Raw genomic sequence first — 144,179 nt, forward strand, 5'->3', positions numbered from 1 at the left:
ATCAGCACATTTATTCAAGGTAATTTTCATCACGTGTAGCGCCTTAATTGGCCCATATAGAAGTGAAATAAAGCACCAGGAAGCAAACACATGTAACCTCTACACCCTATCCCCTCCCCCCATCCCCCAACTAAACCTTAGGCCAACAATTCACACTCTACCACGGCAAGAGGTGAACTGACGCGAAGCTGTGGCGAGAATGACGTACGCCTGTTGCGCAATAAAGTAACATAGTGTGGAAGTTGTATAGAATCCATGGACGGCTGGGAAGCTTGACAGTTTCGCATGCCGTTATTGTACGCAAATGACATATTTTCCTTGGAAGTTTTTTTTTTTTTTGTTAATGTTCTTTTTTTTTCGTAGAACAGTCCGGGATCTTTGTTCATCATACGCAAGTAGTGCAGTTTGAAACTGTTAGCGATCTTTCAAATTGATTTCAAGGGATTTCATTTGTTGTTTCACCATCATCAACAACAACACGCACGCATGCGCCCACATTAAATAATAAGAAAAGAACCAGGTTGATGACAACTGCATCGGATCCCGGCTTTCGCTAAGAATATTAGCAATGTCATCGATTCTGTGTAGATCAGGGGCCATATTCACAAAGATATTCGTTCGTGAATGCTGTTTGCCATTGACCAGCCACTTTCACTGGTATGTACAGCACCACGATTGGCTGATATCTGTTTTTACGAACAGTTCTATCGTCAGGTTTCTAAAGTGAATACGGGCTGTTTGGGATCGCACCGCTGGTACGATCTGTTGGGAACTCGGCGCTGACGCCCGTGGTTGTACCTGGGTCGCAAGCCCCAAGGGTAGATTTGGCCTGGCGGCCTGGGGTACAACTGGAAGCATCCGAAGGTCCCGGCAAAGCATGAGTCGACTGGTAACAACAAAACAACTTGTTTATTTTAACATCGCAAAGAGTTGGCGGTCAGGTTGACCGAAGTAGAGAGACGGGAGAGCACTTTACTCAACAGAAGAAATCGGAGCCCTCCTTTTGGCGTCCGGGGGCAGCTGTTTTTATACTCTCGCAGTTGAGGGCAAGAAGGAACCCCTCAATAGACGAGCACGTGAATGTACAATGGGCTAATGGTGACGCACACTGTCGTAGCGCTGCCGGTCGGGCACAATGACTGGAATGAGAGGGTGATCCCTGCTGTCGCACCGCCTGGTTCGGGCACAATGACTGGAATGAGAGGGTGACCCCTGCTTTCGCATCGCCTGGTCCGGGCACAATGACTGGAATGAGAGGGTGACCCCTGCTTTCGCATCGCCTGGTCCGGGCACAATGACTGGAAGGAGAGGGTGACCCCTGCTTTCGCATCGCCTGGTCCGGGCACAATGGCACATACACTCACACACGCACATGAAGACACGTGGCATCGGAACATGCCTGGAAACGCCTGGCGGGGAGCGTTGCGGCGACGCCGAACGGGCCAAAATGTCTGCCGCCCCGCCGCAGTCGCGCCGGCAAAACCGCGTGTCGCAGGCGAAACGCAACAGACCGCCCCGCCGGGGGAAGGAGATCCCGATGGACAGGGGACAGCATCCGCTCTCCGGAGGGATGTCGCTCGATGATGCTCATAACCGAAGTCGGGCGTCCCTCGACGTTTCTTGAGCGCAGCGCACAGAGAAGGCCTCGTTCTCTCGTTCAGGTTCGCACGGGACACTGCAAAGTGACTTCGGGAGAGTTCACATTTTTGCTCTCGTTCCCGGCAAGCGTTAGAACTACGCTGAAACTCAACCGCTCAGTCAGCAAGCACGGCACAACCCTCACTAAGCCCTGCCAGGCTCTTACCCCTTTTTATACCACTGCCTAGTTCCTTACAGTAGTCTAGCATCACTCAGAACGCGTCCACAAATTGAAAAATTGCACTAGAAAGCATATCATCACTTTGAAACACTAAACAAAAGCAATATGTTAAAAAAAATCCTGCCTCAGGAAGAAAAACATCAGTAACCAACAATTTTGAGGCTGATTCCTACGTTAGGGGCTTCGACTTAAGCCATCGGCGTTACCGTTGAGACTCCCCTTTTTGTAACGCACCTCAAAGGAATATTGTTGTAAAGCGAGGCTCCAGCGCAGGAGGCGGCCATTTTTGGGAGAGATGGTCTGCAGCCATTGGAGAGGGCAGTGATCCGTCTCAATGATAAACCTCGAGCCGGCTAGATAGCATGACAATTTCTGAACGGCCCACACGAGACATGCACACTCTTTCTCGGTGGCGCTATACGCCTGCTCACGACTGGTCAGCTTACGACTAGCATACAGGACGGGGTGTTCTACTTCTCCCTTTTCCCGTTGGCACAGTACAACGCCCATGCCTCGCTCACTAGCATCGCACTGAACAATGAACCCTTTTGTATAGTCTGGCGATCGTAGCACAGGCTGGTTTGTTAGGGCACTCTTTAGGGCGCTAAAAGCTCTTTCCTTTGTCTCGTCCCAGACGACTGTTTGAGGCTCTGTCTTTCTTAGAGCATCCGTCAGGGGAGCCGCGATATCAGAGTACCTAGGGATGTACCTCTGATAGTAGCCGGCGACACCCAAGAACGACCGAATATCGGTCTTGGTGCGCGGTTGCGGAAAGTCTCGCACAGCGGCCACTTTTATTTCAGAGGGGCGGCGACGACCCTGACCAATCACGTGACCGAGGTAGACAACCTCGGCCTGTGCTAACTGGCACTTAGGAGCCTTGACTGTCAAGCCCGCTTCGCGCAGGCGGGTTAGCACTGCCCGCAAGTGTGTCATATGCTCAGACCAGGATGCGGAGAATATCGCTACGTCGTCTAGATACGGTAAAGCGAATTCTTGCTGTCCCCGCAACACTTTATCCATGAGGCTTGAAAAACAGTATGGCGCGTTCTTCAAACCAAAACTCAACACTTTAGGACGGAATGTTCCCATTGGTGAAATGAACGCCGCATACCTACTAGCCTCTTCTGTAAGTGGAACCTGCCAATAACCCCTGACAAGATCTAGGGTGGAAATAAACTGAGCGCTACTAACTTTCTCAAGGCGCTCCTCGATGTTAGGGATCGGATAAATTTGATCCTTAGTGATGGAATTAAGCCTGCGGTAGTCGACGCAAGGACGAGGTTCCTTGCCCGGTACCTCAACTAAAATCAAAGGGGAGGTATAATCACTCTCACCTGCCTCAATAACACCGAGCTGTAGCATTTTCTTTACCTCAGCCTCCATAATATCGCTCTGGCGGGGTGACACCCGATACGCCTTGGATCGTACTGGCTCTGGGGAGGTAAGTTCTATATCATGAGTAAGTACAGAAGTCCTACCAGGCCTCTCAGAGAACAGACCTTGAAACTCTTGTAATAGCTGGTGTAGTTCGGTTTTCTGCTCGGGCGACAGCGGTGCTTTACTGATAAGGTCACTAATGACTTGACCGGTGTCTTCCCTGTTCGTCACTGAGCCTAGTCCCGGAAGCTCGACCGGAAGCTCTTCAGGAACGTTTACCATCATGCACACCACTGCTTCCCTTTGTCTATAAGGTTTGAGCAGATTACAGTGGTAAACTTGCTGTGCTTTCCGCTTTCCTGGCAGACTTACCCCGTAGTTAACGTCCGACAGTTTCTGAACAATTCGTGCTGGGCCCTCCCACTGCACGTCTAGTTTGTTGTTTAGCGATGTGCGCAATATCATGACCTCATCGCCCACCTCAAAACGACGGGCCCTGGCTGTCCGATCATAATAAACCTTGGCCCTCTGCTGGGCCTTTGTCATTGCTTCACCTGACAACTCCTGTGCCCTTCTTAAGCGTTCGAGGAGCTTAAGCACGTATTCCACCACGACTGGGTCGTCGCCCCTGCCTTCCCATGATTCTCGAAGCATGCGAAGCGGAGACCGAAGCGAGCGACCGTACACCAGTTCAGCTGGCGAAAACCCCGTAGCCGCATGCGGCGCGGTCCTTAAAGCAAACATCACCCCAGGCAGACACAGCTCCCAGTCAGTTCGATGTTCAAAACACAACGCTCTCAACACGCGCTTCATGACGGAGTGGAGCTTCTCAACGGAATTCGACTGTGGGTGGTACACTGAGCTGTGTAACAGCTTTACCCCACACCTTTCGAGAAAAGTTGTCGTCAAAGCGCTAGTAAACACTGTGCCCTGATCTGATTGGATTTCCGCAGGGAAACCAACTCGCGCAAATTTGGACAGTAGTGCATTAACTATCTCAACTGAGCTGAGTTCTTTAAGCGGGACTGCTTCAGGGAACTTTGTCGCTGGGCAGATCACAGTCAAAATGTGTCTGTACCCCGTGGCTGTTACCGGCAGAGGTCCCACTGTATCAATAACGAGCCGTCTAAAAGGCTCCGTTATGATAGGTACCAATTTCAACGGCGCCCTTGATTTGCCCCCTGGTTTGCCCACCCGCTGACAAGTGTCACATGTCCTCACGAAATGGTCGGCGTCCCGAAAACACCCTGGCCAATAGTACTCTTGCAAGAGACGGTCCTTAGTTTTCTTAACTCCTAGGTGTCCGGACCACGAACCCCCGTGTGACAAGCGCAACAGATCCTGACGATAGCATTGAGGCACGATCAGCTGATCGAACTCCACTCCTCGGCGGTCTAGATACTTCCGGTACAGGACTCCACCTCTTTCCACAAAACGCGCAGTTTTCCTGGCGATACCTTCTTTGACATTGCAGCGCACGTTTTCCAGGCTGCCATCCTTCTTTTGCTCGGCTATCAAAGCCGACCGGCTGACTTTTAGCAACCTATCAAGTCCGTCTGACGTAGGCGCGATGAGCAAATCAGTAGATAGCTCTTCTAACTTTCCCGTGTCGGGCGTTTCCTCTCCAGTATCTGGCGCCTTTAACGTTACAGACTCAAGTTTATTCAGTTCGGGCGTGCTCTGAATATCAGCTTGCTGCGCCTCTGACCCTTTTTCGTTGTTTGATAACGTCGGCCCCGCAACTACCGCCTTTGCAGCGAGCTCCCGAACCTTCGATCTGGTTAAGGCCTGAACACTAGCTTCACCAAACAAAAGCCCCTTCTCGCGCAGGAGGTGATCGGACCTGTTTGAAAATAGGTACGGGTACTGGGGGGGCAGCATAGATGACACTGCCGCCTCCGTCTCAAGCGCTCCGAAAGGTCCTACAATAAGCACTTTTGCTACCGGCAGACACACGCTATGAGCTTCCACGGCTTGCTTGATCCATGCGCACTCGCCCGTGAACATATGGGGTTCTACGTAAGACGGGTGAACTACATCCATCGTAGCTGCGGAATCGCGAAGCACTCGGCACTCTTTCCCGTTCACGAGGAGGTCTCGCATGTAAGGCTCGAGAAGCTTCATGTTCTCGTCAGTGCTGCCTATTGAAAAAAAACACAACTTTTGGTGTTGTTTCCGGACACTGCGCCGAAAAGTGACCCGGCTTCTGGCACGTATAACAAACGCGCGCTTGCCTCATCTCGAACCGCTTTCTGCGTTCGGCTTCGGCTGCCGCCGTCTCCTTAGGTTCGGTCGCACTGCTTCCATTCGCATCCGCACTACGCGTGTTCCCCTTTGCTCTCATGGGTGTGAACTTCGGCCTCTCGAACTTCGAGCCAAATTCACCCTTTTGACCGTCCTTAGCTCCGCGAGCCCGACGCGTCACAAACTCCTCGGCTAGCTCAGCGGCTTTAGCCACCGTACAAACGTCTGGCCTATCCAAGACCCAGTATCGCACGTTCTCCGGTAACCGACTATAAAACTGTTCTAGCCCGAAGCACTGCAGAACTTTATCGTGGTCACCAAACGCTTTCTCTTCTTTGAGCCACTCCTGCATGTTTGACATAAGCCTATACGCAAACTCTGTATATGACTCACTTTTGCCTTTCTCATTTTCCCGAAACTTCCGACGGAACGCCTCCGCAGACAGCCGGTACTTTTTTAGAAGACTCGATTTCACTGTGTCGAAATCCTCTGCCTCCTCTCTATCCAAGCGAGCGACTACGTCGGCCGCCTCGCCGGGTAACAAAGTGAGCAAGCGCTGTGGCCACGTTTCCCGAGAGAACCCCTGCTTCTCGCACGTTCGCTCAAAGTTACCCAGGAACAAACCAATGTCCTCTCCAAGCTTAAACGGCCGCATCAGGTCAGTCATTTTGAACAATACGCGTTCTCCTGCACCGTGTGCCTGACTTCCATTACGAGCGCGTTCCATCTCTACCTCAAGACGCTTCATTTCCAAAGCGTGTTGACGGTCACGCTCTTCTTTTTCTTTCTGCTCTTTAAGTTCGCGCTCCTGTTTCTCTTTTTGCTCTTTAAGTTCGCGCTCCTGTTTCTCTTTTTGCTCTTTAAGTTCGCGCTCCTGTCTTTTTGACCTCTCCTCAATAGTCTCAAGGCATTCCGACAGCTCGTCATCCTCAGCCTCTAACTCAAGAATAGCCTTTAGCAGTTCTGGTTTTCTGAGTTTGTCCGAGACATCCAGACCCAACTCTCTTGCAAGCTCCAACAATTTCGGTTTGCGCAACGACTTCAAATCCATGGCTGCTCTGAATGCTGCTTTCTCTACTGCTTACTATTGTCTTGCCGCAAACTAACCCGGTAGCAACGACAACCACAATTACCAGCTCTGTTTCTGACACTAACAAAAGCCTGGCAAAGCTCAGAAGAAGAAAGTCCCGCACTCACCAAACCTCGCAGCCAAGAGTCCAGCGCAGTCGTTCCGCTGCAGGCAACCAGTCATCACACAGGGCTCGTTGCACTGCTCCCGGATCGTCGTTGAGCTGCTCAGCATACAGTCAACTGCATCTCTTCGCTGCTGGCCTCCGTTGTCGCGATCTCACCGCTGGCAGACAGTTATTTGGAGTCGGAGGCGATCCCACCGCTGCCACCAGATGTTTGGGATCGCACCGCTGGTACGATCTGTTGGGAACTCGGCGCTGACGCCCGTGGTTGTACCTGGGTCGCAAGCCCCAAGGGTAGCGTTGGCCTGGCGGCCTGGGGTACAACTGGAAGCATCCGAAGGTCCCGGCAAAGCATGAGTCGACTGGTAACAACAAAACAACTTGTTTATTTTAACATCGCAAAGAGTTGGCGGTCAGGTTGACCGAAGTAGAGAGACGGGAGAGCACTTTACTCAACAGAAGAAATCGGAGCCCTCCTTTTGGCGTCCGGGGGCAGCTGTTTTTATACTCTCGCAGTTGAGGGCAAGAAGGAACCCCTCAATAGACGAGCACGTGAATGTACAATGGGCTAATGGTGACGCACACTGTCGTAGCGCTGCCGGTCGGGCACAATGACTGGAATGAGAGGGTGATCCCTGCTGTCGCACCGCCTGGTTCGGGCACAATGACTGGAATGAGAGGGTGACCCCTGCTTTCGCATCGCCTGGTCCGGGCACAATGACTGGAATGAGAGGGTGACCCCTGCTTTCGCATCGCCTGGTCCGGGCACAATGACTGGAAGGAGAGGGTGACCCCTGCTTTCGCATCGCCTGGTCCGGGCACAATGGCACATACACTCACACACGCACATGAAGACACGTGGCATCGGAACATGCCTGGAAACGCCTGGCGGGGAGCGTTGCGGCGACGCCGAACGGGCCAAAATGTCTGCCGCCCCGCCGCAGTCGCGCCGGCAAAACCGCGTGTCGCAGGCGAAACGCAACAGGGCCTAGAATTAAATAATTACCGAAGGGCTAAAACACTCAAAAATACCATTAAAATCTAATATGTAGTCTTCCACAAAGGCATCACTTATAGTCCAAGTGCATATTTCCAGAACGTAGGGGAAAGAAAGAAAGAAAGAAAGAAAGAAAGAAAGAAAGAAAGGAAGGAAGGAAGGAAGGAAGGAAGGAAACGAGGATGCAGCTGACTGCATTTGTGACTCCGGAGACCACCAACGGCAAGCACTGGGCTCCATTGAGCGAAGAATGCATCTGCAGCTTGGGCAGCACGCTGTTGGTCAGTCTTGTGTTAACACAACCGTTGCGTCTCCCGACATAAACGGGTGTGACAGCTATGCCAGAACGGGAAGACTCAGTTCTGCGAAAGCAGCAACGAGGTGCAAGCTTGCGCGCTTGTTTTGTGTGCTCGTGCAATCTGGGTGGAAACATAACCAGCGCAAGCATTTACGACTCCGCACCCGGGAAAGATTGCGAAGAAGAATACAAACGCAGGAGTTTGCGTAAGCCGCTTACGTGGCTCGTGTCATGCATAGTGAAGAGATAAACGGTTAATGCGAACAAGAACCAGACGCTTCGGAAAAGAACAGCCGGGACACTGGCTTTTTATACAGATATAAACAAAGACTCTATAAATCGAGGAAGAGCTTTGCCCCTTTTCTTCGTAGCTTACCCGTTTTGTTACTCCGTATCTGAGAAACAAAATACGGAAGGGTTCATTAGTATGGCGTTTCGCTATTTTTCTTATTTATCTTTACTATCTTTTGCAGCCCCTGAGAATGATGACGCTGTCAGACAGGTAACCTCGACCACTCTCGTGACCAGGGAATGAGACCTCCATGTCGCCCAGGTTGTGGGTGAGAGGCGGCTGACGCATAACGCCTTCCAAGAGTGGCTACACGCACCTTCTTATACCGTTAGCCCAACTGCCTTTCAGGGTACCGGTGCAAATCAGTCGCATCTATTCCAAGAACACCGCTGACCACAGCCACGCCATAACGCAATCGTGTTTCCCATCCCGCTTGCTCATCAAATGGCGAGAGGTGTGGCGGGGAAAGAGCGTCAGCGAGCGACGCAACCAAAAACGAATGAAGCCCGGGAGACTCCATCCAAGTGAGCAAGCACACGGGAGCGCCAGCGCGTCTCTTGCCCTCCTCTTCTTTTTCGCTCGAGCTCTCCTTCGGGAGGAGGTCGACGATGCTGGAAATGGAGAGAGCACACCTTCCCATTGACTGGCCACCTCGCCGCTTACGGAAAAACGATTAGCATTCTCGCCGGCCGTTTCAGATCAATTCTGCCTTGTCTTCCTCCTCGGTCGAGTGTCTCGACTCCCCGCGTGACGTTGCCAAGGTCACGTGACGCGAGACGAGGAGAGCCCGCGGAGGAGGAAGGACGGGCGTCCCTCCGCGTATCCATTCCTGCTCCCGGCGGTGAGAGAGAGATAGAGAAAGGGGGGCCGTGCAAATAAGAAAGAAACAAGCGCAAAAGATAGGCCAACCACTAAAAGTTGACTCGCAGGCTCCGGCTTTATCAAAGCTGTCTGAGAAATCGTCCGTTCGCTATCGGATCTGCACCGGTGTCGTTTACGCGCGCAGAATCCCACCGTCAAGTGTTCTCGAGACGAGTAGCGGCTATACACCGAGCGCATCGACCGCGGAGCACGTTTGCAGAGCTCTTTTCTAAGGCGTTTGACAGAGCAGTCTTTGCAAGGAGTGCCCGTGTCGTGTTCCACTTGAAACGGTCGCAGGCCCGCAAAGCCGTTCATATTTGACGCCAGCCTGTGCCAGGCGAGTCTCGTTCAGAGCGCAGCGGTAGCAGCAGCGAGCCACGTGGAAAAGATGGGCCGGGTGCGCCAGTTCCGTTCCTTCTGCGGCATCGACGAGGTGTCTGCCACGAGCAGCCTGTGGAAGTCCATGGTGGCCGAATACATCGGGACGGCCGTGATCGTGCTCATCGGCTGCGGCTCGTGCATCAACTGGGGCTCGCCAGACAAGCCGCAGGGCGAGGCCACCATGGTGCAGATCGCCATCGGGTTCGGCATCACCGTGGCCACCATGGTGCAGGCGTTGGGCCACGTGAGCGGCGGCCACCTGAATCCGGCCGTCACCATCGGCATGCTGTTCGTGGGGCGCGTGTCGCTGCTGCGCAGCTTCTTCTACCTCTGCAGTCAGCTCATCGGGGGCATCACTGGCGCCGCCATCCTGCGAGCCGTCACTCCGGAGGCGCGCCACGGGGCCCTGGGCGGCACGTCGCTCGCCGAGGGCGTCACGCCTCTCATGGGCCTCGGCGTCGAAGCCTGCATCACCTTCATCCTGGTGCTCACGGTGTTCGGCGTCTGCGACGCCAACCGGCTCGACGTCCAGGGCTCGGCGCCGCTGGCCATCGGTCTCTCGGTCACCACCTGCCACGTCTTTGCGGTAAGGTTCCACTGCGAGTCACGGGGCGCGACCCGCGTCGCGTCCGGCACAGCGTAGCGGCGGACGTCCAGTACCCTCTTTAAAGCGCGACGCACGGTTGCTGCAGACACTGGCAGCAGTCGCTACAATGGGCATCTTTGTAGCCACTGCTACCCGCTCCTGCTTGCTTGCTGAAAGTTGCAAAGCAGGTGTACGGCAACGTAGATTATAGTAAATGTAGAGCTGCGCCCAAACCGTCAAATTAGGCCATTAGAGAATGAAACGTTTCTTTATAAATGTTGCGCACGTTTAAGTGGTGTGAAAGTATGTTACAAATACAAAAACATCGGGACCTACAGCAAATAACCGTAGTTTGTGGCCTTGCGCTCTGGGGGCTTACATATACATAGCTTCGGTCAGCTGAGAAAGTAAAGTCATAAGGACTCAAACTACGTCGCAATCCCAAGAACTCATACAGGCCAATAACAAAAATCATCCGTATCTTACAGTCTTCAAGGTCAATGCTACAGATGAAAAATTGCAGTTCTTAAAGGAAATGGCGTACAAAATATACCTGAACGCTCGCGTAAGTGTATTGCAAGTTCTCGTAAAATCAGTACACTATATTAGGTTAAAGGACGACAGACTTTTAAAAAATTCAATATTTTAATTTGAAACCAACATGAATTCCGAAAGAGTCAAATTACAGCCAGGGCAGTTAATTTTGTGGCAGAAACATTTAACAGTGTTTTATGCAATAAGCTTATTGTCACAGATTTTGTCTCGTCCTAAACAAATCTTTCTATCGTTCTATAGAAGCTCCAACCCTACGCATTTCGAGAACCATGACTATCAAGGTTCTTCAAGAAATTTTGAGAAATCGCATATAGTTCGTGCAAATCACTCAGAACAAAGCAGAAACAAAATTTGCTCAAACAGGCACATAACAGGGCTCCGTACTCAGACCGCGTTTGTTTTCTCTATTAATGACTTTCACCATACCGTGACGCCAGCACAAGCACTTCTGTGTGCATACGACATTAAATTAATAGCAGACTATTGACTTTAGGAAGTCAATTACGAGGTACTCTTAGTGATTGTTTAAAGGCACGATGAATACAAAATATGCTATTTTTTGCCTCTAACCGAAAGTTGCTCCTCAAAACGTGTATCTGCAACACAGGTAGGAAAACTGTGAAAAATGCTAGCTATCACACGGTACCTGGGCATGACTGTCGACGCATCTCTTCAATGGACTGCTCACGTTGAACGGAGCTATCGATGATTCAGGTTACGTAATGGTCTAAATGATTTTAATCTAGAGACACTAGGCGTAATATATGTTATTGGGCTTCATTTTCACTTAACGCATACAGCACGGAGAATCACGACATTACACATCCTCTTCTTTTTACAGCGAAGCTGTTAGCCTCTAGTTGGTCGGGATTTCTCGCGGCGCGTCCTCACGGACAAAAAACATACCTTGACTTAAAAAAAAATACCCTCAGTGATTGAAGTGAAAAGTGTATACAATCTTTGATATTGAGTATACAACATACATCACAGCATTCGTTTCAATAAAGAACAAGTACAAAACAAGCTTCCAAACTATATACATCATCGATGATAAGGCACTCCTGATAACAATGCGAAGAGCGTAGCGCTCCCCGCATATGTTTCCCGGTAAATATTACTGCTGCGCAAGCTGCCGCTGCGACGGCTGCTTGTGAAGTGACGAGCGACGTCAATAGCCTTTCATATATAAATGAACCAGCCTAGCAACTAATTTCATTGTTGTTGCAGCACCGCTGTGGGGGTAGGCAACGCTTAGTTAGGACTCCCGAGGAGCAGCGTGAATACGAGGAGCGGCAAAGGGAAAAGAAACGGCATACGACCAGCGGCAGCGTGCCGCCGAAATTGCCATTACTCCCGTTACTACCACTACTCTAAATTTCGATATGATTATTTCCATATGATATTTCTTTCCATATGATTAACGTTCTTCAAATGAAGACCTGTAGGAATCGTGACATCCGCTCGCAGGAACGATTTTAACATAATGCCCTCAAACATAGCCTGGGCAATGTGAAAGCACAGTACACAACATAATTAACTATCTCTATCATCCATCAAGCCTGATGAACCATTAGCCTGATGAAATAAGCCTGATGAAACGCGACACCTGTACCGGAGGAACAAAATAACATGAATCGGATTACTCCCCAACGTTTGCTGCCGCTGTGCCATACATTTAATCAATGCTAAAACCCGGAACACGCCTCGCCCAATTAACCACTCTGACCGACATCGTTTCTCCATTGCACAGCTGTAGAAAAGCGCTTCAAAGTGACATTTGTTCAAATACCCTTGCAATCGGAAATCAACTTAATGTTCAGCGCCGTTTTACGTAGCTGCGAAATTTGCGAAATGCCGTAGTAAAATATAATTTCGCCTCGACACAGTACGTCGAAGGGCGTGTAGTGGGAACATTTCCCCATAAGAGATATGTCCAGGCGCGAATTTCTAAATTTATTGTTCATCAATAAAAAAGAAAACACAAAGCAAGGAAAGGCTTGTCACTTGCGCCAGAGTTATACTCATTGCCGCAGCATGCGAGTGCTTCTCAATCTCCTGTGCCCCCTTTGGTCTTCATATATTCTTGCCCCGGCGGGGACCCTAAACGCCATATATCTTGCTAGAGCGCACCTTGGCAGACAGGCCAAGTAGGAAGCTGCTGCTTGCTACGCGCTTTTTTTCTTCTTCCCAGAGAGCTAATAGATGCAGCTCCGCACGTGTCGGCATTTGAGCTGCTTTCTCATGCACGGCCGTGTGCGGCATGTGTATGTGTACTAGGAAACATAGGAGGCTCGTTGTTTCTCTCCACGCGTATTTATTTCTTCGAGCAAATGCACGTCGGTTAGGGAGAAACGTGCCTCCTTCGTAAGCACGTACGTGGCCTTGTACAGCTTTTTCAGGGTCAGCTTCTATGACTTGATGATCTTTGGATACGAAAGAGGGAAGAAAAGCTAGTGAGAGAAAGAGAGACACCGGCACCACTTCTTTTAGATGCAAAAGTAATAAGACCCGGACACCGCGTCTTTAATCACTGTGAACATGGGTGCATTCAGTTCCGCCGGCAACGGCCTAGGCCTTCTCAGGTGGTTAGAGCTGCGCGGTATGCCGTCTACTGCGTTGCGCTGTGTGTCACGGTCAACGTATCATCGCGTCATGAAGTTTGTGGCAAATCGAGTGAATAACGACAATCAACCCTACGTTCGGTACTTAACCTAATATCTGCAGAAAGTAGGAATCAAGATGAAGGGGATAGGAACGTTTCTCAAGCGCCGACCACCCAAGATTCACCGGGCATTTCTTCTTTTTTACCTTGTCGGTGGGGGGGAGGGGGGGCACCTTTCATGTTTTCATTTTCTGTGAAGATTTAGTTCTGTCCTAGAAAAAAATGGGGGGGGGGGGGGGGGGGTTATGATGTGCGGTGCAATGGACTGCCAGAACTTGGCTCTTGAAAAAATCGCATTATTTCAACGAGCACACACTCACTGTCACGACGTCAGAGGCGCGACAAGAAAAACGAAAAAAAAAAAACTGCGACACTTCGGCAAGCCAGAGAGCCTCGAGAAACGCCGCTTCACCCTTCTCGGCATCACAGTCGTATGCGCATCATCTGCGTGCGGTCGGGAAATCTTCAGGAAGATGACACCCACGGGGGGTTTACAAACGTGACTCGTCAGCAACCCCCTCGCTATAGTGCACGGTGCTGCAATTATTCTTCCGCTCTCGGAGCTTTCTTCCATCGCTGAAAACCGAGCTGTGAGCGCGCCACGTGAACGCGTCGCTGCCAACGCCTCTGAGTTGGCGACCGATAGCGGCCGGCCGCCGTGAATGAGCGCCGAGCAAGGCCTTGGGGGAAACCAGGAGGCGGCCTTTCCAAGCCAGCGATTAACTACTTCGAAACGCGATAGACGAAGTGGCCTAGTTCTGTCGTCGGGTTTGTCCACAAACGCACCGCTCCTTTAGATGTCATTGGAAGAATCACCTGCTCGAAGGAAATTTCGAAATAATTTAGTGACACCTGCGGAGGAATACCTGTTTTTTTTTTTTTGTACGCTTTGGATGCGAATGTGGTAGTGATTATTTTCGCGTCTACATAGTATTCGCATCATTAAGCTTTGCGCAAATTCTAATGGCACAAGTCCTTGAAGTCTAGCCAATGTGCAACTGTTGCCGAGGCGGCTGCTCGATCGCATTTTTCTAACTATAACCTTTCGAGCGCGGCGTGCTTCGCGCACTCGAGTTGGAAAGTAGGACCAGAAGGAGTGCGTGCCTAATATTGCTCAAGCATTCCTCTTTTTTTTTTTCTTTTTCCTTGGCTGCACAGAGGTCAAGTTTAGTCACCAAGCCACAACGAGCGATTATTCGTTTGCTCGACACGCGGATCGTGTAGGGCACCGGTTCCGTAACGAGGATTGCGACATGCGTAATCACGTGGTGAGGTGGAGCAGGCTTGCCTGTAATGCGTAACGCACACATCCGCACGCCAATGCGCAAAGCGTTCCGTGACACGACTGTCGGGCGTAGGGTCGCGTTTTCCAAGAATGAAAAATGGCTTCCCGCGCATCGGCTAGAATACGGCGGGTTACTCCGCTACGGCCGGAATCATCTTAGGGAACCCGGACTGAGGGTTCCTCCCACACTGCCCTCGCCATTCAAATATTATTAATAAAGATGTTTTACTCTCTCTCTACGCTACGGGTATAACCGTAGATGTGTCAACGAAGAAGACTGCGTATGTCATTACTTGCACTGATGCGGCTTTAGTTTATGCCGATTACTTACAAATTAGGGGGAAAATCAAGCTGTCCTTTTCAACCGCCAAGCGGCTAGCAGTAAGGACTGAGTATATTGCGGGTTCTTCCTTTCTTTCTTTCCTTCTTTCTGGCGTGGTATTACGTGCGCAGACGAAAAATTATCGTTTTTCTCTTGAGGATACTGGGAAACGCTGTCACAAAGTCCTTTGTTGGGTACGATTGAACGCATCTATATGCGGCACCACAGCTTGAAAGGTGCAGAAATGATATGAAAGAACGTGCTTTCATTTCTAAATAACTGTACAAGGCCTGGTTATCCTCGTGTTGTTCATTTAAATGTTCTGGTTCATGCTCAATACTCTTTAGAGTTGCTTATTTCCAACACGCTCGCTCTTTGACGATCGAACGGTGTGAGTTTAGGAACTGTCGTTTCCTGACTACACACGGGTCTGTGCAACGGCGGTAGCCACCTATAACCGCACGTCCAAAATCCCTGCGCATCATAGCGAAGGCAAAGCTCGCGCGCTTAATCACGCAGACATTTCGCGACTGCAGCGTCAGTGCACGGTACAATTTATATATAGATGATGAACATGTGGGACGCTGCGCGTCGCAGAACGTCATGAAAGGGGGGTGGGTGGAGGAAGAAAGTGAGACTTTATGCGCGTGGCGGTTAACCCTATGAGCGAATTCGTAGACGTTATGCGTTTAATGCTTCATCTGTCTGTGACGCGCCGGCAACTTGGTGTGCGAGGCACCAGAAATGTAGGAAAGTGTGCCACTGAGAGGCGCTGTCAAGGACTTCTCGCGCGCGAACTCTTTCGAAATCCAGCGAACGACACTCAAGCGCGCTGGTCAACTGGAGCACGTTGTTCAAATATCACACGAAGCGCACGATCGCACGGCGGCCATCAGCGGCGACATGCAAAGGAAAATATAACGGCCGACTGCCCCAGTAGGAACAAGGGCGAGCACACGGTGGTGACACGACACTGAGCAAAGTCTGGTCGCACGGACAGTGCGCTGCAGCCTCCTCTCCCTTGGGACCTCGCTTGACAGAAAAAAAAAACTCGTAACAAGGTCGGGCTGTTCCAGCTGCGCAGACAACACGGGAGTGGCAGGCCCCAGTATGCAGACCATCACGATACTTTTTTCTACGTGTAGCCCATTAATGGACGTGCAAAGCTAGACCGGACTACATAGTCAGAGCGAAATATACTTGCTCTGAAGTAGTTAGCGCCAGCCTAAGTCGATGCTGTATGCGCACGTACGCATCAACACTCAAACACACGGCGTTTTCCTTCGTGTATAGGCTTGGCTGCATAGGTGGATGAGACCTTCGTATAGTCATTTAGTTATTCAGGGTTCGTCCCTTGCTGTAGGCGCATAGTGCCCTCTGCAGCGAGTAAGAGGATTCAAGGTCTTATAGAACGCGGGAGATTGCCGCGATCGGGCTATTGGCGTTGCTACAGACCCAGCACCAGCACTGCAGTCGCGACACGACCTTAAATCATCTCCTGCTGGCTCCTTCAGAACTGCGCGCCTCCGGGACTTAAGCAGCATTCATTGGAAGACCTATATGCGCCATCTTACACGCTGGCATCCGCACCTGCGGTGCAGGCCAAAGGTCGAAAACTTATCGATAGCAGAAACGCGTTCGGGGGTATACGCGAACGGACGCGCCACTCTTGCGCAGCCTGTCCGGTCGCGTATAAATGAACTCGGGCATTTGTCGCCGTCGCTCGCCTCTTTGCCCTCTTCCTGCGCGGCCAGCCCGCGTGTCGCCGCCGCTGCCGCCAGCCCGTGCTGACAGGAATTTATCGCGCCTAAGTGAAGCCGCGCGCAGAGCACGCTTGATGGCTGAACCGGTCCGCGGCCGTATGCATGCGATGCCCTCTCCAACCATTCACCTTGTCCGGAACGCCGGGCTGCTATATTCGAGTAGCTGCAGCGACGGGGCACCATTCGCGCGGGTCACCGCTGCTGCTCGCTGCGGGTGTCGCCTCCGCTGTGCTGCGCTCAAGACTTCCATGGCCAAGCGCGACCTCGCCGGGGTTAGCCGCGGAAACGCGCTCGCTGACAAACGGAGTCATGGGCGGGCCCCGTCTACAGACGCCAGCTTTATCTTTCTTTCAATCTTTTTTTTCTTGTTTTTATATTTTGAGGGTTGATGGAGATGATGCCAAGAAGGCTAAGAAGCAGAAAAGATCACCAAAAACAGTACCGTCATGTGAAAGACATGCAACCGAGGAAGAGCTAAAGTAGTGGTAACAAATTCCCTCTGCGGGTTTTTGTTTTATCACCTTCCCCAGCGCATGGCGCAGCGGATATTTTCGGTGGTCACGTTTCGGGCCGACCACTGCAGCGCGGATATTAGACGTCATTATGCGAAAACAGTGACGAGAGTGAGCAGTAACAAGGGAAAGGCAGGGAGGTTAACCTCCCTGAGCCCGGTTGGCTACCCTGCACTGAAACACGAGGAAAGGTATAACTGAAAGATCAGAGTTAAAATAATGCACGCGCACAAAATACAAAAAAGAAAGCATTACAGGTAATCTCCTTATATGCTCATCGCAGTCTACATCCCTACCACGTGTTTGTGTGACTTCGTTTACAAATTCATCGTGGTGCGACTTGCATTTGCCTTTATATATTTATGTTCATGGGTGTATAGGATTGTGTGATGTCGATTTCTGGCCTTATGACACGGTTTCTTTTCATTTTCTTTCTACATATATTTTTATATTGTTGTTTCTGTTATGCAAAAAAGAATAGTTGTCACCATTATAAGGTAACTGCATACCTTTCTTTTATTTTCATTTCAATAAAAAATAAGAGAGATCATAGTAAGGGGAGAGATTCATAGTATGAACGGACACAGATGCATTGAAGCGTTAATCGTTCATGCAGTTCATGCAAAAACAGAAACGGCTCGCAAGTGAACGCTTGAGCTTTCCGAGGTGTTCTTATTGCCTCCTGGCTCGGGCCGTTGCTGGAACCGCGGTGCCGAGACCCGTTCTCAACGTTGCGCATTTATGTCTTACACCTTGTTGCCATACTTTGATACGGACAACCTGATGATATATTTTTTCAGCATGATACGCACGGCGCTGTTGTACTATATTTGCTTTAAAAAAAAAAAAGGCAGCAAGCTTAAGCAATATATCAGCTACATCTGACTTGTGCTTAGCTTTCAGCACCACTTTGACTAATCGCACGTGTTAACCTACTCCAGGAAACGGGTCCGAACACACCACGCGATCCACCGAATAGTCTGAAGGTTACTTTCGCACGTAAGGGTTTTCCGGATATAGTTATTACTGTTGCGAGCTTACTACAGGGCAGGATCTGTGAAATACGGGTGCTTTAATTGCGATGGCTACCAGGGTTAAAAATAGAAAGTGACATCATAAACTTCGCTCTGTGACATTTAAAGCTCACCGGCTCTTCGGCAGAATAGAAAAGCGGGCTATACCCGCGGCTTTGCGATTGCGCCATGTGTTCAGGCAGACGGAAGCGTGGTATAATATCTGTCTCGCCACCGGGGCCAGCGGAGAAGGCGTGTTATACGCGTGCGCACTGTAATCTAATCATGTCGTCTCGCACCGGCGCCCGATGTGCCTGAAGAGGGGATTAGGCAACATGGACCTGACACAGTAGCTTGTGGCGTGACATAACGTGGTAGAGCATCGCACGCGAGATGCGAAGGTTGTGGGATCGTTCCCCAACTGCGGCAAGTTGCTTCTTCATCCACTTTCATTTCCATTAATTTATCGCTTCTTTATTTCATTTATTAAGCACCAGTAATTTCCCCTATGTTGTCCTTGGTGTCAGTGTTTGTTGGGTTCTTATGATATGTCTAATAAAAATCGGGCCCCTCAGTTAACCCCCTTTCTTCTCATCTTGGAAATGAAGCATACGCGAAATATTTTACGGCGATACACAACGCTATGGGGGTTTGCATAGTGGGTTGCGAGGGACCCCATAGTGGAGGGCTCCGGACCAATTTTTTGACCACCCCAGGGGCTGTTTAACGTGCTCCTAAATGAAATTACACCAAGGTTCTGGCACTTCGCCTCCCCATAGAAATGCGGCCGCCGCGGAGCGAATCGAACTCGCTACCTCGAGCTCAGCAGCGCAGGGCCGTAACCACTCGGCCACTGCGGCGGGCGATATACACCTCTGCTTCAAGAAACACAACAGAACGAACGCAAGACACCACCATGGCGCTCGGTCAAAGAGCAGGCTGGTGAAGTTAATGGAACAAGAGAGATTAAAAAAATTATGTAACACACAGATCTGCCTTTTCTTAAACAGCGCAATATCTCGCTTGTCTCCTCCTTGACGTAATGGGGGTCGGTTCATGGCGCTTTCATTAAGACGTGCGACGCCTCCAGGTGGCGTAAGACGCTGGGGACCGTTTACATTATGATGTACTGCAGAACAGGTCCCCGCCTTACCGAACTGTTCGCAAAAGCAGGCGATGACCAATCGCGGCAGCGTAGAACAAATGAAATAAATAAATAAATAAGAACAATGAACGATTCCTTGCAAGCTCTGTACTTATACGGCTCCAGACACAGAGCACATACGACAACGCAGCAAACGTTCTTTCCCCAGTGTGAGCGTTCGCGAGACGTGCATCGCTTCCTCGGCACCACTTATCGTTGGTTAGCAATGCCACTCAAACCCGCAGAACAGTACGATGGATGAAATGGAAGGAACGAGCTACTGGCGATTACAGAGGCGAAATTACGCTTCCACGAAGGTGGGGACAAAAACGGCCAAGAACAGAGCATCTCTGCCCGGCGTGTTCGCCATTATTATTTGGGTTATAAATGGACGCGCGCTTCACGCGGGGCCACCCGGTGCAGGGCACTCGGTGCGTGCGCTCTGCTCCGGGCAAGGGTTGGCCGCTCCTGACCAGCGCGGTCACGGACCCAACCTTGCAGGACCGCTTCCTTGTCCTCGCGTAGCACGCCCCCCCCCCCCCCCCCCCCCCCCCATCTCGCGGCTGCTTTGCATTATCCTCGGTTTCTTGGCAAAGCTTGCGCGACGGCCCCTCCTCCCGACAAATTGGGTTGCAACATTTCTTACCGCGCAGGAATGAGTTTCGTGAGCGGAGGTGTGTGTGCGCGCGGCAGTGTCGAGCGCGAACACACACGCTCTCTCTCTCTCTCTCTCTCTCTCTCTCTCTCTCTCTCTCTCTCTAATCTCCCCAATGGGTACGTGGCGATCGCTGAGCGCTTATTTAGTCCCCGCACTCGTTCTGCCTCGAGCATCCCTAACTGGTGGGCTCGGAAACCGCGATTAGTATTTTACGCTCCGCTTTCTCGCAAAGCGCCGGGCAGTCCGCATCATCGCTCGAAGGCTAACCCTGAGAGATAAAACGCGCATGCGCGCCGATGAGCTATGCGTGCTGCTGCAGGGCAAAGAAAGGTGCAGTTTTTCACGGAGCCGTTCTCGATTACCGTTGGACAGTGCGCAGCGCAAAACAGGGCACCCGTTGTTACTGTTGGAATGAAACTGCCAAGCTTAATAAAGCCGAACGTAGTAGGCAAGAACGGCTTCCGTGTTTGCGAGATTACGGACTTGCGATTCGAAGGATTATAGTGGTCGAAAATATTAGCTGGGTTCGTAAATCGAACATCAGAACTGACATATACATATCACCGCAACCGAGGGCTCGTTGTTCACAAAAGACATCTCACAGTAGGATTGTTCATATGAGAAAATTTAAGCCAATACTGACGCTGCACACGTTATTAGCGAAAGCGATCGGTCAATGGCAAAGAATAGTTGCGAACAGAAAGCCTTGTGAATCCGGCTCCAGAATCCGCGACAAGATATTGTACACCACAAGATGACGTCGTCGCTGTCATGGTACGAGCATGGGAGGAGCTGCTGAAATGAACTTTGGTCTTCGATCGAAGTATGCTTCCTTCTTCACCGACCTAAAGCGGAGAGTGGCCTGACTAGTGTGGTGCGCCTCGCCTGATTTGGTGTTTAACCCGCCGTGGTTGCTCAGTGGCTATGGTGTTGGGCTGCTGAGCACGAGGTCGCGGGATCGAATCCCGGCCACGGCGGCCGCATTTCGATGGGGGCAAAATGCGAAAACACCCGTGTGCTTAGATTTAGGTGCACGTTAAAGAACCCCAGGTGGTCAAAATTTCCGGAGTCCTCCACTACGCCGTGCCTCATAATCAGAAAGTGGTTTTGGCACGTAAAACCCCAAATATTATTGATTTGGTGTTTAGCTTCAGTTACCCTTGAATGCGGAGCACAGTCAATCATATCAAGTATCAATCGAATATGTATACAAGGCCACTTAAGACGCTCGCGGGTTCGATTGTTAGATATTCTCGAAGGCTTAGGAGTGAAAAGTGGGGTATATGCAGTGCAGTAAATCTCCCTCACAATAGAGGGCACCTCCACCGCGCACATTACGAGACCAGCCTCACGCCGATGCATGCCGGATGTATGCCAAAATGTTCAACAACCCTACGCGGTGTATGTGTATTATACCGGAGACCTACCCTACGGTATACCTTCATAGCCCGGGTGTGGCTCTTGGACGTGAAACCTGATTAATTACTATACTGCAAATGAATGTAGTGCATTTAACTCTTGCCAGTCGCGTCTTCCTTCACCGCGAGACCAATGGCCGCCGCTGATAAGCAGCACAGCCAGCGGCAAGTGGCGATTGGTTTCGACGAGTTGATCATGCAGTCGGAAAAAGCCGTCGATTCCCGTTCGCTCGCACATGACCAGCGGAACCAGGTGCCATTTAATGGAGGCTATTATGCCTCAGGTCTCTGAGAAGACCCGGACGCCGCAAAGGGGCTCTCCTGCGCATGCGAAAAGCCAGCGCGCGGCCGCGGTGACTCTGTCATCGCGTGCAGCGTGCCATCAGTTTAGCGTGCCGGAAGAAACCCGTGCCTGGTTAATGAAAGCCCGACGGGGGTCCAGCCGGCGTAACCCAGTAAGGTGCGCGACCAGGGCCCAGGAAGGCAACGAAGGGGCACGCCTCTTGGAGGAAACGTCATTCCGGCAAGCCGATCAGGCTCACGGGCGGCGCGCGGCGTCCTCTGATGCTGCCGGCTTAGATATATGGGACCAGTTTTAGGACCCGGCAGGAATTCAAACGCACGCAAGAAAAAAAAAAGAGGAATAAGAAAATGATAACATCGAGCGCCGTACAGCGTCTACGAAGCAAGGAACAAGATGCGCGGTTTGTAGTACGCACCAGTGTTTGCAGGCAGGGGCGCGCATGGCGGCAAGCAGCTCATTTCACCGAGTGGGTCACGGCTGCCGCGATGGACCATAGCGATGGCATCCGTTTACGGCGTCGACTAAAAAAAAAAAAGGCGCACGAGAGCGCCGCTTCAACAGCTGCGACTGATTTCGGCGCTACGTGGCCACCTCACTCCTTTGCGCTCTTCGAAGTGCATCGAGTGCAGGAATGCTGCAAGCTCGGCGACACAGATACACGTGGCCGCGATGTATTCGTGAGCATGCGCCTTTATGCACACGCTTCGCGCGGGCATAAATAGCAGCGCTGCGTAGAAGCGAGAACCGCTCGCGACTCAAGGTCCTCCGCTGGGGAAATCAGATCCCAAGAATCTCAGTGTCCCTCAGAAGCGCCACGATGTGCCTTGATTGGCCCACTGCGCGCGTCATCTTGCGCCATCGTAAAACAACTTACATCCCGCGAAACGCATCGCTAGATACGCTACCAACCCCAATCGGAACCAAGGTCGGCTTTGCCCCATTCAGAACGGAGGCTCCAACGTTATCGACCCACCTTGACTTATCGAAGCTTCAAACAGTTCACAATATACGAGCCTGTATTAAGTTAGGAGTCCTTGAATCGTTCCTTGCACGAACCTGGTTCGTCCGAAAAGCTTAAGCCCAATAACGCTATTCACGCGACTGTCGCTGTTCGCGCCGCACTATATGCTCCATGTGCATGCAGCCAACGATAGTTAAAAACTTGAATTGTGAGTTAAAAGAATTGTGGGGTCTTATACGTGCCAAAACCACGACCTGGCGCGTCGTAGAGGGAGGGGGGGGGGATGGGGTACTCGGGATTACTTTTGACCATCTGGGGTTTTTGAAAGCACACGTAAATTTAAGTACATGAGCGTTTTTGTATTTCGCCGCCCCAATCGGAATGCAACCTCCGCCGCCGGAGGTCTGACTGATGATTAACGAACAGATATTAAAAAAGCGCAGACATCACTACAGCGAGAAGTGTCTGAATGTCCTTGTTTTATTTTCAGTTCGGCATTAATATAGCACCCACTAGTGAATGATTCAGCACACGGTTCATCGCGTAATCGATGTAAGTACCGCACATTGCATATATATATATATATATATATATATATATATATATATATATATATATATATATATATATATATATATATATATAGTGTCCACCACCCCCGTCTATGTTCCCCACACAGTCTGTGAGCGAGAAGTTCTCACCTCCGGCGCTACGCCAGCTGTCACAGCTGTCACCACCAACGCCAGAAAACGAAGGCGCCTCTCTTCGGATATCTTTGTTTCGTTGGAAGGGACAATGCCTTCTAACTAATTGGGGGCGTGGAAATATCAAGGAGTGCCCCGCTCATTTTTCTTCTGAGCATGTAAACGCATGCACACTCTTACCCGGTAACTTTTGCTTAATGGCTGCAACGGCGAAGAAACGGATGACGGTATTGCTGCGCCAGAGGCAAGCAGAGTCGCCATAACCATTAATGCTACTATTGCGGCGAGACATAATTCCAGTTCGGCATGGCGAAACGAAGACATCTGACGGCGTTCTCAGAACCATGCTTTCACCCAAGAAGAGTGCGCGTTGTCGCCGCTATTTCTTTTTCGGTGCAAGAAAAGACTGTAAGCGGGCGAGGTCCTTCTTTCAGTTGCGACCACTTACTCGGTGCTGCAGTGCAACGGGGAAACTCTGTTGCAGTTAACTCGAAGACAGAGGAAGGACAGCCTACAAGTGCAGATATCTGAGCCGTCCAACGACGGTTACTCGACTTGTCACTTCTTTATAAGCCAGTAGATCTGGAGGCCCCCTTTCCATTCTTTATCTCGATGGAAGCGCGGGTCAAAACTGTGTGCACTGAAACCGACTGCGGTCGTGACAGCAGAGGCTTGCCCTGGTTGCCCTTTCCAGTTCGGCTGGCCACCCATGGCGCCTACTGTATACGGTGATCCGATAGTACTGTCGACTATCGGCCATGATTACTGACAGCGCTGCTTCTGGGTAGAGTGCAACTGACTTCAGTCACCATACAGTGCCCTGTCATCTTTACCGAGAACCATCGCCCTGAAACCCAAACAAAAAACCACAGACCGCCTTTGGCAACAAAAAGTGCGCGGTGTGAGGAGTGTGGCGGCATGCTAGGAGCAACGTATTGCGCTATGATGGGTCAATGGGTGTGCGAGCTCTGGTAGGAGCAACGTATTGCGCTATGATGGGTCAATGGGTGTGCGAGCTCTGGTATACAATCCTTACGGCTGCCATATCTTTGCCCTATCTGACAACGGCATGTCAATGGCAGGAGACGTGCAGAAATTGTTTCCTTGATGAGCCGAGCGACTTGGAGATTGACGAAGAAGTTCGAAAACAAGGACCGTGCAAAGAGCGATGGAACGAAGAATGTCAGGCGTGACGTTGAGAGACAGAAAAAGAGCGGTATGGAGCAGAGAGCAAACGGGGATAGCCGATATTCCAATTAATATTAAGAGAAAAGAAATGGAGCTGCGCAGGCCATGTGATGCGTAGTTTAGCTAACCGGTGGACATTCGGATAACAGTATGGGTGCCAAGAGAAGGGAAGCGCAGTCGAGGACGGCAGAAGACTAGGTGGGGTGATGAAATTAGGAAATTCTCAGGCGCTAGTTGGTATCGGTTAGCGCACGACAGGGGTAATTGGAAATCGCAGGGATAGCCATTCGTCCTGCAGTGGACATAAAAGATGATGATGATGATGATGATGACTACGACGACGACGACGACACGAGTTTTAAGAGTGAGTGGGATGTGCCAATGGCTCTTTGAGTCGTGACGTTCGTAAGACCTCATACATTTCAATGAAGGCCGGGGGCCACGCATTTTTTATTTTCAGCTCATGGTTTTCATTACGCTCCCCAGATATCACGCGTGACGTTACGCCTCAAAGCGCGCAGGCCTATTGTTATCTAGCGTGGGTTCGCCTGTTGGGATTAGAAGTCTCTGCCCAGAACTTTGGCTTCCCGACACACCAATGTGCAAATGAGCGGGCGCGGGCGGCGCGAAAGGAAAAGTCCGTCACGCGCCTGCGCCGCAATTTCTCTGAACCAATTTCTACATCAAAAATCGGATCGTTAATTCAAGTTATGCACTACAGCGGGGGTGTTCCCTAGGTGTTCTGTCTCGCTGACGCGGAAAGTTCTTGGCAGGTGGCGTCCTTGAATCACTAAAAGGGCGCCCGCGGTCTTCACTCATCGGTGTCGCTCTTCGTCGTCAGCCGGTTTCGCAAGCGCCCGACGCTTGTTGGCCCTTTTACCTGCGACCGCTTTGCTCGTCTTTCCTGGACGCACTCATTTAGCGCTTCAGAAACAAACAAAGTAGCGCTTGCCAACCAAAAAGGGGGTGACTTTCGTAGCCATCTTTGCTTTCTTCTTTCTTTCTTTCTTTTTTTTTTTTTGTCCACATTACGTGTCGCCGTGTCGTTGCTGATGGGACCAGTGCCAAGAGCAGAAGGCGCTCTGGGAAACTTCTAGAGGGAAACAGAAGGAAGCAGTGGTTAGCGTGAATCTGCTCTGGGATGCTATAACGCTTGCACAATCTGACTCCGAGCAGGCCAGCTCTGTAATGTACAGGCGTGCTCACCGCAACCCATCACAATTACTCCAGACAGGTGGACATTAACGCAACTCCATTTGTGGAATGAAAGTGTACGCTTCTTCGGACGGGGAGGAGATTTAGCGCTTTCCTTGTTCATTTTGCGAGCACGATGCTTGAAGCTTTGTGTACGTTGCGCACGAAGTATACTGAGAGTAAAAGTGATACGCGTATGGTCGTTTCGTTGAGCGCTGGCAAAAAATAACAATAAAAAGAAACGTTAAGTCAGGTGACTACTGAGCATGAGAAATGATTATAGTCTGTCAGATTCAGAATGTAGAAGCAAAAGTTCTGCCACTGACTCATATGCATTGCGATTGAACTGAATCACGCACCTATCAGTGCACGCAGAAACGCGGTGATACGACTTCACCCTCCCTAATTATCGGTTTGGTGCATTAATTTGTACTCAATAATACGTGAACTAAGGATCGAATGTGAACAAGTGTTCATTTATAAGCAGACATGCATCAAATTATAAGGAGAAAAATGAGTATACGGAGCAATTGTAGAAGAAATTGCCACGTAATCGATGCGCATGCGTATTGCCGTGTCTCATAAGTCGTGCCCCACGTGTCCGTGGCATCACCCGTGAAAGCAGACTGTTTCAGGGTAATCGCGCGGGACGAGCAGCAAGAAATGATGGCGTACGAGCTCAGTCTTCGCTATGTTGGGTGCATGCAGGCGACTCGCTCCAGAGCGGTCGTGCTCGGGAGGACGTCCCTCCCGTGTGCCCCGCCTTGTACACTATTTATTATACGGGGCGACAATACCCAAGTTACCCGGAATTTTCAAAAATCGCCTGTGATAGATAGCCTTCTTCTCCTTGAGCTGGGTTGTACGAAGAGGCGCACATTGCTATAGCACAAAAATGCACAACACATATTCAACTAATTAGCCAAAAATCGCTAATTAACTTATTCATAAGTTCCTTTACGGCACATATTGCAGTTTACGAATTGTAGCCGGCGAGCTGGCGAGACGTGCCCAGTTGAAATGAATCTCCAGGATGAGAACAGTTTCGAGATATTTCTCAGTGTGGGACGAAATACGTGGACGTTCCAGTTACTTTTGTGCTTCAATGCATAAAAGAGCGTTTTGTTAAAAAAACTAAGTGGAACAAAACTAGGCCCACCGCGGTGGCTTAGCGCCTATGATGTTGCGCTGCTAAGCGCCAGGTCGCGGGATCGAATCCCGGCCGCGGCGGCCGCATTTCGATGGGGGCGAAATGCAAAAACGCCCGCGGATTGGGTGCACGTTAAAGAAACCCAGGCGGCCAAAATTAACCCGGAGTCTCCCGCTACGGCGTGCCTCATAATCAAATCCTGCTTTTGGTGTGCGAATACCGCAGAATTCAACAACAGTGCACTCTTACGGCGAGTTTGATAGCGCATATCTTCAAACTGGTGTTATTCTGGAAATTCATTCCAAGTGGAAACGCCTTGCAAACTCACAGGCTCCTATTCGTGCATTGCAATATGGGCCGTAATTAATTTAGAAGTCAATTAGTCTTCCTTAATTATTTGAATATTTCATTCGATTTCTCCTGCAAGCAATGTCCGCCTCTGTGAATAATCCAGCTCTAGGATTGGAATTATATTATTTGGACCATGCGATTTTTTTTTAAAATTCCGGTGAACTTAACAATGGCCACCCCGTATAGTATAGGGCGGCGGTCCGACATTACGCGCGTAGTGTGCTCGATTTGCATGTTAGACGCTTCGACGTGACAGGACGACGTCACGGACAAGGGCTTGCCTCGTGGTTCATAACGGCGGTTAGAAAAATTAAAATACGGGGTTTTACGTGCCAAAACCACTTTCTGATTATGAGGCACGCTATATAGTGGGGGACTCCGGCAATTTCGACCACCTGGGGTTCCTTAACGAGCACCTAAATCTAAGTACACGGGCACTTTTCGCCCCCATCGAAATGCGGCCGCCGTGGCCGGGATTTGATCCCGCGACCTCGTGCTTAGCAGCCTAACTCCACAGCCACCATAACGACTGTGTTTGCATAGCGGACGAAAGGAAGGACAGAGACTACATTCGTGCGCTACGCAGACACCACCCTTAGGAACCACGACCAACTCGGCCAGGCCTCTACCCTAATTGCCTCGTGGCTTTCTCTTCGAGCAGCAACCGTTGTGAGCCGTTCACTTTGTCTTCTTAGGGCGGCGCGCAGCCTTAATTCAGGGACCCTCGATCACTGCTGGTATACTGAATATCGTCCACTTCGACTTGCACCTTCTGACTTAATGGTGTCGTTACTATTAGGCATGACTGTAGCGCAAGAACTCTTCAGTTCAGTATAGCCAGTTGCGGAGATGGGCCTTTCTGATAGTCGGTTCTGGCTTTTTATTCTCGTTCCTTCTCCGATTTCCTTTCTTTTTCTTTTTTTTTTCTTTCCATAGCCTGTCTGTTTCAATATGGCAAGCCTAGTGTCACTTTCAGGGCAGTTGCTATCGGTCTGTCTGTCGAGCCTCTCGAGTCCGTTATCAGTACTGTGCTACATTGGAAATGGTGCTCCCGAGCAGGCCCGCCTTTTAACTGCCAGGCTCGCCTATTCTTGATTTTCGTTATCACCAAGTTATTCCATGACACTGCCAACGGCTTCATAGTTTGATACCTTTGAAAAGGGAAGACAGTTGAAAAAAATACTCCGCGTGGCTCTTAAATCACAAGCTTTTTTTGCCTTGGTCTCACGCAGCATTTAATCGTAAAGGAACTTACGACAATGTTGACATAAACGTAAATCATTAAGGGAGATTTAAAGAAAAGACAAGTGTGTCAAAGTTTTTACCTAGCCATGTGTGCTACATCAAAAAGTGAATCTTACTTCGTGAGACAATTTTATTTTTTACTTTGGTATTGAGTAAATTATCAGTGTTGCTGTCGCAGTAAGGTCTGAGGTAAAAAAAAGAATGAAAAAAAGAACGACACTTAATCGTGCAGGCAGTGACGATTAAACTGTCGCCAAAAAGAATGAACTAAACGAACATAACAATGATGAGCTCGACACTATATGGCATGCACTCACAAGAAATTTACAACATTCACATTTACGGCTTGTTGGTGCCGATGCTGGCCTTCGTAACACTTCTCTGGGATGCTCAGTCGCTCCAAAGCCGCAACGGCACAAGAAAAATAAAATATGCCATTCCAGTTCTGCTGGTTTCGTTAGTTTCATTTAACTAGCTGTTTGCATGCACTCGGGATGTCCGCGCGGGTGAATTCATGGCGTTACCTGTAGACGTTCAGCGGCAGATTGTGGAGAGACTGCGCTGAGCAGTCGGCTTTTTAGACTTTGCAGACTGTATCTTAGCCGATGATAAAGGTGTCGCTTCGTAAATGAGAACTCTTGACGTCGTTCCGATCCATCGGCCAATGGGACCACAGGATGCCGAGGAGCGGCGCCATAAACTGCACTTACTTTTTTTTTTACTTAACGACACACTTTTGCACTAGAATTGCCCTCTTGACTCCTTCTATACGAAAGCACCTACCTCACGTTCCCTGGCACGTCATACCTCTTTCCAAGTATCCAACCTAATTCTCCTGATCGTTCAACCCATCCCCTCCATCTTTTGCGGATTTACGCAATTACTGGCCTTGCCGAAGATTACAAGTATCTTATACAGACTATTTTACAACAAGAACTAACGTATTAGGCTCTAGTTTCACGGTTATTTTCTATGCCCAATTATGTGAGCGGTGTCCCACGTAACTTGAGCCAAACCTTAAACATATGCAAATGCCACGTAGCTGGACCGAACCAAGGTAATGTTGTTTGCCGTCTCTTGCAGATACTCAGATTATGTTTTGCATTCTTCCTTATTAGATAATTAGTTTTAATTAATTAATGAATTTCTCGGATATTATAATTAGATGAAAAGTGTCAATGAGAAGATTCTAGAGCGACATGAAAAACTCCCGAGGCAGCTTTCTGTTGCTGAATACGTGCTAAATAAAAATGTTCTTCAGAGCGCGAAAGAAGCCCGCGAATACGTGCAAAGTGCCTCGAGCGGCCAGTCGCGCCCCAATTTTGCGTGTATTCGCGGGCTTCTTTCACGCTCGGAAAAACATTATACTGCAAAGCTGCATATGGGGCTAGCCGATTCGTCCGTCCGTCTGTCGCCTGTACGCCGAGAACTCCTCCGGCGCGACCCTATGCGCATGCACGAGAAAAAAAAGAGAGAAAGAAAGGCGCGCGATTGGCTGCGCCTGTAGTGACGTCGCTGCTCTCCATCGCAGCCGAGCTTGCGCACAGCAGGTTCTCTCCTGCTCCGAAATGGGTAGGCCACGCGTCACAAGTACTCCTGAGGAGCAGGCAGCTTTCGATCAGCAACGCCGCGAGCAGAAGCGGGAACAAGCTCATCTACGCCGTGCCGATGCTGCAGCCCGGGCGCAAGAACAGGCTCGTGCAGCCGAGCGCAAGCAGCAACAGCATACCGAGGAACCCGAAGCATATCAAGTCGTCGTTTAATGAGCCTTCGGGATTAACCCAGTGACAAACATCGGGGCGGCACGTTTCAGCTTCGCTGGTTAACCACCTGTACGGAGTGCTTGGGCGGTGATTTCTTTTATGTAGCACGTATTGAGCAACAGAAAGCAGTATCGTGAGTTTTTCATGTCGCTCTACAATTTTTCATTTACACTTTTTATATAGTTATAATAATTAAGAAGCTGTTTTATTAACACTAGTTATCTAATTAGGCCGAATGCAAGAAATAATCTGAGGATCTCCAAGCGACGGCAAACAACATTACCCTGGTTCGGCTCAGCTACGTGGCTTTTGCATATTTTTTAAGTTTGGTTCAAGTTACGTGGGACAGCCGGTATTCCGTGCACATTCTCTTAAAACATGGATTCGACAAAGGCCTGCGCCAACAGCACAATTTTGAACGGGATCGTGTTCTTTACGCGCCTTTCATTGTGACACGTCACGTTATTGTTAAAATTTGAGCGAGGACGTTATATTTAAATGACCTCACTCCGAACAAGAGCAACCATGCAGAACAAGGCCTCTTGTCGATAGTCTGCTTTGCAATCTCGCGCTGCACATATTATGCAACACTAACAATTTTTCGCCCAGAGCAAATGGCCACGCAAGGTGTGAACAGTATAATGTGTTTGTCTATACCTCTTTTCGTGTTGACGGCACGTCAATACAAGATAGCGCTTTCACGCGAGTCGGACGTGCGAGGCATACAGAGGTCGCTAAGATATTGACGCATCCTTTTCCATAGTTAGCTCCCGTTGTTAGATCTCTCTCTCTCTCTCTCTCTCTCTCTCTCTCTCTCTCTCCCTGCTAGGCTGCACTACATGCACGCCGAATCTTCGTCTCAGCATGCGTAAGTGTACATGGCCAGCGCATCTAAGAAATCGGTTGCCTCAGGCACAGCGAGTCGCGTGGTCCTTAAAAGAAGGCTCACGCAGAAGTTGTGTGTTTACGCAACAAGATCGCGGCTGTTGCGTCATTCGCTATGCCTTCGGGGCTGCTTCGGAATAGCGTCCGATACAGAAGGCTGAATCGATTTGGGACAGCACGGGACTCCGAACGATTCCTCGCTGGCATCAAGCCGCGTGGTCGCCCGCCAAGTGCGCCTGGCTGTGGGCGACATGTGTACAGTTTACGAGGACAGAGCGAAGCGTCATCCAAGTGCGCCGCGTCGTCGCGCAAGTGGGCGCGTGCAGATACGAACACCCTTCGTCTTCGCTTTCCCGTAACGAATACTCGGTGCAGATCCAATAATGCGAGCGTTGGCAAGTTAATTGTTGAAATGGCATTGGCACTTCGATGAAGAAATCTGACGTGTTGACAGCATCCGGTAATTAACATTCATACGCTAACAGAGCGCGCAAAATTCTTAAAAGTATATATGTCGTTTGCTGCGCGGCCGTCAAGTGATGCCAGCTACGTTTTGTTTTTACGACTGGCGCGAGTTTACTTGGGCCGACACGAGAAAAGCGGAGACGAAAAAAAATTCCGCCTCCATTTCACCCTGCGAATGTGGATGTAGTAGAGCGAAGCTCTTGCCGACGTCAGACAAGCACAGCCGACGTTACACAAGCACCGCCACCGCAAGCAACGCACGCCACGCGCGCAGGCACGTGTGCGGAAGTGCAGCGTACATCCTCATTCTTTATAGGCCCTTCGCTAAGTGCAAGTGCCTTATTGAACTAAATGAATGTTTAAAATTGAATTGCGTCGGAAAATTGGCGTAAAGTAACACTTACACACAAGCATGGAGATATGATAGCTTCGGATATGCGAGAAAATACTGTTACGCGGAAACTGAAAGACAAAGCCCTTTTCGTTTGAGGTCTGTCTGAGTAGCCGAGGCTGCTAGCTTGCGGTAATGCTTTTAGACAGCGTTTGCCATAATGCTGATTACGGTCGCAGCACACGCTGTGCGACAGATGCAACGGGCAGAGCGCTCACGCATCAGAGACATAACTGTGCGAAGACGTTCGTCACGCATATAACGCAGTGCGCGCAAATGCAGCCTACATCCCGATTCTTGTAGGCCTTCCGCCTAGCGCAAGTGCGTTATTGAACTAATTCAAATTCTCAAAGTAAAATGCGTCAGAAAATTCGTAAAGGACGACTTACCCACGACCTGCAGACGTGATCGTATCGGACAGTAATTCGAGTATACGAGATAACGTAGTTTTGTTAAGTGGAAATTCATACATAAACCTCTTTCCCAGCTGCCATTCGAGGTATTGGGGGGGGGGGGGGGGGGGGAGGGCGTGAGCACAGACCGAATGATTTCGACCAACTAGAGGCTAACAGCTTCGCTGTATAAAAAGAAAGCGATAGAGTTTATTGTGTCGTCGACGGGAGGTCGCGAATCGATCCTTCATAACCTCATCGGCGCATACTCCGTATATCATCATAACTCGTAGTTGAAAGATCAAAGTACAGGGTGTGCAGCTTTGAAGAATGAGAGGCTTGAAGAGTCCGTGGCCGGCCAAGACCTCGACCTTCCGTCCGTGCTCTCCCCTCGCAGTAACCTTGGCCGAGCTGACACGGCGAAATCCACCGTTCCCGTGCCTGTGGCGTCCGTTTGTGCCCTCGCCGCTCGCTTGGCTCACATTGTGGCAGGAAGCAAGCCCGGTTCGGGCTTCTGCAGTACCGGTACTGGCACGCATTAGCTACGTATAGTATACGGCCGGCATTGGCCTGAAGGGCTACGGGTATCGCCGTCCACGTCGTGATGAATTGAGCGTCCCTCCATTTGCAGCGTTGAATGCCACCCGGTAAGAAATATCCGCCTGCATAGCGTGTCCGCCGTGCGTTTACCTTAGAATTCTTTTGTTCTCCCGTGATTGCCTTGTTCATTGGGTTTATGGAGGAGAATAACAGCGGTCGCTAATAAATAGCTATTTCTCAGTTCATTCGGTTGTTATTTTTTTCATTGTTCCTTTTTCTGGCAAAACCCTAGACCAAGCAGAGAATCTTTTACTTGTAGGCAACACGTAATACGTGGGCGGTATCAGGAACTTGAGATACACAGCATTTCCTAACACACTTGCTCGTTTTGTTCCATCCATACAGCCTTGACGGCACGGATCACAACCGTAATTGTTTTATATTTGTATTAACCGAGCTCAGTGATTCGGCGCCTGCGCGTTTTTGTTATTGCTACGGGACCCGTGGCGCGCACGAAATGGACGCTGACGCTGAGGTATAACCGTCGTCCTTCAGCGGTTAAGGACCACAAAAATATGTTTGCTTTTGCACGTAAATTGCTCGCAGTCGTAAGCGTCCATTGTTATCTATAGCTCGGCCAGATTCTTCTCGCATATTCTATTATCGCTGCTTCAGTGACAGATAAAATACACATTTGTCGGGACACTAAATATAGATATTAAGTTAAGCTCAATTCGTGAATTACGCTTCCCGAGTACCAACAATATATGTGAGCTCTATCGCGAGCGCAGACTCGGTGAGCCAGAAAAGACGCAAACTCGAAATACGAGCGGCAGTGTCGCCATGACGTTTCCGCACTGGCTCCCTGTGACGTCACACGTTTTGACGGCGTCTACTCGGGTTGTGCTAATTGCTTACCGATACTGTACTGCAACAATATACTTAGTATATGCTGTGCGGAGTCGAAGTCTGTATAATTGTCGTTTCAACGGAGCGGCTGATGCTAAGCGGTTTAGTGATGCGCTATGTTTAGCTCGTATACGTAATATAACCTGCAGCGTTCCGCGCAGGCGGCAAAGCAAGTTTGTCTGGATCCGGCAACAGAAATCACTCTCGTCAACCGCAGCGATGACGCACATAATTTCGGTGTGCGGTGCGTACCACCGCGTCGGCAACGACGTTCCCTGTAACGCGACAATATTGGACTTTGTGTCCACTGGAATATAACGTCGTGCATGATGAAGTTTCCAAGCTGCCTTTTAGCATTTCGTACTTTGTATAAGCGTCTTGTACTTCGCGTATTATAATGCGCTAATAGCCGTCCCTAAGCTGTACATGTGCGTTTTTTACTCATTCATGAATTTTGGAAAATAAATCAAGCGTAAGCTATGCGTTGTGAAACACATTAAATCATTCAGAAAGATAGGATGGAAATTAAAAATTTTCCGCAGCTTTGATCTCGTTTCCTGCTTCCTTTTTTTCCTTTATATTTATTATATTCTTTCTCGCTCTGGTCGCGTGTCCGTGAATCTTAGCCATCTCACGACTACTGTCTTTTCCGCTTACTGTGTGAGACGTGCAGGAAAAAAGACGAAAGAAAGAAAGAAAGAAAGAAAGAAAGAAAGAAAGAAAGAAAGAAAGAAAGAAAGAAAGAAAGAAAGAAAGAAAGAAAGAAAGAAAGGAAGCGGTAATATCAGGCTGGGATGTGTAAACTTCCGCTCACTCAACATGCTAAAGTTTCCAGTGCGGTCAAATGCTATATGCAGTCGGACTTGCAGGTCTCGAATTAAACATACGATCGGTAGACTACGTTTTAAAGGGGCTTAGCTATAACAGATATCCTACTTATCCGAAGAAAATACATTGCCTAATCTGGCGCGCTGGCGCGTTGTTTATTTTGCCATTACAGGTCCGGTACACGGGAGCAGGCATGAACGTGGCACGCTCTTTCGGTCCGGCGGTGATGTCTGGAATGTTTGACGACCACTGGGTAAGCAGAATGGCATTGACGTGCTTCTTTTGGTGACTTGCACCGTTCGGCGCACTCTCTCGAACAGCTAATGTTCAGACTGGCCACGCACGTATACGTGCGTGCGTGGCCAGCATGAACATTAATTGTTCGAGAAAGTGCACCGAACTGTGCCAACATGGTCGCCGTGTCAAAGTACCACGCAACACTTCGACAGTGTGAGCGGTGATGTGGCCCACAGGAACGAGCAGCATTGAGAAAGTAAGCTGGCTGAGCAAACATAGTGGCCGTGATGTCGTCAGTGCAGGCAGCTGATTGCGTTTACATACGTATCATTTCCATGCCCACAACGTAATGAACATTACCTTCGGCATCCCCCCTTCCTCCCCCTTCATCACCAAATCACAAAATAAAGGTTGGAGCGGAGTTTACAATCATGGCAAGTATGGTACTGAAGCTCTACTGAATGAGTTGTAAAAGAAACATGTTTGACCTTGCTCAATCGCAACCCACACTCCACCAAAGCAGAGTTTTCCGAGACGAAGAGGTGAACGGCGAAGGCCTACTCTTCCTCCTTTTATCAATCGCCTCTTTCTCTTCTCTCTTTTAGTCATTAATGCTCACTACTAAGCATCTTTAGTCATTCGTAATCAATTTTGGACATTACAAGCCATCGTTAGACAAGTTGGTCATATCATAGTCATTGGTAGTCATTACAAGTTATTTCAGTCATTATTAGTCATTACTGATCATTACTAAGCACTTGAGTCATTTCTAATGAATCGTAGACCTTACAAGTTGTCGTTAGACATATTGGTCATTTCATAGTCATTACTAGTCATTACAAGTTATTTCAGTCATTATTAGTCATTACTGATCATTACTAAGCATTTTAGTCATTTCTAATCACTTGTACGCGTTACAAATCGTGGTTAGACATATTGGTCATTTCGTAGTCATTAGTATTTATTACAAGTCATTTCAGTCATTATTACTAATTACTGGTCATTACTAAGCACATTAAGTCATTTCTAATCTATTGTAGTCGTTACAAGTTGTCTTTAGACAGATTGGTCATTTCATAGTCATTACTAGTCATTACAAGTCATTTCAGTCATTATTAGTCATTACGGCTCACGAGTAACCATGTTTAGTCATTTGTAATCAATTGTGGTCAATACAAGCCGTCGTTAGACATATTGATCATTTCGTAGTCATTAGTAGTCATTTTAGCCATTAGTACTAATTACTAGACATTTCTAGTCATTTCTAATCAATTGTGGTCATTACAAGCCGTCGTTAAACATATTGGTCATTTCGGAGTCATGAATAGTCATTACAAGACATTACAAGTCATTACAAGTCATTTCAGTCATAATTAGTCATTACTGCTCACTAGTAAGCATTTTCAGTCATTTGTAATCGATTGTGGTCATTACAAGCCGTCGTTAGACATATTGGTCATTTCGGGGTCATTAGTAGTCATTCCAAGTCATTGGTAGTCATTGTTAGTCATTACTAGTCATTATTCACCTCTACCAATCTCTATTATAACTTTATCATTCACTAACTGTCACTATCAATCATTTTTCGTCCTTTAATCTGTCTTCATATGGCGTGATGACGCTTCGGCGGACACTGCGGCGGTGAAGTCCGCTGAAACATACTTCACCATGAGCCTAGAAAGGATTTAACCTTTTAAAAAAAAGGAAAGAAAAGAAAGAAAGAAAAAGGAAATGAGAGGGCCGCGGCTCCCGGCGCGCTCCGCGTCCCTCAGCGACTTCCCGCAAAACAAGCGTTTCCTGTCCCTGTGGCAATTTCTTTCAACCCTCGTGCATGGCCTCCGAGAGCGCATGGCGCACGTCTGCCTCCACCGCGCAAGGCAGCAGCACCGGTGGCTTTGAATGCACGACTGTGAACGCTCTCAAACTAACATCTCTGAATGTTGAAAAAGAAGTTGATTATAAACCTAGAGGGCCTCCATTACAATGCACAGCTTAAGTAGAAATGTTTACATGAATTGCGTGCCAAAATAAGTTTTAAAATTTAATTGACTGCGTCGAAGGAGGTTTTTAAGTGCTCCGATGGCAAATTGCAAATCTCTTACGCTACCCCACTGCTCCTATAACGTTGGTGCTTCTCTAGCAGGTTCCTCTCAAAGCGAATTTCATTTATACGAAGTTTACTCTTGATACACAATTCATTCGCAACAGCAAATGATTCTCCCCGTCAAGCATTAAGAAGAAACCCATTTGCCACAAATTTGATAATTTCCTGCATGGATAGGCCGTGCGCCTTTAGACATCGTGGAACGTCCTCATCACCCAGTCATGATTACATACAGCAATAAATGAGTGTACAACTCTGCTTTCATTGATATGAAAATAACATGATTTCAGCTGGTCATTTACGTTGAGAAAATGGCATCCTCCCTGTCAAGTGTTATAAACGTACGTCCTAAATAGACTGCTGCAGGAGCAAACTATCTCCATAGAAACGTGCTTATGGCACAAGTGGAGTTGATATGTTCAGTCTACTATTGCCATATATATTTTAATAAACAGGAAATGCAATGGGCATAGTCGCGATGAGTTTCACTGGCGAAGTAAGTTCTTTAGTTACTAAATTGCATAAAATCGCTGAAGGTAATTTTCATATTGCGAAAAGGACAGCAAAAAAAAATGCAGATTTTGTGCACTTTGGGAATCGATGGAAGGCACGCTTTTACAAGCCAGCAAGGCGAACTGGCGCTTTACGACGAGAGGCGCGCTGAAAGACTTCAGTTACAAACGTGTCACTTAGACACCATAATGGATTTAGCCGAGCAAGCGGTAGTTGTATTAATGCGAAAAAATTTTATATGACCGATGAGGCTGAAAAGCCGGCGTTGTCCGCAATGAGTGGTAACAAATATAATTATCATCAGTGACGTCATCAGCATATTGTATAACGTCAATACTAATACAGAATTAAAGTTAGAACAATTAGAGTAAGGTGACTTGAGGTGGAGTGAATTAAAGTGAATCAATGTGAATTCAAGCGGATTAAAGTTTGATACAAATTGGAGCAATGCGGAATAAAGTGGATTAATCTGGATTACGTTGGTACAAATTAGAGCAAGGTGGATTAAAGGGGATTAATGTAGGTACTAACTACATCAAGGTGGATTAACGTTGGTACAAATTAGAGCAAGGCTGATTAAAGTGGATTAAGGTGAATTAATGTTGGTACAAATTAGAGCAAGGTGGATTAAGGTTGATACAAATTATAACTGAGGTTGAACAGTGCGAATAAAACAAGGACCTAGTTTGTCCTTGTTTTCTCTTTGCTCTGGTTTGTACCACCCTTAATCCACTTGCATCCGCCTTGATCTAATTTGTGCCAACCTTAATTCACCTTAATCCACTTTAGTCCACCTTACGTTAATTTGTACCAACCTTAATCCACTTAAATCCACTTCAATCCGCCTTGCTATACTTTGTATCAACCTTAATCCACCTTAATCCAGTTTAATCCGCCTTGCTTTAATTTGTATCAGTAAGATCTTAATGAGGGCTAGTTGGTTCATATTTAGAACTGAGGTTGAACAGCTCGAAGGAAACAAGGACAATCGAGGTCCTTGTTTTATTCGCGCTGTTCAACCTCAGTTCTAATTTGCATAAACCTAATCCACCTTGCTCTAATTTCTACCAATTTTAATTCACCTTAATCCACTTTAATCAGCCTTGCTCTAATTTGTACCAACCTTAATCCACCTTGCTCTAGTTTGTACCAACTTTAATCCCCTTTAATCCACCTTGCTCTAAGTTTTTTTATGGAGTTTTACGTGCCAAAACCACTTTCTGATTATGAGGCACGCCGTAGTGGAGGACTCCGGAAATTTGGACCACCTGGGGTTCTTTAACGTGCACCTAAATCTAAGTACACGGGTGTTTTCGCATTTCGCCCCCATCGAAATGCGGCCGCCGTGGATTGCTCTAAGTTGTACCAACCTAATCCAGATTAATCCACTTTAATCCGCATTGCTCCAATTTGTATTAACCTTTAATCCACTTGAATTCACATTGATTCACTTTAATTCACTCCACCTCAAGTCACCTTACTCTAACTTGTTCTAACTTTAATTCTGTATTACTATTGGCGTTATACAAGATGCTGATGACGTCAGTGATGATGGTTATCTTTGTTACCACTCATTGCGGACAACGCGAGATTTTCAGCTTCATCGGTCATATAAAATTATTTGGCATTAATGCAACTTCCGCTTGCTCGGCAAAATCCATCATGGTGGCTGAGTGACACGTTTGTAACTGAAGTCCTTCAGTGCGCCTCTCGTCGTAAAGCGCCAGTTCGCCTTGCTGGCTTGTGAAAGCGTGCCTTCCATCGATTCCCAAAGTGCACAAAGTCTGCATTTTTTCTGCTGTCCTTTTGGCAAAATGAAAATTACCTTCAGCGATTTTATGCAACTTAACTAAAGAACTTACTTCGCCAGTGAAACTGATTGCGACTATGCCCATTGCATTTCCTGTTTGTTAAAATATATATGACAATAATAGACTGAACATATCAACTCAGCTTGTGCCATGAGCACGTTTCTATGGAGATAGTCTGCTCCGTCAGCAGCCCTTACAGGACGTACGCTTATAACACTACACCTGGTACCGTGACTTCTTATCAACGTATAGTAAATATGACCAGCTGAAATCATCTTATTTTCATATCAATGAAAGCAGAGTTGTACACTCACTTATTTCTGTATCTAATCATGACTGGGTCAAGAGGAAGTACAACGATGTCTAAAGGCGCGCGGCCTATTATCCATGCAGGAAATTATCAAATCTGTGGCAAATGGGTTTCTTCTTAATGCTTGACGGGGAGACTCATTTGCTGTTGCGAATGAATTGTGTATCAAGAGTAAACTTCACGTCTTAGAAAATGTTTTTTCGAAATTTCAGAAACGTCAAGTATAAAGCTATGAGCAAAGCGAGAACAAGATAAAAGCGGGAGCCAACGTTTTGACAGCTGGATTTGTCTTGAAAAAGACAAGTCCACTCATCGAAACGTTAGCTCCCGCTTTTATTTTGTTCTCGTTTTGCTCATCGTCTTAATTTTCCATCTGCCGCCTTCCCCGTGTTTGCCCATGTGTAAAGCTTACAACTCTGTAACTTAGCCATAAAAATGATGTCACAATTAAAAGAAAACCTAATAATACATATAAAGCGTACGAAAGTAACGTAGTATACAGCGTTCTGAAGTGTACTGCTAATTGTAGAGTAAGACTTCCAAAAGCATCGTAGACTGTGTAACAATTTCGTGTAAGCTGTAGTTCTTAACTTTTCATAATTTCCGCTTGGGATGATCCGAGAGGTGCAATTTACTGAACTGCGACAGCTCTTTTTGGTGCAGAGTTAAGGATTTGCGAACTTCGGGCTCCTTTACTCCGCGTTACCAATTTTCAGCAATTTTCGCGAAACAAATATACGAAGTAATTCCGCGTCCTGGAGTTGCAACTTTTTCTCTGAAATGCAACAAATTTCAATCAAATCGGTCCAGTCTCGTTAACGCATTTCTGCGTTTTAAAATGGGGAAATCGGTCTTGGTTCCGGGTTTGAAGGTGCATCTCAACCACAAAACAATTTTGAGGCCATTGCTGTCCAGGTATTCTTGAAATACATACTATATGTGACACGCAGTCGTTCTGATAGCCCTGCAAAATGCTTTTTTCCTGAGCGGCTGCGGCGAACTGAGAGTGCGGTAGCAAGGTGATTCATATAAAAACGCGCTGCAAGAAATTATTCTCCCCTGTTTCTTTTTCCCTTTTTATTCTTTTTTGTCTAGTTTTCGTTGCACGCACACAACGAGCCGAAACGAGCGGCTTCCTGGCCTAATTATGGTCACACGAAAGTGCACCCCACTCCTACCTCACGCGGTTAAACAGAGAGAAAAGGGTATAACATCTTTCGATTTGAAAATAAGATGGTTTCATCTATAAAACGGCATAACGACGGGGTATGAGGACTTGAGTGTTAACTTAGCTATATCCACCCACCCGCTGCTGCAGCAACTGAGTGTCTCTACAGAAACGTGTTTATTGCACCAGCAATGTTAGTATATTTCATCTGTTCTAATTGTCCTAAATATATAACAAACAAGCAATTCCGTTCAGTGTATTTGCAATTATTTCACTGGCGACGTAAGCGTTTTAATTCAGTTTGAGACAATCGCATTAAATAAATTGTGCTTCGCGATAACGACAGTAGGAAAAACAAATGCGCGACTTCGCCTAACGAACGACGGCTTATTTTTACTCGAGCCGCTGCAGCACACTGTAAGACATTCGAACAATAAGCGTCACGTGTGCGACTACTAACTGCTCTAGCTTTTGTGAAATCCGCGCGGTGGCGTTACCACTTTTTTAAACCAAAGAAAACAATTTAGATTTGGAATATGACTCTAATTCCGCTGCGCTGCACTTTTTATCGCCATTGTGCGGTCGTCGTAATGCACTTCCAATAGCTGCATACCAAATGCAGACTTTCCGCATGTATGGATATGCCATTTGTATTTCGTCCTCGGTGAATAGTTCAAACAAGTTCATTGCGTTTCGACGCGTGTTGCTTGTAATATGATGTCCAAAAGACCAATCTGCTGGGCGGCACATGCCGGTTTGGTCGAGCGCTGCAACATACAGTTGCTGCGCAGACTTGTGACTAGGTCTTAATGAAGCCAGTAAAAGCATGAAATCCTCAATTTTTCACAGCACCACAGAAAGGCGTTAGTGAGGAAAAACTGTGAGTTTTCATTCACATGGTAATGACGCATCTGAAGAGCAATCTGTATTTTCTACAGCATCACCGGATGAGAATTTCTGTCTACAAAATCAGAAAACCGGGCAGTGATGCGCATGCAAGTCAAATAGCCGCATGGCAAGCCGCACAGCCACAAAAGAAAGAAAAATTCTCGGCCCGCATAACAATACCCAGTTGAAAAAAACAAAAGACAATTTCGGTTTGACATTCTGTTGTCTGTAGTTTGACGTCCTGTAGTCGGACGTTCTGGAGTTCTTGATCAATATTTAATCAAAAATTGACAGAGACCTCTTTAAGGCTATGCAAATTTGTTAGTACAAAAAAGAAAAATAAAAGAAAACTTCGCCCGCCAAAGATTCGAACTTGCGACCTGAGGATCCAGAGCCCAGTATCTAACCACTGCACCATGCCAAACATTGTTTTTTTCTTTATTACATGGAAAACAAAACTGAAGGCGTATTACAAAGTGGACGCAACTATGCACTTAAAACTCAGGCAAACACACACATGCATCCAACAAGTGCATCCAGTCGGGCGGAGGTTCCTGCGCAGCATACACACTTCTTATATGAGCAGCGCTTTCGCGAAAGAAGGATTTTGTAGATCGCGGGCTTTCGGCATGGCGATCACACAGTCTACTTCTCCATAAGCTATATAAAGCAAGTACTATGAACATGTCATAGGGAGGACCACCCGTGACCTTAAACGGTAGAAACCTAATTGAATATGGAGTCATGTCAATGTCCTTTTTAAGCGTCCGTTGGCGAATGTACAAAAAAATACAGCGTCCCTACAGTCTATGAAACAGTGATCTATGGTTTCGGCACGTGAACAGAGTCGACAGCTTGTTGACCACGGCACAAAGCAAACCCTCGAATTCAACCAAGTTTTAGCAGAGAGTGCTTCCGAATGTAATTTAAAGAAAAATGTTTTTACTCCAGGAGGTACACACATTTTTCGGACGAGCTTAAGTACATCCTTATAAGGTCGGCTTAAATAAGGCGCATGATGCAAAGGATCTTGGAAAATAGAGGCGACCAGTACCGCAGAAATTGCTTTTCGACTCGCAGTGAACACTTACTCCAGGCTGAATCTAACTTTCAAGAAATGTGTCAACAACCTCCTTGAGAAAGCCCCAAGAAGCCTGTGGGACATCTTTGGCATTTGATGACACTACTACATTAGGAACATAATGAACTAAATGGAGTTGCGACATTTCACGCAAAAGCGGATGGTCACTGTCTCGAAAGAAATACAGGCGAGAAACAATTTGCCTGACGAAGAGGTGGACTAATCCGAGACCACCACGTTCAAGGGGGAGGAACAGATTGTCGCGCCACATCAATTCACAACTCGAACTCCAAATAAATGTTGCAAATACGCGATGCAGTGCCTGAAGGCGAAGTCGTGAGCAGTGCAGTACTTGCAGCACATACATAAGCGGGAAGCTAAGAACACGTGGCACACTTCCGCACGAATTAACATTGACAAATTCCGCCCTCACCATGAATTTACTTTACGTTGAATTTTGCCAACTTCTCCCGACCAATGAGCGTTGCTATTTCTATACTGTGAGAGAGGCACACCTAAATAACGAAGATCCAATTCTTTCCATTGAATGCTTGCGTAATGTGATGGCATTGTGGCCAATAATCCAAACCAAAACCCTGAACTTTTTTCAAAGTTAACGCTTGCACCAGAAGCCGCACAAAATTCTTCTGTAATTGCAAGAGCAGTCTTTACACTCTTTTTATCGGTACAAAAAAAGGCCACGTCGTCTGCATACGCAAGGACCCGAACATCATTAGTCAGTAATTTAAACCCTTGGAAATTTTGTTCTTTAACAATGCTCCTACAAAGTGGCTCTAAATAAAAGCAGAACAGAAGCGGTGACAAAGAGCATCCTTATCGTACTGATGATACTAGCCTAGTCGGATCGGAGAGAGAGCCATTCACTATCACCCTCGTTGAGCCATTAGCATAACATATGCTGACACTTCTAAGGAGCAGGGATCCGATATTTATATGCTCTAGTACAGTAAACATGAATGAGTGATTCACCCTGTCGAATGCCTTAGCCAGATCTAGCTGTACCATTGCCACCTGTCCAGTCCCCTCAGCTACATACTCTAGCACCGATCTCGCAACATGAATGTTCGTCTGAATGGACCGGCCATTGATGCCACATGTTTGATGATCACCGACCACATATCTTATTACAACTTGCAAACGGTTAGCTAATACCTTAGCAAAAATTTTACAATCCACATTGCATAAGGAGATAGGCCGATATCCGTCAACTTTCTGCAATTTAGTCTCATCATCGCTTTTGGCTATAAGGACGGTGTGTCCTTCATACATTGTGGCGGTTAGGTACCCTACTTCCAAGGCCTCACGGTACACCTAAAGTAATAATGCCCATAAGAGGGAACGAAAACACTGATAAAATTCGGCAGTAAGGCCATCCGCGCCGGGCGTGTTGCCTTCGCTAACGAATCGATACATGCAGTTACCTCATTAATAACAATGTTTTCATTTGTATAATCGTAATCATCCTGATTTAACTGGGGCAGCAACGATACAATTTTTTTGGCAACATCTGCATCAATGGCTTTGGTCTCGAAGTAGTTTTTGATAATGTTCGAAAAACGCTTTAGTTATTAGAGTAGGCTCATTAACAATGATTTCACCATACTCTATATCTAGTATTTGTTTAGACAGCGCGTGTCGGCGTTCATCACCAAGGGCCATACTGCAAGGCTGTTCTTCCAGGAAACGCTGCTCTCGCGCATGCACTAGTGCACCTCTGTATTTTTCTGCGTTCAAGTTTGTAACTGTGCCTTGACCTTATGAATATCACCAATATATTGACCCGGATGTAGGCCTTCAAGCTCATGCAATTCACTCAGAAGTCTATACAATGCTTTGTAATTATTCTTTTTTTCAAAGGCCAATACTGATGATTCTTCGATAGCTATCATTTTAGCTTCCTGTTTGACTAATTCCCACACAGCAAAGAGTGGCAAGTCCTTGCGGCATGACACATGAGCTATAAGCTCAGCAACACGATTTAAGGAACACTCACGCGAAAGTAATTGGTTATTAAACTTCCACAGCTCCCAGCACATACGCCGACTTTGATACCGACGGCTGCCAAACGATGCTGAGACTAGGCAATGGTCACTAAAGAATATAGGGTGCACAGTGTAACCATAAATAAGAGGTATATAGCGCGCTAAGTGAAGCGTAAATTCGATCAAACCTTGCATGCGAGGTACCCTGGAAGTGCGTATATCGACATCCTGCCTTTTCATTTTCCCCAATGTCCACAAGCTGATAATCACATATCAGGCGTTGCAACGCATCACTACTTGGATCATGTCTCAGCTTCAGTGACGTACCATCTTGCGCGTTACATACACAATTAAAGTCTCCAAAGAGGACCAGTGCACGATCAGTACAGAAATGATGTTCTAGAGATAAGAAGAAACACTCGCGTTCACGTAACTTGCTCGGAGCATAAACACACACAAATCTAAAGCTCATACCACTGATGTCAATATCGCAACAGATTAGGCGCCCTTCCCTATCAGTAAAAAAATGTAGCAAATCGCATGGTAAATGTTTTCTAACAAATAACATACCACCTGCGGAAACGCCTACTGCATGGCTGACACAAACGTTATAGTCAGATAGGAATGGAGATAGAGATACTTCTGTGTTTTCGTCGGATTCAATCTTTGTTTCTTGGATAGCAACAATATCTAATTTTCTATTGCGTAACAAATGAAGAAGCTGTACTTGCCGTCGCTTACTTCATAAGCCATGGACATTTAAAGTACCAAAATGGAAGGGAAGAGCGCTCGCCATGATTACCTATGTAGGTGCAGAGTCTAAACGCTGCTCCAGAGGTGCACCACTCCCTTCTTGATGAGGTGATGCACTATGGACCTTTTGGTGCACGTTAACACGAGGGACATCTGCAGGAGTAGATGTTCCCCGGAGCGGTTTTGTCAACTTTGACACTTTGGGAACGCGAGACTCCTTTCCCGAGGGCGATGGATTGTCAGATGGCGCTGGACTCTTAGCGGCCTCGCACATCGATCCCGGTTCCACTGACGGTGGGCGATCTTGAACAGGTGGCGATGCTGCCCATGACACAGTTGGTTCGTCGTCAGGCGCCTTAGTCTCATTCTCGCTGGCAGGCTTCTGGCTAAGGCTAATGTCAACCGATGACGGCTTAATCTGTTCTTGTCGATGAGTCTCAGGGAGTGTTTCTCCAGTTGCATCCACAACTTCGCTCACATCCATTAGATAATCGGTGATGGTATCATCCTCAGCTGGTCTATTTCGACGAAGCTTGTCAGCGTAGGTTCCGACGCATGCATCTGCAGGGTGACCGTAGCGGTGACAGTTACTGCAGCGTGGTGTTCTACATTGTCGCCGGATATGCCCAACTCTGTTGCACCGGAGGCAAAGTGGTGGTCGGCCAGGAACCAAGATAAGGCACTGGTGGCCGTATATGCTCAATAGATGTGGCAGATTACTGGCAGAAACTCCATCTTTCAATGTGAACGCTACGCCTCGATTGGTCATTCAATTGCCAGCCCTCCATGCAGTCACACCGCCACATTTCTCTCGTGATGGAATGCACTGTGCCATACGGCTCTAGCGCTTCAACAATCCGTTTCTGTTCGAGGTGTGGGGGAAGCCAAAGAAGCTTCATCTTGATAATTTTGCATTCCGGGTCTATGGGCAATTGAGGCCCTTCACCAACAACTCGCCTTTGTCCACAAGTTTCTGTTTCGCGATGCTGTTAACACATGTCACTAACCACAAATGGCTCAGCTGGTACTGCCCAGCGCCGAGGATTCCAGTTGCATTTAGCACTGAAAGGAGAGCATCGCGAAAGTCGGGGGCCCGATACGGCCGCCCTGCCAGGTCAGCATGCAGGAAAACTGAATTGAGAACGGTGTTGCCAGTCGGTAGACGAGGACGAACGACTTTATAATTACCGGAAACAGTAGTTGACGGCGGGTGTAATCCTCGGCCGAGGGCCGATGCGCTGTTTCCAGCGGAGCTCATCGCAAGCGCGGCCGTTCGAACAAGCCTCTTCTTCTTCCTCCCGCACCATGCCAAACATGACACTACGCGTGCACATTTTGGTTATGTCAACAGTAAGAATCTGTGTCTGCATCATCAGAATCTGCATTGCTCCATTTTGTATCAACCTTTAATCCACTTGAATTCACATTGATTCACTTTAATTCACTCCACCTCAAGTCACCTTACTCTAACTTGTTCTAACTTTAATTCTGTATTACTATTGACGTTATACAAGATGCTGATGACGTCAGTGATGATGGTTATCTTTGTTACCACTCATTGCGGACAACGCGAGATTTTCAGCTTCATCGGTCATATAAAATTATTTGGCATTAATGCAACTTCCGCTTGCTCGGCAAAATCCATCATGGTGGCTGAGTGACACGTTTGTAACTGAAGTCCTTCAGTGCGCCTCTCGTCGTAAAGCGCCAGTTCGCCTTGCTGGCTTGTGAAAGCGTGCCTTCCAGAGATTCCCAAAGTGCACAAAGTCTGCATTTTTTCTGCTGTCCTTTTGGCAAAATGAAAATTACCTTCAGCGATTTTATGCAATTTAACTAAAGAACTTACTTCACCAGTGAAACTGATTGCGACTATGCCCATTGCATTTCCTGTTTGTTAAAATATATATGACAATAATAGACTGAACATATCAACTCAGCTTGTGCCATGAGCACGTTTCTATGGAGATAGTCTGCTCCGTCAGCAGCCCTTACAGGACGTACGCTTATAACACTACTCCTGGTACTGTGTCTTCTTGTCAACGTATAGTATAATATGACCAGCTGAAACCATCTTATTTGCATATCAGTGAAAGCAGAGTTGTACCACAGAACACCTGTACAAACTTACAGAAGGGAAACTACCTTCCACAATAGCGGTGGCGTTGCGAATTAAAGTATGCGACCTAGAGATGGAGCTGGCAGTATTATCATCATCATTACGTAGTGAGCAATGTGGCTGGTAAGGTTCGCTGCGCTGCTCGCTCGATGGTTTTGGGTGATTTGCTACCGCTTTCGGAGCGGTGTTCGTGTGTACGATACTCTAAAATGACTATCGATACCTTCATTATATCGCCAGGTGACCGATAGGCCTCAACTGGCAAAAAAACACGTCAGAAAGGAAGCTTACATTGTTTATTGTCAATCGTTAATGAAGCAGTACATGACCACAATTTGGTACAGGTCAGGTTGAGCTAATGCTGTCAGTTACTGAGTTTACAACACACAGATAGTAATCTATTTAATGGAATTGAAAGCTGAATTCGAGCGAAGTTTTCTCATCGCGTTTGGCGTGCCGCTAAAGCAAGGACAACGATATTGTGCTCGCCTACAGTAGTACTTGTGTTGCATACAGTTCTGTTTGACGTGTTCCATACTATATGTATGTTGTCTGCCTTCGACAATTTCAGCTAGGTTAAAAAAAGCAATATAAGAAGTGCTCAGCAAACATGTACTGTCAGTAAGGTAAGCTCGAGTTGCAATGTCGCATTGTTTTCATAACACATTGGCGATAGGCGCGAAGTCTAGAGGGGAAAAAACGTTATGCTAAATTTTAGATCACATATTGTGTGTTCTTGATATTTCTACTGCACATTTAGTGTTCAGCTGCAGCAGGAAAGGCTTTGTCACAAGTGGAGTACTCGTAGGAAGGCGAGGAACGTTATGTAGACGACAGTGCTTACAAGGACCTCTGCCAATAGTGTGTAAACAAGGACACTAAATAAACATATAAGTATGCCCAATTAATGCTCACGGATCCTTGTAAAATGCAATTTAAGGTTTTATGCTTAAAAAACATCTCGGTTTGCGTGTTCAAACAATGCAAAAAGGTTACAATGAGATGAACACGTCACTTGAGTAACAGAGGTGAGCAAGGGAAGCCTAAGCCTGTAGCCAGCGTTTGAAAAATCGAACATTTTTGTGAGGGCGGTGCCGAAGATAAGTTCCCACGCTGAGCTTCCCTTGCTCGTCCACTGTTGATTGGCTGAATGTTAAGCCAAACTTCAAGTATATTTCAAAAACTTTTTGTGAACACACTGTCCTCAGGTATGTCATCTGCTGTTTGAAGAGAAAGAAAAATTGATTTTATTGGTTCGTCATGTTTGAAGCCAGTTGTGTGAAGTTGCCTGTTCTAGCCAACTTTTACGGTGCAGGGCTAGCCTAGTTACTGATTTTTGCAAATGAAAAATGCAATATCCAGATCTAGTTCTAACCCTATCACTTACCATCTCAACAATGCTCCCTTAGATTTCATCATGTACTATAAATATATTGGTGTACACATTACAAATAAATTGGACCAATATAGAGTATGTTATTAACAATGCAATTCATCTGCTCGGGTACTTACAGTGCAACTTTTCCAAAGCGCTGTCTAGTTTAAAACTACACCTTTACAAGACACTAATACGCTCAAAACTTGAATATGCATCTGCAACATGGGATCCAAGTCGCGTTAGTCTTACTACTTCACTTGAACTAGTACACAATTACTCTGCTCGTATCATTCTTTCTAATTATGACTGTACTGCGAGCATAACCTTAATGAAGCTAACCAGCACTTATTCCCCTAGCTAGTCGCCATGTTTCGCTATTTCATAAAATTTTCCGTCATACCACACTTCACGACGGCTTCATACCATGGCCTCAAGTACATTTCAAACTGCATCGCTCATCGCAGTACACGCAGTCGTTCTGAAAGCCCTGCAAAATGCTTTTTTCCCGAGCGGCTGCGGCGGCGAACTGAGAGTGCGGTAGCAAGGTAATTCATAGAAAAACGCGCTGCAAAAATTATTCTCCCCTGTTTCTTTTTCCCTTTAATTATTTCTTTTTGTCTAGTTTTCGTCGCACGCACACAACGAGCCGGAGCGAGCGGCTTCCTGGTCACACGAAAGTGCACCCCCAATCCTACCTCACGCGGTTAAACAGAGAGGAGAGGGTATAACATCTTTCGATTTGAAAATAAGATGGTTTCATCGATAAAACGGCATAACGACGGGGTATGAGGACTTGAGTGTTAACTTAGCTATATCCACCCACTCGCTGCTGCAGCAACTGAGTGTCTCTACAGAAACGTGCTTATTGCACTAGCAATGTTAGTATATTTCATCTGTTCTTGTCCTATATATATAACAAACAAGCAATTCCGTTAAATGTATTTGCAATTATTTCACTGGCGACGTAAGCGTTTTAATTCAGTTTGAGGCAATCGCATAAAATAATTGTGATACATTCAATAATACATTCGAACAAAGAAGCGTCACCTGTGCGACCATTAACTGCTCTCGCTTTTGTAAAATCCGTACGGTGGCGCTACCACTTTTTTAAACCAAGGAAAACAATGTAGATTTAGAATATGCCTCTAATTCCACTGCGCTGCACTTTTTATCGTCATTGTGCGGTTGTCATAATGCACTCCCAATAGCTGCATACCAAATGCACACTTTCCGAAAAATATAAAAGAACCTCGCTCGCTGAGGATCTGGAGCCCAATATCGAACCACTGCACCATGCCAAACATGACACTACGCGTGCACATCGATAAGTACATCGTGGAGTGCTAGAACATCAATTTTGCTTTACGATATCAATATTAAATAAATTCAGAAATATACAACGGTGATCGGGGACACTGTTAGGGTTGTTACTGCTAATTTCAACAGTTGTCTCTCGCTCTTTACACTTTCGAGCGCGCACCTAATTCGTGTGTTCAGTGCAAAATTGCTACATAAGCATTCGTGGTTGAGTGTTCATTCTGACAGCGTACTGGTTTCTCACGGCAGCGCTGTGCCAGAGAAACCCGAGCGAGACATGTTTTCACGCAACTTTGTGGAACAACGCAAAACTTCTTTTATGCGAAGCATATTACTAGAGCTCAACCCAGCTCCTCAGGCGCGGCGGTGTCGCCTTCAATACCACGTGACACCGTGACGTCACGACAGAGGAGAAACGGGGCTCCAACTCGCGCCGTCGCTCGCGGCGTCGCGGCGGTATATAAGCAGCTGCGCTTGTTTCTAGGTGGCTTTGGCTCAACTCTTGCAAGATGGGCTGGGTGGGAATCGAACCAGGGTCTCCGGAATGTGAGACGGAGACGCTACCACTGAGCCACGAGTTCGGTGCTTCAAAGTGGTACAAAAGCGCCTCTAGTGAACGCGGTGTTGCCTTAGAAACGAGCTGAAGGCTCAGGCGTGCGTCGCTTGCTCAGGCGCACATTTCGTTGCCGCGCCGAACGCTGCGTTGCTCGACGCTCACCGCGTCCAATGCGGGGCGCGTAGTCGCTGCGCCGTAGCCCATTGTCTTACACCCCTTGGCGGGTCGACGGGAACGCTGTCGCGTTCCACTCTTGAAGGCGAAGCAGAGTAATGCATGAGTTGCTTCTTCGTCTAGCCGAACCAAATATAGCCAAGCAACAGCAGTTCACCAGGCTAAACAGTGGTTCAACAACTAAAATAAAGGCTAGTATGCTTCGCATCCTGGGCTTAACCTTAGCTAAGCCACAGCCATTTTTTCGCTTCGCAAAATCTTATGGAATATTTCTGGGAAATTAACTAATGTGTCAGCGTAACGGCACATGTAAGTCCACAAGCCTGTGTGCCACATCTTACCAAATAAAACAAAACGGATACGCAGCCATTCCCGCAGATTGTATGATTTTGATCAGCGGCCGATTTTGAGGAGGCCGGTAGGGCGTTGCTGGTGCCTGGCCGTCACGGCACAATTATAACAATTGGCCACGTCGACTTTAATACCGGTGTCGGTGCTATCAGCATTGCAGGCTTTAGAGAAGCACGATTGAATACCGCGCAAGAGAAAAGTACAGTGTACACCACCGATGCGAAACTGACATACAATTTCAAAGCGTCGTGACGGAAAGCGCTTCTTTCGCGGCGTCAGAACTTGCTATGTCGTTGCGACAGAAAGCGGCACATTACTAACGCCACGACAGAAAATGTGTAGTCGCGACAGAGAGTTCCTGTTGCGAAGTCAGAATCGCTGTTGCGATAGAAAGTTGTTGCGACTTCAGAACTCTTGTTATCGCCACAGAACGTTTCTGTTGCGGCTTCAGAACTCTTGGTCGTCGCGACTGAATGTTTCTGTTGCGACGTCAGAACTTCTGTCGTAACGTCAGAATTGTTGTCACGATAGAAGGCTGTTGTTGCGACTTCAGAACTGTTGTTGTCGCGACAGAACGTTTCTGTTGCGACTTCAGAACTCTTAGTCATCGCGACAGAATGTTTCTGTTGCGACGTCAGAATTTCTGTCGTAACGTCAGAATCGCGGTTGCGATAGAAAGTTGTTGCGACTCCAGAACTCTTGTCGTCGCCACAGAAGGTTTCTGTAGCGACTTCAGGACTCTTGGTCTTCACGACAGAATGTTTATGTTGCGACATCAGAATTTCTGTCGTAACGTCAGAAATGTATTTTGCAACTACAGAAACGTCAGGAACTTCTGTCGTACAACAGAAACTTCTGCAGTCGCGACAGAAATTTCTGTTGTCTTTTTCAACTGGGTATTCAGTGGCGCGTGTGGCTTTTAAACGCAATATATTTGTACTACTCTTCACTTTTTTTTTTTTTTTTGCGCATGCTATCTCAAAAAGGGTGGCTTACTGAAAAGCGGCACATGCGGCCAATTATCGCTTCGAAACTCCATGAAAACACTTGCTGGTAAACCCAGCTGTAGTTTGGCCAGTTGGCGGATCATTGCGAGTGTGTCGCGGACAAAAAGAAGGACATGACACAAATAGCGCAAGTGGTGGAGGCAGTACGTGCGTCTTGTCTTTTTTTTTTTTTCGTCTCCTCCCCCCTCCCCGTCTTTTAAGCGCGTTTACACTCTCGCGACTTTTATTGCGCGATCGCCGTTGCCACGGCAACTTGATATTGTGTTGCAAATTACTTGAGGACGACGCTACAAGGAAACTGCTTTCAATGAAGGGGATTCCGTCACTGTCAAAAAGAAGAAAAAGAAACTTGCAGTTCATCAGCCTTCGGTGCCACGCTGTTTGAATCGCACCGCTGGTACGAGTTGTTGTGGTCGTACCCGCTGGTACGATTTGTTGGGAACTCGGCGCTGACGCCCGTGGTTGTACCTGGGTCGCAAGCCCCAAGGGTAGCGTTGGCCTGGCGGCCTGGGGTACAACTGGAAGCATCCGAAGGTCCCGGCAAAGCATGAGTCGACTGGTAACAACAAAACAACTTGTTTATTTTAACATCGCAAAGAGTTGGCGGTCAGGTTGACCGAAGTAGAGAGACGGGAGAGCACTTTACTCAACAGAAGAAATTGGAGCCCTCCTCTTGGCGTCCGGGGGCAGCTGTTTTTATACTCTCGCAGTTGAGGGCAAGAAGGAACCCCTCAATAGACGAGCACGTGATTGTACAATGGGTTAAGGTGACGCATACTGTCGTAGCGCCGCCGGTCGGGCACAAAGACTGGGAGGAGAAGGTAACCTCGGCTCTCGTAGCGCCTCTGGTCAGGCACAATGACTGGAAGGAGAAGGTAACTTCTGCTCTCGTAGCGCCTCTGGTCGGGCACAATGACTGGGAGGAGAAGGTAACTTCTGCTCTCGTAGCGCCTCTGGTCGGGCACAATGGCACATACACTCACACACGCACATGAAGACACGTGGCATCGGAACATGCCTGGAAACGCCTGGAAACGCCTGGAAACGCCTGGAAACGCCTGGCGGGGACCGTAGCGGCGACGCCGAACGGGCCAAAATGTCTGCCGCTTTGTTGCAATCGCGCCGGCTAAACCGCGCGTCGTAGGCGAAACGTAACAGACCGCCCCGCCGGGGGAAGGAGATCCCGATGGACAGGGGACTGCATCCGCTGTCCGGAAGGATGTCGCTCGATGATGCTCATAACCGAAGTCGGGCGTCCCTCGACGTTTCTTGAGCGCAGCGCACAGAGAAGGCCTCGTTCTCTCGTTCAGGTTCGCACAGGACACTGCAAAGTGACTTCGGGAGAGTTCACATTCTTGTTCTCGTTCCCGGCAAGCGTTAGAACTACGCTGAAACTCAACCGCTCAGTCAGCAAGCACGGCACAACCCTCACTAAGCCCTGCCAGGCTCTTTCCCTTTTTATACCACTGCCTAGTTCCTTACAGTAGTCTAGCATCACTCAGAACGCGTCCACAAATTGGAAAATTGCACTAGAAAGCATATCATCACTTTGAAACACTAAACAAAAGCAATATGTTAAAAAAAATCCTGCCTCAGGAAGAAAAACATCAGTAACAAACAATTTTGAGGCTGATTCCTACGTTAGGGGCTTCGACTTAAGCCATCGGCGTTACCGTTGAGACTCCCCTTTTTGTAACGCACCTCAAAGGAATATTGTTGTAAAGCGAGGCTCCAGCTCAGGAGGCGGCCATTTTTGGGAGAGATGGTCTGCAGCCATTGGAGAGGGCAGTGATCCGTCTCAATGATAAACCTCGAGCCGGCTAGATAGCATGACAATTTCTGAACGGCCCACACGAGACATGCACACTCTTTCTCGGTGGCGCTATACGCCTGCTCACGACTGGTCAGCTTACGACTAGCATACAGGACGGGGTGTTCTACTTCTCCATTTTCCCGTTGGCACAGTACAACGCCCATGCCTCGCTCACTAGCATCGCACTGAACAACGAACCCTTTTGTATAGTCTGGCGATCGTAGCACAGGCTGGCTTGTTAGGGCACTCTTTAGGGCGCTAAAAGCTCTATCCTTTGTCTCGTCCCAGACGACTGTTTGAGGCTCTGTTTTTCTTAGAGCATCCGTCAGGGGAGCCGCGATATCAGAGTACCTGGGAATGTACCTCTTGTTGCGTTTCGCCTGCGACACGTGGTTTTGCCGGCGCGACTGCGGCGGGGCGGCAGACATTTTGGCCCGATCGTCGTCGCCGCAACACTCATCGCCAGGTGTTTCCAGGCGCGTCTGCGGCGATGCGACCGCCTAGGGATCCTCCTCGCATTCCAGTCATTGTGCCCGAAACAGGCGATGCCAAAGCAGGGATCTCATTCCAGTTATTGGGCCCGAAACAGGCGATGCCAAAGCAGGGATCTCGTTCCAGTCATTGTGCCCGAAACAGGCGATGCCAAAGCAGGGACCATCTTCTCGTTACAGTCATTGTGTCCGACCGGCAGCGCCACGACGGGGTGCTACGAGATCGTGCGCAGCGCCACGACGGGGTGCTACGAGATCGTGCGCAGCGCCACGACAGGGTGCTACGAGATCGTGCGCAGCGCCACGACAGTGTGCGTCACCATTAGCCCATTGTACATTCACGTGCTCGTCTTTTGAGGGGTTCCTTCTTGCCCTCAACTGCGAGAGTATAAAAACAGCTGCCCCCGGACGCCAAAAAGGAGGGCTCCGATTTCTTCAGTTGAGTGAAGTGCTCTCCCGTCTCTCTACTTCGGTCAAACCTGACCACCAACTCTTTGCGATGTTAAAATAAACAAGTTGTTTCGTTGTTACCAGTCGACTCATGCTTTGCCGGGACCTTCGGATGCTTGCAGTTGTACCCCAGGCCGCCAGGCCAACGCTACCCTTGGGGCTTGCGACCCAGGTACAACCACGGGCGTCAGCGCCGAGTTCCCAACAGATCGTACCAGCAGTCAGATCCAAACATCTGGTTGCCAGCGGTGAGATCGCCTACGATCTCAAACAACTGGTGGCAGCGGTGGGATCGCCTCCGACTTCAAACAACTGTCTGCCAGCGGTGACATCGCGACAACGGAGGCCAGCAGCGAAGAGATGCAGTTGACTGTATGCTGAGCAGCTCAACGACGATCCGGGAGCAGTGCAACGAGCCCTGTGTGACGACTGGTTGCCTGCAGCGGAACGACTGCGCGGAATTCCTGCCTGCGAGGTTTGGTGAGTGCGGGACTTTCTTCTTCTGAGCTTTGCCAGGCTTTTTGTTAGTGTCAGAAACAGAGCTGGTAATTGTGGTTGTCGTTGCTGCCGGGTTAGTTGCGGCAAGACAATAGTAAGCAGTAGAGAAAGCAGCATTCAGAGCAGCCATGGATTTGAAGTCGTTGCGCAAACCGAAATTGTTGGAGCTTGCAAGAGAGTTGGGTCTGGATGTCTCGGACAAACTCAGAAAACCAGAACTGATAAAGGCTATTCTTGAGTTAGAGGCTGAGGATGACGAGCTGTCGGAATGCCTTGAGACCATGGAGGAGAGGGAGACTGCAAAAAGACAGGAGCGCGAACTTAAAGAGCAAAAAGAAAAAGAAGAGCGCGAACTTAAAGAACAGAAAGAAAAAGAAGAGCGTGAACGTAAAGAACAGAAAGAGCGAGAGCAACAAGAGCGTGACCGTCAACACGCTTTGGAAATGAAGCGTCTTGAGGTAGAGATGGAACGCGCTCGTAATGGAAGTCAGGCACACGGTGCAGGAGAACGCGTATTGTTCAAAATGACTGACCTGATGCGGCCGTTTAAGCTTGGAGAGGACATTGGTTTGTTCCTGGTTAACTTTGAGCGAACGTGCGAGAAGCAGGGGTTCTCTCGGGAAACGTGGCCACAGCGCTTGCTCACTTTGTTACCCGGCGAGGCGGCCGACGTAGTCGCTCGCTTGGATAGAGAGGAAGCAGAGGATTTCGACAAAGTAAAATCGAGTCTGCTAAAAAAGTACCGGCTGTCTGCGGAGGCGTTCCGTCGGAAGTTTCGGGAAAATGAGAAAGGCAGAAGTGAGTCATATACAGAGTTTGCGTATAGGCTTATGTCGAACATGCAGGAGTGGCTCAAAGAAGAGAAAGCGTTTGGTGACCACGATAAAGTTCTGCAGTGCTTCGGGCTAGAACAGTTTTATAGTCGGTTACCGGAGAACGTGCGATACTGGGTCTTGGATAGGCCAGACGTGAGTACGGTGGCTAGAGCCGCTGAGCTAGCCGAGGAGTTTGTGACGCGTCGGGCTCGCGGAGCTAAGGACGGTCAAAAGGGTGAATTTGGCTCGAAGTTTGAGAGGCCGAAGTTCACACCCATGAGAGCAAAGGGGGACACGCGTAGTGAGGATGCGAGTGAAAGCAATCCGACCAAACGTAAAGAGACGGCAGCCGAAGCCGAACGCAGAAAGCGGTTCGAGATGAGGCGAGCGGGCGTTTGTTATACGTGCCAGAAGCCGGGTCACTTTTCGGCGCAGTGTCCGGAAACAACACCAAAAGTTGTGTTTTTTTCAATAGGCAGCACTGACGAGAACATGAAGCTTCTCGAGCCTTACATGCGAGACCTCCTCGTGAACGGGAAAGAGTGCCGAGTGCTTCGCGATTCCGCAGCTACGATGGATGTAGTTCACCCGTCTTACGTAGAACCCCATATGTTCACGGGCGAGTGCGCATGGATCAAGCAAGCCGTGGAAGCTCATAGCGTGTGTCTGCCGGTAGCAAAAGTGCTTATTGAAGGACCTTTCGGAGCGCTTGAGACAGAGGCGGCAGTGTCATCTATGCTGCCACCCCAGTACCCGTACCTATTTTCAAACAGGTCCGATCACCTCCTGCGCGAGAAGGGGCTTTTGTTTGGTGAAGCTAGTATTCAGGCCTTAACCAGATCGAAGGTTCGGGAGCTCGCTGCAAAGGCGGTAGTTGCGGGGCCGACGTTATCAAACAACGAAAAAGGGTCAGAGGCGCAGCAAGCTGATATTCCGAGCACGCCCGAACTGAATAAACTTGAGTCTGTAACGTTAAAGGCGCCAGATACTGGAGAGGAAATGCCCGACACGGGAAAGTTAGAAGAGCTATCTACTGATTTGCTCATCGCGCCTACGTCAGACGGACTTGATAGGTTGCTAAAAGTCAGCCGGTCGGCTTTGATAGCCGAGCAAAAAAAGGATGGCAGCCTGGAAAACGTGCGCTGCAATGTCAAAGAAGGTATCGCCAGGAAAACGGCGCGTTTTGTGGAAAGGGGTGGAGTCCTGTACCGGAAGTATCTAGACCGAAGAGGAGTGGAGTTCGATCAGCTGGTCGTGCCTCAATGCTATCGTCAGGATCTGTTGCGCTTGTCACACGGGGGTTCGTGGTCCGGACACCTAGGAGTTAAGAAAACTAAGGACCGTCTCTTGCAAGAGTACTATTGGCCAGGGTGTTTTCGGGACGCAGACCATTTCGTGAGGACATGTGACACTTGTCAGCGGGTGGGCAAACCAGGGGACAAATCGAGGGCGCCGTTGAAATTGGTACCTATCATTACGGAGCCTTTTAGACGGCTCGTTATTGATACTGTGGGACCTCTGCCGGTAACAGCCACGGGGTACAGACACATTTTGACTGTGATCTGCCCAGCGACAAAGTTCCCTGAAGCAGTGCCGCTTAAAGAACTCAGCTCAGTTGAGATAGTTAATGCACTACTGTCCATATTTGCGCGAGTTGGTTTTCCTGCGGAAATCCAATCAGATCAGGGCACAGTGTTTACTAGCGCTTTGACGACAACTTTTCTCGAAAGGTGTGGGGTAAAGCTGTTACACAGCTCAGTGTACCACCCACAGTCGAATTCCGTTGAGAAGCTCCACTCCGTCATGAAGCGCGTGTTGAGAGCATTGTGTTTTGAACATCAAACTGACTGGGAGCTGTGTCTGCCTGGGGTGATGTTTGCTTTAAGGACCGCGCCGCATGCGGCTACGGGGTTTTCGCCAGCTGAACTGGTGTACGGTCGCTCGCTTCGATCTCCGCTTCGCATGCTTCGAGAATCATGGGAAGGTAGGGGCGACGACCCAGTCGTGGTGGAGTACGTGCTTAAGCTCCTCGAACGCTTAAGAAGGGCACAGGAGTTGTCAGGTGAAGCAATGGCAAAGGCCCAGCAGAGGGCCAAGGTTTATTATGATCGGACAGCCAGGGCCCGTCGTTTTGAGGTTGGCGATGAGGTCATGATATTGCGCACATCGCTAAACAACAAACTAGACGTGCAGTGGGAGGGCCCAGCACGAATTGTTCAGAAACTGTCGGACGTTAACTACGTGGTAAGTCTGCCAGGAAAGCGGAAAGCACAGCAAGTTTACCACTGTAATCTGCTCAAACCTTATAGACAAAGGGAAGCAGTGGTGTGCATGATGGTAAACGTTCCTGAAGAGCTTCCGGTCGAGCTTCCGGGACTAGGCTCAGTGACGAACAGGGAAGACACCGGTCAAGTCATTAGTGACCTTATCAGTAAAGCACCGCTGTCGCCCGAGCAGAAAACCGAACTACACCAGCTATTACAAGAGTTTCAAGGTCTGTTCTCTGAGAGGCCTGGTAGGACTTCTGTACTTACTCATGATATAGAACTTACCTCCACAGAGCCAGTACGATCCAAGGCGTATCGGGTGTCACCCCGCCAGAGCGATATTATGGAGGCTGAGGTAAAGAAAATGCTACAGCTCGGTGTTATTGAGGCAGGTGAGAGTGACTATACCTCCCCTTTGATTTTAGTTGAGGTACCGGGCAAGGAACCTCGTCCTTGCGTCGACTACCGCAGGCTTAATTCCATCACTAAGGATCAAATTTATCCGATCCCTAACATCGAGGAGCGCCTTGAGAAAGTTAGTAGCGCTCAGTTTATTTCCACCCTAGATCTTGTCAGGGGTTATTGGCAGGTTCCACTTACAGAAGAGGCTAGTAGGTATGCGGCGTTCATTTCACCAATGGGAACATTCCGTCCTAAAGTGTTGAGTTTTGGTTTGAAGAACGCGCCATACTGTTTTTCAAGTCTCATGGATAAAGTGTTGCGGGGACAGCAAGAATTCGCTTTACCGTATCTAGACGACGTAGCGATATTCTCCGCATCCTGGTCTGAGCATATGACACACTTGCGGGCAGTGCTAACCCGCCTGCGCGAAGCGGGCTTGACAGTCAAGGCTCCTAAGTGCCAGTTAGCACAGGCCGAGGTTGTCTACCTCGGTCACGTGATTGGTCAGGGTCGTCGCCGCCCCTCTGAAATAAAAGTGGCCGCTGTGCGAGACTTTCCGCAACCGCGCACAAAGACCGATATTCGGTCGTTCTTGGGTGTCGCCGGCTACTATCAGAGGTACATCCCTAGGTACTCTGATATTGCGGCTCCCCTGACGGATGCTCTAAGAAAGACAGAGCCTCAAACAGTCGTCTGGGACGAGACAAAGGAAAGAGCTTTTAGCGCCCTAAAGAGTGCCCTAACAAGCCAGCCTGTGCTACGATCGCCAGACTATACAAAAGGGTTCATTGTTCAGTGCGATGCTAGTGAGCGAGGCATGGGCGTTGTACTGTGCCAACGGGAAAATGGAGAAGTAGAACACCCCGTCCTGTATGCTAGTCGTAAGCTGACCAGTCGTGAGCAGGCGTATAGCGCCACCGAGAAAGAGTGTGCGTGTCTCGTGTGGGCCGTTCAGAAATTGTCATGCTATCTAGCCGGCTCGAGGTTTATCATTGAGACGGATCACTGCCCTCTCCAATGGCTGCAGACCATCTCTCCCAAAAATGGCCGCCTCCTGCGCTGGAGCCTCGCTTTACAACAATATTCCTTTGAGGTGCGTTACAAAAAGGGGAGTCTCAACGGTAACGCCGATGGCTTAAGTCGAAGCCCCTAACGTAGGAATCAGCCTCAAAATTGTTTGTTACTGATGTTTTTCTTCCTGAGGCAGGATTTTTTTAACATATTGCTTTTGTTTAGTGTTTCAAAGTGATGATATGCTTTCTAGTGCAATTTTTCAATTTGTGGACGCGTTCTGAGTAATGCTAGACTACTGTAAGGAACTAGGCAGTGGTATAAAAAGGGGAAAGAGCCTGGCAGGGCTTAGTGAGGGTTGTGCCGTGCTTGCTGACTGAGCGGTTGAGTTTTCAGCGTAGTTCTAACGCTTGCCGGGAACGAGAACAAAAATGTGAACTCTCCCGAAGTCACTTTGCAGTGTCCCGTGCGAACCTGAACGAGAGAACGAGGCCTTCTCTGTGCGCTGCGCTCAAGAAACGTCGAGGGACGCCCGACTTCGGTTATGAGCATCATCGAGCGACATCCCTCCGGACAGCGGATGCAGTCCCCTGTCCATCGGGATCTCCTTCCCCCGGCGGGGCGGTCTGTTGCGTTTCGCCTGCGACACGTGGTTTTGCCGGCGCGACTGCGGCGGGGCGGCAGACATTTTGGCCCGATCGTCGTCGCCGCAACACTCATCGCCAGGTGTTTCCAGGCGCGTCTGCGGCGATGCGACCGCCTAGGGATCCTCCTCGCATTCCAGTCATTGTGCCCGAAACAGGCGATGCCAAAGCAGGGATCTCATTCCAGTTATTGGGCCCGAAACAGGCGATGCCAAAGCAGGGATCTCGTTCCAGTCATTGTGCCCGAAACAGGCGATGCCAAAGCAGGGACCATCTTCTCGTTACAGTCATTGTGTCCGACCGGCAGCGCCACGACGGGGTGCTACGAGATCGTGCGCAGCGCCACGACGGGGTGCTACGAGATCGTGCGCAGCGCCACGACAGGGTGCTACGAGATCGTGCGCAGCGCCACGACAGTGTGCGTCACCATTAGCCCATTGTACATTCACGTGCTCGTCTTTTGAGGGGTTCCTTCTTGCCCTCAACTGCGAGAGTATAAAAACAGCTGCCCCCGGACGCCAAAAAGGAGGGCTCCGATTTCTTCAGTTGAGTGAAGTGCTCTCCCGTCTCTCTACTTCGGTCAAACCTGACCACCAACTCTTTGCGATGTTAAAATAAACAAGTTGTTTCGTTGTTACCAGTCGACTCATGCTTTGCCGGGACCTTCGGATGCTTGCAGTTGTACCCCAGGCCGCCAGGCCAACGCTACCCTTGGGGCTTGCGACCCAGGTACAACCACGGGCGTCAGCGCCGAGTTCCCAACAGATCGTACCAGCAGTCAGATCCAAACATCTGGTTGCCAGCGGTGAGATCGCCTACGATCTCAAACACTCTGATAGTAGCCGGCGACACCTAAGAACGACCGAATATCGGTCTTCGTGCGCGGTTGCGGAAAGTCTCGCACAGCGGCCACTTTTATTTCAGAGGGGCGGCGACGACCCTGACCAATCACGTGACCGAGGTAGACAACCTCGGCCTGTGCTAACTGGCACTTAGGAGCCTTTACTGTCAAGCCCGCTTCGCGCAGGCGGGTTAGCACTGCCCGCAAGTGTGCCATATGCTCAGACCAGGATGCGGAGAATATCGCTACGTCGTCTAGATACGGTAAAGCGAATTCTTGCTGTCCCCGCAACACTTTATCCATGAGGCTTGAAAAACAGTATGGCGCGTTTTTCAAACCAAAACTCAACACTTTCGGACGGAATGTTCCCATTGGTGAAATGAACGCCGCATACCTACTAGCCTCTTCTGTAAGTGGAACCTGCCAATAACCCCTGACAAGATCTAGGGTGGAAATAAACTGAGCGCTACTAACTTTCTCAAGGCGCTCCTCGATGTTAGGGATCGGATAAATTTGATCCTTAGTGATGGAATTAAGCCTGCGGTAGTCGACGCAAGGACGAGGTTCCTTGCCCGGTACCTCAACTCAAATCAAAGGGGAGGTATAATCACTCTCACCTGCCTCAATAACACCGAGCTGTAGCATTTTCTTTACCTCAGCCTCCATAATATCGTTCTGGCGGGGTGACACCCGATACGCCTTGGATCGTACTGGCTCTGGGGAGGTAAGTTCTATGTCATGAGTAAGGACAGAAGTCCTACCAGGCCTCTCAGAGAACAGACCTTGAAACTCTTGTAATAGCTGGTGTAGTTCGGTTTTCTGCTCAGGCGACAGCGGTGCTTTACTGATAAGGTCACTAATGACTTGACCGGTGTCTTCCCTGTTCGTCACTGAGCCTAGTCCCGGAAGCTCGACCGGAAGCTCTTCAGGAACGTTTACCATCATGCACACCACTGCTTCCCTTTGTCTATAAGGTTTGAGCAGATTACAGTGGTAAACTTGCTGTGCTTTCCGCTTTCCTGGCAGACTTACCACGTAGTTAACGTCCGACAGTTTCTGAACAATTCGTGCTGGGCCCTCCCACTGCACGTCTAGTTTGTTGTTTAGCGATGTGCGCAATATCATGACCTCATCGCCCACCTCAAAACGACGGGCCCTGGCGGTCCGATCATAATAAACCTTGGCCCTCTGCTGGGCCTTTGCCATTGCTTCACCTGACAACTCCTGTGCCCTTCTTAAGCGTTCGAGGAGCTTAAGTACGTACTCCACCACGACTGGGTCGTCGCCCCTGCCTTCCCATGATTCTCGAAGCATGCGAAGCGGAGACCGAAGCGAGCGACCGTACACCAGCTCAGCTGGCGAAAACCCCGTAGCTGCATGCGGCGCGGTCCTTAATGCAAACATCACCCCAGGCAGACACAGCTCCCAGTCAGTTTGATGTTCAAAACACAATGCTCTCAACACGCGCTTCATGACGGAGTGGAGCTTCTCAACGGAATTCGACTGTGGGTGGTACACTGAGCTGTGTAACAGCTTTACCCCACACCTTTCGAGAAAAGTTGTCGTCAAAGCGCTAGTAAACACTGTGCCCTGATCTGATTGGATTTCCGCAGGAAAACCAACTCGCGCAAATATGGACAGTAGTGCATTGACTATCTCAACTGAGCTGAGTTCTTTAAGCGGCACTGCTTCAGGGAACTTTGTCGCTGGGCAGATCACAGTCAAAATGTGTCTGTACCCCGTGGCTGTTACCGGCAGAGGTCCCACTGTATCAATAACGAGCCGTCTAAAAGGCTCCGTAATGATAGGTACCAATTTCAACGGCGCCCTCGATTTGTCCCCTGGTTCGCCCACCCGCTGACAGGTGTCACATGACCTTACGAAATGGTCTGCGTCCCGAAAACACCCTGGCCAATAGTACTCTTGCAAGAGACGGTCCTTGGTTTTCTTAACTCCTAGGTGTCCGGACCACGAACCCCCATGCGTCAAGCGCAACAGATCCGGACGATAGCATTGAGGCACGATCAGCTGATCGAACTCCACTCCTCTGCGGTATAGATACTTCCGGTACAGGACTCCACCTCTTTCCACAAAACGCGCATTTTTCCTGGCGATACCTTCCTTGACATTGCAGCGCACGTTTTCCAGGCTGCCATCCTTCTTTTGCTCGGCTATCAAAGCCGACCGGCTGACTTTTAGCAACCTATCAAGTCCGTCTGACGTAGGCGCGATGAGCAAATCTGTAGATAGCTCTTCTAACTTTCCCTTATCGGGCATTTCCTCTCCAGTATCTGGCGCCTTCAACGCTACAGACTCAATTTTATTCAGTTCGGGCGTGCTCTGAATATCAGCTTGCTGCGCCTCTGACCCTTTTTCGTTGTTTGATAACGTCGGCCCCGCAACTACCGCCTTTGCAGCGAGCTCCCGAACCTTCGACCTGGTTAAGGCCTGAACACTAGCTTCACCAAACAAAAGCCCCTTCTCGCGCAGGAGGTGATCGGACCTGTTTGAAAATAGGTACGGGTACTGAGGTGGCAGCATAGATGACACTGCGGCCTCCGTCTCAAGCGCTCCGAAAGGTCCTTCAATAAGCACTTTTGCTATCGGCAGACACACGCTATGAGCTTCCACGGCTTGCTTGATCCATGCGCACTCGCCCGTGAACATATGGGGTTCTACGTAACAGGGGTGAACTACATCCATCGTAGCTGCGGAATCGCGAAGCACCCGGCACTCTTTCCCGTTCACGAGGAGGTCTCGCATGTAAGGCTCGAGAAGCTTCATGTTCTCGTCAGTGCTGCCTAATGAAAAAAACACAACTTTTGGTGTTGTTTCCGGACACTGCGCCGAAAAGTGACCCGGCTTCTGGCACGTATAACAAACGCGCGCTCGCCTCATCTCGAACCGCTTTCTGCGTTTGGCTGCCGCCGTCTCTTTACGTTTGGTCGGACTGCTTTCACTCGCATCCTCACTACGCGTGTCCCCCTTTAATCTCATGGGCGTGAACTTCGGCCTCTCAAACTTCGAGCCAAATTCACCCTTTTGACCGTCCTTAGCTCCGCGAGCCCGACGCGTCACAAACTCCTCGGCTAGCTCAGCGGCTTTAGCCACCGTACAAACGTCTGGCCTATATCCAAGACCCAGTACCGCACGTTCTCCGGTAACCGACTATAAAACTGTTCTAGCCCGAAACACTGCAGAACTTTATCGTGGTCACCAAACGCTTTCTCTTCTTTGAGCCACTCCTGCATGTTTGACATAAGCCTATACGCAAACTCTGTATATGACTCACTTTTGCCTTTCTCATTTTCCCGAAACTTCCGACGGAACGCCTCCGCTGACAGCCGGTACTTTTTTAGAAGACTCGATTTCACTGTGTCGAAATCCTCTGCCTCCTCTCTATCCAAGCGAGCGACTACGTCGGCCGCCTCGCCGGGTAACAAAGTGAGCAAGCGCTGTGGCCACGTTTCCCGAGAGAACCCCTGCTTCTCGCACGTTCGCTCAAAGTTAACCAGGAACAAACCAATGTCCTCTCCAAGCTTAAACGGCCGCATCAGGTCAGTCATTTTGAACAATACGCGTTCTCCTGCACCGTGTGCCTGACTTCCATTACGAGCGCGTTCCATCTCTATCTCGAAACGCTTCATTTCCAAAGCGTGTTGACGGTCACGCTCTTGTTGCTCTCGCTCTTTCTGTTCTTTACGTTCACGCTCTTCTTTTTCTTTTTGCTCTTTAAGTTCGCGCTCCTGTCTTTTTGCAGTCTCCCTCTCCTCAATGGTCTCAAGGCATTCCGACAGCTCGTCATCCTCAGCTTCTAACTCCAGAATAGCCTTTAGCAGTTCAGGTTTTCTGAGTTTGTCTGAGACATCCAGACCCAACTCTCTTGCAAGCTCCAACAATTTCGGTTTGCGCAACGACTTCAAATCCATGGCTGCTCTGAATGCTGCTTTCCCTACTGCTTACTATTGTCTTGCCGCAAACTAACCCGGCAGCAACGATAATCACAATTACCAGCTCTGTTTCTGACACTAACAAAAGCCTGGCAAAGCTCAGAAGAAGAAAGTCCCGCACTCACCAAACCTCGCAGGCAGGAATTCAGCACAGTCGTTCCGCTGCAGGCAACCAGTCATCACACAGGGCTCGTTGCACTGCTCCCGGATCGTCGTTGAGCTGCTCAGCATACAGTCAACTGCATCTCTTTGCTGCTGGCCTCCGTTGTCGCGATCCCACCGCTGCCACCAGTTGTTTGAATCGCACCGCTGGTACGAGTTGTTGTGGTCGTACCCGCTGGTACGATTTGTTGGGAACTCGGCGCTGACGCCCGTGGTTGTACCTGGGTCGCAAGCCCCAAGGGTAGCGTTGGCCTGGCGGCCTGGGGTACAACTGGAAGCATCCGAAGGTCCCGGCAAAGCATGAGTCGACTGGTAACAACAAAACAACTTGTTTATTTTAACATCGCAAAGAGTTGGCGGTCAGGTTGACCGAAGTAGAGAGACGGGAGAGCACTTTACTCAACAGAAGAAATCGGAGCCCTCCTCTTGGCGTCCGGGGGCAGCTGTTTTTATACTCTCGCAGTTGAGGGCAAGAAGGAACCCCTCAATAGACGAGCACGTGATTGTACAATGGGTTAAGGTGACGCATACTGTCGTAGCGCCGCCGGTCGGGCACAAAGACTGGGAGGAGAAGGTAACCTCGGCTCTCGTAGCGCCTCTGGTCAGGCACAATGACTGGAAGGAGAAGGTAACTTCTGCTCTCGTAGCGCCTCTGGTCGGGCACAATGACTGGGAGGAGAAGGTAACTTCTGCTCTCGTAGCGCCTCTGGTCGGGCACAATGGCACATACACTCACACACGCACATGAAGACACGTGGCATCGGAACATGCCTGGAAACGCCTGGAAACGCCTGGAAACGCCTGGCGGGGAGCGTAGCGGCGACGCCGAACGGGCCAAAATGTCTGCCGCTTTGTTGCAATCGCGCCGGCTAAACCGCGCGTCGTAGGCGAAACGTAACAACGCGTACTACGTCTTGTGCGCTCGGCCCTGTAAGAAATTCTGTGGTCGGCAGATGAAGCCACCGCCTGCGCGCGCCTTTGTTGACTTAAATAGAAGAAAGAAAAGAAAGAAGAAAGCAACGTATCTACGGTAATGGTTGCATTGCCTTCAGTGCATCTGTGACGACCACATCATCGCAGTTATTCGCCGCATTTTATGCATATCATTATGGAGGTCCCTTTGGTCACCTCCTGGCGAGACGTTTAAACAGAGTTCCGTGGACCAGTCCTACCTTAATAAAGACAAAAGTGCAATTAGGGAAACGCGAAGGCGCACTGAGCAAACGTCTGGTACTTAGGCTACAGGGAAATGACATGTTACGCACAAGCACTAGCTTGAAGCGGGAGAAACGTTCGGGGAGTCCCTGGCGCGATGTGAAAACTAAGACTGAATACTGTTTGGATCGGACCGCTGGTACGATCTGTTGGGAACTCGGCGCTGACGCCCGTGGTTGTACCTGGGTCGCAAGCCCCAAGGGTAGCGTTGGCCTGGCGGCCTGGGGTACAACTGCAAGCATCCGAAGGTCCCGGCAAAGCATGAGTCGACAGGTAACAACGAAACAACTTGTTTATTTTAACATCGCAAAGAGTTGGCGGTCAGGTTTGACCGAAGTAGAGAGACGGGAGAGCACTTCACTCAACGGAAGAAATCGGAGCCCTCCTCTGGCGTCCGGGGGCAGCTGTTTTTATACTCTCGCAGTTGAGGGCAAGAAGGAACCCCTCAAAAGACGAGCACGTGAATGTACAATGGGCTAATGGTGACGCACACTGTCGTAGCGATGCCGTAGCACCATGTCGTGGCGCTGCGCACGATCTCGTAGCACCTGGTCGTGGCGCTGCGCAGCACACTGTCGTGGCGCTGCGCAGCATACTGTCGTGGCGCTGCGCAGCACACTGTCGTGGCGCTGCCGGTCGGACACAATGACTGTAACGAGAAGATGGTCCCTGCTTTGGCATCGCCTGTTTCGGGCACAATGACTGGAACGAGATCCCTGCTTTGGCATCGCCTGTTTCGGGCCCAATAACTGGAAGGAGATCCCTGCTTTGGCCTCGCCTGTTTCGGGCACAATGACTGGAACGAAATCCCTAGGCGGTCGCATCGCCGCAGACGCGCCTGGAAACACCTGGCGATGAGTGTTGCGGTGACGACGATCGGGCCAAAATGTCCGCCGCCCCGCCGCCGTCGCGCCGGCAAAACCACGTGTCGCAGGCGAAACGCAACAGACCGCCCCGCCGGGGAAAGGAGATCCCGATGGACAGGGGACTGCATCCGCTGTCCGGAGGGATGTCGCTCGATGATGCTCATAACCGAAGTCGGGCGTCCCTTGACGTTTCTTGAGCGCAGCGCACAGAGAAGGCCTCGTTCTCTCGTTCAGGTTCGCACGGGACACTGCAAAGTGACTTCGGGAGAGTTCACATTTTTGTTCTCGTTCCCGGCAAGCGTTAGAACTACGCTGAAAACTCAACCGCTCAGTCAGCAAGCACGGCACAACCCTCACTAAGCCCTGCCAGGCTCTTTCCCCTTTTTATACCACTGCCTAGTTCCTTACAGTAGTCTAGCATCACTCAGAACGCGTCCACAAATTGAAAAATTGCACTAGAAAGCATATCATCACTTTGAAACACTAAACAAAAGCAATATGTTAAAAAAAATCCTGCCTCAGGAAGAAAAACATCAGTAACAAACAATTTTGAGGCTGATTCCTACGTTAGGGGCTTCGACTTAAGCCATCGGCGTTACCGTTGAGACTCCCCTTTTTGTAACGCACCTCAAAGGAATATTGTTGTAAAGCGAGGCTCCAGCGCAGGAGGCGGCCATTTTTGGGAGAGATGGTCTGCAGCCATTGGAGAGGGCAGTGATCTGTCTCAATGATAAACCTCGAGCCGGCTAGATAGCATGACAATTTCTGAACGGCCCACACGAGACATGCACACTCTTTCTCGGTGGCGCTATACGCCTGCTCACGACTGGTCAGCTTACGACTAGCATACAGGACGGGGTGTTCTACTTCTCCATTTTCCCGTTGGCACAGTACAACGCCCATGCCTCGCTCACTAGCATCGCACTGAACAATGAACCCTTTTGTATAGTCTGGCGATCGTAGCACAGGCTGGCTTGTTAGGGCACTCTTTAGGGCGCTAAAAGCTCTTTCCTTTGTCTCGTCCCAGACGACTGTTTGAGGCTCTGTCTTTCTTAGAGCATCCGTCAGGGGAGCCGCGATATCAGAGTACCTAGGGATGTACCTCTGATAGTAGCCGGCGACACCTAAGAACGACCGAATATCGGTCTTTGTGCGCGGTTGCGGAAAGTCTCGCACAGCGGCCACTTTTATTTCAGAGGGGCGGCGACGACCCTGACCAATCACGTGACCGAGGTAGACAACCTCGGCCTGTGCTAACTGGCACTTAGGAGCCTTTACTGTCAAGCCTGCTTCGCGCAGGCGGGTTAGCACTGCCCGCAAGTGTGTCATATGCTCAGACCAGGATGCGGAGAATATCGCTACGTCGTCTAGATACGGTAAAGCGAATTCTTGCTGTCCCCGCAACACTTTATCCATGAGGCTTGAAAAACAGTATGGCGCGTTCTTCAAACCAAAACTCAACACTTTAGGACGGAATGTTCCCATTGGTGAAATGAACGCCGCATACCTACTAGCCTCTTCTGTAAGTGGAACCTGCCAATAACCCCTGACAAGATCTAGGGTGGAAATAAACTGAGCGCTACTAACTTTCTCAAGGCGCTCCTCGATGTTAGGGATCGGATAAATTTGATCCTTAGTGATGGAATTAAGCCTGCGGTAGTCGACGCAAGGACGAGGTTCCTTGCCCGGTACCTCAACTAAAATCAAAGGGGAGGTATAATCACTCTCACCTGCCTCAATAACACCGAGCTGTAGCATTTTCTTTACCTCAGCCTCCATAATATCGCTCTGGCGGGGTGACACCCGATACGCCTTGGATCGTACTGGCTCTGTGGAGGTAAGTTCTATATCATGAGTAAGTACAGAAGTCCTACCCGGCCTCTCAGAGAACAGACCTTGAAACTCTTGTAATAGCTGGTGTAGTTCGGTTTTCTGCTCAGGCGACAGCGGTGCTTTACTGATAAGGTCACTAATGACTTGACCGGTGTCTTCCCTGTTCGTCACTGAGCCTAGTCCCGGAAGCTCGACTGGAAGCTCTTCAGGAACGTTTACCATCATGCACACCACTGCTTCCCTTTGTCTATAAGGTTTGAGCAGATTACAGTGGTAAACTTGCTGTGCTTTCCGCTTTCCTGGCAGACTTACCTCGTAGTTAACGTCCGACAGTTTCTGAACAATTCGCGCTGGGCCCTCCCACTGCACGTCTAGTTTGTTGTTTAGCGATGTGCGCAATATCATGACCTCATCGCCAACCTCAAAACGACGGGCCCTGGCTGTCCGATCATAATAAACCTTGGCCCTCTGCTGGGCCTTTGTCATTGCTTCACCTGACAACTCCTGTGCCCTTCTTAAGCGTTCGAGGAGCTTAAGCACGTACTCCACCACGACTGGGTCGTCGCCCCTACCTTCCCATGATTCTCGAAGCATGCGAAGCGGAGATCGAAGCGAGCGACCGTACACCAGTTCAGCTGGCGAAAACCCCGTAGCCGCATGCGGCGCGGTCCTTAAAGCAAACATCACCCCAGGCAGACACAGCTCCCAGTCAGTTCGATGTTCAAAACACAACGCTCTCAACACGCGCTTCATGACGGAGTGGAGCTTCTCAACGGAATTCGACTGTGGGTGGTACACTGAGCTGTGTAACAGCTTTACCCCACACCTTTCGAGAAAAGTTGTCGTCAAAGCGCTAGTAAACACTGTGCCCTGATCTGATTGAATTTCTGCAGGAAAACCAACTCGCGCAAATATGGACAGTAGTGCATTAACTATCTCAACTGAGCTGAGTTCTTTAAGCGGCACTGCTTCAGGGAACTTTGTCGCTGGGCAGATCACAGTCAAAATGTGTCTGTACCCCGTGGCTGTTACCGGCAGAGGTCCCACTGTATCAATAACGAGCCGTCTAAAAGGCTCCGTAATGATAGGTACCAATTTCAACGGCGCCCTCGATTTGTCCCCTGGTTTGCCCACCCGCTGACAAGTGTCACATGTCCTCACGAAATGGTCTGCGTCCCGAAAACACCCTGGCCAATAGTACTCTTGCAAGAGACGGTCCTTAGTTTTCTTAACTCCTAGGTGTCCGGACCACGAACCCCCATGTGACAAGCGCAACAGATCCTGACGATAGCATTGAGGCACGACCAGCTGATCGAACTCCACTCCTCGGCGGTCTAGATACTTCCGGTACAGGACTCCACCTCTTTCCACAAAACGCGCAGTTTTCCTGGCGATACCTTCTTTGACATTGCAGCGCACGTTTTCCAGGCTGCCATCCTTTTTTTGCTCGGCTATCAAAGCCGTCCGGCTGACTTTTAGCAACCTATCAAGTCCGTCTGACGTAGGCGCGATGAGCAAATCAGTAGATAGCTCTTCTAACTTTCCCGCGTCGGGATTTTCCTCTCCAGTATCTGGCGCCTTCAACGCTACAGACTCAATTCTATTCTGTTCGGGCGTGCTCTGAATATCAGCTTGCTGCGCCTCTGACCCTTTTTCGTTGTTTGATAACGTCGGCCCCGCAACTACCGCCTTTGCAGCGAGCTCCCGAACCTTCGATCTGGTTAAGGCCTGAACACTAGCTTCACCAAACAAAAGCCCCTTCTCGCGCAGGAGGTGATCGGACCTGTTTGAAAATAGGTACGGGTACTGGGGTGGCAGCATAGATGACACTGCCGCCTCCGTCTCAAGCGCTCCGAAAGGTCCTTCAATAAGCACTTTTGCTACCGGCAGACACACGCTATGAGCTTCCACGGCTTGCTTGATCCACGCGCACTCGCCCGTGAACATATGGGGTTCTACGTAAGACGGGTGAACTACATCCATCGTAGCTGCGGAATCGCGAAGCACTCGGCACTCTTTCCCGTTTACGAGGAGGTCTCGCATGTAAGGCTCGAGAAGCTTCATGTTCTCGTCAGTGCTGCCTATTGAAAAAAACACAACTTTTGGTGTCGTTTCCGGACACTGCGCCGAAAAGTGACCCGGCTTCTGGCACGTATAACACAAGCGCGCTCGCCTCATCTCGAACCGCTTTCTGCGTTTGGCTGCCGCCGTCTCTTTACGTTTGGTCGGACTGCTTTCGCTCGCATCCTCACTACGCGTGTCCCCCTTAAATCTCATGGGCGTGAACCTTGGCCTCTCAGACTTGGAGCCAAATTCACCCTTTTGACCGTCCTTAGCTCCGCGAGCTCGACGCGTCACAAACTCCTCGGCTAGCTCAGCGGCTCTAGCCACCGTGCAAACGTCTGGCCTATCCAAGACCCAGTATCGCACGTTCTCCGGTAACCGACTATAAAACTGTTCTAGCCCGAAACACTGCAGAACTTTATCGTGGTCACCAAACGCTTTCTCTTCTTTGAGCCACTCCTGCATGTTCGACATAAGCCTATACGCAAACTCTGTATATGACTCACTTTTGCCTTTCTCATTTTCCCGAAACTTCCGACGGAACGCTTCCGCAGACAGCCGGTACTTTTTTAGCAGACTCGATTTTACTTTGTCGAAATCCTCTGCTTCCTCTCTATCCAAGCGAGCGACTACGTCGGCCGCCTCGCCGGGTAACAAAGTGAGCAAGCGCTGTGGCCACGTTTCCCGAGAGAACCCCTGCTTCTCGCACGTTCGCTCAAAGTTAACCAGGAACAAACCAATGTCCTCTCCAAGCTTAAACGGCCGCATCAGGTCAGTCATTTTGAACAATACTCGTTCTCCTGCACCGTGTGCCTGACTTCCATTACGAGCGCGTTCCATCTCTACCTCGAGACGCTTCATTTCCAAAGCGTGTTGACGCTCTTCTTTCTCTTTCTGTTCTTTAAGTTCGCGCTCCTGTTTTTTTGACCTCTCGTCAATAGTCTCAAGGCATTCCGACAGCTCGTCGTCCTCAGCCTCTAACTCAAGAATAGCCTTTATCAGTTCCGGTTTTCTTAGTTTGTCTGAGACATCCAGACCCAACTCTCTTGCAAGCTCCAACAATTTCGGTTTGCGCAACGACTTCAAATCCATGGCTGCTCTGAATGCTGCTTTTTCTACTGCTTACTATTGTCTTGCCGCAAACTAACCCGGCAGCAACGACAACCACAATTACCAGCTCTGTTTCTGACACTAACAAAAAGCCTGGCAAAGCTCAGTAGAAGAAAGTCCCGCACTCACCAAACCTCGCAGGCAGGAATTCCGCGCAGTCGTTCCGCTGCAGGCAACCAGTCGTCACACAGGGCTCGTTGCACTGCTCCCGGATCGTCGTTGAGCTGCTCAGCATACTGTCAACTGCATCTCTTTGCTGCTGGCCTCCGTTGTCGTGATCTCGCCGCTGGCAGACAGTTGTTTGAAGTCGTAGGCGATCTCACCGCTGGCAACCAGATGTTTGGATCGGACCGCTGGTACGATCTGTTGGGAACTCGGCGCTGACGCCCGTGGTTGTACCTGGGTCGCAAGCCCCAAGGGTAGCGTTGGCCTGGCGGCCTGGGGTACAACTGCAAGCATCCGAAGGTCCCGGCAAAGCATGAGTCGACAGGTAACAACGAAACAACTTGTTTATTTTAACATCGCAAAGAGTTGGCGGTCAGGTTTGACCGAAGTAGAGAGACGGGAGAGCACTTCACTCAACGGAAGAAATCGGAGCCCTCCTCTGGCGTCCGGGGGCAGCTGTTTTTATACTCTCGCAGTTGAGGGCAAGAAGGAACCCCTCAAAAGACGAGCACGTGAATGTACAATGGGCTAATGGTGACGCACACTGTCGTAGCGATGCCGTAGCACCATGTCGTGGCGCTGCGCACGATCTCGTAGCACCTGGTCGTGGCGCTGCGCAGCACACTGTCGTGGCGCTGCGCAGCATACTGTCGTGGCGCTGCGCAGCACACTGTCGTGGCGCTGCCGGTCGGACACAATGACTGTAACGAGAAGATGGTCCCTGCTTTGGCATCGCCTGTTTCGGGCACAATGACTGGAACGAGATCCCTGCTTTGGCATCGCCTGTTTCGGGCCCAATAACTGGAAGGAGATCCCTGCTTTGGCCTCGCCTGTTTCGGGCACAATGACTGGAACGAAATCCCTAGGCGGTCGCATCGCCGCAGACGCGCCTGGAAACACCTGGCGATGAGTGTTGCGGTGACGACGATCGGGCCAAAATGTCCGCCGCCCCGCCGCCGTCGCGCCGGCAAAACCACGTGTCGCAGGCGAAACGCAACAATACGTAACCAGAAAGCAAGGTATAAAGAAAGCACTCATGGAGTCTGAACATACCTGTCGTCTGCGCCTGCGCATATTCAGAAAACTACATACGTGCGGTGATCAGCTATTCTTGTGCATGCTTCTAACAAGCGGCCAGCTTTCTTTTACGTATCCTTTTATAATGTAATTACCATTATGGAGGTCTCTGCTCTTGGTAATATTCAAATAGTCAAGGCACGGTATGGCGCGTTTCTGCTATTTCTGAAAAATAAACATCATGCAAATTTGTCAGGCGGACAACTTACGCAGGGCGTGCAGAAGCAGAGCCACAATAAAGCGCACCGAAGGGTCTAGGCGGCACTATACGGAAGTGGTCACACGTCAAATCAACACCGCGATGCCCGCTGTAGTAGCTTCGCGGCTATGGCATTGCTCGAGGTCGTGGGTTTGGTCCCGACCGCGGCAGCCGCATTTTGACGGGGGCGAAATAGGAAACGCACTTGCACTTAGATTTAGGGACACGTTAAAGAACACCAAGGTGTCAAAATTAATCCAGAGTCCGCCACTACGGCGTGCCTCCTTATCCGATTGTGGTATTGGCACGTACAGCCGCATAATTCAATTAAATTTAATGCGTCTGCCACAGTGCGATGTGCCACCCCTGTGTGCTCTCCCCGTGTGTGTTATGTGCACTGCACGGACAAACAGCAGTGGTGCACGCAAGGTAACGTTTACCGTCAACTCACCATTCTCGTGTTGGACTAAACGCTGAAGGAGTCAAACACTGCTAATTGTCGTCAATCAAATCAAACAACACAGAAAGTTTCGATCACATCTATTCCCACAGTGCGTGGGATCCACTTAATTTTTAATGTGGTTTATAACGCTAGTCGATATTGGAGGCGGTGCAACGTCATGGCACTCAGACTCCTTTAGCATACAATTTTTTTTCTTTTTTAAGCTTCACTAAATTTTGAATAATTTCCCGTTGCAGATAACACAATTCTAACCCTTGATGTAAATTGCTCGATGAGATGCCCATTACTTCTGCGAGAAATTAAAATGATTAATCGAATAATTAACATAATTACGTTAATTGACTTTTAAAATTATTTCAATCTACGAATTTCAGCTGGTGAGTTTGCAAGGCATAGTGACTTGGAACGAATTCTGAGGATGGCACAGGTTTCAGCATATACGCCGTCAAACTTGCGGTAAAAGGCACTGCGTTTCTACTTACTTTTTTTTAAAAGAAAATGGCGTTTTATGCATTGAAGCGCAAACGTAATTGGAACGCCGCTGCATTTCGTCGCACACTTTGAAAATTAATATCACGAAACTGACGTAGTCCTGAAAATTTGTTCCAAGGGGATGCGCCTTACGAACTCGCCATCTACAATTCGTAAATCGAAATATGTGCCGTGAAGTAAGTCAGTAAAAAGATAATTAGTTTAATTATGTTATTTATTCAATTAATCATTTTGATTTCTCTTAGAACGAGCAGCTGCGTCATCGAGTAATCTATTTTCAAGGGTTAGAGTAGTGTTGTCGGCCACGGGCAATTTTTTTTTAAATTTGGTGCATAAAAAAATGTATATTAACCAATGTACGTGTCCCACTGGGAAGCTATCGCTTGGCTTTGACAGTCATACACCGATGGTATCACTACTTTTTTTTTTCTTTACGAAAGGTAGTTTGGCCCCTTTGGCTTAACTAGAAAAGCGTAACGCCGACACAATCGATAGTCGACACAGGTGTGTATAATACCCGCGAGATCGTAATACCGCACGGCCAACACCGCTTCGCACAGAGAAGCTACAGCAGGCTGCGTTCCACGCAGCTTCCACTCGGCACTGTATAGTATAAAGAAAGGAAGGGGTGAGGGGGAGTGAAAAAATCTGCAAGTCGAGTTCCGTTCCTTCCACACCTCTGTCTGTGTCACGCGCATGCATGTTTTCTTGATGCAGCGCAGGCACGCATATATACTGGCACCGTGACAGCGGCAAAGTGGTCGCAGTCGAGAGCCAAGTGCAAGCTCGGAGCATACTAAGAGATTTCTGAATAAGCGCGCTTCATGGACTTCAGAAACCAGCGTATAGACATATATATGACGCGAGTGAGAGAAGTGCGTTAGGCGCGTGTAGCCGTTCTCGGGAACCAAGTTTTACCGCCCTCTTTCTTTCTTTTTTTTCATGCATGCATGCGACCGCCATTTTCGTTCGAGCGCTCCGTGCCGAGGTGAGAAGCAAGGGTGTCCTGCTTTAGTACAGGAATATTATACACCTGCTTTAAGAAGCTGCATTTCGCATGTGACAGCATACATTTGAACATATCATGAAAAGCAAACAAACAAAGACACCGAGGACAACATAGGGGAAATCACTAGTACCAGAGTCCTTCCATGTTTTTTCTGGTCACGAAACTGCCGCCTCAGTTTCATATAGCGCCAGCGCCCGCCGCTAGAGGCGCAACCGTGCATGAGAGGGCATGCGAACGCCGCTACCGCTGTGGTTGTGTGTGGGGCAGCCTCGGTATTCTAGCTTTCTCAACTTCCTCAACGATCGCTTTAGTTTCACGTAACTATTTTTAACATTGAATATAATTAAATTACTGCCTGAGCGTGTCTTCTGCGATGATATGAGCGCACGGGACGAAAAAAAAAAAGCCGCTCATAACATGGAGCTTGCGGCGGTCTCAGACCAAAAAGAAGAAAGATCTGGAATTTTAAGAGCCAGAACCGCGATACGTTTATGAGGCACGCCGTAGTGGGGGACTCGGGATTAGTTTTGACCACCTGGGATCCTTTAAAATGCACCTAAATTTAAATAAACGGGTGTTTTGCATTTCGCCCCCGTCGAAGTGCGTCCGCTGTACACGGCCGGGCGGTCCCGGTCCGGATTTCTTCGTCATCGCCGTTCGCCTCAACGCTTCGGTGGGCTCCGCTTTTTAATATTTGCCTTAAATTAAACACCGCGCATTCGCAACAAAACGCCAGTGGTCCCACTTATCACCAGAGGAGTAAGCGCCAATTCTCTGTTGCGCATAGCGCCAGATTGTTCGCCGAGCACAGCTGTTCAGTTTCTGTTAAACTGTGGCATAGAAGCACTCTGTGGGCAGTATCTTATAACGAGATCAAAAGAATGAAATTGCTATTGCAAAGGGCTGCTACCGTAGAATACTTAATGACAAAGAAAAGAGAACTGAGCTGCTCCATGCGCTTAAGATTTCTTGCAAAGCGATGTCATTTCTGAATAAGATTTAGGTAGAATTAATGCAAGACGAACTTCGCTACTAAATGTCTTCCTAGACAATCACATGTAAGAAGACAGGACAGACAGACAGACCTGTCCTGTCTTCTTACATGTGATTGTCTAGAAAGCGCAACCAATGTTTCCTATTACAATGAACCAACTTGCACAACAACGCATCCTGCTAAATGCCTTCGGTGCGGCTTTTAACAACGGATTAAGGCGAACCTGAAGTGTTAGTACCTGCACAGTTGAAACTAGCTGTAATTAGGCAATTGCCTTAGCAAGCAGTCGTTTAGAAGCGTCAGTAAGCCCAGCACTTCACTGCTCGTGGTTTCGACGCAGAAACGACGAGACTAGGTATTTTGGTTCTTAATTCGCAACTATTTACAATATGTTAAAATGTTGCAATCACCGGTCCTGATATTCTTATCATGGTCTAAAAATGAAAAAAAAACTTTATAATTCGATTAAGAAAATAAATAAAACGTGTTGGTGCAAAAACAAAATACAAGCACGATCATTTATTTATCATGTAAAATAAGCGGAGCGAAATACAGATAGCACGGAGGCGTCCGGTCACAAATGATCCACCATTCACAATGCAAGAAGTTTGTTAAAAGCATGACACTGATATAATACGCATAAAGAAATAAGATCAAACGTGAGAGGTATGCATTGGGAGGCAGGAAACAAACACCAGCAAACGAATGGCAATAAGTACAGAATGCATAGTCGATTGTTTCTATAAACAAGAAAGTGTAAAGCATAAGTATTTCATAACACACGGCTAAAGAACTCTCAAACGAACACAAGTAGCCACATCACAAATACAGCATTTTTTTTTTAAATGGCTTGTTAGAGATACCACCTTTCTACTTCTTCAGCTGTTACTTATACATGCAGACAAAACTTGCTCAGCAAATCACAATACAAATGTAGCTAACAGTGTGCTAATAACCTTCTTACTCATAGCAGCTTATAGACTTAAAAGTACGTGCAATTGAAGAATTGTAGCCCATCATTAGCCAAGACTAAAGGACAATGGAAAATAAAACAATGCATATTATTCTGTTTTAACACTTGCATTTAAAGGAATTCTAATGCTATACCTTTCATAGATGGTCGGGGTAAGGGCGCTATTGCTGTGAACTACTCTATCCTGGTATAACACAAATTCAGGTTGCAACAAAGCATAAAGCAAATGTGTTCAGCGTCGGCTTCTCACGCTCCAGGGACACGTCGTCGCCGTTGATGTTGAAATTGTACGCAGTGACGATGTCCGAGGCGTCGAAGTGTTTCGCGCACACACGTGTATACTTCGATTCGAAATTAAAACCGCCACTTTCCTGCCGCGGTATGGCCCGCTTCCATTTCTCGCGCTGCTCCTTGTTATTAGGTAAACAGAACAACGACACCTTTTCGGTCGTGCCCTTGTAGCCGGAACGGCACCCAGGCACGCAACACGTGTTCGGCATCGTTGTCCCACCCCACCACTTCAACCGAACAGCCCAACACTCGAAAAATAGCACAGCACATGCACAGAACGTACCCGTAAAGTCAGCTCGCCTCGCACTGCGCACGCATTTCGGTACGCGAACGATGCCCTCTGTGGCACAGTGGCGCCGCGTCGCGGCACCTTTGGGCAGCATATGAACCTCTCCCATAGCGTGACGGCGGAGTTTCGTGACCAGATAGTACTTACCAATTGAATTAAGAGAAGTGATGCCAGTGGCGTAGCAACAGGCGGGGCCGGGGGGCCGTGGGCCCCGGGTGCAAGGGGCCAGAGAGGGGGGGGGGGTGTCATATGCGTCTGAAGACACCCCTCTTTCCGCCAGCTACACCCGGGGAGGGGGTTGACAGAAGACCTATGGGCCCCGGGTGCCAGACGACCTAGCTACGCCACTGAGTGATGCATTAGTGGCAATGAAAATGGATGAAAAAAACGACTTGCCGCAGGTGGGGAACGATCCCACGTCTTCGCATTACGCGTGCGATGCTCATTTGAAGTATTATATATGACGCTTTCCTTTTTTTTTTTACCTGTACAATGATGAAGCATGCTCAAGAACCTCCCTCGATTCGCATCGACTTGTATGCGCTACACTATTTGTCGCGCCATTCCCTCTGGCTGGCTGGCTTCGCTGCATTACGCCTATGGCCAGACGCCTGTGACACCCCTCCTATTCAGACACCCATCGTGCGCTGTTCACTTTCACGTCACCCTGGTGCACAGAGTGCCAGTCACGACCCGCGCCAGATGGGACACAGTTTAGCTCCATTCATAAATGATGCAGTAGCGAGAACGTACACTACTGGCGTGAGACGAAGCCTGGCAGGCCAGAAAAGACGCACTAGAGAAATAGAGGTGGGCGGCGGCGCCGCCCTGAAGTTTCAGCACGAGCTCGTCATGCCATCATGCATTTCGACAGCCTCACTCGGATCTGGTTAATTATTTATGTGGTTAAACAAGAAAAACGAGCACACTTCATTGTAAAAGAACGAAAAGACTCAACCTGGCGAGTTTTCAAGAACATTTTAGGAGCCGAAGCGTTAAATAGGAGAAAGTACTTTGAAATCGGTGGCGTCACAGTGACGTACTGGTGCTGAAGTATTCGGCGCTAAATGCAGAAAATACAAGTTTGACCTGCACTTCCTGCCGCGAAAATAAACGTTTACTTGCCGAAATGGATTAAAAGCTAGTTTTGAAAGAATACTTTATCAGTCTAAACTAATTATCTGGAGCTGTTTAGCGTCCCTTTAACGTCTGGGAGTGACTCGCACACAGGCCGGTGACCTCATGACGTATACAGGTAATACGCCAAAAGTAAGGGCTGTGGCGTAATGTCCGCTTTCTGTGGCGCCGCGCGTTCGGGAATGGAATCCCCATCCATACTGTGTAGTGGCAGTAGTGCGCGCAGCTGCTGACAGTGGTTGAGACATCGTGTTTTGACGGGTCGCCGCGCCTATCGTGCAGGTCTTCTGGCTGGGACCCATCCTCGGAGGCGTGATCGCCGCCGTGGTGTACGAGAACGTGTTCCAGGCGCCGCCCATCACCAGCGAGGATCTGGACAAGGCCCAGATCACGGTTATGGCCAAGCTGGCCAACAAGGAGGTGGTCGCCGATCGCACCACGTCCATCTGAGCTCCACGACGCGCGCACGGAGCGGAGCGGCGAGGCAACCTTCACCACGCTTGGACCGCCGCTCACTGCGTGCCAGTTTATTACTTCCCCAGGTGTCGGAAGCGCGGGCTTTCTGTGGTGTTGCTTCTTTCACCCTTACTCTGTTCCTATCACTGAAGCGCAATGCAAGCGTCGACAAGGCATCGAATGAAGCTAGCTATATAATAGTCATTCGTACAAAAGAAAGCATGAGCTGTAAAAATGCGCACGAATACGTCCCCGGGAGCCCGGGACGACTGCGTTTGATACCGCGCCCACCTGGCAGCTGAAAACGAGCACCACCGCCAGCCGCGGTCGGTATTCGTCTCGCCCCTATTAGTCATCGTGTGTCGTGTGATTTCTTTACGGTGTATCATTCCTCATCACAAAGTACTCACGTCATCTCTGCAGTGCCGCAGCTGTCAACGCGTGTGTTTTTTACACTAAATTTAAAGAAAATTGTGCGCGTAGCATCGCGTTATTGGGTTAATTTTTTCTCTTCTTTTTTCTTCTCTCTCCTTTTATTCCTTTTACCCCTTTCCCCAGCACAGGGTAGCCAGCCGGCACTCTTACACTGGCCAACCTCGCTCTCTTTCCTCCCCTTTTTCTCTCTCTCTCTCTCTGCACTTTACAACAGGGATACCGAAGTGCTGAGGCGCACACTTTGAATTGGCGGCGCACTAAATATTAAGGTCTCACGTCTGTGACTCCCGTACACGATATGCTCTTGTTGCCGAACAGCAGTGTGCTAATGGAAGTAACATTAGAGGCGAATGTCGGGTATCTGGGTCAAATCACTGGTGTTTAAACATTTATCAAACAATTGTGCGGTATAAGACAGTTCCGATGCATGCGCCATTGGAACACTCCTTGAGAGATAATCCTGAAATTGTTATAGCAGGCATCTGCAGATCGTACCTTGTTTTGTTCACATCACATCGCAACTCATAATTGTCATTCTTACTGGTTAACCATACAAACACATAGAGCCGGTAATATTATATTCATTAGATCACCGCGTTTGGCTACATAGTCTGTAGTGCACAAAATCAATGCATCTTTTTAACCCCCCCATAAGCTTCTGAAAGTTCAAAAACGATTGAAACTGATCTGCAGCACAAATGGTTCGCATAAAGTGTCATGCACTGCCGTGCGCTTAGCGTGTAACGCAAGATGCTCAGGTTACAACTGTTTCACCATAAGCGGTGCGCTTTGTTGCAATTTATGTCGCATGCCAGGCGCGCGACAAATGTAAATAATATTTTTCCACTAACCACAGGCACGCTGTTTCCCCAGCAAGTGCTCGGGCCCATACCGTGTCAGCCATGTACACATTCAACGAACCAGTGCTGTTTGCATTCATTTTGTAATAAAAGAGATATTTAATGCCCGGTGTACTGTCTCCAGTTGCTTTGAATCCCTTTAGCAGCAGTGCTAAATCGTTCACGGCTCCAATGAGCATCTGATCCCTTCTCCACTATCTTCCCATGCTGAATTCACGACTCGTCGTGTCCCACCGGAGGTAATGCTGGGAGCGTGTCAAGCACGCCGCAGCCTCATCTTTGATGAGAGTAATCGGTTTACGATCGGAAGAGTAATCGGTATACCGGTATGAATCCGGCTATACGAAAGGAGAAGCGTGGCCGCTCAACGATGCGGGCAGCTCGTGAACAGCCTCAGTTTGATCTCCTTCCTTGTTACCAAGGGCGTGATGCAATCACTTGCTAGCGCACTTGCCACACTCACGAGTTACGTACGCGAGAGGAATCGAAACGAATTCAACGGGCGTTCGCTACAAAGTGCGAGCATTTCCGCAGACGTCCTTGAAGTTTTCAAGGTGGCCGCCAGCGGCATTTCTTCTGGCCGCTGCTTTTTAGTCCGGGAGAGTGCAAATATCCAAGAAAGCTGGTTCTTCTGTCACTCTTTCTTTTTTCTTCTTCTTCGAACGGAACGGCGAGATGACAGGACGCGACAAACAGCAGGCCTGCTCGCAGTCCAACGCTCACTGTTTGGAACGCGTGCACGCACAAAAAGAACGAACAACGCAAAAGTGAGCGCATGCAGCGCTCGAGCCTGTCGAGCCCTTACCCCCCCCCCCCCCCCGCCCCCTTGCTCGCACCTCAAAAGGGAGTGCGACGCGGGAAAAGAATGGAAGCATTCGGTGAACCTGAGCGCGGTGGCCAACCTTGAAAGCCGTGCCGGCGTGTGCGCGCAGGCATCGCAGCGTGGGGACACACGACTCGCCCCACGGGCCGCTACCAACGAACGTGCCCCGTGGCGCCGGCACACTGTGACGAACCGAGACGCTGCGACAGCGCCAGCATGCCGGCGAAGAAAGATTGCGCAACACGCTCCCGCCAGTGACACTGAAACTAATCCACTGAGAAGGGGCTAGCCCTGGGACGCTTCAACGACGACAAGGAATGTAAAGAGAGAAGTGGTTCATGAAGGGATAAGGAAAGGTTGACGCTGTTTTCTGCAGCCCTCGCGGGAGCACGGCTCAGCGTCAACAGGGGTGGGGGGGATAGGAAAGTAGAGGGTTAAAGTGTCGCCGTGGCAGCGGCTGAGCAGTCCGGCAGGAAGGGCCCAGTGGGTCCGGTAGAAGTGGTGAACAAGCCCCTTGGTAACTCTTTGCACAAAAGGACGAATGCCCTCTCAACCTTGTTCCGCGGTGCCGCGCTTTCGAAAATGGCAAGCCTTGTGTAGGATGAGGACGTCAGGACAGAATTTCCCACATTAAAATCATCATGCTATTGCAGTCTTTCCCCGATTGTTGGCCCAAAATGCCTGATCAAATTATTTTTCACTGACCTCTTTCTTTAAGAAAGACGAATATTCTAGGCAGCGAAAAAAGTATCACAAGCACATTTCTTCCTGGGGTAAGTTTTTTATTCATAATATTCATTTCCAGAATATATGGTACAATGAAACGTTGATGCTTAAAGACAAAACTTACACAGTTAAAGCGTTTTCAGATAGCTGAGAAAGCGTAAGTCTTTATATGAGTTCGATTTAAATGCGCAACGTAGTGAACAAATCCTTTAGTCTTGTTGGCGCCCATGATATCTCTTGGCTTGTTCTGTGTTTTAAGTTGGCTGCACAAAAATTGGCCGTATGCCACCGGATTTCTTACATATTACATACAATAAAAGCATAGGCACATCACTAGTGCCTCTTCTAGGGGTGTGTCCTCACTGATCTCATTGTTTTCCAGCTCAAAACCGCACATGAGGAACCTTCTTTCTCCCCAAACAATGCATGGTCTTATAATGTCACCTAGCGCTATCTGAAAGAAAAGAAGTCTTAATACCAAAAGTATAACACTTTAGAGCTGAAAACAGGTTTCTTTTAGACTAAATGTGGTAACGAAGACCACTTGCTTTTTCACTGCTTTAACACTTATTACACTTCTGACATTTCTCCTGTTGACTGCTCTTAAAATGTTGCGGTGTGGAAGTTTTTAGAAGTAGGCGATATGGGAAAGATGGTCAAATCACCGCAGTAATGAGAGCATGCATTGCAAGCCTGGGTCACAAACACGCTTCTAAAGCGACGTATGAAGGCTCAGAAAATTTGGCTATTTTTGATAAGATAAGAAGTAACTTTCTTAATTTTTGTTACCTTTCATCAATCCTACTTTCAAACCTTTATTCGCTTTCAAATGTGATGTGAAAAGCAAAAGAACAATGTGTAAAACGTAATTAGGCGAGACACATAGCTGTAACTGATTTTATTCCATCATGCTCTTCATAAAAATACAAGTTTAAAAATTCGAACACAACTGTAAACGCTTTCGATAAAACCTTTTAGTATCTAAGCAAAAAATGAGCTAGAAAACGTAGCTACGATTAATTCCCAACCCAATGGAGATGGGAATTTTGAGAATAATGACATTCTACGTGAACTTATCACACGTGAACTATCACTGCGGGGATAGATGGGTTTGCAGCTGGAAATCAAGAGCTGAAATGGGCAGAGTATATTCCTGATCATTGAACACAGACACACTTCCTCTCTTTAGAGCCCAAAATGTAAAATATGCGGGGCTACACTAGATATGTATCCCGATTCTGAGTGCAATTGAGGGTGCAAATTAAGTAGCACGTGTGGTTGCAACCTCGCATGCGGCGCTTCGGAGATGCAGGTTACTGTCAGTCGATAAACAGCTCACAAAATTATGAATCTTCACTTTATAAGCAGCGGTACATTATGAGCAGCATACGCGGCAACTACACGGCATACACGGCATACCACATTGATGGGCCACTAACAGAGTTCTAAATCGTGAGAAGAAGCACGGTGCAAAATGCAGAGTGGCAACTCCCAGCTCGTCACCCTTGCCCGAGGTGAAATGGCAGCGGGCACAGAGAGAACGGTGAGCTGGCGAATATAAAATAAAAACAACATAAAGCGTGGGAATTTGGTACTTCAGCACAATAAACTGAACAATTCAAAGGAATTCGACATTCCGGTGTTAAAACTTGATAAAAAAGCACGAAGATGACTGCTCTCTATTTCGATCAACGCTACTGCTCGCGTAAAAGGTTCTCACTTTCCAATAAATGTACAATTACGGCAAATTTTGCACCACAAATCATACAAGCACATACCGGAAATCATGACAAATTGGCAGTGAGCCACTATTTAATAAAAGCGAACCATAACCAATGTTCTTACCTGTATATTTCAATCGTCTATGAATAGCAGGTGAGGGACCGCAACAAATCCATCATCCATATGGAAATGCTACTCTGGAGCCGTCAGACCGCGGTGGATTCTCTCTCGTAAACTCTGGTAAACTCGGTAGAGTGTACATTGTATGCATGCACCATCCGCGTTATACGCCATGAATGTCTGTAGAAGTGAACATGGCGATACACACCAACTCTGAAAATTAGACCGAAAGCTCTGTGCTGCAATGAACGAACGTCAATCGTGGCAGTCCGCCGGAAAATCCACACCGAAAATGGCCGAGCGCAGTCATCAAAACACCACGGTCTCCTTCAGCCTCCCCAAGAAAAGTTTTGCATTCTCAGCGTTTCCCAGCGTTTCTCAAGTTTCTCAGCGCAATGAGAAGACGCAGAGCGTAGTTCTGCCTAGCACACGCTCCGCGCAGATCACGTGATATATCACGGATCCCCTATTCGGATTGTTATAAGCGTGATGGAAAGTACCAGCGCGAGCGCTCCGCGCGTGTGATTTGCGTTCCTCACGCGTACGCGGCTCGCTCACGCCTCACGTCCTCACGCTTACAAGAAGGAATGTCACGCTTATGTTTGGTCACGCTGTGCTTGAAACATCATCCGCGCCTCATTTATATGCGCGTCACGCTTCAACTTAGTTTAGCGTGAGATTAAGCCTGGAATTTTTTTACAGCGTACCAAAGAAAGTAACGCACGTTACGTTGCCCTTACTCCGTGCTTAAAAATTTTAGACAGTGGGTCTCAGCAGAAATTACCAGAAAATTACAAATGCTTACAAGAAGGCGCTTCGCGGTCAGCCTCGCTCGCTCAGGATCACCCAGTCCCACAGAAATAAAATTTGATCTCGAAACACAGTTCGTCAACAGCGCCTGGCGTAGACAAACAACTTTCTAATTACAACCTGCTGTCCAATTTGAGCAATATCTACAATTCAAAGTTCGTATCAGACAGTGCGCCTCGCTTCTTAGTAAATACGACCGTGTTCAAGACAAACAGGCGCTCGGTGAATGCACCGGATTTGCGCACGTCTGTTAAAGCTTGGTTGGTAGTTAGTACATTTTTAGTTAGGTCTGCTGCCTGCTTTGTCAAGAACATGTGTTTTGTGGTACCCGTTTGAGCCGAAAGAAGGGTCGTCGACAGCGACCATACATTTTATTGATTTGCCACGCCACAAAAAAAAAGTATAACGCGTTACCGGTAACGCTGTTACTTAAAGCGCGGTGCCACCAACACTGTGCGGTGCACCAAATCAGCTACATCTCAAGTTTCCTCTCTCGACCATCATCAACCCGATCTTTTGAATACGCAATCGTGTGTGCGTGTGGCAACCTGTTCTATGCTGTCAGTTCAAAAAGTGATTTAAGAACTGTAACAGCTTTAAGACTACGTCAAAACACGCTAATCGCGCCATGCATTTCTCCTCCGTACGGACGTACTCTCCGCCACATGTGCCGCGTTTTACTTAAGCGTGCGGCAATGAAGACACATGTCCAGTCCTCAATTTTAGCAGAACGAAATCAGGAATTATTATCTTTAATAAAGAGAACAGTAATGACGTCGTATCCATTCAACAGCCCTACAGTCAAGGCCAAATGCAACGAAATTTAACTTTTGCTAAGTTTGTTGTATATGGAGTGATGTATATATCACTGAAGCAAACTTATCAAAGCCGCAGGGCTAGCAAATTTCCTTGATAGCAGCGGAAGTAGACGATGCGTGCCCCCTGGTCGTTGTCGCTGTGACGTAAGTCCCAGCACATGTCCAGGAATTCGGGACATTGACCACTAGCACCCTCTGTCGGCGGCGAGTGCTATGCGGTCGCATCACTCAATGGGAAACGACTTTCAAAAATTGACTACAGAGCAACAATTCTTTACACACCCAGGTCTTTTAATTTAAATAACCTGTAGGTCGTTCTCTCACTATGTTCCAAATTTGGTTTAGCCACTGTTCTTGTGCCATTTACACACCCAGGTCTATTAATTTAAGTAATCTGTAGGTCGCTTCTCTCCCCATGTTCCAAATTTGGTTTAGCCACTGTTCTTGTGCCATTGGAAACCCCATAGTGATGTGTTCAGAAATTCACAACAGAGAAATGCGCCTTCACCAGCCCGAATCGCAGAAGCAGCGTAACTATATATGACTCATTATTCGTACGTGTCAAGTTTGGTTCAACTCTGCAAGGATTCTGAGGTTGTGCCCTACCTCCGGGATCGGCCCACGCAATATCGAGGCCGCGTTTCTATCAGAAAGCTCTCCTTCGTGCATAACCTTTGCCGCCAGGGTTTCCCGGTAAGAATTACGCTTACATAAGGTGCAGTTGCGTGAGAAGCAGTCAGGGATATTTGAACGGTATCACGTTCCACTCTTAAAAGGCGAAGCTTAAGCGTCCTCCAAGTGTTTAATAACGGTCATCCACTCAAGCCTGCCAACTCGAGCATTTGGAACAGGTAATCATGGTTGATTGTGCTAAAAAAGCTTTCTTGTTTGTCTGTCTGTTTTTATCAAAGGAGCAGACTATTCCTTTCAGCGCACAGGGCTTGGCCCACGTTATGAAGTCTCCGAATGCGAGGCCGGGAATCGGCCTGGAATACAATCCTGGTAAGAACCGAGCATGTCAGCAAGTGCTGGTGTCATCTGGCTTGCTAAATATTTCGCTATAAGTGTGTAATCACAATTTCGAAGGGTAATCGGACGCCACGCGCGAAGTTCGGTCCGTTTGGATTCTTCCTCGTACAAATGAATCGCGACTTATCCGTCCGACATGGACGATGGCAGGACACCCATGCTTAGTGTTCTGTTTCCGAATGAGGCGTATGGAATGTCGAGTATGCCTTAAACGTTTCAGTAAAATTATGAAGTTAAACCACAACAGCCGGAGCTGCGCGATACATTGACGCTTTTTAAAGCAGAAAAAAATTCCTATGTACTGTGAGCGGATTATTTTGAACCGCTGGGCTGCTGCGCGGTGTGATCAGGGTAAGATAGCCAGGATCTGTAGCTTCGCGAGCAAGAATGTGTCGAGCAGTTTCCAAAATCTGCCGGAGGTTGTTTGTAGCCACAGCTGTGCGTGGTAAGGTCAGGCGATTCCATCGCCTCCAACTACGCAGCCTGCCGAAACCAGGGGCTATTCAGCCTGGTCCCCGCTCAAAAGCCGTCACACGCGGGGTGACGAGGGCCGGAACAAAAGGCCACCCCGACGGAACGAGGCGAGCGGAGCAATTTGCGGTCGGCGAGGAAGACACCGTGAGAAAGACACGGACGTCCAATGCACTGCTGCCTTCGCTCTCAGTTCAGATCCACTGCTGGCGTCCACATCCTTCGAGCATTCGGCTGCAGTGCCGGATGGTACGACGCGAAGCAATTCGTTGCGCTGTCATTGTCAAACCCTGCCAAGAAAACTTCTCCGTCTCGAAGCGAGTCTTCGACACTTCGACGCGTCTGCAGGAATGAGAAAACAGGAGAACAAAGGTAGCGGTTTGGCAGCGAGGGAAAATCGTGTGGGAAGAGGGTCAGAAGCAGGAGGTGCCTTGCCCTCTAGAGAACTGAAGGCCTTCTGGCTGTACCCTCTCCCTTTGGACTACGTCACGCAAAAGAGACCCACATAGAAGTTCCGTGCAGCGTGCTACGAAGCTACGAGCGGCGCACCTGCGTTGAAAATGAGACGCGGAAGACCGAGTGGGCGACGACGGCGATAACAATTCGATTAGTTCCGGGAACCTTGCCGCTCTTTGGATAGCTTCGGGGTTAGAAAAGTCCCAGTATGTCGCAACATGCTTCCGAGCGCACTTTTTTTCTGGAAGTGAACCGCGCATGTAGTCACTGCGCTTGTGCTGCGATTGCGGTTGTGTGCGGCAAGCCTTCATTGCCGCGCAATGTGGATTACGTTCATGCCAGGATATGCCTAATAAGTGCTGCGTGCCCATTTACTGGAGAAATTACAAATCGGGGCCGAAAAATTATGCGTTCATGTTTCCGCAAGATCAATGACAAAATATTGGGTGCCAATGCTAAGGCAAAGAAGAGAAAAATTGGAATTCTGCGGATTAAGGCAGCTCATTATTTCTAAATAGTTGCACGAATGTTTTGTATCTCCATTCCTAAACTCGTTTGAGGTGTTGTTAATATGTGGACTGCGGTACTGTATGTAATAATGCCTCGAAAGCGAAGTTATTCGTTTAGAGCCTAATCTAAACTGGAATAAATACGTGTGTCCCGAATGTGAAGACGGGCACAACAGTGAAGTTGTCATGATACGTGTGTTATGGTGCAGTGCTAACATTTTGTTGGAGAACCTTTGTGGTTGCATGAACGGCATATTCTTTTACGCCGACGATAATTCAAGGCAAAGAAGCTACTCTGAAGAAGAGGGCAGCACTGTGACTTTTCAATATAAGCCATGCTCCCTGTCATCATTTACCCTAAATTCTTTCTCAATCCTAAGGTTGAACCATTTCATTTTTTATGGATGGGCTTTATAATGATGCAGCGCGTGAATAGTTTCGCATAAATAAAGTAATTCCGGAACACCCTCTGTTCTCTGCGGGCCATCTGCTCAACTATGTTTAAAAAAAACAACAACTGCGCTCTAGTTAATGTTGCCCATAAGGGCTCGATCCCTTCATTCAACCCGTGTCCCCGAGCACGCCGCCGGCCTCTTCTCTGTGACGTCACCCGCCGAGCGCTCATGCCTTCTCTTGTCTAGGTGGTATTGGCCTTGCGCATGCCATCGTTGAGTGAACGGAATAATGAGAGAGAACTTCAATGAGAGAGAGAGAGAGAGAGATTATGCAGATCCCACGCACTGTGCAAATCGATGTAAGCGAAGCACTCCGTGCTGGATGATTTGATCTTGACGGCTAAAGCTTAATGTCTTCAACGTTTAGTCTAACACGAGAGTGGTGAGTTGATGTTGAACGTTACCTTACGGGCAATACTGCTGTTTCTCTGCGTAGTACACAGAACACACAGGGAGAGGTGTTTGCTTGAGGCGTTGTTGTGCACCATATTTCATAACCTCTGAGAGGGTTGAGCATAGTCATTGCCTCACAGGGCACATCGCATTGTGGCAGAAGTATTAAACTTGAATTGAACTAAGGGGCTGTACGTGCCAAAACCACACTCGGATTATGAGGCACGCCGTAGTGGCGGACTGCGTATTAATTTTGGCACCGTGGTGTTCCTTAACGTGTGCCTAAAATCAAAGTGCGTGAGCGTTTTCTATTACGCCCCCGTCGAAATGCGGCTGCCGCGGTTGGGATCAAATCCACGGCCTCTAGCAATGCCATACATGCAAAGCTAACGCGGCGGGCACAGAAGTGTTGATTTGACGGTCGATCTCTTCCGTAGTGTCGCCTGGACCCTGCGGTGGGCTTTAATTAATGCGGCTCTGCTTCAGCACGCCTTGCGTAGTTTGCCCGCTTGACGTATTTGCATAGTGTTTATTTTTCAGAAATAGCAGCAACGTAGTGTACCGTACCTTGAACTTAAGCTTATCCAGTTTTTTTGCTTACCTACTCAAGTCACTCCCCCCCACCCTCCCTTGTAAGCAAACTGCCTTTTCTCCTCGCTACAGTTCTATCTACGTCCCCTCTGGACTCGCACCCTGGAAGCGCTGCAGTATCTGCAATGCTTCTAAGGGGAGTCACGGATAATTAGAGTTGTCAAGAGGCTAATGTGGCGACGGCCAGGGAGCTCCAGAGGGCATTGTCCACATTCGACGCGGTGGGGTGAAAACGAGTTTTTAGCGTAGCATTTCCTCTCTGCTCGCGCGTGTCATGTATGCACGCGCCGTGACCCCCCCCCCCCCCCCTTCCCCGACGCTGTGTGCCTGACAGCAGCAGCAGCAGCAGAGGGAAAGTTGAAGGAAAAGGCAAATAAAGCTTTGCTTTAAAATCGCCGACGATTTCGATACGCGTTTGCGGACAACTTACTGTTCCTATGAAGCGAAAGCTACGGAGGCAAAGCGCGCACAAGTGAGAGCGCTTTTGAAAAGAGTCTCGCGTTTTAATGCACGTTAGTTTAGGCTGAGGAAGAGAGAACACAAGCACCTTATTAGCAACAGTTAAATAAAACAGATCACACCGATTAGTGTAAATGTTTACTTACATTGCGGCTTTTCCCTTCCACGTCTAGGCAAACGTGAAACCGTCGCACGCGGAAGCTGCGTCGATTCAGCCTCTTCGAGCAACGAAAAGCACTGTCAAACGTTGGCGGACTACTTGGCGCGGTAACACACGTACAGCAGCCACGCACGCGTAGCTTTCCCTTCATAGCCGCAGAAAGTTGTCCGCGAATTACAACGTGAATTTTTAGCGCAGCTGTTTGGGTGTTTTGAATTCGCGATATACTGTGGCAAAGAATTGGATTCTGAACCACAGGGTCCTCTCGGCAGCGGCGCTGAACCTCTGCTCGGGCAGCTAGTTTAGCAGCTGCGGCAGACGAAGCACTTCAACCGGTTGCGTCGCTCATTGTTCCGAAATAACTGGCTGACACTATTTTGTATTATGACTATATTATCACGTGGTAGTGGCAGTGAAGAACGACAGTGTCGGAACTGAGTTACAAATTTTACTCTTTATTGGGCGAACTCGTGCACAGCAAAACAACACTCAAGCACACGATAGCTGCAAGCAGAGCCGGCGATCGTCCGAAATCAGACCTGGGGGTCAAACGCGTTGGCTTTTATACATGACTCGTCGAAAGTTCCAGTGTAATAGCTGGCGACCGCGTGGCTTTCAGAAAGTACTAAACAATTCGCGTCGCGCATACAATCAGATTACAAAAATCGCAAACTCTGATAATCGAAACAAGTGCGAACGATACCAAACAAGCGCGAGCGAGAGATGACGCGATCAGACGATAGTACGGAACAAGCGGTCGGGCGTTGCAAACTGCCGCAATGCTAATACAGGACGAAGTCACCAAGGTAGGCCTCACCTGCTCACCGGAAAAAGCTTTTCTTGATCCCGCCAAAGGGTAAAACGTATCATACTCCTATCAGAATCTACGTGCACAATAGAGAGGTACCACAGGTCCACACCATTCGAATCCTGTGCCTCTACATGCAACAAGTTGGCAGAAATACTGAAACAATCAAACATTTAAAGAGCACACTAGCAGCCACCACGCAGCTAATACGCAGAGTAACAAATAAAGCTCACGGGCCTGCGTGAATCAGATACTCTGCTTTTACCATGAGTAGAGTATTGTATCCTGCCCGCTATCTCAACGTGAATGCAACCGAAACCCAAACAATAAATTCTATAATCAGGCAAGCTACCAAAGCGACGCACCGTCTGCCCAAAAATACCAGTAACGAACGCCTGGCGGAGTTAGGTGTGCATAACATGCACCATACAAGAACTAACCGAAGCACACCTACAGGCACATCATCTCCGATTAGCCAGCACCGCTACCGGAAGACATATACTTTCTAAACTTCAAATTAACGTTCCTGCTAATCATAACTCCCTAAAAGCCCTTCCCAATGGCAATTCGTCAAACGCTACGCATTCGACCGCTCCCCCGTGACATGCGCCCCGACCAAAACCGCGAGCGACGAAAAGCCAGAGCAGCAGCCCTTCATAAACGGTACGGCGATGAACAGAATGCAATATGGGTAGATGCTGCATGTGATCAGCACGGAGCCACAGCGGTTGCTTACACACCGAACACCCCTCCCTTAATACAGGAACTACCCCCGGGAACAGACCCAGAGGAAGCGGAAGAGATCGCTAGCGCTAGCGCTCGGCAGCTCCAGTGCTACCTACATCCTGAGTGATTCTAAAACTGCACTGCTAAATTATGCTAGGGGCACAGTGCACCCTGCCACCTTCCACATGCTGACCCAGAACCCTCCCGCAGCGCTGAGCTCATCTGGGTGCCCGCGCACTCGGGAAACCCCGGCAATGAGGCAGCCGATTCTTTAGCCCGAGGGTCGAGAAACCGGGCACAGGCGGACCTCATGGGGGTTTCTCGAGCGAGCGTGCGTGTACCTTCGCTGATCTCATCGCAAATGTTCGTGCCGAGAGGCAAATATAACCCCCCCCCCCCACCACCACCACCACCACACACACACACTCTTCCCTCTCTACCAGGGAGCAACACTTATGGCGCCGCCTGCAAACGCTCACGCTACCTACTCCATCCCTCCTATCCCACTACCGACCCATCCCACATTCTTGCCCTCTGTGCAATGCGCCGAAAGCAAACCTCACCCATATACTCCTGGCCTGCCCGGCTTCTCTTCCCCTCGGCGGGCCGGTACCACTCCAAACCTGGGAGGACTGGGAGATCTCACTACGCTCCACGGACCTGGCAAGGCAGAAGATCGCCGCCAGCCGGGCTGCCAGGGTCATGGGCATGTTAAACACGAACGTTTGAGTGCAGTTGGGTCGTGCGGGGACCCAGGGGGCCTGGGAGGACCTGAATTACTTTGCAAAATAAAGTTTTTCCTCCTCCTCCTCCTCCTCCTCCTCCTCCTCCGCTTGAACCACTTTCCCGCGCGCACTTCACTAAAGGGGTCGCACTCATTGGTCTCCGCCGTTCGCAGCTCGCGTCTTTCATCTCCCGCTCCGCGTTCGCTCTATCATATTTCGCTGTGCTCGATCGGGCTTAAAAAAATTTTCTGGAGCTTAATCCTGAATTTCCAGCGAATTTCCAGTCACAGCGCGCAGCTGATGAAATCGCCCATGGTACGACTGTTTCCACATTATACAGATTGCGCACTACTGTCATTGCGTGCGTGCGTGCGTGCGTGCGTGCGTGCGTGCGTGCGTGCGTGCGTGCGTGCGTGCGTGCGTGCGTGCGTGCATGCGCGCGCGCGTGCGTGCGTTAAAATTAAGTTCTTGGGTTTTACGTGCCAAAACCTCGTATGAGTTAGAGTCACGCCGTAGTACGAGGAGGAGGAGGAGGAATAAACGTTTATTGTACAACCAGCACTTTATTGTACAACCCTCACTTAATGCGTAGGCAAGGTGATGGAACACGCCTTCTTAGAACGCATCAACAGTCACCTGAAAGACAACTCTCTCTATCCCCATACCATCATTGGATTTCGCCCTCACCTTTCTACTCAAGACGCTATGTTGCAGCTCGAACATCAAGTGCTAAACGATCGTTCCCGTAACATGAAAGCCATCCTCGGACTCAACCTCACTCAAGCTTTTGATAACATTTCCCATGCAGCTATCCTTGACCAGGTCTCCCAGCTGCACCTGGGGGAGCGAGCCTACAATTACATTCGTGACTTTTTATACGTGCACCTCACTAACGAATGGGATTCGATCCCGCGCCCTCGGTCTGAGCACCGCAAAGCCAAAACCGCTACGCCACCACGGCGAGCATGTGTACGCGCGCGCGCGCGTTTGTGTGTGTGTGGGGGGGGGGGGGGGTGAAAGCACGACCTCAGAGATCAGGAGGCGCGCGCTTAGCATGCGCCGCCGGATCTCGAAGGCCATGGGGCGAAAAGGATGCGTTTCAATACACCCTCGTGTCGCGAGTGCATTCCAGCCACCGCTATACCAGCGATCGGAAAGAAGAAAGGTATGTGCCGAAAGCGGCGCGTCGTAGGACGACTGCTTGACGAACATTTTCCAGCGCGGGAAAGCGCGAAAGCGGCCCCATGGCTCTCCCTTGGTCGAGTTAGCACGGTTGTTCCAAACCAAGCCTCCCTCAAGATTATATGGGCCGGGTGGGAGAGGCCTCGGGAAGAGTATAACGGATGATGATAGGATAATCAGTTTTAGCTTGGTGCAGCGGCCTCACTTCGCGGGCTCGGAACCCCTTCCTAAACTGACACAGGGTCGCAGTCTGGCGGACCCCCGGAGGACCATGCTATTGTGGATTGCTCGTCGCATCGTCTGCCCATATTGCATACATCTAGTGCATGCGTGTACGGCGCCGCTCCGTGGTTGTAGTACTGATAATCTCTGTATTTTTGTCTGGCTTTTTAATGCGGAAGCATTATATGCCCCATCAAGCGAAAAAACGTGGCGTTGGCGCGTCCATGGTCCGAAAAAGCTGCGAACCCACGACCATTGGTGGGAGTCGAACCAACGACCTTTGATGTTGCTTAAAGTCGGCGCTGGCGTGATCACGCCACGGTCCGAAAAGACTACGAACCCACGACCATTGGTGGAAATCGAACACACGACCTCTGGTCGTAGTCGAACCCACGACCTTTGGTGTTAATTAAGGCGAAGTTAATTAATATATGGCTAACTAAGGTAGAGTTAAATAAGGAACTTGAACCCACGATCTTCGTTGGCAGTCGTACCCCCGATCTTTGCAGGGAGTTGAACGCAATGCGTTTGATATTAATTAACGCGAAGTTAACTAAGGTCGCCGCTGGCGCGTTCACGCCATGGCACCAACTTTCGTTCTACTGTCTGACACACGTTGTTTGTCAAAGTAATAGTTGAGCGTTTTAAGATAGGGGCCCCAAAGGTTTGGGGCCCGAAAGAGCTTTGCGGGTGTTAGCGTTGGGGCAGGCAGAAGTGCAAAGATTTAGAATAGGGCTTTGCGTTTGCGGATAGCGTCTTTCGCTTGCAGAGCCACGACGGCGTCAAAGGAAAGCTATTATAAATAATCAAATAAAATCTACCGTTTTATGATACGAAGAGCAATTTTTACATTCGTGTTTCCGCGTTTAATTACAATTTAGAGGTTATTTATTCTATTAGCAGCAAGCAATTAGTTGCGCTTAGTTTTGAGTAACCAACTTTACGTGCCTTCGCCAGCCAAGTTACGTCGTGTTAAGCCTAGGAGCCATGAAATCGGCAGTCGAATTCGGAATCAGCGGCGTCTAATGAATATACCCTTTCATAACACACGCTTGTTGAGAGAGCGATAACCGCAGTCACTTCTCCTAGCTTGCGAACTTCACGCGTTACCACGAATTGTACCTAGTTTGGTGCTAGGTTAGAGCCATCGCTTCGATCGGTGCCGCCATGTTTGTTGACGCAACACTTCTGGGGCAGCTCTTGGGGTTCCCGCTAAATCAGTGAAATAGCGTGCCCGACGCAAATCCCAAACGCAGTTTGTGTCTCGCGCATGCGCACTGGCTTAGACGCTATTTCTTTGGTGCCCCAAATGTTTGGGGGCCCGATTCTAAAACTTTCTAGTACCACCACATCTGCAGGCTAGGAGTGACGCCTGTCACCGGTAAAAGATCTGTAACGCAGCAGAGGGTGTTAAGAATCTCTGGGTCCGGACAGGCCGCCATTGGAAACTGACGCTTGCAACGTTTAACACCCGAACCCTCTCGAGTGAGGCAAGCTTCAAAGGACTCATTAAAGAACTATCAGGCATTGTTGGGGATATCATCGGCCTTAGTGAGATTAGAAGAACTGGTGAGGCTTATACATTGCTCAATAACGGACATGTCCTCTGCTACAAAGGTCTCCCAGATAAGAAGCAATACGAGGTAGGATTCCTAATCCATAAGGACATAATGGGCAACATTGACGAATTCTATAACTATAATGAGAGGGTAGCTGTAGTCGTAATCAAACTTAATAAGAGGTATAGATTAAAGGTAGCACAAGCCTACGCTCCAACATCCAGTCATGATGATGACGAAGCAGATCAGTTTTATGAAGATGTTGAATTGGCGATGAGAAAAGTACAAACTCAGTATACTGTAGTAATGGGCGACTTGAATGCAAAAGTGCGAAAAAAGCAGGCTGGTGAACAAGCAATTGGTAACTACGGCGTCGATTCTAGGAACGCTAGAGGAGAGATGCTGGTAGAATTCGCAGAAAGGAATAAGCTTCGAATAATGAACACCTTTTTCAGGAAGCGTAGCAACAGAAAGTGGCCCTGGAAAAGCCATAATGGTGAAACAAGAAATGAAATTGACTTCATACTTTCTGCTGATTCCAGCATACTGCAGAATGTAGAAGTGATAGGTAGGGTAAAGTGCAGTGACCATAGGTTAGTGAGGGCTAGGATTCACCTCAATTTGCAGAGAGGAAGAGCAAAATTGGTTACGAAGAAACAGGTCAACCTAGAGGCAGTAAGGGTAAAAGCAAACAAATTCAGGCTGGTACATGTAAACAAATATGCAGCCTTAGAACAGAGAGATGATGATGACATATATAGCTAATTAATGAAGCCGTAACTAGGCTGGCTTCAGAGGCAGCAATTGAAGTGGGACGCAAGGCAACCAGTAGGCAAGCTGTCCCAAGTAACACAGTACATAATAAAGAAACGACAAAGAATGAAAGTGTCCAACTCAAGAGATAAGACAGAATTCGCGGAACTGTCAAAACTGATCAACAAGGCGAAAATAAGTGATATTCGAAACTGTAAAGTGAGAAGGATATTGAAGAAGCCGTAAAAGAATGGACGCAGCCTGAAATCAGTGAGAAAGGAACTTGGCATAGGACAAACCAAGGTATATACACTGAAAGATAAGCAGGGTAATATCATCAGCAATCTCGAAGATATAGTAAAAGAAGCGGAAGAATTATATACTGACCAGTACAATACCCAGAGGAATCAGGATACCTCCATTAGAAAAAGTAATGAACATGATACAAAAACTCCTCTTATAAGTAGCGATGAGGTCAGAAAGGCCTCGCAAGACATGAAACGAGGAAGAGCAGCAGGAGAAGATGGAATAACAGCCGATTTAATCAAAGATGGAGGAGACATACTGCTTGGAAAACTGGCGGCTCTTTATACGAAGTGTCTATCGACTGCAAGGATCTCATAAAACTGGAAGAATGCAAACATTATACTAATTCACAAAAAAGGAGACGTTAAAGAATTGAAAAATTATAGGCCCATTAGCTTACTCCCAGTATTATATAAAATATTTACCAAAACTATCTCCAATAGAATAATGGCAACACTGGACTTTAGTCAACCAAGGGAACAGGCTGGTTTCAGGAAGAGTTACTCTACAATGTATCACATAATGTCATTAAACAGGTTATCGAGAAATCCGAAGAGTACAATAAGCCTCTCCATATGGCTTTCATAGATTACGAAAAGGTATTTGATTCAGCAGCGTTACCAGCAGTCATAGAAGCATCACGTAACCAAGGAGTACAGAACGCTTACGTATATACCTTGTAAAATATCTGCAGAGGTTCTACAGCAGTCTTAATTCTACACAAGAAAAGTAGGAAAATACCTATAAAGAAAGGGGTTAGACAGGGAGACACAATCTCTCCAATGCTATTCACTGGGTGCTTGGAAGAAGTATTCAAGTTATTAAACTGGAAAGGCTTAGGAGTGAGGATCGACAGCGAATATCTCAGCAACCTTCGGTTTGCCGATGACATTGTTCTATTCAGCAACAATGCAGACGAATTATAACAAATTATTGAGGACCTTAACAGAGAGAGTGTAAGAGTGGGGTTGAAGATTAATATGCATAAGACAAAGATAATGATGAATAGCCGTGCAAGGGAACAAGAGTTCAGGATCGCCAGTCAGCCTCTATAGAGTCTGTGAAGGAGTACGTTTACCTATGTCAATTAATCACAGGGAATCCTGATCATGAGAAGGAAATTCATAGAAGAATAAAAATGGGTTTGATCGCATACGGCAGACATTGTCAGCTTCTGACTGGGAGCTTGCCATTATCATTGAAAAGGAAGGTGTACAATCAGTGCATTTTACCAGTGCTGACATATGGGTCTTGGAGACTACATATGGGACTTGGAGACTGACAAAGAAGCTTGAGAACCAGTTAAGGACCGCGCAAAGAGCGTTGGAACGAAGATTGCTAGTCATAACGTTAAGAGATAGAAAGAGAGCGGTTTGGATCAGAGAGCAAACGGGTACAGACGATATTCTAATTGACATCAAGAGAAAAAAATGGAGCTGGGCAGGTCATGTAATGCGCCAGATAGATAACCGTTGGACCATTAGGCTTACCACGAGAAGGGAAACGCAGTCGAATACGGCAGGAGACTAGGTGGAGCGATGAAATTAGCAAATTCGCGGGCGCTATAGTTGGAATCGGTTGGCGCAAGACAGGAGTAATTGGAGATCGCAGGGAGAGGCCTTGGTCCTGCAGTGGACATAAAACAGGCTTATGATGATGATGATGATGATGATGATGATGATGATGATCACCTCGTCCCTGCTCACCAAGATTGGCGATTGGGCGCCACATACGCGTCAAAAGGTTTCATCGGTCATGTAGTTACGCAAAGAGATAACTAAATGTCCCTTGAATATATATATATATTCAAGGGAGCGTTCTGCGTGATCATGGTAGCCTCTGCCGGTCCCTAACTTTTCATTTTTACAGGGACTCATCGCTAAGAGCACATTATGAAAGGCGTTTGATGGCACTCTAAAGAGATGCATGCAGTGGGCAAAATAAATGATACAGCGCTCAAGCTGTTCCTTGTCTCCATCAATTCAATGTTGCGTAATCTAATATTCTTCACAAACCGATTAACGCGGTGCGATATTGCTCATTGGCAGGGAAAAAAAAAAGAATGGCCTCAAAAGGTCATACTTATCCCGTAATACGCTTGATCTTAGCTATCGTAAACGGCTACATCGCCAACTTTAGTTGCGCCTTAACCTCATCATCATCATCATCATCATCAGCCTGGTTACGCCCACTGCAGGGCAACGGCCTCTCCCATACTTCTCCAACAACCCCGGTCATGTACTAATTGTGGCCATGCCATGCCTGCAAATTTCTTAATCTCATCCGCCCACCTAACTTTCTGCCGCCCCCTGCTGCACTTCCCTTCCCTTGGGATCCAGTCCGTAACCCTTAATGACCATCGGTTATCTTCCCTCCTCATTACATGTCCTGCCCATGCCCATTTCTTTTTCTTGATTTCAACTAAGATGTCATTAACTCGCGTTTGTTCCCTCACCCAATCTGCTCTTTTCTTATCCCTTAACGTTACACCTATCATTCTTCTTTCCATAGCTCGTTGCGTCGTCCTCAATTTGAGTAGAACCCTTTTCGTAAGCCTCCAGGTTTCTGCCCCGTAGGTGAGTACTGGTAAGACACAGCTATTATATACTTTTCTCTTGAGGGATAATGGCAACTTGCTGTTCATGATCTGAGAATGCCTGCCAAACGCACCCCAGCCCATTCTTATTCTTCTTATTATTACCGTCTCATGATCCGGATCCGCCGTCACTACCTGCCCTAAGTAGATGTATTCCCTTACGACTTCCAGTGCCTCGCTGCCTATTGTAAATTGCTGTTCTCTTCCGAGACTGTTAAGCATTACTTTAGTTTTCTGCAGATTAATTTTTAGACCCACTCTTCTGCTTTGCCTCTCCAAGTCAGTGAGCATGCATTGCAATTGGTCCCCTGAGTTACTAAGCAAGGCAATATCATCAGCGAATCGCAAGTTACTAAGGTATTTTCCATTAACTTTTATCCCCAATTCTTCCCAATCCAGGTCTCTGAATACCTCCTGTAAACACGCTGTGAATAGCATTGGAGATATCGTATCTCCCTGCCTGACCTACTGAAGCTAGAAACAAGCTATGACGCTACTGTGAAGGATGTATTCTGTCCTCCCAATCAAACTATATGGTACCGACGTACTTTGACTCTCTGTGCCAGATGAAAATGCAAATGAGTGGCGTAGCCAGGAAGTGGCACACCGAGCAGGTGACATTCCTCCCCCCCCCCTCCACTCCATACACCCACGAAAAATATTTCTGGCTACGTCACTGATGCAAAATACAATAATCTTACGTATACAGTCAAAATGCTCATGGGACGTCAGCAGATAAGTGGTACTGACTCCATATACAACATCACTCCTACCGTGCCGGTTATCTTGAGGCGTAAGGAATAAAAATAAGCATTACATAACCAACATGTATGACATGGCAACCTCTGTAGACAGGGCGTCATAACACCGAATTGCTAGGTGTTGTCAGCTTGACGGAAAATCGGTGGCTTCACAAGTAGTAGTAGTAGTAGTAGTAGTAGTAGTAGTAATAATAATAATAATAATAATAATAATAATAATAATAATAATAATAATAATAATAATAATAATAATAATAATGACCTCTCATTGTTATTCTTTTAATAGTTACAAAAGGTTATTTCGCTCAACTATCGTGTGTATGACGGTACAACGACAGTTTTCTGTTGAAGCTGTCACTGCGATACAAATGTTTTCGTTCGCTGAAAATCGCGAAGGAAGCAACCTAATGCGCCATCGTTGGGAGAGGTGCATATCTATATAAGTAACTGAAGTCAGCGGCAGTTTTGCGCATTTTTTAGCAGCGAAATGAAATAAATGCAGATGTGTACAAACCGCGAAGGTGCGCATGAATTTTAAACAGGTTACCTCGAAAGCAGTGCGTATGCTGTGGCCTGCAATCAGGGTAACAATGCTTGGACAGGTAATTCTCTGGTAAGATACAATAGAGTCGTGCTTCTGCAGGATTCGGTGAGCACCTTTAGTAGTAATTTTCTTTTTTGTCTCTGTCCTTCTATCGTCTCCTCCCTTCTTTCTAAACCCCCTTTTCCCTGACCCGTGCAGGGTAGCAAACTGGATATTTGCTTCTGGTTATCTGCCTTTCCTCTCTCAAGTCAAAATGTTTTACGTGCGTCTAGTCACGTCATATATTTCTATCGCTCTTATTGCCGTGACCACATAAGGTACTTGCATGAGATGGTTTCTTCTTTATTTTATTTTTCAATTTTTTATTGCTATCTTTCTGTTCAAAAGGCAATATTCACTGCGTGATTGGAAAGCTCGAAAGTGCCTCTCGTGTGTATTATTGTGCAGATTATCGCTCATCTTCTGTAATTTTCTTTTTTTCATACTTTTATTCGCTTACCAATTTGTTTCACTCGCGAGGCAAGTAACAATTAAATATATTTGTGTTTTTTTTAATCACTCACAAGTCCTGTTGGCAGAATTGCGCTATCTGCTTATACTTGACGCAACAAACTTAATTCAGCATGCAACAACACTTATTAGGACAAAACGGAAATTAAAGAAGAATCAATTTGAAAAATTGAACAGCGCGCAAAGAGCGCCGTAGCAAGAATATTCCTTTAATTGCACTTTGCATTCGTTGCCTTAAGATGAAAGCCACCATTTCTTTTTATTTGCTAATTCAGTGCGCACGAAGGATGAAAAAAAAGAAAAGAAAGACTGACAGAGGAATACAGCAGGCGAGGTAGTATGAAGCATTCGTGAGAAACTTTTTTTTTTCGTATGTTCAAGCGCGCTGGATAATTCTCGTTCGAGCCCTGCTAAGCTCGCATCGTTCCTTCTCTCTCTCTCTCTTTACTTGTAGCTTAAGCGTTTTCTTTTCTGTTTTAGTATATGATACTTTCATCTGCGCACAGCAAGGTTGAATAATGATTACTCCCTTTCCATTTTTTTCTCTCACTTTCCCTTCCTCCTACTCGTTCTACTTGCGCTCTGTTAGGCGTAACCAATATATATATATATATATATATATATATATAATTTTCTTAACTTCACACTTCTTTTTTCAGGGCTGCGATCTTCCTTGCTTTTGGTTCATTCCTTGGAACGAAGTTTGCTACAGCGGTGACATCACGACAAAAGTAAGAAAAACAAAAAGAAAGAAGTAATCCCAGACAGGAAAGAAAATTGAACAGATTATTTTTCGGAAACGGGGAACGGGATTTTCGAGGTATCGAAGAAAAAAAAAAGACACAGTAAAGATAAAGAACAAAACTAACTCACATGAAAGAAGTAGCAGAGGCAGCGAAATCAGGGATGTTAAACTACAAAAAAGAGAAAAAAGGGGGTTGACAGCGGGGAAGGCGGAAGCGTGATCCTCCCTCGTTCCTTTCCACTGCCTGCCTTCGTTCCCCGCGTCTGTTCGCTTTCAGAATGTCCTTCCCCTCCCCTCCCCACATTTCAATTCCTGTATTTTCTTCGCGCGGACCTTTCGTCGCCGGGGGGACTGGCGGCGGGGAGCGCCACGAACCCAGCCCCGCGGGATGGTGTGAACGGGATGTGGAGCAGAGGTGCCGCCGCGCTGCTCGGGCGTCGTCCATGGACGCAGTGCGGATCGCGGCCAAAGGCGGAGGCCATGATGTTCTGCTGGCGAAAGCACAGCACAGACATGCTAGCGCGTACAAAGACCATATGGCCGCATTACGCGAGTGACGAAAATCCTGGTTTAGTTGATGGGCCTACTTACTAGCGTGCTAGATCAGGAAATATATAATAATAATAATAATAATAATAATATTTGGGGTTTTACGTGCTAAAACCACTTTCTGATTATGAGGCACGCCGTAGTGGAGGACTCCGGAAATTTTGACCACCTGGGGTTCTTTAACGTGCACCTAAATCTAAGCACACGGGTGTTTTCGCATTTCGCCCCCATCGAAATGCGGCCGCCGTGGCCGGGATTCGATCCCACGACCTCGTGCTCAGCAGCCCAACACCATAGCCACTCAGCAACCACGGCGGGTAGGAAATATATATGCGAGATGATTTTTATATTTATATTTATTTCATTTAAGGGGGAAATGCTGTGCACCCCTGAATCCGCCTCCGCATAGGTAGAGTGGCCCAGAAATACTATTTCTAGTACCACTGTTAGTCGTGTGCAGCAAGGGTTAGCATTACTTTTTCTGTTTCATAAGTTTCTTGTGGGTGATTCTTGTCGGATGCCTATCAGCGGTGTTGACCGCGTTTCAGCCAGGCCCTCGCACACTCTGGCCGAAAGCCGGCTCGCCAAGACATATCAGGCAACGAATCAAAGGGGAATAAAATTCTGCCCCTATTGTGCTCACACCAGCAATACAGCCCAGGACCGCCTGATCTCGAGTTCGGCGCTTCGCCGACTATACGATATGCAGCCAGCGCGTGTTTGGGAGTGGGAGCGAAAAAAAAAAATGGCCCCAGAGAAAACACCCGTCGCCCAATAGACGGATGAAACCTTGCTTTTTTTCTTCTCCTTTTTTTTTTTTTTTGTCTTACAAATGAGCTCAAAGCCTCCCCGGATATGTTACCGCGTAAAACTTCGCGTACATAGTATGTCACCTCACGAAAACTACATCAGATGAGAAGGGCGGGTGATGTGCCTACAGTCACACCTGTACGAGCAAACCGACAGTTAAGTCAGAGAAAGCGTAAGAGAAATTAATTTCTATGGTTTAAATCAAAGGTAGAAGTACTAAGGCGAAGGGAAATGAAAGTGGGCGATAAGATAGCTTGCTGCAGGTGGCAGACGAATCCACATATTCCACATTACGCGTGCGGTACTTCACAAGCTATCGCGGCGGCCAACCTCTCGTCCACTTTCCTAGGGCACATTTGCGTATGCGTACAGGATTAGCCCTGGGCTGGCCCTGGGAGCTCACGTACATGTTCGCGATGCCTACGACTAAAAATGTGTTTCTCATTTGCCACCATGGTCATGAGTAGCGTTGGTCAACACTTCCAAGGCTAATCTAGTAGACGCACATAAATACTAAGAAAGTAGATGGGAGGATAGCCGCGGCAGACGCACAATGCGGATGATGATGATGATGATGATGATGATGATGATGATGATAGTTTGTAGCTAATGAACCGTTTGTAACGGGTGGACTCAATATTAGTGTCCTAGCCAAGAGAAAAAGAAAGAAAAGGAAAACAAAATAGCTACTTTCTGCTCCCACCTGGCGGCAAGACATATTTTTGCCCGTGCATCGTCATCTCCCTGTAAAAGCGTTATTATTCTGCACCACCCCCCAGCCCCTATTTGAGTAAAACTTATTTGATTTCCCCTCTGCATTCATTGCATGTTTCTTCGTATGGTTGCAAGTTGCGACTAACAAACAAATCGAGGCGCTCGGGTCCTTATTCTTCCCGCTCTGACAAATTTTCAAGCAAGCCACCGCTGCATCAGGTTTCTACCACCTCGTGCAATCGCGCATGCACACTTGTCCCCACGCTGTCAAAATGCACCCAGGCCTTCCTCTATGGCCGACGTCTACAACTACAAGCGTCGTCGCCCATTTATTTTTATTTTCGGACCGTTCAAGTGCGAACACACCTCGTCCAACCAGCGACGTATCGAGAGACAGACACGAGTCCCGGGGCAACTTCATGGGCGGTCGCCGTCGTCGCCGCTTTTTACCCTTTGTTGCTGTCCCAAGGTCGCTGCCACCTGTTTGCCTCCACAACATGCAAACGGGTCACTCGGGGTCAAAGTGGCATCGGCGCGAGCTCTTCAGGCCCGCGATCCTCCTCTCTCGCCCGCCTGCGCTCAGCCTAGTCAAGAAGGCGTCGGCTCAGCCTCGCGCCCCGGTGTGTCGCGAGCAGCTCCCTAGGCGCCAAACGCTTCATTGGCGGAAAGATCAAAAAGCCGTCTGCTGCCACCGGCCGCTGTAACGACTTTTCAAACGCAGTCCATTCATCTTTGAGGCTGCAGAATAAGCGTACCTTCCCTCACCCAAACCACGAAGAAGGCTGTCCGCACGATCTTGGGTGGTTATGGCGGACGAATGGAACCGCCGCGGGCAGCAGCGGGGCTAAAAGCCTTCCTTGTGACAGCAGGGACGCGTCTAGCATGCGGAGGTATCTTGCTGACCTTCTGTGCGAACAGTCGGAGCCGCTGCTTCATCGAAGACATGGCCGTAGTATACCTTTTGTCGCGCTCGGGGCACCGCGTGTGCCCCGCGCATACCATGCTGCGCACTCCCGGTGCAGAAGCAAGTCGGGGGGGGGGGGGGGGGGGGAGTCCGCAAGCAAGCAAGCTCCCAGACGGCTTGTTCGGCACCCGGTTTCTTCTGTCTTTTTGGCCCTCTGCAGTGCTCTCTCGACTACTCAACCTCCCTCTCGCGCCGTTTATTTGATTATTCTTCTCGTTGAGTTTTCCGTCTTTTGTGCCAAGGTGCGTACCAAGGACTTGTACACGTTAGAGAGAGAGACTGAGCAAAGAAAGCAGTCGAATACAATTACCATTACTTCGTTTAAAAAAAAGTTATTAATTACGGCTATCGATTGAACCAAAGTAATTGAACAATTAGCTGTAATATGATCGATTACCTTTACATGACCTTCCTCCGAGCCTTTATTAACATTGAACAAACAAACACAGCAAGTAAAACGACTTGGCCCGACCCTTTCAGTGCGTCCTCTGCAGCTTTTTCGCGTTGCTTATCTTCACTAACAATTGCTCTTCCATATTTTCGTCGGTTATCTCCCCTTTCTTGTGAAGGCACCAACAGCGACACTGAAAACTCGCTTCATGTGCACGCTGCAGGGAAGGACGGTGTTGTACCTTGCGTACAAGATCGTGCTTACTCAATAAAAATGAAGAAATCGTTGTTAGTTGATTTCATGGCGTCGACGTCCGCCGCTTAGCTAACCTGCGCATTACATGACCTGCAGAGCTCCATTTCTTTCGCTTAATATGAATTAGAATATCGGCTATCCCCGTTTGCTCTCTGATCCACACCGCTCTCTTCCTGTCTCCTTAAACTTACATCTAACATTCTTCTTTCCATCGCTCTTTAAGCGGTCCTTAACTTGTTCTCAAGCTTCTTTGTCAGTCTCCAAGTTTCTGCCCCATATGTTAGCACCGGTAAAATGCACTGATTGTACACATTTCTTCTCAATGATAGTGGTAAGCTTTCAGTCAGGCTCTGACAATATCTGCCGTATGCACTCCAACCCATTTTGATTTTTCTGTAAATTTCCTTCTCATGATCAGGGTCCCTTGTGAGTAATCGACCTAGGCAAACGTACGCCTTCACTATGCAAAATAGAAGTGAGGCGTGCAGACAGGACACAAGAGTAGAGAAGTGGACAACACGAACGCCGACTATCAACTGAAGGGGGCACTGAGGCGAAAAAAGAAAGAAGGCACAAAACGAAACTGGCGCTCATTTTGTGCATGCACGATCTGGTGAGGGAAGACTTAAGGCACGACATGGCAATTCCGTTTTTTACTAATTTAGAATGCTTGGACTGAAAGTTTAGCAACGGCTTCGAAGATCTTGGGGAGTACTGCCAACAAACATGATTTTGTTCGAAGATCAAGGAAATGTCAAGAAACTGAATTACGCGTCGCTGAGGAAATTCCTTGGTAAACTTTAATCCTCCCCCATAAAGTTTAAATTGCTCACTTACTGAGGTAGCAGCGGAATCGAATTCTTCACTATTACAGAAAATCAGGTAATCATCAACGTAACGAAATATCTTGATAACACTATCACCTAAGGCTTTCTCTAAGCAGTTGTCAACCTTACTCAGGTAAATGTTGCTAAGAATAGGGGCAACCTTTGAGCCAATACAAATGCCTGATTTCTGCAGAAAAACGCCATCTCTCCACCCAATCAGCGTCGACTTCGAGTACATTGCAAGAATTTCTAGAAAAGCTCCCGTGGAAACACCGCATCTGTCAATAAAAGCCGACTCTTGCACTTGTTCTTTAATGCACTCATTTACGGAATTTAGCAACCCGTCATGCGGCAAGAATAATAAGTATGGATATCGAAGACCTGTATTATTCCTTGCCGCATGACGGGTTGCTAAATTCCGTAAATGAGTGCATTAAAGAACAAGTGCAAGAGTCGGCTTTTATTGACAGATGCGGTGTTTCCACGGGAGCTTTTCTAGAAATTCTTTCAATGTACTTGAAGTCGACGCTGATTGGGTGGAGAGATGGCGTTTTTCTGCAGAAATCAGGCATTTGTATTGGCTCAAAGGTTGCCCCTATTCTTAGCAACATTTACCTGAGTAAGGTTGACAACTGCTTAGAGAAAGCCTTAGGTGATAGTGTTATCAAGATATTTCGTTACGTTGATGATTACCTGATTTTCTGTAATAGTGAAGAATTCGATTCCGCTGCTACCTCAGTAAGTGAGCAATTTAAACTTTATGGGGGAGGATTAAAGTTTACCAAGGAATTTCCTCAGCGACGCGTAATTCAGTTTCTTGACATTTCCTTGATCTTCGAACAAAATCATGTTTGTTGGCAGTACTCCCCAAGATCTTCGAAGCCGTTGCTAAACTTTCAATCCAAGCATTCTAAATTAGTAAAAAACGGAATTGCCATGTCGTGCCTTAAGTCTTCCCTCACCAGATCGTGCATGCACAAAATGAGCGCCAGTTTTAATGCGCAGGTCCGGCGTCTATTAGAAGCAGGGTATCCTAGTGTAGCGGTGGCCACTGTGGCTGAGCGCCTAAAGAAGTCGGTTTCGAGAGGGACGGACGTGATTACAGAAAGCAGTAATAGCAAAAAAAGAGTAGTGGCTATTCCGTATATTCATTCAGTGTCGCACAGGCTTAAAAAAGTTGCTAGTAGATATGATGTTAATGTTGCTTTCACTGCTCCCAATAAGCTAGGTAAGATATGCGCTGCCGTACAGAATAAAAAGGAGCGGGTAAAAGGCAAAACACGAACAGATATTTGTCCAGTGAAGCACAATAAGAATAACTGTTTTACTGACTGTCGTATGGGTGTGGTTTATAAAATTCCCCTTAGCTGTGGCGAGTTCTACGTAGGGCAAACGGGACGGTGTATCAATCAGAGGCTAATGGAACATAAAAGGTCGTTAACCGGTGGATCGCCTTCTAATCTTTCGCTTCATTGCCGAGATTGTAACTGCACGCCAGAGTTAGATGAATGCGCGATATTGTACAGGCATAAGAATGAAGATACGCGTCTTATGGTAGAGGCATGGCATATCTATAATGGTGGAAGTGCGTGCGTGAGTCAGCCTTCGATTACTTTACATAAGGAAGAGATTAAGTACCTTAACAGTTATCTCTCACGTAGGCCGGCACGTTTACCCGATTGACACGTGGTGTTACCATTCCTGAGCATGCGCAGATGAGTTTTGTGCCTTCTTTCTTTTTTCGCCTCAGTGCCCCCTTCAGTTGATAGTCGGCGTTCGTGTTGTCCACTTCTCTACTCTTGTGTCCTGTCTGTACGCCTCACTTCTATTTTGCATAATGAATACTTACCAACTAGCTCAGCTTTCTGTCGTACGCCTTCACAGACTCTAGAGGCTTACTGGCGATCCTGAACTCTTGTTCCCTTGCCAGACTACTGATCATCATTTTTGTCTTCTGCATATTAATCTGCCAACCCCACTCTTACACTCTCTCTGTTGAGGTCCTGAATCACTTGCTGTAACTCGTCGTTCCGCCAAATTCAAGTGCTCAAACGTGCGTCGCTTGTTAGACCTTGTTTCGTCAATAAAGTAACTGGTTACATTCAATTGGTTATCGAAATAAGTAATTGAATTACTGTGAGCGTTGCCGAGTAAAAAAGTAATCGTATGCAATTAGAAAAATATAATTTATTACAAGTAATTAATTGTACGTAATTAGTTACATAGAAGTCTGGCATGTCATTAATTAAGCACGTGTTAAATTTTGACAAGTAATTAATTGCACGTAATTAGTTGCGTACAAGTCTGGCATGCCATTAATTAAGCACGGGTTAAATGTTGTCTCCTGAAAAAATTGGCAGTGGCTTAGCTCGGCTATGCCAGGGTATACGTAGCGAAAGCTAAGGCATAGCATGGTTAGCCTTGGTTAATCATGATTGCAAGTCCAGGTTAGTCTGGTTGTCTAGCTACGTTGCGGCGTTTAGCCAGTCTTTCGGCGCGCTGTTCGTCTGTTTCCTGGGCGATTCGTTTCCCGTTCATCTCGTTCCGATGTCGATTCCAGGCCTCCTCCTGCTTATGAGAATTGTCGCCGTCCATACGCCGCCTCAACTGTGGTTGTGGCGCACGCGAGCTCTCCTTTTCAATCCTCCGACATGTTATCAGGCATGAGACGCAGCTGGGCGAAACGATCGGAGGCGAGCGCAACGACGAGGAACGCGGTGTGACGTCATACCAAACGGCGCCGGAGAAAAGGCGCGGCGCTGCGCAGCGGCGGAACACCTGTGGCTCGGTGCTACTAGCGGCGCATGCGCAGTAGTAACTAGGGAGCGAGAGAGAGAGAGAGAAATATCCGCAGCGAGGTGCGCGTTGTGATGTCATGTGCCTCCTCGGAGCACCGCCACGGCGAAATCGCAAGTTGGCAGCCAGTAAAGCTTTCGCTTTAAAACGTCTGGCGACGCGCAGCTCGTCAGAGCAACAAGAGCAGCAACATTGTAGGCCTAAGGAGAAAAACAGCACGAGAAACGGGACAAGGAAGAGAGAGAAACGCAACGACTTTGGTAAGGCAGGCGAAGGGCGCCTTTGCCCACTCGTCACGTGATGGGATGTGCTTTGACAGCGTTCCGAGTCTAGTTTTACAAGCCTCGACGCACAGCATGCAGAAGAAAGACAGAAGCTCCTGGCTAGAATAAATGACACTTTTATTACCCCTTAAACAATAATGATAATAGTAATAATAATAAAAGATTGCCATGTTCACGAACATACACACAGATCGAAACACAAAGGGACAGCGTCAAAATTAAAGTTCACACGACTCGGTAGACATTCTCCAAGTGCGTTTCAAACAAATAACATTTCCTTTTAGCAAATCATGATTTAGACACTAAATGTTCGTGATGCCAAGAGGCGAGCGCCCAGACAAGAGCGGGGTAGACTCAGTGCGATTTCAAATTCGCGTGCGCGCTGTGTCGCTTGTGGCAAATTTGTCAATTCGTGCACGACATTTAGGAGTTCTCTGCGCTGACTTCGTCAGGCGCGTAAATATAACAGTTATGTAGTTTGCGTTTCAACACACACACACGCATGCTGTTTCGATAGGAACATATGACAGAGCTCCGCAGAGTCCTTGCATCTATAGTCGTCTTCGAGTATGTAGTGTATATAAGAGTAGAATAGTATAGTGGCACTCAGCGCGAAGTTTCACACTTCGGATCCTATAGGAACTTGGTTAATAGTCGACGCGTTACAAATCAGCTCGAACTTAGTTCTGAGGTGTGCTTTGTACCCCTGTCAGCGCGGCTGACTCGCTATCATATAGGAAAAGAGACACAACGACACGCAACATTGAACCAGCCACGACAACGATGGTACACGCGGATTACAGAGAGCTACGTGGGGTTAGTGGGGAGTCGGGGCTCGAGCGGGGTCGACGCTGCGCGTCAACTCGTGCACGGCCTGTCGAGGGGGGGGAGGGGGGGTATCGGCGGCGGATAGTCCGGGCGTCTTCGACGCACCGTTACAGAGCCCCGTCGGGTTCCGGGAAGTGAATTCTTTTTGGGTCGGGAATGTGGGCGCACCCGGTAGCTCTAGGAACTGCACCGCGCCGTTTGCGACGCGTAGGAAGGAATATTCAGTCCCGGGTGACGCGCGGAAAATTATGCAGCTCTTTTATCACCTTGCAAGGCATAGGAGCCCAAATTCTGAAGAGGTTGAGGAGGGTGTCCCTGTTCCTTGCTTAAAAGTCCCATAACTTGCTTCTTATTCTTTAACCACTGAACTGTTCATCCCCTGAAACTCACAGAGGCGAGCTCACTCGATTTGTTCGTAAGCTTGACGGTTTCAGGGAAAAGCTATCGCAGATTTCAGCCGAACAGAGGTATATAGCGACCAGTTGGAGAGCTTTTGGTTCTATAATTTAACACCTGTCTAAATAAAACAAAAGGAAAGAATAAGCACGTGAACGCGAACCGCAGTGTTTTCTTGCTTATCCTGCCGCGCCGATGACCCTATCGGCGACCGGGCAGTACCATCTTTGACACTTTTTTTCCTTCATGACTAGGTTTGTTCGATGTACCTAGCCAGGGAGGCTAGTTAGAGTGACCACCTCCAATAATAAGACATGATTGGCGTCTTATCGAAGCTATATCTGGACTATGAAACGAGGGTTCCGCCACCTAGTGATGTTAATGCGCATTGAGTGCACAAGCGCTTTCGCAATCCGCCGTCGCCGGTGTGCGGCCTCTGTGGTCAGGAAGCGGATCCCCGACATCACGCCCAGTAGCATAACGAAGCACCGCTAGTTTAGCACAAGTCCACATTTGCTGCCTCCATCCGAACAGCCAAGCTTGTCTCGCTCTTTCCCCTCTCAGTTCTTCCATCTCCTTTTGCAACCGTCCAGTCGCGCTGCGGCGAGCGAGATTGTGAACCCCGCGTGATATTACTAGGCCCTCTAAGCAGCTCCGTTAGATGCGCCAGCTACAAACGAAAGTAAACGAACACGTGGAACACAGAACGAACCAGTGCAGCTCCAATACCCCCTTACGAACTGGCGCGCTGTTATCAAGCAGGTCTAGATAAGCTCAGCTAAACAATAAGCACCTCGTTTCTGAGATGCGTCGCTCATGATGCGCGCAGAGGTCTCGGAATGCGCGGACAATGCCGCACGAGAGACGGATATTTATGCTGCACTCTTACTGCATTTCAGCAAGAAACGCGACAGAAAGACTTCTCCATCAAGATGCTTTATCCGCATGGTTACTCCGCCCTAGCCAGACTTGTACACGTTGCAGAAGAAAAAAAAAAGAAAGTGACCATTTACAATTGCATAATTAAATATTCAATTGATTACAGTGACCAATTGCTGCCCCAACAAAGTAACTGAGGAATTACTACTGAAAAGTAACCGATTACTTATGTTCCTCTCCTTCCAGCTTCTGTTAACATTGCATATACACAATAATTAGAACCTGCTAGATCTACCGGTAGGGCCGACATTTCATTGGCCGATATTTTATTGACCCTACCACTCCTGGTATAGGGCCAACGAAAAGCTAAAAAAAAAATCGTCCATAACTACCTGGCATCAACGTGTTACGTGGCCATCGCTTTTAAGCCGTAGCAGCGCCGGTTCCACTCATCTGGTGGAGCGTCAAGATGAGGAAACAAATACGGAGCGCACGGGGGATTCACGTATCTGAACATGCCGATATGCAAGGCTGCTGAGCGTAGCACCGACCGTGGGCGTTCTGTTGCAGTTCTTGCCAAAATCAAGTGCTCAAAGCTGCGCGGCCCGTTACAGCTAGTATCGTCAATAATATAACTGGTTACTGAAAAAAAAAGTGATTGAATTACAATGAGCACTACCGAGTAAGAAAGTAATCGATCACTTACAAAACTAAAAGAATGTGATTGACTACAACTAATTAATTAATTACATGAAGCCGTTACGCACAAGCCTGGCCCTGTCTTGTGTTTACGCAGGGGCAACAGTTCGCAGATACACCAAGAGGAGCAACGTACGCTGCACTGGGAGGCCTTGCGAGCAACGGGTTTTTACGCTTTCGGCGTCAGTATATAGTGACGCATAGTCATGCTTCCAGCAGACGGTCGTTGGCTTTCTGTCTTGCTGCCAGGAGCTCCAGAGCAGTAGTTTCGCACGTGGTACCCGCTATGAACCTGAGACCGGCCGGCAAAACTAAACATTTAATTAAATGTAGCACTGCTTTGTTTTAAAGGGTCCTGACCTTACACAGCACACCGAATGCGTTCGCATCTGCGATATTATCGTACTCTTCTGCTTCGCCATGTGCCTTGCCGCTTGCGCAGGCTGTGCGCCGCTTGGCGGCAGACTGCGCCCTGCGCACACTTTTAGTGTTGGACGGCTACAATGGAAGACGGGAGGCTTAAGTGGAGGGTGAGGAAGCCTGCCTAGCCAGCGTCGTGAAGGCTGGAAAGGATGAGACGAGCGCCGCATTTTGACCACTGGTTAGCGTGCCAGAGCTTGGGATGCAAATTTAAAGCAGGAAAAGGAATTCTACCAAGCATATCCCTTACGGTCGCGTCCGGCGGGGAACTCATCTGCTGGCTTAGTCGTAGCCAACCGCCTTTCGGAACAATCAACTCTTATGCGTTTAGCGCACGGCATACGACCTGTGCAACAGTATTTGATTGAAATGGCTCCAGGCAGGGATGTAATAAGCGCGTTTCAGTCCAGGAGTCACATGCATCCGATTTTAAAGCGCCGATACATTCTATATGCGCTAATTTGTTAATGCGTTAATATTTAATATATAGCAGTCCTCCACCGTGCAACAACTGTTTTTCTTCGCTCCCTCTTTTTCCGAAACGAATGAGGACGCTTACTACGCGCAAACCATAGTAAGCGTCCTTGTTCGTCTTCATTATGCACCAGCGTATAGTCATGCCCGCAGCTTAATTGGCTTACATATCCAACTCTTTCTCTTTATTGTTGGTAGCCACATAGTAAGCAGACCCGGCACCCAGTAAAACAATGTTAATTACGGCGATACGGAGCATTTGGTATCAGGAACTACCATTTGAACAAAGTGCGGACGACCTCAAAAAGAAAGAAAGAAAAGAAGAAAAAGTGAATGCTCATTCTTTCCGTCTCTGTTCTTTTTTTTTTTTTTTTTTTTTGCTATTGACAATGTTAGGAACATCGCTGCTGAGAGCCATTTCTATCGACCGCAGAAACAAGTGAACGATACAAATCATGTGCATCACTTCCGAGTTCACATGGAGAACAGTTCGCACAGTCATATTCACATAAGTGCAATGCACGACAGTAAGCATCATTATATCCACCACTGACACAGTATGGGAAACATCACTGACGCTAGATAACACACATATACACATAATTCACCGACATAACTATACTCATCGTTTTCAGGCATATGATGCCTTGAGCACGACAGCGTCGCTTTTTTTTTTCTTTTTTTTTTTTCTATCTTTCCTGCTCCGTCTTGTTCCCCGCTACATATTCTGGTCACAGGAGACATGTGCGCTACGAGTATCAGGGAGACGCTTGGCATAGTGCACGCCGTGATCGACGCCCCTGGACCAGGTATTCGTCATCTCAGGAACAGAACTTATCTCTCGCGCAAACAGGACCATGCTCCGTCCTTCTAAACATGTTATTTATTTATTTTTTCCCTTCAGGAGTCGTGGATTCAATACAGTGATTTCTAAGGAAGTACGCGACGAAGGAGCTAAAATAATATGCATCGCTCGTCAGTGCGATTTAAACTAACAACAGAAATCAAAAGGAAGAAAAATTCGCTTCGGCGATCGACTGTTGAGCCTTTTGCTTCTAAAATATGCCTTGAAAAGAAAAAGAAAACGAAGGGAATGCCGATACAGCACCTGATTCCACTATTGCGGCCGCAGCGTACAAAGAGAACGATAACTGTGCTCTTTAACTTCATCTGTTCTGTACTAAATAAATGTCGCTTCGCGAACAAGCACAGAAATGTTCGTTGCGGGCCACACAGCGACGTTAGTAGCGCAGAAGAACAAGAACAGAAAACTCGAGCATTGGCTCGAAAAAGAAAGAGAAAATTAGAGGGCGGGCTGAAATATCAGGAATTGACAACGTAGTTTTGGGTTTTGAAAACCCACTAGTCACGCGGACAAATACAAATACGAAAAAAAAGAGAGAAACACGAATAGTTTAGAATTGGAAAACGCTACGCCTGACCAACTCTGTACGTAGGAACATTATTGCAAGCGCTCGTATAGCACGTAAAGTAACCAGTCCACGCTCCGAGCTTTGCTCTTGTCAAAAAAATAGCTCTCGCCGTGAGACACTTCTCCAATACCAGCAGCCAAGCTGGAAGGGGGACGGGGGAGGGGGGTCCTGCTAAACTAGTCTTCTCGGCACTTTGTGCTTCCGTGTAGATGTAGCTAGGCTAACTCCAACAGCGTTCTCTGTATAGTTCGGTCCCCTGGACGATTCTTTTTATTTTGTCGGAGCGCCCCGAATGACGCTTGCAATGAATATTACTGCGTCGCGCACAACAGTCTTTTGAAAGAACGACTACATGAGCAAAGAACTCGGCTCCCCATGAAAAGCTTGCATTAGGCGCTCTCGGCACTCCCTGTGCATGGTCCAGATGGCTGCTGTCTCAAGTCCATCGTTATTCGAGCGATTTTCGACAGACATGTTCTCGGCATGTGTCCACAGGGAAAGGACGACAGCTGTCTGATTAGGTGCACGACAGGCTCACGCTGAACTTAAATGGCGCATTCAGAGCATTTTCTGAACGAAGCATTATGCTTTTTTGGAGCACTTCTGCTTGAATGTCAGACTGGGAGTGCACACCATATTCTGCAATGGCTGATTGAGAACGGACCTACCGTCGGAGATGGCTCCGTAAAGCAGTTGCGACCTTTCCGTTGAAATCGGCGGATTCGAACGGAAGTGTGCACAGTGTATAAAGCGACCGTTGACCAGCAATACTATTCAGGGCATTGTACAAATCCCCATATTGTCGAATTTGCAGCTTGTCGGCTCTGATTGGCTCAACATGCTGCCACTGCAGAATTCGACAATGTGGCGGGATATGACAATGTGCAGAACAGCACCAGAATCCTTCGCTTAAAAGAGCAGTCAACAAATGCACCCTTTGTAGTTTTGCTGCAGCCATGGATAAGCAATCGTGTCGCACTATTGCGCTGCAGTTTATTCTGCTTAAGACAGTGTTGACTCGAAAACCAGCCTCTCAAATTGAAGCAGTGAAGAATCCCGTTTAGACGACCACAGCGATGGAGGGAACAAAAGAATTATTACCCCGACGGCTTCACCACGGCTCACATGAAAAGGTAAGTTGACAGCTGGCCATACCGTCTTTTTAGTTCTTGTTCGAATTTTGTTCACATAATTTACAAAAGTTCCGCACGCCTTTCAGCATGCCGCCTCATGACAGGAGCAGGTGCGGCGGACGCAGGAGCTGGTGCCAGCGCATCCGAAATCGTTTAGCAAATGCCGACAAGCCGAAAGGGTTGGCGGGTATTCTTTGCATAAGTTTGTGCGAGCGAGTGCTACAAACGCATGATTCGGACAGCTGGGGGACTGCTCTGGATCTGCCATTATAATTCAGCGTAAGACCATGAATCAAACCTTCATACTAAAAATTGCATGCGGCTTTTCGCAGCAGACGCATCACGCCCTCTTTCTGCCCAAGTGAGCGCCGCGCCGAAAGACTTGAAACGTCGCCGCGCGTTTTCGCGAGTGCGCTTTTCGAAGAGAAAATAAACCAGCCTTTCTGCGTTCAGTGTATCACTGTCTAAAGCCCTACGGAGAGCCGGAACAATAATTTTTTGACGAAAAAAAGAAAAGACTAGAAATTGTCGTGGCGTACATACGCGAGGCTCACTCGGCTCAAGAACTTTGACAAACAGCAGAATTGTACGCCACGCGTATCGATCTCAAGTAGCGAAAATACCGCGATAGGGTCAAACCCATGCGAGCACATCACATTCAACTTACAATGCTAAACGACACAATCAAAACACAAAGACGCCTCTTAGGAGAGCTTTATAAGAGTGGCAGGGACTTAGTCCCCCTAAGTGTTCACCTTGTCACCTTGTGGTGGCCCTTTGTTGAGCCGCGACGCAAGAGCTACGCGGAAGATGCATGCTTACGCACGCGAGGGTACAAATAACGCCACTAGACATATATTTGCATCTAGTCAACGCCAGGTGCAGCACCACCACAATGCAATATATTTCCCTGTGGGCATGCAACAGGTTTCATTTTGTAGCTCCAGGCAGGTATCGTGACCAACTGACAAAGCGAGGTAAAATTGTTGCTGTATGGCTCCCAAAAAGAGGCATACAGGCTCCATAACACACACAGTACAGGAACATCGCCCATTAAAAAAGTGAATTGCTTCTTGAAGCCTAGGAACTCTTGCTTGGAGACGTCGCTAATGCGACTTAGGAACTGTGATACATCTGCGTAAATTCAAAATAGCAGAAGCTTTGGTGCTACCTCTGCGCTTCACATCCCTTTAGTAAGGTTTTATTTACTTCATCACGTAAATGCCCGAATGTCCTACTGTGCACCAGGCTGCTTATCTGACATTAGGAACTTTCAGAACCTCTTGAGATGGTGTCAGTGCTGCCCCATGTTTATCAAATTACATCAGACATTCGGAGGTAGACCCAGACGGTCACTCACACAGACAGGTGCAGTGAGGTAGTTGGCTGCCGTTGGACGGCTCAGTGAAGATGTATGAAACTAAGTCTTCAAAAACCACAAACAGTTATGCAATGGCCTCAAGTGGAAAAGTTAATGGTAGGAACATCAACCACATGTAGCAAGCAGCCATGAAAGTTATGCTTAGGAACTATGAAATTCAAGTGGCACAAATTCGAGAGAAACTCCACGCACACAAGTGCAAAAATTTGCAGAGCATGGGAGCTATGAAAATGCTGTCCTCGTAGCTTCAGAATGCAGCCTGGAATCGAGAAGCTCACTGCAGTGGCTTGACACACTAATGCAGACACCACCATTGAATTCCAGGATGCATATAAGAAAGCCGATGCATCCCACAAATTCGCAGCAATTAAAGGACGGTGCCAACCAAGGTAAAACCTTGGTTGGCACTGTCTTAATTACCATGGTCTTTCCTGACCAGATGCAATTGTCTTTGCACCCACTAATAGAGCCAGCTAACAGATACAACACTTGCATTCCTTGACATGTTAGCTTTACATTAGCAGGAGTCAATAGCTAAAGAAATACCAGCCCACTTCTTAGTGAGCCAATGCTTCACAGTGCTAATACTAATTGCTTGTACAAAGTGTGACAACAGGGTACACAACAATGCATGCAAGATAACCAAAACAGACTTCATAAGCCCAAAACAAAAAGCAAGTGACATGCTTTGCTCTTACCAGCTGCATGGCAGCTCAGCTTGAACAAAGCTAAAAGTCAAACGCCAAGCTTCGGGTTAATGTTAATGATAAAGCTTAAAATCTGGAGCCTTCCACTAGCTATTGTTGCTTTGAGACATCATAACCTCCAGTCAACGAATAAAAAATCAGAAGTACACATACCAAGAAAGCATGCAGTTATGGTCACTAGACCCACGAAAGCAATTGAAATAATTGGAAACAAAATGGGAAACAGTCATGCCATTTGATAAAAACTCAGGAACTTTATTCTCGTATCACAAACTTTATAAAAATAGCATAGCATAAAACAAGGCAGAATTACAATTCCTGAGAATCTGCCTCTGAAACTTTGCCAAAGCAGCACTGTCTGCCAGCACTGCTGGCAAAAAGAAAAGCATTAAAAACTTTCAAGATCATTCTTCCATAATGTGCTCAGTTTACAGCACTCAAGCAACATGAAAGGTTTGGAATGTTCACTAGTTCCTGGAAAGCTTCACCAAGTAGTTCAATGCATTAAATGTAGCTTACAGCGAGAAAATTTAGCAGCTTGGGTGCCAGGAATATCTAAAAATCTAATGGCGTCAAAGACCTACATTAAGCACACTACGTTTTCTTATACTAAGCCTTTTTTTTTTGGCCATCAGTGAGTACATAGTGTGCTGCTTTGCCTCAAAGCCAGGGGGAAAAAAAAGATTGCAAAAATGCCCGTCATTTATCACAGAACGCTCCTTTTAAAGCTAAACAAGCATTTAAAAAGGGAGTTATGCAAATTGCAAACAAGTGAACACATACATGCATTTGCACTTAAAAACAAACAAACAAAACCTCTGCAGAGAAAAAATGCAAAAGAGACGTGCTTGAACTGCAACAGGGCTTTGCAGCACAGCTCAGATCTTTCACAATGAGCATCAGGCAATGCAAATGCAGACTGACCAAGGTCTCTACAGCATGCAATGCTTTCTTTGGTGCTATAAGTGTACAGTTCAGCACTTGTCAAGAGCAGCCAGTCCTGAGTAACAGCCTCGTGGGCAAAAAAACTAAACATCTGGACTACAATACAAAAACACATTGATCAAACAATTTCAAGCACAATCAAAGGCACCTCCAGTGGCAATGGAGCTGACACACTGAAACAAAAACAAAATGAGTAAAAGCTCTTATTTGCCACCAGTGGCAATGATAAGCTAATTTCTTACAATTGGCATAGGTTTTCTTCCACATCTGCGGCATATTTGTAGTTTCTGCAGCATGATACTTTTTTGTACATTTAGAAGGAACCTTATGGTATGGCACATAGGAACTTCACTCTTGTGAAAACACAGACTATCAGGCCAGTGCAACACAGAGTATAAAATCGACAATACTGTATAAAATAGGAACTTGTTGGGTTGCTTTAGAACCTCGAATGTTTAGTCATCCAGACACGCTTTGCAAACCTGTGACCACACAAATGAGAACACTCAAGATGTTAAAAAGTGCCGTACTTCTGCTGGGCAGGTACTCCGAGGCAATAAAATGGCATATAAAACTGATGTGATAAGAGCAGCTGCATTGCCTTACGTTATTGCACAATTCATATTGGCTTATGCACATGGGCCAGGGACCCAGAATGCTCTTCACACCTGACTAGTGTGCTTGATTCTCCATCAGGCCCACATTTTTAAACAGGTTTAGAACAGCAACTACGAGGCCTCCAAAACAAGCAAAGCATCAGGCACATATAAGAACAAAATTCTTTCCATTACAAGAAAAACAAAGTGCAACAAAAGGTGGGAACACAAAAGGTGTTGAAATCACTAGCAGCCACATAGACCTGATCACATCCTTACATCTTCAGAAGAGCTGCACCCTGTTGTTGCCAAAGTCGACAACAACGATTCGGCCTTCAGGAGAGATGCAGAGCCCCGAAGGAAGGTCCAGTTGGCCAGGCTCCTGACCTTGGGAGCCAAAGCAGGCGAGCAGCTTGCCATCAGGCCGGAACACCTGCAGCCGGTGGTTGCGAGAGTCGGCTACCACAATGTGACCCTCCAGATCAACAGCCACGCCCTGGGGTCGCTGGAACAGGCCTGGCTCCTTCCCTTCACCACCCAGATAGCTTGCAGACTGAAAATCAGGCCGGATCACAAGCACTCTGTGGTTGTTGAAGTCGGTGACTACCACATGACCGTCGCCAATGAAGGCCACACCACGTGGGGAGTCGAACTGCTTCCACAAGGGCCCCTCAAAGCCATACTTGTTCAAAAAGGTTCCATCTGCCTGGAACAGCTGCACTCGATGGTTGCGAGTATCTGACACCAAGATATGTCCTTCCGAGTTGACTGCAACATCCCATGGGTAGTTGAACTGACCACTCTTGCTGCCCCATTCGCCAAATGTTAGAAGAAAAGTGCCCCGAGAGTCGAAAACTTGCACCCGATGGTTGTCCTTATCAGCAACAACAATTCGCCCTCCGTGGCTTTCATCCCAGGCTACTCCAGCAGGCCGATCAAATTGACCTGGCAGTTCCCCACGAGTGCCAAACTTAAGGCGGAAGGTTCCATCTGCATTGAACACTTGGATTCGGTTGTTGCTCCTGTCAGCAACAATGATGTGACCTTGGGAGTCCGTGCATACACCCCAGGGACGACAGAGCTGGCCGTCACCACTGCCCTCAGAGCCAATCACGAGGCTAGGCTCGCCGATGGCCGCATAGTTGCGACTGGCACGCACAGAAACTGCAAATGGGCTCCTCTGAATATCTGCTCCACGCAACAGGACACGGACGATGTGCGTACCCTCCTGCTGTGGCTGAAAGGTCACCTGGTAGGTGCCGTCGTGGCGATCGACAACGTCGGCGCGGCATAGGGTTCCGTCCGGGGCGCGCACCGTCACCTGGACCGGGTCCCCGCCCAGAAGTCGAGACTCGCCCAAGTGGTCGCGCGCGTGGACCGTGAATGTAGCGCTACGGCCGCGAACGGCACGCACTAGCGACTCGCCAGCCGCGCTCGAGTTGGGTCCGTATCCGGCGCTGCTGAGAAAGCCTAAAGTGCCAATAGCTGCCAGCAAAGCGCCGTCGGGGGCAGTAAACTCAATATGGTCGTCCTCGGCAGGTTCGGTTGGTGCGTCTCGAGCCTCTTGCAGCTGTGCTTGGGCTTCACGACGCGCTCGCAGCAAATCCAGATCGTCACCTGCCTGCTGCAGGTCGCTGGCGGCTCGTTCCAGACGCTCAAGCTTCGCGCTCAGCTGGTCACGTTGCCGTTTAAGCGCCTGCTCTTTCACTTGCTGTGCCTGGTCAAGCCGCTGTAACAGGTCTCGCTCGCGCTGGTTCAGAGCGACGCGGTGGCGTCCAGCAGTACTGCGTACTTCAGCGGCTACATTTTGGGTACGCACACGCAAGCGTTCCGACATGCGGCGGGAGCGTTCCATGCTCTCTTGGAGGACAGTAACGACGGAGCGCATATCGGCCAGGGTAGACGGTACAGCTGTGCGCGCGCTGTTCAGCGCATCCTGCAAGTACACCAGGCTATGAGATCCGTGTTCCTTGACAGTGCAGTCACTGCAGAGAGCTTCGCAGCATGTCTCGCAGTAAAGCCGCAACACCTGACAGTCGTGGCGGTCGGACCAGGATTGATTAAGGCCTGTTTGGCTGTCTGCAGGTGGCATGGCCGACGCCGCGGTGCAGTCGGAGGAGACGCTCACGATTTCGTGGTCTTTGGTGAGACGTACCCGCTGGTGGGCCCAAACACAGTTGTCGCAGAGCAGCTCGTTGTTGCAGTCTCGGCAGCGTCCCGAAGCCCGTTTGCCTTCATTGCAGTTGCTGCAGGCGCTGTAATCGTAGTCCTCGTGGACAACATTCAGAATGTTACTGATGAGAATCGACTGAGATAGAGCGTAAAGATTTTCCTGGCAAACAGGGCACTTGTAGCCGACCACGTCGCAACCTTTGTCGGGAACTTCGTCGAGGCACTTCAGGCATACTGCGTGGAAGCATGGCAGGACGGTGAAGTCGCGCCGACTGCTGCTACTATGGCAGCGAACGCACTGAGCCGTTGGCATTTCCGCCCGAGAAAAAGAAGACGCGACTGGGCTAAAGCGTGGCTCACGCTGCTGTACCTCTTGCATGTTGACCGTCAGCAGGCCTCGGGGCTAAGCGCTCGGATGTAACGTTAGTCTTAAACCCAACAATTTCTCACGGCAGGCGTTTCAGGCTCAATTTGTCGGCGGCAGAAACGTCGTTCACAGGACATCGACGCTGAACAGTGGTGCGGCCAGCTCCTGGGATAAAGGGGGTGGATGCCTTGTGTTAGAGTTACGTTACATGACCAGCTATAGCACTGCGTCGACTGCCACTGTAAGCAGCAGCAGTAGATATAGTTAGGCGCACCTTTCGTGCACACCGACGCTGCAATGCTTTTCCAGCCTTTCCCTCTTACCCTCTTGCTCAGGCTTGGGTCTCTTTTTCCACTCGCACACAAAAGCGCAGAAGATAACCGTCGACGCGCTTGGTACGTCGCCTAGCGACATAAACGATAATCAGTGCCGATTTTTACCAGTGTTGTTAGCATTCTTTAATTTAAAGAATATTAATAATACAAACAAATATTTTAAATATGCGGCAAAAAAGTAATAATGCAAAATATATTCTTAAATTACCTTAAATAGCTGGCCGAAAGTACGAGCACGTGCCGAAACTGGCCGAACATGCGTCACCGACTCGACGGCTTTGAAATGTGCAATGGCGCTCGTTTCCTGCCTCTGACTTCTTTCGTGCCATGGGCGCGACAGTTATTCTGTGCGCAGATAACCAACATTGTGGCACCAGCGCTGTTTAGTCAGGGAGTTAGCTGTAGGTGCATAGTGTCGTGAACGCGCTAGTGTGTATTTGCGATTCTCCAAGTCACCTAGCTCGCGTAAACGTATCAGCGTTTGAGGCAAAGGCAATGCGCAACATGTAACAGTCGGTACATCTTGCGCCGCAATCCTTGCCGTACGTTAACATTCAAAACGGTGTTTGTATAGCTTTAAGCACGTGGGCAGCGGAACCTGATAGTTATTATGCTGACAGCAGTCACTGCGCGCTAAAACTACTGGCTAAAATCGGATATGGACCACCGATAGGCCGTGGTTAAATGGGTTTCGAAAGATTATCTTCGATGCAGAACAAAAAGACCGTGGCGGATTATCCAGAGAACATGTTCTCTATCTCTCTTTTAGAAATCGGTGCTTACTTCTCGTAGAAATACATCAAGCGAAAAATGTTACCTTGGTAACTTAGTAACCAAGCAGCCGTAAAAATGTTAAAAGTGAAAAGTATGCAGGTTCAATTGAGGAATGAGACTCAATCAGATCAATAAAAATTTTGGAAACACCCACAAAACATTTAGCAGATCTACGCAGACATTTATTAATAGTGTAAAGCGATCCCTTAAAGGCTCGCAAAAATTTCCGAACGCTATCTTTAGCTGATGCTGCAGTCTTCGGAGAGATCAAGTCAGCTTGAAGTTTAGTGACTGTTGGAATAAGTTGAGAAAGCTCGCTGCTGGCTGCTGTGGCAGTTGCACCCTTTGCCAAGGTTCACTGCACCTTTGTTAATTGCAGGCTTTATGACATTGCTGAAAGCATATATGAGACTCACTAGTACCTACACTGGACCTACTTACTGTATGCCTAGTTTCACATTACCGTGTCTAACCACTTGCCTATTTGTTTACCAATGCCCTACGGTGACACCCCGAGGGGGACATCACTGGAGGACATTGCACAAGTGCACCAGTCCATGCCTACAAAGTTCCTTGCTGCTATAGCATCTGCATCTGCTACCATGGTTCTCCACACCTTTGTTAATTATATGCTCCAGGATTTCACTAGACACACTTTAAGGGGCTCATTAGCATCTGCATGTGCTGTGCTCGTTACCTGCAAAGCTTTCTCCTGCTACGTCTAGTTTGCTGCCTGCATGGGTTCTTTGAACATTATGTGTGCATGCTGGTGACCGTGCGGGGGATAGATGTGTAAAAGCATGAGTGAGGTCTTAACAGCTGATTCTATAACACAAATAACCAAACTGATAACAAGCATGTAGTTTTCGACTAAACCTTATTCTGGGTTGAGGAAATAGATATGAAAATGCGTACAGGCATACAATACAAAAGCCTGAACTACTGAGTTAGGATCTTCCTGTTTCTTCCTGTTTAATTAAAAGCAGTTGCATTTCCAGCAAGCATAGAGCATCAAGGGCCAACTGCTGCTGCCACATAGCAAAATTTACAAGACAACATTAATTATGCCTATTGGCAGCTCTTGGCAAGGTGCCATTTCTTAATCATTGCATAATGCTGTCCTCCAGAAAATGCCTCACACAGACATGAGTAACAGAAATTGATGCAGAAGCTTTAATATTATTGATTATTCATAATTATTGAGTGCAGTATCGTGGAAGTGTTGCTGTTTTTGCAGTGAATACAACACAGCTTGCACTGCCACTGGCTATCAGTCATAGTTATCTCGTAGGTCAGTGCCCTCTTGCAGGCTGGCTTTATTAGCTTTTTCCTTAACCATTTTGTAATTCACATATTTCCATGCAAAAGTGAGCTGCAGCTGAACGCTTTTTTTCACATGTCTCGAGAAGGAACAAGCTAACTGAGGGGAACCTCCAAGCTTGAGGTGGAAGCATTGCCAGGCATGTGGTGGAAATACAAGCATCTCAACATCCTCGTCACACACAGTTAGGCTCAATAATCAACATGACCATTGTGAAAGCAATATCACCTGTTGCATGCCTGTAGTACAAAAGTGAGAACTAGCCCCTTCAAGGAAGTGGAGAAAGCACAATGAAAAGGCACACTGTTAGAATCATTTAGCTGTAACATATATGGTTCTGTCAACAAAGTGAGCGTGAATATCGCTTTGATTTGTCGTATTTAATTACTGTTGTAATGAGCAAAAGCCTTCATCATTGTGCTGAATGTGCTAAATAGTATGAGTGAAGTGAGAGAAAAGCTGTGCCGTGGCATTGGTACTCATTCTATCACCAAACCTGCATATTAATCCATTTTCCTTGAATGTCCCTCAGTTTGGCTGTATGTACGTGAAAGGGAGCAAAACAAATAGATAACGCAATGGGAAGAACTGATCACAAGTAGTGCACAGAATGAATGCATTCAACATTATAGTGCCGTATGAAGAGTCTAATGTATGAGTCTAACACAAGCATAAACTGATATACTAGTAGTATATTATCCAACAATTTATATTTAGGTTAAGCCATGGTTCATGCTTTACTGAAGCCCTCACGGTCATTCCTCCACAGAAGAATAATTGGCAGCTAGTCCTATAGCTTAATGGATAACTGCAGAAGTGAGAATTTGATATAGTAGTTCTGCGGAAGTTCGCAAGGTGGAGAGAACCAATTAAGGGAAAATGAGACATCCACCCAATCGTAGTAATTGTTACAAAGGAAACCCATATGGGTTCCTGTTGTTGACAAATTCGACCTCACTCTGCTATCTGCTACCCGCCTGGTTAACTCAAATGGTAGAGCGGCTGCCCCGGAAAGGCGGTGGTCCTGGGTTTGAGTCACGGACCAGGATGAATTTTTCTTCAACTGCAAGGTCTTTTCTTTCTAGGAACCCGTATGGGTTTCCTTTGTAGCAACTGCTACAATAGGGTGGATGTCTCATTTTCCCTTAATTGAGAATGTGATACATTATATGGGGATAGGTTTATATTTTAAAGTGTCTCAACTATTTCTATTGAGGGGGTTTTGAACCAGGAGTGGGTGGGAATACTAAGAGTAAACAAATAAAAAACAGCAAGTACAGAAAATGTAAAGTTCATTGAGTATTTAAATCAATACTTGGTAAATATAAATAATTGGTGGTGGTGCAGTTTGAAGCGACTTCACTTTGTTGCAGAATTAATGAGCACCTCTCACAAGGAGCAGGAAGTGGCGGAAGGCGTTATTGCTCTGAACGAAACACTGCTTTAATAACTAAATTTACAACAGAATGAAAACTTGGCAATGAACGAAACTATGTCTGCACATGCAGCGCACTGCCTGTAGTTCTGTAATCGAGAAGGGGGCCAACAGATGGAGTAGCACACTATGGTATAGAAGCTACATAAACAGGCCCTGTTTATGTAACTTCTATACCACAGTCTGCAAAACTGGTAACTGTCCACAAATTAACCTTGTCTCCTGTTGAGCATGCATGCCAAACGCATGTACTTGTCACGTCATCCACAGGCAGTCTCCCCCTAAATTGGTTTCTGCCGCCAGCTTTTTAACTGTCTGCTGCACGTTCTGCAAGACAGGGTGAATGTCATGTGACCAATCTAAGGCCATAGACACTGCACCATATGCAGCAGCGGCTGCCCATTTTTATATCGACAGCGCAACCCATGGATTTCGAAAGAACTCATTAGGCAAATCAAGCAAAAAAGTAAGCTTTATCAGTCTTTTATCAAGTCAAAGGACTTGTCAAAGTGGAAAGAATATAAACTGTTTAGGAATAAATTGAACAAAGAAAAAGAAAAGGCAAAAAATGACTACTACAGCCATATATTTAACAATGATTGTATGCGCAGAAGTGACAAAGTATAGAAAAAAATAAACGAAACACTAAATCGGAAGTCAGTCGATACACAAACAGATACGTTGGACATTGATGGCACTTTTGTAAGTGGTACAGAACTTGCAAACCATTTTAACAATTTTTTTGTTCAAGTAGGATGCGTAGATCACGACAATCAAGGTACAATGCATGCAGCTTCATTAAGAGAATCTTTATTCCTAAAACCTACTAGCATTCCTGAGGTGATTACATTTTCATCCTTGAAAAATAGCCACAGTCGAGATGTAGATGATTTAGAAATTAGGCCAATTAAATACGTCGCAGACTTACTTGCACCTGCAGTAATGCACATTTTTAATATTTCCCTGTCAACCGGAGTGTTCCCACGTAATATGCAGGTAGCGAGAGTAACAGTTATTCACAAAGGAGCTGAAAAAATAATATTGGCAATTATCGACCAGTTTCTATACTTCCTGTGCTATCAAAGGGACTCGAAAAAATTTTGAACTTTCGTATTGATAATTTTTTGCAAAAACATAGCTTGCTAACTGACTGTCAACATGGGTTTAAGAAAAAGCGGTCTGTGGAAGCTGCTTTAAGTATACAGAAGGAGCTTATTCTAGAGAACACTGAAAAAAAAATTCTGCCTTTAGGGTTATACTTAGACTTCAGCAAAGCATTTGATAGAGTCAACCATAAATTGCTCCTGATAAAGCTGGAAAAATATGAGTTCCGAGGAATAACACTTGAACTTATCCGATCTTATTTAGAAAGCCAACATCAGTTTGTTGAAATTAATGAGAACAGATCGCAGATAAAACCTTTGACAGCGGGTCTGCCCCAAGGTAGCATCCTTGGCCCGATACTTTTCCTGAATTACATTAATGATATTGTACAAGTAAGCGATATGTGTAAATTTGTCGCATATGCAGATGACTGCTCTGTTTTCTTTACAGGTAAAGATTTAAAAGAAATAACGCCTATAGCAAGCTCCGTTTGTTATGGACTTCAAGCATGATCTAAGGCAGATGCCGTCATCTTCAATGAAACCAAAACAAAATGCGTTATTTTTCATGCTCGGGGAAGTTCTACTGCATTGCCAGATAATATTGTTTTGGGTTCATATCAAATTAACATTACGTCATCCATAAAAACCCTAGGCATAATATTCAAGTGCAGATGTCCTGGAATGAACACGTTAGTCATGTTTACTCAAAGGTACGAAAAGTTGTTGGTGTGTTAAATCGAAATCGAAGTGCACTACCTTTTAAAGTTAAGCGTCTCATTTATCAAGCTCTTTTCCATTCACACCTCAGTTACTGTTCACTTATGTGGGGTAACACTACAGCGCAAAATATTCAAATGCTGGAAATACTTCAAAAGAAAGTGATTCGGGCGATAGCGAACGTTTCTTTTTTCGAACATACACAATTAAGAGCTTTTCCAACAAAACAGAACAATCAGAGCTCGTGACCGCATATAAATTCAAAACATTACTAAGCTATGGAAATGCTATGCTGGGAAAACTCTATTCATTTCTAACCCTGGCAACTTTACAAGAAAATAGAAGTACATATTCATATCGTCGCCAGGCACCATGGTAGATCCCTTTCTCATGTACTAATTATGGCTGTCAACGCCTTAAACATACGCTACCTTCCCTGCTTAACTATTTCAACCAACAAAATGTTGATGTGTTCTCTGTAAACAAAACTAAAATATTGGATTTGTTCTTATAGATGTGTATTGTTAACTGCTCTAACAGTTCTGCAGAAGTTATGATGTACTCTCGTTGTGTTTAGACGTTCACGCTTGTAACTACAATTCCTAAAATCCAGGTTTTCCGCTGCAGTGATTGTGCCTGAACTGCGTGGCAGGGTTTGCGTTGTGAACTCGATGCTGCAGAGGGTGTCTTCGCGTTTCTAAAATTCGAGGATGTGATGACACTCTGGGCTAAGTTGCCGAGGTGTCGTCGTGAAAGCAGCAGCCTATATGCAGATTTTCTTTCTCTATCTTTTTTTTTAACATAGACGCACATATATATTTGCAAGTGTGTAAAATATTTTCTAAAACAAGATTGTTTCCTGTAGGTAAGTTGTGCTTATTGTACACTTCTGTTAAATTTGTTATATTTATGTGTGTGTGTGTGTGTGTGTGTGTGTGTGTGTGTGTGTGTGTGTGTGTGTGTGTGTGTGTGTGTGTGTGTGTGTGTGTGTGTGTGTGTGTGTGTGTATGTGTATACATATATATATATATATTGCTTTTGCATTCTTATGACATATGCGATTGAGTCTGTGTCAAATAATAATTTGCAAGATAACAGATTGTAATCGTATGCTGGGAGTTATTTTACACAACTGCATTATAACTTGTTTCTATGTAATAATATAATAAAAGTATCTACATGTACTTGTGTTTAAAATACTCTTATATCCACACTGTATACGTGATTGTATTGATGCACCAGCTGCTACCATGCCTGTCTGGGAGACCGGAGCTTTGTCAAGCCGAAGAAATTTCGGCTTTTTTTCCGGCTCTCCCTTTTTCACCTTGTATCCAGTGGTGAAGATAAAAATGATGATGATGATGATGATCTTGGTGATCCTGACAAGTTTTAAGCATGAATCGTTCTTTTCTACCACTTATGTGTTCAGATTTTGTCCAACACTGCGCATCATTCATATTCGTATTGCTGTTAGGTGCGCTAGTTGGTTGCTGGATTCTGATTCTTTTTACCAGTGCAAAATTAAATGGGACACAGAGCAATGGTACCACACCAGCATTTGTGGTGTCTGCGTTTTGTCTCTGTGTCCCCTCTAATTTTGCATTGGTAACATGAAGATAATTTACTTATGTTTGTTGTACAAAAACATTCATTGGTAATTGAAAATAGGTTCCTTATTACGGTAAGAGTGCACACAGCATTTGATGTATTTAATATTGATAAGTGTATATATGAAGAAACATCCTTATTTGGATAATCTGTAAGTAAAAGGAATTGCACAGTTTATGGAGTGGAAGTATACACAAAGAAACAAACTAACAAAGAAGTTCCAGTCACCACTTGAGCTGACCTATAAGTATGTCCCTGCAAAAGGCTCTGTTTAGGACCAACTTGAAGGGAGCATGAATATCTTTTTGTCATGTCAATAGTTCGCCTTAACAAAAGCAGGCATAGAAATAAAATATTTTTTGAGGTGCACTAAAATATCCACTACACATGAAGGACAAAGCGTTAAAACACAAAGGCAGATAAAAAAGAAAGCATTTATTCCATTTCAGGTGATCGAAAGCATTACTTCGTGCACTTGTTCTGTTCGAGCCATTCTGTAATTTTTTCGTACTTCCACTAGTTGTGCAATCAGTGCATGTGCTGTCACAAAAGCAGGCATTTTACCTAACTTGCTTAAAAATGCTTCAGCGCCCTCCTGCTGCTGAATAAAAATATAACAAAATATTTAGGGAATCATCAATTGCATCATATGCGAACAATGCTGGTTCCTGTGGTTCATAGACAGTGTTGTTACCATCATTATCAGCCTACACAAAAGCACCTCTAGGACTGATTTAATTAAAGGAGTACTAAAAGGAAATTTTTGTCTCATATTTATTTCTTTATTGGATAGCTGTTAACCCAGTAATTACATTATAGCATAATTATGGAGGCTCATCTCCTCGAGAGCACAACAAATAATCAATTACATTACCTTTTAATGCGACCAGCTCAGCACGCATGCCAAGTGCAGCACAGCTTCAGACATGAGAAGAGAGACTATTCACGTCACTGAAACTTGATGTAGTGGCCTCGTGGTGCCAGAAAGCACTGACGCATACTCGTGCATTTAACATGCTGCCAAAAGCTGAGTTCATTCAGCACTAAATGGGACAAGAGGGGAGAGTGGGTTTCCTGCATTTCTAAGAGAAGCGCACAATTGGAAGAGCTATAATTTGGCAGCTTTCAGCAACACCTCCACTTTTGGTGAAGTGAAAGGTCTCCTTTTTCACTTCCGAAGGCACCTTTAGAGTGCTTCACGTGAAAGATGCTGTGATTAATAATTTGTGGCACTCTTGAGAAACTCGGGCCTTGAAATGTAATTATGGAGTTGACAGCTACTTAAAAAAGCAGAAAACTAAGATCCAATGAATATTTTATAATCTATGTGAAGTGAAGCTTTTGTGAAGCAGGTAATTAAATGCTAAAAAACTTTACCTTCTGCGATGCATTTTGCAGCGCAGTATTGTGTGCCTGCCCTGCAAATTAGCAAGACATGAAAACCTCCACCACGCAACCCAGTTTACTATTGCACTGTCCCCTAGACCAGCCCATCTTGTTCGACAAGAAGCGAACCGAATAAACACTCCAAACCCCGGGAAAGAAGGCATAAAAAATTTTGCATTAATAAAGGAATTATGCTCTTGAAGGCATATATTTGTTACGCTGAGAATATTTGGGTACCGTTTCTTAATTTTGTTTCACTGTGTAATTCCGTAGAGAAGAGATCTGGCCACCGGCACATCTGCAAGTGTAGTACAGATGGGGCTACATATAAGCTGATTTATCGTATGAGTGCTGTCCAGCGTGTGACCTATTTGGCAAGGTGGCAGCAGCTTTTACTATTAAGCAGAAGGCGTCACATTAAAAGGTGCGGCACAAAATTTCCGCCCTCTGCTGCCTCAATTCCTAAGCCACCTTGCTCGGCACTTGTGAAAATTTCCTCCAGCAGGACACGCATGCTCTTATCCCACCGAGTGCCTGCTCCCTCCCCATTCACCTTAGTGGGGTGGAGGAGGTTGTGCTTAGGAGGCTGTGGGCTACCCACCAGATGTCACCTGTACTTCAGACTGGCTGTTCTTTCCACTGTATGTGACATGTCCAAGCTGTCCCTTTCTGCAGTGATGGAAGCAGATTTTCGCCACTTAATGTGGACTTGTCCAGCCTCGGAACTGGAACGCTTCTGTCTCCTTCTGCAAGCTTTGAATATTAGAATTGATACACTAAAGCACATCATTTGTATAAATAAAGAAACAAATAGTCTAACATAATGCTCAGAAATATATGACATACTTTAGGTTGATCAGGTGAGCATTACTGCCATTGGCAACATACCGCATTTTAATTCTCAGGTCATTTTTTTATCCAAAGATGGTATGTTAGAGTCTGCCTCCACTGAGTGTAGTTTAATGAGGAGTATATTATGCGTATTAGAAAAATGAAATGGCACTAGTTTCTAGTGCCATAGATTTTGACAAATGCTTACAATGAATACAAAAAGCTGAATTTTGCAATAGAGTGAATGTCAAAAACTGAGCTGGTTTACATGAAGCACACTATTTAAAACAGATGATTCATCAAATTGGAAGAGTCATAATTACTTCACATGGTATACTTGAAAGGGAAATTGGTAGGGGTGGGCAAATATTTGAAGTTTCGAACACAAATCGAATACATACTACACATTTACTATTCGTATTCATATTCAAATATGAGCGTCAGTATTTTCAAATACTCAAAACAAACCGAATATTTTGCAACAACGAAATGTTAAAATGTGGTTACTGTTCTCCATACGCTGACTAAAGCTTTGCAAATGATCAGAAACAAGATAATTACAAGAGTTTTCGAAGCCCTGCAGAAACCAACTCGAATAGTTTAAGCAAGCTTTGTTTTCGGTTCTGTGGCAGAAGCCTCCTTGACGATTTGTGATTTTTGCTTGTAGTCGCACCTTTAGTGTTTTTGGCTGTCTAGCATTGTAGCAGTTTTATAGTTTATACTATAATCTGTGATGCTTTCCTAACAACAGGCGCATTTACCTGCATCTATGGCCCACAAGTCCTTCAGCATGCAGCTTTTTATGTTTTTCCACAACTTCTGACCCTTTTCTGGCAACCATTTATTAGCATTTTTGGAAAGCTAGTCACACAGCAATCAGCTGATCTTTTGTCCCTTATAGTTAGCTGTCTTTCTCTATACTAGACAAAACAGGAATGGTACCTAATTATAGCGAAATAAGTGTTCCTGCTGCATATATATGCATCTGCGTTTGCCTGTTCGATATGCAATACTTACTATTCATATTCGATTTGGATTAAAAAAAGTTTATATTTACCCACATCTAGAAATTGGCCAATATTTGCCAAATGTTTCCTTTGCTTATCTTTTAATACAGGAAGTACTTGTGCCATTTTCCAATTGTTGTAATTTATGCGAGTAGTTATAGATTGCCAAAAGAATTTTGTCAGTAAAATAAAATGTGAGAAGTCCTACGCGGGACAGACAGGGAGGTGTGTCAATGACCGGGCCCGGGAGCATGAATTGTCTATAATTAACAAAGGTTATGCGCACTTAGCTGTGCATTGCGTGGTTTGCGTGGCAGGCTGATGCCAGCCACTACTACGTGAGATTAAGATAATTGGCACAGTGGTGATACGTTAGCAAGAGAACTTTTGGAGGCATATAACATAAAAGAGAGAGGCACGAGTTTTATTAGTGATACATCTGTTTTTCTGTTTGACAACAAGATGTAGCTGCTAAAAACGTCACTGTAATTTCTCTAGACAACACTGATGTATGCACATGCATTTGTGGATTTTTCCTTCTCTGCTGTAAGAATAAAGTCAGTTGAAGTTCAGCACTCGACCTATCGTTCCTTACCTGCCCTCCTACGTCTTTATTTTCCTGTTAGCGCAACAATGTATTCATTAGCTCTCAGCCAACTCGCCCAGCAAACAAGTTCTACTCATCAAAATATATCTTGGTTATAGTTTTTAAATATTTACTCAATTGATCTTTTACTATAAAAAAATTTTGCTTATTTTAGGTTAGCTCTTAACAAACATGACTACCATTACCTGCAGTTTTCCTATGACTGTAAATTCTAGCTAGCTGCACTTGCCAAAGTTAAATCAAAACACAAAGATTTTGATGTCCTACAATTGCCGCATTTGGAACATACCAGTCCAGCAAGTTTAAAAGAGTGTGTGTCTTTATAGGCAGGTATTGATGTTCATACATACAAGCCTGTTATTGAAGCATTGGAGATAACTTCAAATTCAGCTAATGATCATATTGCTGTCCTGTCTTGGTTGCCTCTAGAATAATTTTAAGTGTTTTTATGCTGGGAAGAAGATCTAGTCATAGCAACACTTATAGCTGTTGAAGCCATGCACCTGTGGTAAACAAACCAGAATGCCACAAAGACAGACACATGATCACTCAAAAGATTACAATAACTTATGGGCTTAATGTGTCGGACTTGGAGATTAATCTGAATTCATATTTCTCCAGTTGACCCTGATTAAGGTCACTGAGGTACGTAACGCTTATTTTTACTTCCTGCAAGAAATAAACATTTGTAAAGAGGTCAACTTGAGAACAATCCTGGTGTGCCTAACAAACTTTTCTTCCTTCGCCACAGCTAGCTTGGGTAACTTTTCAGAGTGCTCCAATAACCCATATCCAACAGCGTTCGATCAGTGGGCCACATCTGCAAAGTGAATCGCCTTATTAAAGAATTTCCCCATAAACCATTTTTCTTTTGATGAGTGCACGTTCAACAAGCAAACCAGCTCCACAGCTAGTTACACCATGCTACAGCTGCCGCGAAGGATGCATAGAATTAGCAAACTGAATGACTATTGGGGTCGAAGGAACGTACAATAGAGTACAATTTTATTCATTTGAATGCACTCACATTCGGATATACATACTTAGACAATTCTCATGGAATAGCTTTAATTATTCATCAGGGAAAAAATCATATACTTCTTTTGGTTATGATGGGATACAAAAATTTTCCTGAAGCATGTGTATTTTATATGCAATGTCCTATGCGATGTACTACGAAAATTGTGTGTTAGACTTAGAAAGTGGTATGTAGTGTATTCGAAAAAGTTTAAGATATTTGTGTGTGTCCTCTTTACAAAGGTGGGAGAAAAATTAGATGTAATATATTGTTATCCCATTTCTATTCTAGCTGTATTTAGAAAGTATTTCAAGGTGTCACTATACTCCAGTAGAGTAACACACACACACACACGCACGCACACACATGTACATGCATACACACACACACACACACACACACACACACACATGCACGCACATGTACATGCATACACACAAAAAATGGTTCATTCCATAACGTTGACATAAAATATATATCAATGGCACGGCCGCTGGATTAATGAAGACGATGCCGCCTGCCGCGTGCATAGAAAATGCTGTCATCCACCGTGGCGCCACCAGTTGGGGACCGTTGTCTGGGATCGGCATAAAAAATATGTGAGGAACGCGCTTTGAACGCCGTCGCCTGCGCGAACCGACGCGAACCGTTCCCGAGAGCTAGCGTCGTTCAGCTCAGTCGAGCGGCCGAGAATGCGACTACGGCTGAGACATTCGCTCCCTTTGCAGCCCGCCTGACGTGGCAGGCCACACCTATTTTTTTATTTTTAATTTTTTTAAAATCCTGCTGCCAATGTCAGTGGTATATGCGCATGCACAGCTGCATCAACCCAAGAACAGAAGAGGAAGAAAATAGACTATGTCATGGTGCTACACATCTCAAGAAATCGCATCGCTTTTGCCATCACATGAATTCTATGTTTCGTTTAATAAACAAGAAGAATGGAGTGCACGATTTTTATTAGTCCCAATCATAATTCCAACAGGCAATTAATTATTTACACCAAGGAAACCACAGGGGAAACTATTTGTAGTTTCACTGAAGTGAATTAATTAAGGGCCATTGAGAAATTATAAATAAAATATAACGCTAATGAAAGTGGATGAAGACACACTTGGCTGCAATAAAGTGAGATACAAATCGCCTTTGTGCCCTTTATGTAATGATCAAAAGAGAATCTCTGTAACACTACTTTTTCATTATTCGTTTCATTATTCAATGGAAAATATTTTTAGAAGAACCCTTCCAAAAGCCTGGCTTGAATTTGACTCTTCCTGTAATTCTTTCCTTTGGAGCTACCGTACTGGTTTACAGCCGCAGGAACGTTTGTGAAGCCCTCTGCATCTTTCTGTGTGAGACAAAAAGAATTGCATGCTAGAATTCTTCTAAGTACTCGTTATGCTCACAAAACACCTAGATAATTGATTATTCATATTTGCAACACTATACACTTTAAGTATCCCATCTGCAAGATACTTATTTTATTTCACCCTATTTTTTTAATTGCTGACAGTTTCTTCACTGCCCGATTCAGAGTGGGTTGCACCATTTCACTAGGGAACAAGAGCAAACCCACGTCTTCACATTACGCGATTGATGCTTTTACCAATTGAGCTACCACTGTGCCGTTTCCCCGGTCACTTTATGGGGTATCTATATATGTATGCTAATCTAACCCTTGAAGTGTTAGCCAGCACCATTACTCATGGCATGTTTTGTATAATAAATAGATGCAATTTCATGATGCAGCTGCACATGCACGTACTACACAGACCACCAATTTTGTTACAACATTATGGAATAAACAATTGAGAGTAGCGCCTGTCCCTTGTTTGTCCCTTTTCTTTTGCGGTGTGTGTGTGTTTGTGCTTCCTTACTATGTCAAATGAGCAAGAACTGTTTTCGGACGAAACAATCTTTGACAATGTAAAATTTAAAAACGTATATTATTGGCATTTTTTGTATTTTAGAAGGCATTCAACTGCGTTTCATTATGGTACTTTTCTATAGATGGAGCTAGATTAACCTATGGGCTAATTGGGGGGTGTCAGAAATTTTGCTTATACGCTAGAAGTTGTAACATACTGTCCAGGAAGCGTTAATGCTACCACAGTAATTCTTAAAAAGGTTTTAGTGTTAGCTGAAATAGTTTCTAGCTTTAGTTCGAGAAGGACGGAGGAAATTAAAGAGCACATCAAGACGGCTCTGACCACAGAAAGATAGTTGTCACATGGACGGCCTGATTTACTGCTCCTGTTTCCCACCCAAATGATGTAATATAAGGAGGTGCTGAAGTGCACTATGGCTGTTGTCAGACTGCTGGCTGACCGAGGTTTGGCATTTAGGGGTAGTGTTAGTTCCCCAGAATGGCAATTTTTGGGGCATTCAAGAGGTGATTGCAGAGTTCAGCCCTGAATAGCCACAATGTTTGCCATGGCACCAAGAGCAAAGGTTATCCATCTTATCATTCCAAGTGGACCTGCAATGAGTTTGTTGACATGATTGCGGATACTGTAAGGATACAGATCATTGAGGCAGTAGAAAAAGGCAAACGTTACTCCCTTGTTGTCGATACCATGGTAGATGTATCCCATGTTGACCGGCTTTCCACTGTATTACTGGCTACACAGTGACGTCCATAAAATATTCATTCAGTCTGTACCAACTGAATAACACACTGGTGAATATCTGGCAAAAACTGCCTGTACATGTTAACTTCTTCAGGAGAACAGAATTTCAAAGTGCCAAGACCAGTCCTACAACAATGCCATCAACTTGGCAAGGAAATACATAGCCCTGCAGGTGCACATAAAGAAGAACCAATTGGCTATTTATGTACCATGCTGCAGTAACTCTTTAAGCTTAGTTGTGCTTGGAGTGTATACTGTTGTGCTGAGAACACCATTTTTTTTTACTTTAAGAGCAAAAAGAAATTTTAGGCATTTCCCATAATGTCTCTATTGCACTTAGGATTTATTTGAGCATTCCAGTCTCAAACATTGAGACCGAACAATCGTTTTCAAAGCTTTTCTTAATTAAGAATTGCCTGCACTCCACCCTCGGCGAGAGCAAGCTGAAATCTCTGGCCACAATGTCCATCAAATGGGACTAGTTGAATATTTCTTTTGACAAAGTACTATATCAGAGTTCGCTAACTGCAAAATACACAAGGTGCATTTTTTATGTGAAATTTGTTTATGCTTGTTCATATTGTCATAATTTTATGTCTTTGTCATATTATCAAGTGTCGTTAGCCCACTGTTTATTATCATATTCTTGAATTGGTGACCTCTGTGAAATGTTGTTTAGTGTTTGCGTTGTCTCCTGTACCAAGTCATGAAGTGGTGGTCAGAATTGCACATGCCATAAATTTCTAATGTCGTTTTAGAGTTAAAGGTAGAGTTGTACATGCACTTTCATGTATTCACATAGATTGTATGCCACATGTGCAGGGGAATGTAAAGTGCTTATGTTTATAACTAAAACGTTTGTTGCTTTACAACACGCAGTTCTCTTTTTCCTGAGTGATGGCTTTAGTAAGGAGCAGTTCATGGATATGTGACTAACTTCACGTATGCATGATAGTGACACACCCATCGGACATTAATCTTTATAAATAACAATCTTACAAAGGCAGAGCAACGCGTTTCCTCAAAGCAGAAATGTTTCATATTGCCGTTATCATTGTCGTGATCATCACAATCATTGTCATCACTGGTAAATCATAATCATAATCACTGGGGCTACGAGCTAAATTTACCCCTAGGCCCCATAGTTTCTTAATCCTGCAGTGCTCTATGCATATATATGCTGAACAGTTATATATGAACACGGTGTTGCCTCTGATATCTTGAAGAGCTATTTCAATGTATTACTGCAAAAAAGCTGCAATATACCCCGTTTAATATAGTCCCTGTTGTACTGGAAACTTGTTATATGTAAACAGTACTGCTAACAAACATGAATCGCTTGATCTGATTTTGCCCAAAGCTCACAGCACTAACATATTTTTTTTATCTCACTGCTTGTCTCATATAGAGATCATAGTAAATGCCAACCAAAGCTATATACGTTTGCTTAACAAGTAATAATAGTCTTAATGTGTTGTGATCAAACTAGACTGCCTACCTAATATGTCACTGAAAATTGTTCATGAACATACTTAACCGAGACAAGTATCAAGCCAGAAGTTTCATGGCATTTGATTAAATAATAAGCTATCCTAAAAATGTTACTGAAGAAAACTGGCTTCTGAGTTGAGCAAAAGTGTTGGTTGTTTGTACAGAATCTCTTACTCATTACTGCTTTAGTTGTAATTATGTATGTTATTAATTTTTCACTCTAACTTATTTGTTCAAGGTTTGCTCAAAGTTATCTTGTGGTATTTTTGCTTAGAGAATTACATTGTACAAATTATTATCTAAAACTCATTCTTGTGAGAAATGCACTTTGCATGTCATAGAGCATTTTCATGGCAGACCACGAGATCGGCCCACGTCATCACCGTCACAAACATGACATTCTCAAGACAAAATCCCTCTACTTAAAATGGGAAGAACCACGACTTTTTAAGACAGTGCAGTCTTTTTTCTCGCAGAACTCTGCTATAGTGGTGGTAGACATAAATAAATGTGTGGTGACTAATGATTATGCTAATTATAATAAACTTATATGTGCTAATTGCCCTCTAAACTAATCAGTTTGGGGCACATGTTGCAATTTCAGACTTGAACCCAGTCAGTGGTTGAGGCACATCGACAGGAGGAATTCTGGGACAAGCAATATATAGTTTCATGATAACCCTCCTCAAGCTTGTGGAGGAATACCATCCCTGTAACAATTAATATTTTTCCGGCTTTGCTCACACAATTTGGTGCTAAGCAATGTAGAACACCAATGTGGTGCTAGTTAGTCTCAGCATCCCTGCTAACTGGATATTCCTCAAGCACTGACTGGCTTCAATTTCACAATATCAACAAGTAGTTAAACAACACAGTAATTAAAAATGCAACAAGCAAATTTAAAGTTAACTAATATGTTAATTAGTGATTATATCACACATTTACAGATATCCACCGTCTCCACTAGTAGTATTGTGTCGCTAAAAAAATTACATCATTGTGTGAGGCTTTTAAGCATATTTTAGCTTTTAATTTGCATCCCCCCCCGCCAGTTTGGTGTGCTTTGTATACGTTTGATATATTTGTGTTTACATAGCTGTTCCATCTTTCTGAAATGTGAATTTTTTCCTGCGTTTATAATTTGCATTCCTTCGTTGCCATCATACGTACAGAGATAAGAGTCGGCACATTATCTGCATTTACGAGCTGATGCATTTCGAGTAGAAGGTTTAGGGGGCCTTTGATCACATCCTTTCTTTCCTTTTTGTGTCTCTCTACTCTTCATGCATGCATGCGCGTTGTAAGGCTGCAACATATTGTACACAGATGGGTACAGTTATGAGTTAGCACCTGTCCTGTTTCCTTCCATGTCCTCATTTTGTCTTGTGCTACTGTACTCATAATAACCATTACCTACCAGGCCAGTTGTCAGTTTCCTTATTGTCTTGTAAAGTAGTAGTTTTAATGGCATACGAGCAAGGTAAAAGTTACGATAAGGAAAAGCAAGTGTTCGGTTAGCATTACTCATATTGTGATCAATATATGTTTGCCAGAAAAGTTTGTCAGTAAAATGCACACTAAGATACTGTACATACTGACAAAGTTCAGAGAGCTGCCATTAAGAGAATAGTGGGGATGTACAAATATGTGAAACTTTTGAATAACGAATCAAATAGTGTCCTATTCGATTCGGCCTTCAAAATGAATAGTCACCATTCGTAAATGTAAATATTTTTCTAATACTTTTCGAATATTTCAAAATGCCAACTGCGCCTAACTAAAGATAAAATTGGAGCAAAAGTATGGCACCGCGTCGACCAAGAAAGTTTGCAGACCATGGGATCTCAGGAAACATTGAATTTCTGAGTAGCTTGTATCGGTAGTTAGTAAAACTGTTTATCAGAATATTGTTCCTATATACTAGTAGAGGCTGGAAATGCGAATACCAGGCTGGGTTGTGAGGCTGTGGATGTATTCAGCTCATTTTTGAATTTCATGGTCCGTAAGCTTTTTTTGGTCGACAGTACATTGTCATCCATGGGCATAGCATAGACAAAAAACATGAGAACTTGTATAGTGGAGCAGGGTACGTCGCTTAGGTCACCATATACTTTACAGGCTATACAGCGATTATTCACACTCTCTAAGAATCCTGTGCATGCTAAGAAACTACTTGTTTGTTCCTAATACTCCATTTGTGCTTTTAATAAACAATGCTTTATAATGTACCATGTAATGGCAGAAACTTGCTAACATTGAGAATATTAGGATGTGAACATTGTTTTGTATTAATTGTGATAATGGCTGTTCATTATTCGAAAACTATTCGATATTCGACTTGATTTGCTTCTGGCACTATTCGATTCGTATTCGATTAAGTCTCAAAAATCGCTGTTCGCACACACCTAGAGAATAGATATAGAGTTCATGTGGTTTAATGATGCGTTTAATTCACGTGGCTTTGTATATTTTAGTGTTTACAGCTTCATCAGCTAAGTACAGTTATTATGCCAGCAGAAAATGTTATCAAGGACACACAGGTGCATCAGTGGTGTTAAAATTTTCTCTGTACATAAGATAATCATCTGGAAAAGCATCATGCAAGAATTAGCAGAGCATGGAAGATCATTACTATAGACAGAAACATATGAAGTTTCCAGTACAGATCCTTGAAGAGCACCTCTGGACAATGAAGGTAGTCATCTGGTCCTTAGCAGTTACATACTAGACAGTTCTAGCAGAGAATTTATGGTGCGCTCCACTCAGACCGGCGTATCACAACAATTGGCACACAGCTGCTCAGCAGAATGCTACTGAGAACACTGATGCACATGTGCGCACTGCTCATAGTGGCAACGGAATGTGGAACGCTGCCCATGTTCCACTAGAAAACCGATTTAGCGGAGCATCAGGGTGCATCTAGTTGCTTTCATTATCGTTTTACAGACAAGCTGAGAGCATGTCACTGGCAACTCTGGGAGATGCACTTGTTAGATAAGCGAAATCAATGCATTCTATGCAGCCACTGGTGCATGTGAAATGTGTGAAATGTGTGTAGAGTGGAGCGTAAGCAATGCTCTGCTAAAACTGTCTGCTGTGTCTGGTTTCTTAGGTAAGCACTCTATCCATTTATTTATATTAACATCTAGGCTTAGCTTACTAAGTTTAGGAAGTAATAACTAGTGATGAGAGAGTATTGAAAGCTTTAGCACAATCATTAAATATGCAGTCTACAAGAGATGAATGAATCAATTGGTCAAAACAAAATCATTATTAAATGCTCACAGCTGAGTCTCACTAGATGTGATGTTTATAAAACCCATGTTGGTTAAGTGAAAAAGAAAGAAAGAATTTGATGGTATAAAATCAGCAAGACAGGGATAATTAATGGACGTGGAATGGAGGTGAGTGAAATAGGTGTTTGTAGCCAGTGGCGTAGCAAAGGGGGGGGGGGGGGAGGGCAAGGGTCCCGGGTGCAAGGGGCCGGGGTGTGGGGGGCCATATACGTCTGCTCATTGACCTGGAGAGGCAAAGCCGAAGGGTGGGTCTAAAAATTAATCTGCAGAAAACTAAAGTAATGTTTAACAGTCTCGGAAGAGAACAGCAGCTTACGATAGGTAGTGAGGCACTGGAAGTGGTAAGGGAATACATCTACTTAGGACAGGTAGTGACTGCGGATCCGGATCATGAGACTGAAATAATCAGAGGAATTAGAATGGGCCGGGGTGCATTTGGCAGGCATTCTCAGATCATGAACAGCAGGTTGCCATTATCCCTCAAGAGAAAAGTTTATAACCAGCTGTGTCTTACCAGTACTCACGTACGGGTCAGAAACCTGGAGGCTTACGAAAAGGATTCTACTTAAATTGAGGACAACGCAACGAGCTATGGAAAGAAGAATGATAGGTGTAACGTTAAGGGATAAGAAAAGAGCAGATTGGGTGAGGGAACAAACGCGAGTTAATAATATCTTAGTTGAAATCAAGAAAAATAAATGGGCATGGGCAGGACACGTAATGAGGAGGGAAGATAACCGATGGTCATTAAGAGTTACGGAATGGATTCCAAGGGAAGGGAAGTGTAGCAGAGGGCGGCAGAAAGTTAGGTGGGCAGATGAGATTAAGAAGTTTGCAGGGACAACATGGCCACAATTAGTACATGACCGGGGTAGTTGGAGAAGTATGGGAGAGGCCTTTGCCCTGCAGTGGGCGTAACCAGGTTGATGATGATGATGATGATACGTCTGAAGACACCCCTCTTTCCGCCGGCTACACCCGGTGGGGGGAGGTGACAGCAGACCTATGGGCCCCTGGCGCCAGACGACCTAGCTACGCCATGCACTGTTTGTAGCTTTACAGGGTATAGACATCACTGGATTTATGCACTCAGACCACCTTTCCTGCCTTCAAGTCGCCAAGTAGTGAGGCATTCTGTAAAGACTGTGAGAAGATATGCGACAATATAAGACCTGAAAAAGTTTCAGTATATATCCTCTTTAAAATTTTTTTATTAATTTCATCAGCACCCAATGAAGAAGACATTTTAGCTTTCCTACTAAGCTTAGTAATGCCCTTCCATTTGAGATATATTAAACAGGCTTTATACACAGAAAGGTGTAAGCATGGAATGTCTGAGAAAGGGTAGGTGATGGTGAATAAGCAAAGTGCGAAGGTAGTGTTTCATTCAGTACATGACGGTATTGCTCACGAGGAACTATAAGCCTCTTTTTATTTTTTAAGGTGTCATCTTTACTGTGTGTTTATCACACTCTGGAATTTGCCTGTATTAGTGGTCAACAAGGCACGAAAAAAAAGAGGGGTGGGGGGTTGTTAAATAAAATATGTGTAGCACTGTAAAAAGCCTTTTTGTATTCTGAAATGACAGGCAGATAAAAGGACCCTGCATTAGGTGTTCTGGAGGCCTTACAGCAACGAAAAACCTCCTTTTACTTATTTGAAAACCAGTTTAAAGATAGGTTGATACCTATCTACGTTAGACAGGAATATATATATATATATATATATATATATATATTTTAGGGCCTTCACTTTGATTTCGCACAAATTCTAAATTGACTCTAAAAAATTTCAAAAATATTCATCAGGAAAGATTTCTAGCTCAGCACATATTACTAGAAAATTTGCTTGATTATGATATGCAGATTACTTTGTGCTATTCTTTTTGTCACCTTTGAAATGATATCTTAATATGAATAGAAAATT

At 47.0% G+C, this 144,179-nt stretch overlaps 2 protein-coding genes and 1 long non-coding RNA gene across 4 annotated transcripts; 2 read left to right on the forward strand and 1 right to left on the reverse strand.

Moving 5' to 3' along the window:
* Window positions 1-9,123: 9,123 nt before the first annotated feature.
* Window positions 9,124-81,804, forward strand: Drip (aquaporin homolog protein drip). Its single transcript, XM_075674159.1, has 3 exons — window positions 9,124-10,051; window positions 34,826-34,906; window positions 80,224-81,804. The coding sequence occupies exons 1-3, from the start codon at window positions 9,473-9,475 to the stop codon at window positions 80,389-80,391; spliced, it is 828 nt and encodes a 275-aa protein (XP_075530274.1). The 5' UTR covers window positions 9,124-9,472; the 3' UTR covers window positions 80,392-81,804.
* Window positions 81,805-114,322: 32,518 nt separating this feature from the next.
* Window positions 114,323-119,624, forward strand: LOC142563601 (uncharacterized). The gene is made up of 2 exons (XR_012824351.1): window positions 114,323-116,523; window positions 116,610-119,624. It is a non-coding gene; the product is annotated as an uncharacterized LOC142563601 (long non-coding RNA).
* On the reverse strand, window positions 118,841-123,101 carry LOC142563587 (E3 ubiquitin-protein ligase TRIM71-like). 2 transcript variants are annotated; one of them, XM_075674175.1, is made up of 2 exons: window positions 123,015-123,101; window positions 118,841-122,856 (listed from the first exon to the last, which is right to left on the reverse strand). In XM_075674175.1, the coding sequence occupies exon 2, from the start codon at window positions 122,701-122,703 to the stop codon at window positions 120,436-120,438; it is 2,268 nt and encodes a 755-aa protein (XP_075530290.1). In that variant the 5' UTR covers window positions 122,704-122,856; window positions 123,015-123,101; the 3' UTR covers window positions 118,841-120,435. The 2 variants fall into 2 exon arrangements, with proteins under 2 accessions (XP_075530290.1, XP_075530282.1); XM_075674167.1 differs by having other exon boundaries at window positions 122,966-123,076.
* Window positions 123,102-144,179: the final 21,078 nt, after the last annotated feature.

Source organism: Dermacentor variabilis, chromosome 1 (genome assembly GCF_050947875.1).
Source record: "Dermacentor variabilis isolate Ectoservices chromosome 1, ASM5094787v1, whole genome shotgun sequence".
NCBI classification, from domain to species: Eukaryota; Metazoa; Arthropoda; class Arachnida; order Ixodida; family Ixodidae; genus Dermacentor; species Dermacentor variabilis.

Excerpts from the sequence above, each read along its gene's own strand:
- Drip (XM_075674159.1), top strand. The coding sequence starts at position 9,473 with ATGGGCCGGGTGCGCCAGTTCCGTTCCTTCTGCGGCATCGACGAGGTG. Across the intron at positions 10,052-34,825 it reads CCACCTGCCACGTCTTTGCG|GTCCGGTACACGGGAGCAGG; the intron begins GTAAGGTTCCAC and ends TTGCCATTACAG. Across the intron at positions 34,907-80,223 it reads GAATGTTTGACGACCACTGG|GTCTTCTGGCTGGGACCCAT; the intron begins GTAAGCAGAATG and ends CCTATCGTGCAG.
- LOC142563587 (XM_075674175.1), bottom strand. The coding sequence starts at position 122,703 with ATGCAAGAGGTACAGCAGCGTGAGCCACGCTTTAGCCCAGTCGCGTCT.